The 126,966-nt window shown below is 40.2% G+C and overlaps 6 protein-coding genes across 6 annotated transcripts; all 6 read right to left on the reverse strand.

The window, feature by feature from the left end:
* Positions 1 to 1,494: 1,494 nt before the first annotated feature.
* Positions 1,495 to 17,129, reverse strand: LOC139324401 (vomeronasal type-2 receptor 26-like). Its single transcript, XM_070954112.1, has 7 exons — positions 17,048 to 17,129; positions 14,600 to 14,750; positions 11,736 to 12,024; positions 9,225 to 10,073; positions 7,206 to 7,433; positions 3,013 to 3,139; positions 1,495 to 2,393 (listed from the first exon to the last, which is right to left on the reverse strand). Exons 1-7 carry the CDS (start codon positions 17,127 to 17,129, stop codon positions 1,495 to 1,497), a joined length of 2,625 nt encoding a protein of 874 aa, XP_070810213.1.
* Positions 17,130 to 17,486: 357 nt separating this feature from the next.
* LOC139324402 (vomeronasal type-2 receptor 26-like) lies at positions 17,487 to 31,462 on the reverse strand. Its single transcript, XM_070954113.1, has 6 exons — positions 31,167 to 31,462; positions 29,917 to 30,205; positions 23,014 to 23,862; positions 21,101 to 21,328; positions 19,292 to 19,418; positions 17,487 to 18,382 (listed from the first exon to the last, which is right to left on the reverse strand). Exons 1-6 carry the CDS (start codon positions 31,460 to 31,462, stop codon positions 17,487 to 17,489), a joined length of 2,685 nt encoding a protein of 894 aa, XP_070810214.1.
* Positions 31,463 to 33,296: 1,834 nt separating this feature from the next.
* LOC139324403 (vomeronasal type-2 receptor 26-like) lies at positions 33,297 to 46,289 on the reverse strand. Its single transcript, XM_070954115.1, has 6 exons — positions 45,988 to 46,289; positions 44,746 to 45,034; positions 37,963 to 38,811; positions 36,915 to 37,142; positions 35,595 to 35,721; positions 33,297 to 34,959 (listed from the first exon to the last, which is right to left on the reverse strand). Exons 1-6 carry the CDS (start codon positions 46,287 to 46,289, stop codon positions 34,061 to 34,063), a joined length of 2,694 nt encoding a protein of 897 aa, XP_070810216.1. The 3' UTR covers positions 33,297 to 34,060.
* A 1,707-nt stretch (positions 46,290 to 47,996) lies between these two features.
* LOC139324404 (vomeronasal type-2 receptor 26-like) lies at positions 47,997 to 63,024 on the reverse strand. The gene is made up of 6 exons (XM_070954116.1): positions 62,729 to 63,024; positions 61,495 to 61,783; positions 57,896 to 58,744; positions 56,050 to 56,277; positions 49,771 to 49,897; positions 47,997 to 48,895 (listed from the first exon to the last, which is right to left on the reverse strand). Exons 1-6 carry the CDS (start codon positions 63,022 to 63,024, stop codon positions 47,997 to 47,999), a joined length of 2,688 nt encoding a protein of 895 aa, XP_070810217.1.
* A 5,346-nt stretch (positions 63,025 to 68,370) lies between these two features.
* On the reverse strand, positions 68,371 to 75,705 carry LOC139324606 (vomeronasal type-2 receptor 26-like). The gene is made up of 4 exons (XM_070954324.1): positions 75,647 to 75,705; positions 73,997 to 74,186; positions 70,079 to 70,205; positions 68,371 to 69,330 (listed from the first exon to the last, which is right to left on the reverse strand). The coding sequence occupies exons 2-4, from the start codon at positions 74,093 to 74,095 to the stop codon at positions 68,432 to 68,434; spliced, it is 1,125 nt and encodes a 374-aa protein (XP_070810425.1). The 5' UTR covers positions 74,096 to 74,186; positions 75,647 to 75,705; the 3' UTR covers positions 68,371 to 68,431.
* Positions 75,706 to 78,573: 2,868 nt separating this feature from the next.
* LOC139324605 (uncharacterized) lies at positions 78,574 to 108,829 on the reverse strand. The gene is made up of 7 exons (XM_070954323.1): positions 108,747 to 108,829; positions 98,447 to 98,674; positions 97,773 to 97,849; positions 96,023 to 96,149; positions 86,220 to 86,447; positions 83,805 to 83,931; positions 78,574 to 78,811 (listed from the first exon to the last, which is right to left on the reverse strand). Exons 1-7 carry the CDS (start codon positions 108,789 to 108,791, stop codon positions 78,753 to 78,755), a joined length of 891 nt encoding a protein of 296 aa, XP_070810424.1. The 5' UTR covers positions 108,792 to 108,829; the 3' UTR covers positions 78,574 to 78,752.
* Between the last annotated feature and the right edge of the window lie 18,137 nt (positions 108,830 to 126,966).

Consider the following 126,966-nt stretch of genomic DNA (forward strand, 5'->3'; position numbering starts at 1 on the left):
AGAGTTAGCTTACTATGGCTTCACATGAAGGAGTTGACTCTGAAAATTTTGAGCCCAGTGTTTCTCAACCTCAGCAATTCTGGGAGTTGAAGTGGCCTTCAACTCGCAGAATTCCCCAGTCAAAGGGCTGTAGCTAGCCAATCAATTTCTCCTTACCTAGAAACCTCCACAGACTCTAAGAAGGAGTGTTCTTTGCCCATTATATATTATATTTTCACATATTGAGAGTTTTAACTTTAAAACCTTTCTGGATCGGGACTCCCTACGCACGGTCACTCAAGCACTCGTCACTTCCCGCCTGGATTACTGCAATGCTCTCTACATGGGGCTCCCCTTGGGGTGCACCCGGAGGCTGCAGTTAGTCCAGAATGTGGCCGCGCAGGGGATTATGGGAGCGACGGGGCGCTCACATATGACACCTCTCCTGCGCGAGCTGCACTGGCTTCCTGTGGTCTTCCGGGTGCTCTTCAAGGTGTTGGTGACCACCTTTAAAGCGCTCCATGGCTTAGGGCCGGGTTATCTGCGAGACCGCCTTCTGCCGCCAATAGCCTCCCACCGACCGGTTCGCTCGCACAGAGAGGGCCTCCTCAGGGTGCCGTCGGTCAGACAGTGTCGGCTGGCAACCCCCAGGGGGAGAGCCTTCTCTGTGGCAGAACCTGCCCTCTGGAATGACCTACCCCCTGAGATACGCATGATATCAGACCTCCAGACTTTTCGTCGGGCCCTGAAAACACACCTATTCCATCTAGCTGGGCTGGCTTGATCCCATCCTCTCAGTTTTAATTGAATTTGGTTTTAATTGGGTTGTTTTTAATATCTTGGGCTGAAATTATTTAATTGTTTTTTAAATTGTTTTTAAATTTTATATGCAATGTTTTATCTTGGCTGTACACCACCCTGAGTCCCGCAGGAGAAGGGCGGTATAGAAATAAAATAAAATAAAATAATAATAATAATAATAATAATAATAATAATAATAATAATAATAATAATAATAAAACAATGGTTAACAATCTGCCTTTCACTGTACCAGTCATACAGCAGTCATAATTGAAATATTTTAATGACAGGATACATGATATGAAATAAATATGAAATGGAGGATAAAAGTGAACCTAAATATACACTTTATACAGTGAGATAAATACAATGTCTTGTCTTTGTTTAGCTGACAAGATGCATTGGTTTAAGATCTCAAAAAGAAATATTATAATCAAATATGCTTACTTCCAAATAACATATCAATGTTTTCAAGTAGGCCAGGCCACAAAACTGATGCTGCAGGGTTTATTGTTTTATTGCTATATGTTATATTTACAGACATTTGATAGCTACACCAAAACATTTACTTTCCTCATTTTAAGAGCAGTGAGGTCAAGCTGGGGCTACTCTTTTTCTTACACTCTCTTCCTTCTCATATGTGAGCAACAGTTTATCTCTCTTTCTTCTCAAAGCCAGTGCTAAATTATTCAAATCAATCGATAGTGGTAATTGTTAATTCTTCATTTTTAGATGGTCCTTTGTGTTGAGTTCTGGTCTCAGTACAATTATGTAGCATTTAGGGAAAAAGATAGATCCCAATATTCCTATACCGGAAGCCAAAATGGAGAAGATCTCCACAGCTACCATGTATTTTCCTTTGGTGCTCAAATAAGTTGGGACAAAAGTCACCCATACACTACAAAACACCAGCATGCTAAAAGCAATAAATTTGGCTTCATTAAAAGAGTCTGGCAGTTTTCGAGCAAAGAAAGCCACAACGTAGCTGATGAGAGCAAGAAATCCCATATATCCTAAAATATAATAGAACATATTGCCTGATCCTTCATTGCATTCAACTACAATCTCTTCTGCAAGAGAATGCATGTCCAAATTTGGGAAAGGAGGGCCAGTGCACAGCCACAATACGCAAATACTTGCTTGAATGCAGGAACAACAGAGAATCAGAGAGTATGAAAATCTTTTCCCCACCCATTTTCTCATTTTTGATCCTGGCTTAGTAGCCATAAAAGCTAGAACCACTGTGATGGTTTTGGCCAAAACTGAAGAAACTGCAACCGAGAAGATGATCCCAAAAGCAATTTGACGAAGAAGACAGGTCAGCAATTGGGGCTGACCAATGAACAGCAAGGAACAGAGGAAGCAGAGGAAGAGAGAGACAAGGAGAAGATAAGTGAGATTCCGGTTGTTAGCTTTGACAATGGGAGTATTCTGATGTTTTATGAAAATTCCAAGTACCACTACTGTGGTCACAGAAAATGATAGACCCAGAACTGTCGAAGTGATGCCCAAAGTTTCATTATAAGACAAGAAATTTAGATCCTTGGGAATGCACGTATTTTTTTCCTTGTTTGGATATTGTTCTTCTGGACAGTCTAAGCAGTCATCCATATCTGTGAAAATATGTATTTCAGAATTCATAGCTGTATTTCAAATTTGCATACTTTTGTTTACTGAGAAGTATTTATTAATCGAAAACATTCTATGTCATAAAACATTAGTGGACTACTATGGTTTGTGGAACTGAAATGTGCAATAATTCTCATCATTCATTGCCTTCAGTCCTCCAAGGTAGACATGCTGGCAGATATATCCCAGCAACATTAACACCTATTCACATCTCTGTTAAATATACCTTTGTTAAATCTTGGTTTTAGAGAACTGAACTAGAATGGAACTCTCATGAATAATGAGGATGACCTGATGACTCCTGGTGGTGCAGTGGTTAGAATGCAGTGCTGCAGACTACTTCTGTTGACTGCCGGCTACCTTCAATTTGGCAGTTCGAATCTCACCAGGCTCATCCTTCCATCCTTCTGAGGTTGGTAAAATGAGGATCCAGATTGATGGGGGGCAATAGGCTGATTCTGTAAAACACTTAGAGAAGGCTGCAAAGCACTGTGAAGTGGTATATAAGTCTAAATGCTATTGCTATGTGTGTGATATCTCTGTGTGCCTTTATGGATATGCACAGTTGCACATAAATAAATATAACAATACAATATTTCCTACCTCTTTTATTTGAAAATTTTCTTGATGGACAAGTATTACAATCATAGCAACAAAATGGCTTTCCTTCCTTCCTTTTCTTTCTGGAGCCTGGTGGGCAATGATCATTGCACAGAGCAAGAGGTATAGTCTATTCATTAATGAGAGAGAGAATTACATTTTATTTCCTTGAATCCAACCATTTTCAGAAATCAGTACATGTATTATATACTTCTGAAAAATATTAGTTTTGTGTGTGTGTGGGTTTGTGCAGATATGTACACATATAAGAATCAACTAATCCAAAATAGTATGTTTATCCTCAGTATCCTCAGTCCCGGAGGATAAGGCCGCCGCCTTATCCTCAGGGATAGGGCAACAATGACTGACAATTCCCATCTCCGGTGACCCCAATGGACTCAGGAACCTGCTGTGGTGAGAGGACGGCGAGGATTAACATCTCCTATCATTCCTGAGTGTCGTGGGAGGACGCACAGGAATGGAGGTTCCTGTCTCCAGGGATGGACCAGCTTGATATACCCCAATCACCATGGATGGTCCCCTGGGCCTCAATGTTCAGGGATGGTGTTACGAACATATGCAAGAACGGATTTGGTTGCTCTGAGGGATGCCCCCCTATCCTGGGAGTGGCCTGCCGGCCTGGCAAAGATCTACCTTAATGACAGGTCCTGGGATCCCGAGAGGTGGCATAAGGATTTTAAGGCTTTTAGTAAGGGTGCGTTACATCGGTTTTTAACTAGATTTGTAAGGGGATTGGGGAGGGGGGTGGGTTTTGATATCCGGCAGGTGGTTGGGGGGGCGCCAGGCAAATGGCAGTCCAGGTTATGGGGAGGGGGCAGTGGTTTTGATGCAGTATCGGGACATCCAGGCACCCCAAAGGTGAGGGTGGGATCTCTGATTCCGGTTGCAATTGGGAAGGGCTGCAGGTGGAGGAACGGAGGGCAGTATTGGATTTTGGGAGCCTGCCCCTGCTACCTTCGAGCGGTGGCATGCTCCAATCCTCCTGATTCTCTCCGACCTCCTGGGGGTTTGAGAGACAGGGTTACTGGGCTCAGGCTGGTTTATTTTAATGCCAGGTCTGTGGTCAACAAAGCTCTCCTCATTCGTGATTTGATTGAGGAGGAAAACACAGACCTGGCTTGCATTACGGAAACCTGGTTGGGCTCAGAGGGAGGGGGGTGTCCCTCTGACTGAACTTTGCCCACCAGGGTTCCGGGTGCTGCACCAGCCAAGGGCCCAGGGTAGGATGGGGGGGTGGCAGTGGTTATTAGGGAGGTCCTTCGTCCGCGGAAGGTCACTGCTCCTAAAATAGACGGGTGTGAGGCCCTCCTCATGAGGTGGGGCCCGTATGGCAGTTGGGCTTGTTGATTGCATACCTGTCTCCCAGCTGCGTATCAACAGTCCTGCCCGGGCTACTGGACACCCTATCGGGGCTCCACCCTATCAGTGGGGTTTCCCAGACTTATTGTTCTGGGGGACTTCAATCTGCAGTCCCTGGGCGGGGCATTGGGGGTGGCTCGGGAGTTCATGGCTTCCAAGGCAGCTATGGACCTGACTCAGATTATTCAGGGCCCAACACATGAGGGGGGCCACACGCCTGATCATGTTTTTGGCTCGGAGCAGTGGCAGGTGGAGTTCGGTGGGGGATTGTACTCCATTTATCCCCTGTCATAGACCGACCACTATCTCCTTCAGCTAGGCTTCCATTACGCCACCCCTCCTTGCTGGGATGCGGAACTGACCACCTGGTTCTGCCCCAGGTGCCTGATGGACCCGGAGAGGTTCCAGACGGAGCTTGGGATGATCCCTCTCTCTCTCTCCCACACCCCGGCCATGACCCTGGTGGATGCCTGGGATTAGGCTCTTTACCAGGTTGTTCCTTTGCGGCCTCTGACACGTCGCAGACCCCGGTTGGCACCTTGGTTTACCGAGGAGCTCTGGGGGATGAAGCGACGTAGGCGAGGCCTAGAGAGCCGTTGGAGAGCCAGTCGTTCCAAATCTGACCAGTCCCAACTAAGGTTGGCCACACGTGCCTACCTTGTGGAGTTGGCGGTGGCAAAGCGTCGCTACTTCACCAATGTCATCGCGTCCACAGAGAATTGCCCGTGGCGCGTCAGCTCCCACTGGCCCTGGATGAAGCGGATTACCTCGACCCGTACCAATTGGGTTTCAAGCCCGGGTACAGCACGGAGACGGCATTGGTTGCGCTGGTGGATCATCTCTGGAGGGCTCAGGACAGCGGTTACTCCTCTGTTCTGGTCCTATTGGATCTTTTGACAGCTTTCAATACTGTTGACCATGGTATCTTGCTGCGTCGCCTTGAGGGGCTGGGAGTGGGAGGCACCATTTTATGGTGGTTCTCCTCCTACCTCTTGGGTCGAACGCAAGTGGTGTTGGCAGGGGGGCAGAGATCGAGCTTGAGACCCCTATCTTTGGGGTGCCCCAGGAGTTGGTTCTCTTGCCCCTTATGTTCAACATTTATATGAAACCGCTGGTTTTGGGGTGCGGTACCATCAATACGCTGATTATACTCAGCTCTTTATATCCACCCCGAACCAACCCAGTGATGCCCTCAACATGATGGCCTGGTGCCTGGAAGTGGTACAGGTCTGGATGGGAAGGAACAGACTTCGACTCAACCCTGCTAAGACCGAGTGGCTGTGGGTACCGGCATCTCGGTTCATAGGAGAGGTTCCATCGTTGGCTATAGGGGGTGAAGTTTTACCCCCTGTAGACAGGGCATGCAACTTGAGTGTCCTCCTGGATTCACGGTTGAGTCTAGAAGATCATATAATGACTGTGACCTGGGGGGCATATGCCCAGATTCGTCTGGTGCACCACCTGTGTCCCTACTTGGACCGAGATGCCCTACGCACAGTTACTCATGCACTAGTCACCTCACATATTGACTACTATAATGCTCTCTACATGGGGCTGCCCTTGAGGACCACTCAGAGGCTTCAGCTGGTGCAAAATGCAGCCACACGGGTTGTGATGGGAGAATCCCGATACTCCCATGTTACACCTCTCCTGCGCAACTTGCATTGGTTGCCGGTTGCCCTCCGGGTGAGATTCAAGGTGCTGGTGATGACCTATAAAGCCCTACATGGCTTAGGCCCAGGATATTTGGTGGACCACCTGCAGCCAGCAATGACATCCCATTGCCTGGTTTGTGCCCATAGAGAGGGCCTAACACAGAGCCTTGGGGTACTCCACTGCATACTTCCCTCCATGTAGATGCAGTTCCATTGAGGACTACACATTGAGTGTGGTTGGTCAGCAAAGTTACGAATTCATCTTGTTGTGATGCTATCTAACCCACATTTTTCAACTTTATCTAGTAGTAGGTTATGGTTTACTTTATCAAATGCCTTACTGAAGTCCAAGTAAATTATATCGATAGTATTCCTCTGGTCCACTAATTTAATGAATAACAATAACAATAACAATAACAACAACAACAACAACAACAACAATGATTAATGTCTTGTGGTTATTCTGAGTTGTTTGTATTTGACTTCAGGGCTGCTCAATGGATAGAATCAATATATACATTATATTATTACTGAAAGTCAGGGACCACTTCAGTTATAGGGACCTATATGAAATCTAAATCCCTCCACAACAATTAGTGTTTATTGGTCGGATGCTCTTTCTGGTGCCACATGGTGTTTGCAGCAGATATTTTTTTCTTTGTGCCCTGAAAGAAATATATTTGCTGCTACCTGGGATTGCACTCTCAACCTTGTAGGAAATCTACAATAATCCCCCAAAAACGAATTATATAAAGGGGATGGAGAAAACAACTATCATCCTGTACCCTGGGGCTAATGTGACTTGAAAGTTTAGCATGGGTGAGGTGATAAATGCTAGACAGACAATACTCAATAATAAAAAGGCACCTCCTCAATCAAAGGTATTAAAGATAACCAGTAGAACCTTCTTGGAGGACCTGAGCATTTTCTCACTTGAAACTTCTCCATTTCCTTATGGAAAAAGAGAATGGAAGCCATCAATTTCTTTCACTCCTCCTTCCCCTTGCAAACTAGCTTTGCAAAAAACTTCACAAACAGGATCGAAAATGTCAGGTTTGTATTCTTCCTGACAATTATCATAACAATACTGGCAATCGTTAATTGCTGAAAAGAAGGCCATCTATTTTGATTTTCAAACTGGAAACTTCATTTTAGTCCTACCTGGTTAAAATGGGCTGGCCATGTGATTTTTCTTTCATTGATGGAGAACCTTCTGCCTGATGGGGCTTGAGGATCCATTTGTCCCACTTTCACTTTCACGAAGGATTTGTTAGGGAAAGTAACCCAGTTGATAATGTCAAATCCATCTAGCAATTCACCCTTCTTGTCAAAAGACACCTTGTCTCCGGCACTGTTGTTAAAGGAGACTTGACTTAGGAAATGATAAAGCTGGAATAAATGACGTTTTTGCAAGTGTTACCAAAGTGGTGGAAAAAGTGAAAAATGTTTGACTTGGAAAAAAGTTTTGATATTCTCTGCAGCTACTTAATTATTTTATCACTCCGTTATTGGGAGTCCCATTATTTCCTTCCCCAATCAAATATTTCACTTCAGCTCAGTTTGAAAAGCATACGAAGAACTAGCAGGCAATGTATTTCAAATAAACAGACTAAATTTTCTTTTAGCATAGAAATATATACCTATGTCACTGATGAGAATCCAAGTATTTCAGAGCCAAGGTTTACTATTTGCCAGGGGAATAGTACTATTGATACTATCCAGGGATGGGTTCTAAATTTTTTTACTACTGGTTCTGTGGGCGTGGCTTATTTTGTGGGCGTGGCTTGATGGTCATGTGACAATTCTTTAGGATTTAGCAGCGGTACTGGTGTATCAGGCGTTTAACTGCTTGCAGAGATGTACTGGTCTATCCATTTATTTTTGAAGGCACCAGTCTACTCATTTGTTTTTGGAGGCACCGGTCTACCACCACACTGCCTTTTAACACTGATCAGCTGTAGGGCGGCCCTTTGAAGCCCCATGGCAAGAGTTTAAACAGTTTTTTTTCCTTCTAGCCGATCAGCTGGGACCCAAGAGGCAGCAATAGATTGGTGGTGGGGCCAAATAAAAGGTAAGAATAGTGCGGGGGGGGGCAGACTGGGGCGAATCGGTTCGGTGACATCATATTGTCACTGCTACCGGCTCGGTGGAACCGGCCCGAACCGGGAGGAACCCACCACTGATACTATCTTTACTACCACTATTTGTATTGAATTAAATTTATATGTTGTCTAATTTCCAATGACTCTGGGCAGTTTCAAAATGGTTATTAAGTACTGTAATTATGTATTTTTTCTGCTATAACTTATTGTGCAATTTTTATTATTTGCTTAAATTAGAATGTTCTGCAAAGGTTTGGATAAAATCCTAAATTCTGGATTTGGAAGCATCCTGCATCTGTAAGAATACATCTCTCATTTCTTTCATAACTTACAAAAATGATAGTCTCAGAAAAACTTTAGACCTTTTATTGCCATTATGGAGTCTATTTACACGTATTTATCTCCATGGTTTGTAGGTAGACAACCATTCATTTAGTGATCTTTAAAAGTTACAATGGCACTGAAAGAATAACTTACAACTAGACCTTGCACTTATAGCTATTGCTGCATCCTTACAGTCATGTGATCAAATTTGATTGGTATGTAGTTACAATACCGTATTTCCCTGAAAATAAGACCCTGTGTTATATTTTTTAGAACCCTGAAATAAGTGTTTGGCCTTATTGCCATGCGCTCAAAAGCCTGATTGGGCTTATTATCAGGGGATGTCTTATTTTGGGGAAAAGAGGGTAGTTGCAGTGTCCTGGGCTCTTGTGGTCACCATTTGTGACCTTCCCATCCAGCTTTTGATAGCAAAGTCAATGGGAGAAGCTGGATTCACTTAATCACCATGTAATTCGCTCAACAACTACAATGACTCACTTAACAATCCTGACAAAAAATGGGCAGGTCTCACTTAACAACCGATTTGCTTAGGCATGGAAATGTTGGTCCCAATTGTAATCATAAGTCAAAGACTACTCATATACTCACTGTCTTTCCTTCTATGCATCTTCTCTGGGAATTCTTAGTAAGGCAGTATATACAGAATGAGAATCCTTCTTATATAAGTGAAGGCACTAATATTAACAATAACAATGATACATTTTAAAAATCTGCCTTTTAGATGCAACATTACCTGAAAATACTGTGATTTAGAAGTCCTTGGGTGATCTCTATCCAACACTGCTCCGTATTTCCTTCTGGATGAGTAAAAGGCATGCAAAGCATGAGTCACAGCATAGACAGCATTATAAACACTGTAGCTTTGACTGGTCATGCTTGTTTCAAAAAAAGAACGTGGAAGGCTTTCCAGTCTCTCATTGCCAGTACAGCTTCCTTTGTCTGTTGCAGAAGCAGGAAACGAGCATTTAAATGCTTGTTCCCAGAAGACTCTGATAAAATGATCTGTCAGAGAATGGGGGTCCTGGAATAGAAGGAAATTCTGAAATGTTGACATCTCCGAGGTACGACTTGCAAAGGACAAGGCGCCTTGGAAGATCTGCATGTTTAAATTGTTTAAAAAGGGCTCCACTGAAAAATCCCAATGGGCTGTCATCACCCATACTTTCTGCACAGATAGCATCATGTCTGATTCAGCAACGTTGAGCACTAGTTGCAAATCTAACATCATGTGAGCATCAGCACTTACAACACAGACACTAACATTTGTCTTACTCAGCAACAAGGCCATTTCCCTGAACATGTCAATGAAATTACCAACCATGTGTAAAATATTGCTTTGGACTGGCATTCGTTCAGAGAAGGCAGTGCAGATTCCATTATCATTAAAGCTTTTCTCCAAGGTCTGCACAAACTTTTCTCCTTTATCGTCATCCATGGCTATGATCCCAATCCATTTCCATTGAAAATGCAGGAACAGCTTGACTATTCCTGTATACTGATGCACTTCATTAGGTACCATGCGGTATAAGAAAGAGGAGTGACTTATATCATTCACTGGTGGACTATATAAACAATAGGAGACCTAAAGACCAACATAATTACATTCATAATCGGGAAATATAAAAATATCTGCAGGGTCAAACACAAAAACACAGTAGTTTTTATTTTATTTTCTAAAAAAAAAATATTTAGTTAGTTTACAGCATACCCAAGGACTGCTCCAATCACAAACTGACTCTATGTAGCATTTAGTTTTCTCCATCCTTAACATGAGATGAACCAAACCAATCCCCAAAATAAATAAATGAATAAATAAATTATAAAACACACTGTTCCACATAACAGATTCCATATCATCCTGACTTCTTTTATCTGCATTTATACATATTATTTCTTTTGTCATCCATTTTCCCATCTCTATTTATTATTATTTATTTATTAATTCAATTTGTATGCCGCCCCTCTCTGAAGACTCAGGGCAGCTCACAATGCATTTAAAATCATTATAAAAAACATTTAAAAATTAAAAAAATTAAAATAATTAAAACTCATTCACATTCATGGCCGGAACTCGCCGGATCGAAAGAGCGAGATCAACAGCCCCAGGCCTGCCGGAAAAGCCAGGTCTTCACTGCTTTTTGGAAGGCCAACAGGGTGGGGATGGTCCAGACCACAGGAGGTAACTGGTTCCAGAGAGCTGGGGAAGCCACAGAGAAGGCCCTCCCCTGCGGGCCCACCATCCGGCATTGTTTAGATGACAGGACCCGGAGGAGACCATCTCTGTGGGATCTTACCGGTCATTGGGAGTTATGTGGTAGAAGGTGTTCTCGAAGATACCCTGGCCCTGAGCCATGTAGGGCTTTAAAGATAATAACCAACACCTTGAATTGTGACCGGAGACCAATAGGGAGCCAGTGCAGTGGAGAATTGGTGTAATGTGGGTGCACCTAGGTGCACCCACGACAGCTCGCGCGGCTGCGTTCTGGACCAACTGTAGTCTCCAAACACTTTTCCCCATGTAGAGCGCGTTGCAATAATCTGACCATGAGGTGACAAGGGCATGAGTGACCGTGAGAAAAGCCTCCCGATCCAAGTAGGGTCGCAATTGGTGCACCAGGTGAACGTGTGCAAAGGTTCCCCCTAGCCACAGCTGTCAGATGTTGCTCTAATCTTAGCTGTGAGTCTAGGAGGACACCCAAATTGCGAACCCATTCTGAGGGGGACAATTTCTCCCCCCCCCAGAACCAAGGATGGACAATCAACATAGACTTTAGGAGGCAATACCCACAGCCACTCGGTCTTATCTGGGTTAAGTCTGAGCCTGTTGACTATCATCCAGACCCTCACAGCCTCCAGGCACTGGCACATCACATCCACCGCATCACTGAATTGACGCGGGGTAGAGATATACAGCTGAGTATCATCAGCATATTGCTGATACCTCACCCCGTATCGTCAGATGATCTCACCCAGAGGCTCTAGTTAACAATGCATGAAGTACAAATATTCCTCTACTTGTTCTAATTTTTCATGATTTATTTTTGATTCATTATTATTCCTTTTATTTCCCTGATTACAATCTAAGAGCAGTCAGTACCAACTAAATACTAACCAGAGGTGGGATTCAGCTGGTTCGCACAGGTTCACCTGAACTGATATCTAACTATTTCTGCAGTTCGGCGAATTGAGGAACACTGTAATAGATAATAAGTTCCTAAACAAATAGAGCTGTAATCCACCTTACCTGAGGAATCTTGTAGGTCCCTAAGATAGTAGCTATGTGGAGGGAAGTTTCTGAGTCAGTACCCCCAATGACAGCTGCTGGTATCTTCTTGCTGCATTTGTAGTTCAGAATAGTTGGCTTCTGATTAAAGAGCAAGTTCAGCGTGTTCTGATAAGTTATCTGGGCATCAAAGTGGCTATCATAGATATGAAATCCCACAGTCCAATTGGGTAAGATCATGCTGTTTCCATTGATTTCATTCACTGCAAAAGCCAAGGCTAGGGTGTGCTGATATTTTTTCAGCATTACACTAAAGTAAAAGATATGTTTTAAATAAGCCATGAAGTTCAGTATTGTGAACATTTGCATGCTACTCCAGAAAATGGTACCCTATATTTACTGGTGGGGAACTACTGGAGAATGAGAAACCTGACATTAGAATGAAGTTACCTTTAACTAGAGAACAGCTTGTTTGCTTGTAATGGATCTACCCTTCTCCAATATTTCAACTGTCCTAGTGTGTCCTTGGAAACAAATGCAATATTTTACATTGCAACAGATATTGCACTAAATATCGCTTCATTAATTTTATAGTGAAACTATTCAATGATGTATTGTTTTTCTTCTGGACCAGACCAAATCACATGTAACCCAACATGCTAGTCACAAGACAATCACTTGCTTCTGGCCTCTCACAAGGTCAGAGAAATATGAAGAAACTTTTCTCCAATGATTTTTGAGTCTCTGGATACAAATCTAGATACAAATAATGCTGTGCATATAATACCAAGGAATTAAGCAAAAGAAGATTGATCCAAGACTGAGGCAGGTTTTCCCACTTCACATAATCAAATGTAGCATGTCTTACTGACTGATTTGATCCTATCAGATGTTAAAGATCAGAATAAACTCAGAGCATACAGGTGAAACTCGAAAAATTAGAATATTGTGCAAAAGTTCATTTATTTCAGTAATGCAACTTAAAAGGTGAAACTAATATATGAGATAGACTCATTACATGCAAAGCGAGATAGTTCAAGCCTTGATTTGTCATAATTTTGATGATTATGGTTTACAGCTCATGAAAACCCCAAATTCACAATCTCAGAAAATTAGAATATTACATGAAATCAATAAAACAAGGATTGTACATAGAACAATATCGGACCTCTGAAAAGTATAAGCATGCATATGTACTCAGTACTTGGTTTGGGCCCTTTTGCATCAATTACTGCCTCAATGCGGTGTGGCATGGATGCTATCAGCCTGTGGCACTGCTGAGGTGTTATGGAAGACCAGGATGCTTCAATAGCGGCCTTCAGCTCTTCTGCGTTGTTCGGTCTCATGTCTCTCATCTTTCTCTTGGCAATGCCCCATAGATTCTCTATGGGGTTCAGGTTAGGCGAGTTTGCTGGCCAATCAAGCACAGTAATCCCATGGTCATTGAACCAGGTTTTGGTACTTTTGGCAGTGTGGGCAGGTGCCAAGTCCTGCTGGAAAATGAAGTCAGCATCCCCATAAAGCCCGACTGCGGAAGGAAGCATGAAGTTCTCCAAAATCTCCTGGTAGACGGCTGCGTTGACCCTGGACTTAATGAAGCACAGTGGACCAACACCAGCAGGTGACATGGCTCCCCAAATCAACACAGACTGTGGAAACTTCACACTGGACTTCAAGCATCTTGCAGTGTGTGCCTCTCCATTCTTCCTACAGACTCTGGGTCCTTGGTTTCCAAATGAGATGCAAAAGTTGCTCTCATCAGAAAAGAGGGCTTTGGACCACTGAGCAACAGACCAGTTCTTTTTGTCTTTAGCCCAGGTAAGACGCTTCTGATGTTGTTTGTTGTTCAGGAGCGGCTTGACAAGAGGAATACGACATTTGAAGCCCATTTCCAGGATCCGTCTGTGTGTGGTGGCTCTTGATGCACTAACTCCAACCTTAGTCCACTCCTTGTGAAAGTCCCCAACACTTTTGAATGGCCTTTTCCTGACACTCCTCTCCAGGCTGCGGTCATCCCTGCTGCTTGTGCACCTTTTTCTTCCACGCTTTTCCCTTCCACATAACTTTCTATTAATGTGCTTTGATACAGCACTTTGAGAACATCCAACTTCTTTTGCAATGACCTTTTGAGGCTTTCCCTCCTTATGGAGGGTGTCAATGATGGTTTTCTGCACAACTGTCAGGTCAGCAGTCTTTCCCATGATTGTGATTCCTACTGAACCAGACTGAGAGACCATTTAAAGGCTCAGGAACCCTTTGCAGGTGTTATGGCTTAATTAGCTGATTAGAGTGGGACACTTTGAGCCTAGAATATGGAACCTTTTCACAATATTCTAATTTTCTGAGATTGTGAATTTGGGGTTTTCATGAGCTGTAAGCCATAATCATCAAAAGTATGACAAATCAAGGCTTGAACTATCTCGCTTTGCATGTAATGAGTCTATCTCATATATTAGTTTCACCTTTTAAGTTGCATTACTGAAATAAATGAACTTTTGCACGATATTCTAATTTTTCGAGTTTCACCTGTACAAGGAAATCTGGCAAATATCATAGAATCATAGAGCTAGAAGAGAAGTTTAGATCATAATATCCAACTGCTTGCTCAGTGCTGCAGCTGTAAGTTTGAGCCAAATAGTTGGGTTAAACCTAAGAGCGCTAAGACAGAAATTGCAGAGATGAAAAATAACATGGTTGCCATGTGTGTTTTGGTTCTGACTACCATTTCAAAATCTCCTATTTTCTATTACCAGAAGACCAGAATGAATGGATGAAGGACTACTAATTATCTGATTTCTAGAATCTATGTCAAGTTGCTGAAAGCATATCAGTGGCACTGCCAGGAAATAGCCAAGTATTACAGAAATCAGTGAGGTTTTTCTTACATAGGTTCAAAATCACACTTGGATCTAGGGTGTGAGGTGAAATCTGCTCCTTCAGACAAGGAGAAAAACTGTGAAAGTATCCCACCAATTATCACATCACCTGGCTGAAAATATTGGTATTGCACTTTCAGAGACTCATAAATGGTACAAACTGCAGGAGATATCGCACAATCTGTTGGTTGCAGCAGCCGCAGCAAACACACAAAAAGTCTCAGGGACAAGAAGGACCCTCTCATGCAGCAGGCAAAATGATTGTCCCTTAATTTAAGATCTCCTACTCTTACTTTGATCATCATCATCCAGCTATTTAGTATGCCATGGTCTTTATGATTCTGAATCCTACCACTAAATGCATACACACTGATCTGCTGAATCCATTGCTGGCTGGCTGGATAGACAGATACATGTATACGTACGTACATAGATACATAGATACATACTGTAGATACATACATACATAAATACATACATACATACACTAACCCTCCCTTTGATCAGTTCAGGAGTTACAGTATATACCTGTATGCAATTAGAGTGGAAAAATATTTTTGTGCCTTGTGAGTAATGCTGACTTCATAATTATCACCTTAGATAATCATCAGGTATGCATTTTCTAAAACACTGCAAAATTCCCAGTGGTTAAATCTCCTCCTTCTCTTCCTCCTCTGTCTCCATTGTTGGTTTGGGCCTAATAATGATTGTTTTGTACAGCATAAAGTACTGGAACCGCTGAACAAAAGGAGAGCTACATATTTGATTTATTACGCATATACTCTAATAAATATATATTAAATGTATTAATTAATTATATTTATTGGGAATATTTATTTAGGATACACGTTATAAATTATCCTTAGATCTAATTATTAGATTTGATTTACTAGGGAATGGATTTATTAAGGAGATGATTTAATAAATTGTTACATCTATTTTTTTAATTAGATTTCTTAGATTGGATTTATTAGGTATATCTGTCCGTATGTGTGTGTGTTTAAGTCAATGCCAACTAGAAGAATAATTTTGCAGAAAATATTCTATGCTTCCCAATACTTTTTCTGATGGAAGGATCGAAAAAAATAAATGATATCTGTAAAAGACATGTTTCCAAATTCCTACAGAGATTTAAAACCATGAATATGCTTTTCTTCCTCTACATTTTGTGTTTTATATTTCCAAGTAACACCCCTAAACAAAAGAAGACTCTGAGGCTAAAAGTTCATCCAAGTTCCATTTTATTAGAGATGCCATATTGGCACATGTGGGAAAACCCGAATCTGAAAGCTTCCAGGTTTTCCCCACACATAGGAAAGTCCAAGTCCCTGCCCAGTACCCACATGTCCATCACATGGCCCAATCAATGCACCATCCAAACTGGAGATACCTCCCAGTCACACCCCTCCAGGTGCAGGGCAAGATGTCCTTGACTCTAGGGGTGGGTTCTAAATTTTTTTACTACCGGTTCTGTGGGCGTGGCTTATTTTGTGGGCATGGCTTGATGGTCATGTGACAGTTCTTTAGGATTTAGCACAGGTACTGGTCTACCAGGCTTTGAAGAGCTGTACCGGTCTATCCATTTATTTCGGCAGGCACTGATCTACTCATGTATTTTTGCAGGCACTGGTCTACTCATTTGTTTTCTTTTAACACTGATCAGCTGTAGGGCGGCCCTTTGAAGCCCTGCAGTAAGAGTTTAAACAGTTTTTTTCCCTCTAGCTATCAGCTGGGACTCAGGAGGCAGCAATAGATTGGGGGTGGGGACAAATAAAAGGTAAAAGGTGGAGCGGGGAGGCCGAAGAACCAGTTCAGTGACATCATATCGTCATCGCTACCGGCTCGGCAGAACGGGGCTGAACCGGGAGGAACCCACGACTGCTTTATTCTCAGAGAAAGGAATGTTATTATGACTATATATCTCCCCTGCTCCATACAATCCCCACTTCCAGTTTCCCACAGTACTAAATGTGGCAGGTCTGAGGATCCAATGCAAAAGATGGCTTCCAGGCCTGACATATGCTTTAAGTATTCTCCATATATTTTCCTCTTCCTTACATGAAAACTTTGTAAATACATAAAAATATATTTGCTGCAAATGTGAGTAAATGATAGGACTGATTTTGTAGCAACTGTTCATATTATTAAATAACTAAACTAAGAATAATTGCTAGAAACATCAATCCAAGAAAATAGTACAATATTTGATTTAGAGAAAGTGCACAATAAACTAAATCAGCCTGAATTGTGGAAGATTCTGCTTGAATATGACATTGTAACTTGGCTGCTGAATGAAACTTGGCTGCAGATATGCTAAAACGTATCTCAGAATTTATTGGACATTTTGAGAACAGTTCAAAACTTAATAAGTAGTAACACACCTTTGGTTGCTTAATGTATTTATCAATAAATGTTAATAGCTTGCTGATGTAACTCACATGATCTACAAAGTCTTACATGGCATGGGAGCAGGATATTTGTAGGTCCAACTTCCTCCAATTGTCTCTGCCTGCTCCATCAGCTCCAGCAGGAGTAGCATGCTTTAGGTACTGTTTATTAAGGAGTGCTATCTAATAGTACCCTAGTAGTATGCCTTTTATGTAACTGAACCTTTATGTAATTGCATCAACCTTTTCAAGTGAGCCAGGTCACAAATCTGATGGTGCAGGAATTCCAGGAATACTACTTTATTGTGATATGCTATAGAAACAGACAGTTGAAATCTAGTCCAAACAATCGACTTTCCCCATTTTAAGAGCACTGAGGTCAAGTTGAAGCTATTCTACATCTTTTCCTCACACATTCCACTTCCTCATGATTGATCAACATTTTATCTCTTCAACCTTCTTTTCAAGACCATGCTAAATTCTTCAAAATCAATGAATATTAGTAATGTTTAGTTTTTTGTTTTTAGATGGTCCTTTGTGTTGAGTTCTGGTCTCATTACAATGATGTAGCATTTAGGAAAAAAGATAGATCCCAATATTCCTATACCGGAAGCCAAGATGGAGATCTCCACAGCTACCATGTATTTTCCTTTGGTGCTCAAATAAGTTGGGACAAAAGTCATCCATACACTACAAAATACCAGCATGCTAAAAGCAATAAATTTGGCTTCATTAAAAGAGTCTGGCAGTTTTCGAGCAAGGAAAGCCACAATGTAGCTGATGAGAGCAAGAAATCCCATATATCCTAAAATATAATAGAACATGTTCCCTGATCCTTCATTGCATTCAACTACAATCTCTTCTGGAAGAGAATGCATGTCCAAATTTGGGAAAGGAGGGCCAGTGCACAGCCACAATATGCAAATACTTGCTTGAATGCAGGAACAACAGAGAATCAGAGAGTATGAAAATCTTTGTCCCACCCATTTTCTCATTTTTGATCCTGGCTTAGTAGCCATAAAAGCTAAAACCACTGTGATGGTTTTGGCCAAAACTGAAGAAACTGCAACTGAGAAGATGATCCCAAAAGCAATTTGGCGAAGAAGACAGGTCAGCAATTGGGGCTGACCAATGAACAGCAAGGAACAGAGGAAGCAGAGGAAGAGGGAGACAAGGAGAAGATAAGTGAGATTCCGGTTGTTAGCTTTGACAATGGGAGTATTCCGATATTTTATGAAAATTCCAAGTACCACCACTGTGGTCATAGAAAATGAGAGAGCCAGAACTGTCAAAGTGATGCCCAAAGTTTCATTATAAGACAAGAAATTTAGATCCTTGGGAATGCACGTATTTTTTTCCTTGTTTGGATATTGTTCTTCTGGACAGTCTAAGCAGTCATCCATATCTGTGAAAATATGTATTTCAGAATTCATAGCAGTATTTCAGATTTGCATACTTTTGTTTACTGAGAAGTATTTATTAATCGAAAACATTCTATGTCATAAAACATCAGTGGACTACTATGGTTCTTGGAACTGCAATGTGCAATAATTCTCATCATTCATTACCTTCTGTCCTTCAAGGTAGACATGCTTGCAGATATACTCTAGCTACAGAGCCTGGTGGCGCAGCAGACTAATAGCCTGTTATTAACATTCAGCTGCCTGCAATTACTGCAAGTTCAAATCTCCCCAGGCTCAAGGTTGACTCAGCCTTCCATCCTTTCTAAGGTAGCTAAATTGAGGACCCAGTTTGTGGGGGCAATAAGCTGACTTTGTATAAATATACAAAAGTATGAAGGCTATTGCTTAACGCATTGTAAGCCGCCCTGAGTCTCTGGAGAAGGGCGGCATATAAATTAAAAAAAAAAAACATTAACACCTTTTCACATCTCTGTTAAATATATCTTTGTTCAATCTTGCTTTTGGAGGGCTCAACTAGAATAGAAGTCTCATGAATAATCAGGATGACCCGAAGAGCCACGGTGGTGCAGTGGTTAGAATGCAGTGCTGCAGGCTACTTCTGCTGACTGCTGGCTACCTTCAATTTGGCAGTTCGAATCTCACCAGGGTCAAGGTTGATTCAGACTTCCATCCTTCCAAGGTTGGTAAAATGAGGATCCAGATTGTTGGGGGGCAATAAGCTGATTCTGTAAAACACTTAGAGAGGGCTGCAAAGCACTGTGAAGTGGTATATAAGTCTAAATGCTATTGCTATGTCTGTGATATCTCTGTGTGATATCTCTGTATATGCTTTTATGGATATGCACAGTTGCACATACATACTGTAAACATAACAATACAATATTTCCTACCTGTTTCATTTGAAAATTTTCTTGATGGACAAGTATTACAATCATAGCAACAAAATGGCTTCCCTTCCTTCCTTTTCTTTCTGGAACCTGGTGGGCAATGATCATTGCACAGAGCAAGAGGTATAGTCTATTCATTAATGAGAGAGAGAAATATATTTTATTTCCTCGAATCCAACCATTTTCAGAAATCAGTATATATTTCTGAAAAATATTCTTTAGTTTTTGTGTGTGTGTGTGTGTGTGTGTGTGTGTGTGTGTGTGTGTGTGTTCATGCAGATATGAACACAGATAAGAAAGAACCGATCCAAAATAGCTTGTATTATTGATGAAACTTACCCTTACTCAGAATAGGCTTTCTTCATATAGTAGGTTGAAATAACCTACTATATAGGATTAGTCTCTTGTGGTTATTCTGAGTTGTTTGTATTTGATTTCAGGGCTAGCATCATGTATAGCATCATATAGTATCAGAAGTCAATATATACATTATATTATTACTGAAAGCAGGGACCACTTCAGTTATGGGTATCTATGTGGAATCTAAATTCCTCCACAAGAATAGTGTTTTCTAGTTGGATGCTCTTCCTGATGCCACATGGTGTTCGTAGCAGATATTTTTTTCTTTGTGCCCTGAAAGAGAGATAACTGCTGCTACTTAGGATTGAACTCTCAACCTTTCAAGTAGGAGGTGATAGTTTTCACCACAAGGCCATCACGCTGCTCTTGTAGGAAATCTAAAATAATCCCCCAAAACCAGTGGTGAAATCCAAAAATGTTCCCTATTGGTTCTGTGTGCGTGGCTTGGTGGGCGTGGCTTGGTGTGTGTGTGTGTGTGTGTCATGTGAGTTGGTGGGCATGGATAACTCTTTTTTTACTTTTTTAAAGCATTTTTTTAAAAAAATAATTTAATTTAATATAATTTGTATGCTGCCCTATCTCTGTTGGACTCAGGGCGGCTCACAACAAATAAAAACAAACCCAATAAAACATAAAATACATAAATATGCATACATAAAATACATAAATGTATAAATATATAATTTAAACATATATTAAAACCCATTAAAATAATCAAAAAACCCCTCAGTCCAGGTTGGGTGATGTGAACAGCCATGTTTTTAATTCGTGGCGGAAGGTGGGAAGGTCAGGAGCCAACCGACCTTTTACTAACTATTCATCTGAACCGGTGGTAAAAAAAAATGCTTTAAAAAAATAAAAAAAAGTGTGACAATCAACTGTGCCATGCAATCATCAGAACCTTTTTAAAAAAACTTTTTAAAGCCTTTTTTTACTATCGTTTCAGGGAAATGGTAGCATTTTTTACTACCGGTCCAGGCGAACCGGCCCGAACGGGTAGCATTTCACCTCTCCCCAAAACTAATTATATAAAGGGCGTGGAGAAAATAACTATCATCCTGTAGCCTGGGGCTAAAGTGACTTTGAAGTTTAGCATGGGTGAGGTGATAAGGATGGTCTAAATGCTAGACAGACAATACTCAATAATAAAAATGCACCTCCTCAATCAGAGATATTAAAAGATAACCAGTAGAAACTTCTCGGGGTACCGGAGCATTTTCTTATTTGAAAGTTCGCCATTTCCTTGTGGAAAAAGAGAATGGAAGCCATCAATTTCTTTCAGTCCTCCTTCCCCTTACAAACTAGCTTTGTGAAAAATTTCATAAACAGGATCTAAAATGTCAAGTTTGTCCTCTTCCACACACTTATCTTAACAATACAGGCAATCATTAATTGCTGAATAGAAGGCCATCTGTTTTGATTTTCAAACTGGAAACTTCATTTTGGTCCTACCTGGTTAAAATGGGCTGGCCATGTGATTTTTCTTTCATTGATGGAGAACCTTCTGCCTGATGGGGCTTGAGGATCCATTTGTCCCACTTTTACTTTCATGAAGGATTTGTTAGGGAAAGTAACCCAGTTGATGATGTCAAATCCATCTAGCAATTCACCCTTCTTGTCAAAAGACACCTTGTATCCGGCACTGTTGTTAAAGGAGACTTGACTTAGGAAATGGTAAAGCTGGAATAAATGAAATTTTGGCAAGTATTATTACCAAAGTGGTGGAAACAGTGAAAATTGTTTGGCTTGGAATAGAGTTTTGCTATACTCAGAAGCTCTTCAACTGTTTTATCATTCCATTATTGGTAGTCCCATTATTTCCTTCCCCAATCAAATATTTCAGTTCCGCTCAGTTTTAAAAGCATAATAAGCACTAGCAGGCAATGTATTTCAAATAAACAGACTAAATTTTCTTTTGGCATAGAAATATCTTGATATACCTGTTTCTCTCCCACCGCCCCAATATACCTGTTTCCCACTGATTATAAGCCAAATCGGGCATTTGAATGTATGGCAATAAGGCCAAGCACTTATTTCAGGGTTCAAAAAATATAAGACAAAGTCTTATTTTCGGGGAAACATGGTATGTCACTGATGGGAATCCAAGTATTTCAAAGCTCAGGCTTATTACTTGCCTGGGGTAAGGTAGTATTACTACTAGTATTATCTCAACTTCCACTACTACTGTGTTTCCCTGAAAATAAGGTGTATCATGAAAATAAGCCATACTCACAAAATAAACCCTAATTAAGACCCCACCCATTCTGGGGGCTGAGTGGGGGCATGAGGCACACAGGTAAAAATTAAGATATGGTGGGGATCAGGTTCGAGGTGCCGTACTACTTATTTTGGACAGTTGCAGCCAGGCCTCGCACACCCTAACACCTTCCTTGCCTTGCCAGCTGCAGAAGACGTGGGCCGGTAAGGCTGGCAAGCTTTTGCTGAAGGGCTCTGCAGCCAATAATACAGCTCTGGAGCCCTGTTATCAGCTGCAGTGGCCTTCAGGAAACCATTGCTCACCTCAGAAGAAGTTCCTGAAGGCCTCTGATAGTGAAAAGGAGGCCAGGGGCGACGCATGCAAGTGAGGAGAGTCAGTGAAAGACATCCCCCCAAAATAAGACCTGGTGCCTTTTTTTGGTGGCAAAAACTATATAAGTCTGGGTCTTATTTTCTGGAAAACATGGCACTTCTACTGAATTAAATTGATATGTTGTCTACCTTCCAGTGACTCTGGGAAGTTTCCAAGTGTTTATTAAGCAGTAATGTATTTTTTTTTTCTGCTACAACTTATTGTGCAATTTTTATTATTTACTTTAACTAGAATGTTCTGGAAAAGGATGGATTTGATGCCCTAGGTATAAATAGGTTTTTACTTGGCTGTTCACCACCCTGAGTCCTCAGGGAGAAGGGCGGTATACAAATTCAAAATAAAATAAAATAAAAAAAAATTCTGGATTTTGTGGCATCCTGCATCTGCAAGAACACACCTCCCATTCCTTTCAAAACTTACAACAATGATAATCTCGGAAAACCTTTAGTCCTTTTATTGCCATTATGAAGTCTATTTACACATATTTATTTCTATTGTTTGCAGGTAGACTTACAACCATTCATTTAGTGATTATTAAAACTGAAAGAATAAGTTACAACTAGACCTTACACTTATAGCTGTTGCTGCATCCTTACAGTCATGTGATCAAATCTGAGCACTTGGCAACTGGTATGTAATTACAATAGTTGCAGTGTCCTGGGTTCTTGTGATCCATTTGTGACCTTCCCATCCAGCTTTTTATATAAATGAAGGCACTAATATTAACAATAACATTGATGCATCAAAAAAATCTGCCTTCTAGATGTGGCACTACCTGAAAATACTGTGATTTAGAAGTCCTTGGATGATCTCTATCCAACACTGCTCCATATTTCCTTCTGGATGAATAAAAGGCATGCAAAGCATGTGCCACAGCATAGACAGCATTATAAACACTGTAGCTTTGACTGGTCATGCTTGTTTCAAAAAAAGAATGTGGAAGGCTTTCCAGTCTCTCATTGCCAGTACAGCTTCCTTGATCTGTTGCAGAAGCTGGAAATGAGCATTTAAATGCGTGTTCCCAGAAGACTTTGATAAAATGATCCGACAGAGAATGGGGGTCCTGGAATAGAAGGAAATTCTGAAATGTTGACATCTCCGAGGTGTGACTTGCAAAGGACAAGGCGCCGTGGAAGATCTGCATATTTAAATTGTTTAAAAAGGGCTCCACTGAAAAATCCCAATGGGCTGTCATCACCCATACTTTCTGCACAGGCAGCCTCAGGTCTGATTCAGCAAGATTGAGCACTAGTTGCAAATCTAACATCAAGTGAGCATCAGCACTTACCACACAGACATTGACGTTTGTTTTACTCAGCAACAGGGCCATTTCCCTAAACATGTCAGTGAAATTATCAACCATGTTTAAAATATTGCTTTGGAGCGGCATTCGTTCAGAGAAGGCAGTGCAGATTCCATTATCATTAAAGCTTTTCTCCAAGGTCTGCACAAACTTTTCTCCTTTATCGTCATCCATGGCTATGATCCCAATCCATTTCCATTGAAAATGCAGGAACATTTTGACTATTCCTGTATACTGATGCGCTTCATTAGGTACCATGCGGTATAAGAAAGACGGGTGGCTTATATCATTCACTGGTGGACTATATAAACAATAGGAGACCTAAAGGTCAACATAATTACATTCATAATAGGGAAATATAAAAAGATCCACAGTGTTGAGCACAAAAACACAGTAGTTTTTACTTTCTTTTCTAAAAAAAAAAAATTAGTTAGTTTACAACACCCACAGCAGTGGTGAAATGTAAAATTTGTTACTACCGGTTCTGTGGGTGTGGCTTGGTGGGGGGGTAATGTGACTGGGTGGGCGTGGCCAACTTTTTTTTTTTACTTTAAAAGGCATTTTTTCTACAACATTTTCGGCCGAAGAGATTGCAGAAAAAAATGCTTTTAAAAGCCTCTGACGATCAGGCAACTCAGCTTGGGTCGCCAGAGGCTTTTAAAAGCATTTTTTTCTATAGCCTCTTTGGCCGAAGAGGTTACAGAAAAAAATGCTTTTAAAAGCCTCTGGCGATCAGGCAACTCAGCTGAGATCGTCAGAGGCTTTTAAAAGCATTTTTTTTACAACCTCTTCAGCTGAAGAGGCTGTAGAAAAAAATGCTTTTAAAAGCCTTGATGATCCCAACTTAGCCGCACGATCATCAGAAGTTTTTTTTTAACTTTTCAAAACATTTTTTCCACAAAAATGCTTTTAAAAGTAAAAGAAAAAGCCTCTGATGATCGCTCAGCTCAGCTGTGCATTGGGGTGGGGTGGCGCATGGATTTTTGCTACTGGTTCTCCAAGCCACCCGACACCATCACTACCGGATCGAGCGATCTGGTCCGAACCGGGAGCATTTCACCCGACCCACAGGCTGCTCCAATCACAAACTGATTTTATGTAGCATTTAGTTTTCTCATCCTTAACATGAGCTAAACCGAACCAAACTCCAAAAATAAATAAATAAATAAATAAATAAATAAATAAATAAATAAATAAATAAATAATAAAACACACTATTTGTTTCACATAACAGATTCCATATCATCCTGACTTCTTTTATCTGCATTTATGCATATTATTTCTTTTGTCATCCATTTTCCTATCTCCAGTTAAACAATGCATGAAGTACAAATGTTCCTCAACTTGCTCTAATATTTCATTATTTATTTTTGATTCATTATTATTCCTTTTATTTCCCTGGTTACAATCTAAGAGCAGTTAGTACCAACTAAATGGTATCACCTAATCAGAGGTGGGATTCAGCTGGTTCGCACCAGTTCAGCTGAACCAGTAGCTAACTTTTTCTACAAGTCGGAGAACTGCCTGAATCCCACCACTGATTGCCATCCCCAGCCACTCACCCCTCCCCTCCCAGCTATTCCTTGCTTGGCCTCCCAGCCGCCTGTCCTGAGAAGGTTAGGCTGATGGCGGAGGAAGGAGAACCACTCTGGGCCCACCATGCTTGGCCAAAGGGGCACCTCGGGGGGAAATGATGAGGCTCGGCCACCTTTTCGGTTCGGCTCTCGGCGTCCGCAGAGCTTCCAGACTGAAGGCCTGAGAGAAAGTGCCTGGTCCAAGAACACAGTCCTCCGTGACAAAGCCCTTCCCTGGGAGCAAAGTCTTGGATGACCATCCCAAAGGCCTTGAGGGGCTACAGAGTTTCCATGAGCCTCTGCCAGCCTGAGCATCCTGCCCTTCAGATCCCAATAGGGCCAGTGCTTGGTGGTGGCACTCCAGGTGGGCAGGAGGTTGTCCCAGGGCTGCACGTGTGCACCTCGCCACACCTTAGTGGAACAGCTGCCTTGGCCCCAGCACGGTGCTCTCTCCTGAGATTGCCCATTTACCCACTTGCCCACCACCTGGAAATGGTGTGTCTCCCTGTCACGGGCTGCATGGGGAGCTGGAGGCAAAAAGGAGGGTGAGTGGGTGGCAGTCCCCTGGAGGGCCTGTGGAAGCCAAGAACTGGGCCCGAAAGGTAGTCAAACCTCGCCATGTTACCCCAAGGAGGGCCTTCAACCAAGTCTGTCTTCCTTTCCTGCCTTACCTTCTCAGGTATGCTATTTTCCACATTTAACTTTGGAGCCCCCCAGGCGAGGGCAGTCCGCCGCATCCAGGCTCAGTGGCATACCCTGAGCTGCTGCCTTCACCACCTCATCAGACAGACAGACAGCCTATCCTGCTGGGCACTCCTGGCCAGTCCCCCAAGGAATGTGCATGAAGAGATGATTGCCCCCAGCTCCTTGTTGCCCAGATAGGTTAGCGGGCAAGGCTGGTTGGGTGGGTAGGGTCCTTCATCCCCTCCCTCTTTTGGACAATTTCCCCTCACCCTCTGGAACTGGGCCTGGCAGTGGCATGGAACACGGTATCCCTAGTAGAGAGAGGAGAGTGTGAGGTTGGTGCTTCTGGGACAAGGGAAGCTGGGAAGCATCTGGGGCCAGCTCACCTGGACTCTCTTCCTCTTGCAGCTGCATTTCCTCCATCTGTCATGGATGTCAAGTACAGATTCAACATGTGTCATAAGTGCTTCTGCCAGTACACCAAGGCTTCATTAAGGTGAGGGGAAGAAAGCTGTGTAGGCCCCAGCCATGCACTTTTGGTTGCCCACTGCTGCCGCCAGCTGATATCCTTTCATTGCCCAGAGTTCCCTGGCAATGCCCTTGACATCTCCTGACTCTAATGGTCATGTGCAGACTAGGGAAGTAAATCTGAAAGCATGTGTAATGTTCTAATGTACAGAACTTATAGTTTAATGTGTGGCAGAAAGTGGACTCTGGGTATGTTTTTCCAAATTCAATAAGTGAGGCTGACTGTGTATAGTTTTAGACAAGCTCTGTGTGTGTTTGTGTGTGTATGTGTGTGTTCTAAGTAAACTTAGAAGAGTGCTCAAATCTTCTGCTCAAAATAAAACTCCCTATACAGGCTTGAAATTTGAGGTCTGGATAGCCTCAAACTATGCCGTCTACATTCCGACCTATGCTTAGTTCATAAGATTATTTACCAAAACGTCCTACCTGCAAATGAGTACTTTAATTTCAACCATAATAACACAAGGGCTATCAATATATTCAAACTCAATGTAATTTGCTCTAATCTTGATTGTAGGAAATATGACTTCTGCAATAGAGTAGTTAATGTCTGAAACACTCTACCTGATCCTGTTGTTAGTCTCACTAATCCCCATACCTTTTACCTAAAACTGTCTACCATGGACCTTTCATGTTTCTCAAGCATTTCCCAAGGGGGTGTGTATAAGCACCCCAGCGTGCCTACCATCCCTGTCCTACTGTCCCCATTTATATGTAATCATTCTATGTGTTTATGGCTATGTTTTGCCTATTTATATTCTTTTAGTTGTGCCAATTTTTTTCATGTGTCCATGTCTATGCCTATACTGTTACTTGTTTCCTTGTACTTGTTGACAAACAAACAAATAAATAAATACACATACAGTATATATAGTACATAATGTATCTTTTTGTCTATACACTCTCTATATTATGTAATATGTATGTACACATATGTTTTAGTTTAGTTTTTAGTTTTTATTGAATTTGTATACCGCCCTACTCCCGAAGGACTCAGGGAGGTGAACAACCATAGAATAAAACATATAAATACAAAATTTAAAATAAAGTAAAACGAATTAAATAATTTGGCTGAAAATTTAAAACCCCAATAATTTAAAACCAAATTTAAAATTTCCATTTAAAAAGGGGAAAAACTTAGGTCAGGCCAGCTTGATGAAGTAAGAACATCTTGAGCGCGCGATGGAAGGTACACAGATCCGGAATCCTCTGTATCTCCGGGGGGAGCTTGTTCCAGATAGTAGGTGCCCCCACAAAGAAGGCTCTCCCCCTGGGGGCCGCCAGTCGACATTGTTTGGTCGATGGCACCCGGAGGAGCCCCTCTCTATGGGAGCGTACTGGTCGGTGGGAGGCTATTGGTGGTAGCAGGCGGTCCCGTAAGTAACCAGGTCCTAAGCCATGAAGCGCTCTAAAGGTGATAACCAAGACCTTGAAGAGCACTCAGAAGACCACCGGGAGCCAGTGCAGCTCGCACAGGAGAGGTGTCACATGGGAGCACCACGTCGCTCCCATTACCACCTGTGTGGCCGCACTCTGTGCCAGTTGGAGCCTCCGAGTGCTCCTCAAGGGGAGCCCCATGTAGAGAGCGTTACAATAGTTCAGATGGGAGGTGATGAGGGCATGAGTGACCGTGCGTAGGGAGTCCCGATCTAGAAAGGGACGCAACTGGCAGATCAGGCGAACCTGATGAAAAATCCTCACGGGCACGGCCGTCAAGTGCTCTTCTAAAGACACCCATGAATCCAGGAGGACACCCAAGTTGCAAGCCCTTTCTGTGGGGGCCAATGATTTGCCCCCAATAGTCAGCGATGGCACCAGCTGACTATATCGGGACCTGGGAAACCACAGCCACTCGGTCTTGGATGGGTTGAGCCTGAGCCTGTTTCTCCCCATCCAGATCCGTACGGCCTCCAGGCACCGCGACATCACTTCAAGGGCACCGTTGGGGTGGTCTGGGTTGGAGATGTACAGTTGGGTGTCGTCAGCGTACTGGTGGTACTCCACCCTGAAACCACGGATTATCTCACCCAGCGGCTTTACATAAATGTTGAACAAAAGGGGCGAGAGGACTGATCCTTGTGGCACCCCACATATAAGGGGCCTCGGGGTCGACCTCTGCCCCCCTGTCAACACAGACTGCGACTGGTTGGAGAGAAAGGAGGAGAACCACTGTAGTACGGTGCCTCCCACCCCCAACTCTTCCAACCAGTGCAGCATGATACCATGGTCGATGGTATCAAAAGTAATATATACATAAGATTAAATAGTGCATTTTGGATGTTCTCTAGTAGTAAATAAGTAGAGAGGGATATTGTATCTTGTTGAGGCCTTTAAGGTGAATGGCCAGGAGGCAGGGCCGGGCATGGTGAGTGATGTCGAGTTGGCCATGCCCACCTAGTCATATGCCCACCCAGCCATGCCTACCCAGGTGGTCATTAGGACAGAGAACTAGTTGTTAAGTTATTTGAATTCCTAACATAACAATTAATATGAAACTTTCCTCTTATCATGTTTATCTCTTATGTAAGTTTAAAAGAATTTTTAAAAGCATCACTGATCATTCATGTACCCTAGCTAGATTACTTTTGATCCCCTTCTGTAATATAATGATAAGGAATGAAGAGCACAAAAGGAATTGAGAGAGGGGGGGGGAGAAAGGAGTGGTGGAATAGTTAAGGCCAGGATAAATAGACAAAAGGGAAAGAAGATAGTTACCATATTAAAGATAAACACCAGTTGGCATTGTGAAATGTAAAACATGAATCCTGTTGAAAAGGACAAAGTTTTGTCCTTCCAAAAAGCAACCCCTGTTATTCATATTATCCATTCATAATTTGTATAATTAAATTGAGTTTTAAATGGTTCGCTAACACTTTTATAAACAAATTTACACAGAGCAAATGAGAAAGAAATAATGCAATATCTGTCATCCTTCCTAAAATATCATATTACCAGCAAAGAAGAATGAAATTGTATCACATTAATACAAGAAGAAAAAAAACAGAAGAAGGTTACACATATTTTGTGGTGCTGACAATGAGATCTTAAAACTCTTTGTATTCTCACACTAAATTTAGAAGAAGTCATATTATTTCTGCTCAGATCAACCTTCTTTTGGTACATCACTATAGAGAAAATGTAAACAAGATGCAGATAATAAGTTCCTCCACAAATGAAAATACTTTCTTAATAAATGTGGATAATAAATGTCTTAATAACTTTTTGCAGTACATCAACTGGAAGTTAAAGTCCATCCATCTTAAAATTGTCAAGATTGAGAAACACTGTAATAGACAGCAATAGCAATAGCACTTAGATTTATATACTGCTTCACACTGCTTTACAGCTCTCTCTAAGCAGTTTACAGAGTCAGCCTATTGCCCCCAACAATCTGGGTCCTCGTTTTACCCACCTTGGAAAGATGGAAGGCTGAGTCAGCCTTGAGCCTGGTGAGATTCGAACTGCCAAACTGATGGCAGCCGGTAATCAGCAGAAGTAGCCTGCAGTACTGCACTTTAACCACTGCACCACCGCAGCTCTTATTATAGACAATAAGTTCCTAGACAAATAGATGTGTAATCCACCTTACCTGAGGAATCTTGTAGATCCCTAAGATAGTAGCTATGTGGAGGGAGGTTTCTGAGTCAGTACCCCCAATGACAGCTGCCGGTATCTTCTTGCTGCACTTGTAGTTCAGAATAGTTGGCTTCTGATTAAAGAGCAAGTTCAGCGTGTTCTGATAAACTATCTGGGCATCAAAGTGGCTATCATAGATATGAAATCCCACAGTCCAATTGGGTAAGATCATGCTGTTTCCATTGATTTCATTCACTGCAAAAGCCAAGGCCAGGGTGTGCTGATATTTTTTCAGCATTACACTAAAGTAAAAGATACGTTTTAAATAAGCCATGAAGTTCAGTGTTGTGAACATTTGCATGCTACTCCAGAAAATCGTACCCTATATTTACTGGTGGAGAACACTGGAGTATGAGAAACCTGACATTAGAATGAAGTTACCTTTAACTAGAGAATAGCTTGTTTGCTTGTAATGGATCTACCCTTCTCCAATATTTCAACTGTCCTAATTTGTCTTAGAAACAAATGCAATGTTTTACATTGCAACAGATATTGCACTACATATCGCTTCATTAACTTTTATAGTGAAACTATTCAATAATGGATTGTTTTTCTTCTGGACCAGACCAAATCACATGTAACCCAACATGCTAGTCACAAGACAATCACTTGCTTCTGGCCTCTCAAAAGGTCAGAGAATTATGGAGAGATTTTCCTCCAATGATTTTTGAGTAGGAAGTCTCTGGATACAAATAATGCTATGCATATAACACCAAAGATTTAAGCAAAAGAAGATTGATCCAAAACTGAGGTAGGTTTTCCCACTTCACATAATCAAATCTAGCATGTTTTACTGACTGATTTGATCCTATCAGATGTTAAAGATCAGAATAAACTCAGAGCATACAAGGAGATCAGGCAAATATCATAGAATCATAGAGCTAGAAGAGAAGTTTAGATCACAATATCCAACTGCTTGCTCAGTGCTGGAGTTTTAAGTTTAAGCGAAATAGTTGGGTTAAACCTAAGAGATGTGAGATAGAAGTTGCAGAGATGAAAAATAACATGTTTGCCACATGTGTGTGTTTGGGTCTGATCACCATTTCAAAATCTCCTATTTTCTATTACCAGAAGACCAGAATGAATGGATGAAGGACTACTAATTATCTGATTTCTAGAATCTATGTCAAGTTGCTGAAAGCATATCAGTAGCACTGCCAGGAAATAGCCAAGTATTACAGAAATCAGTGAGGTTTTACTTACATAGGTTCAAAATCACACTTGGGTGTAGGATGTGAGGTGAAATCTGCTCCTTCAGACAAGGAGAAAAACTGTGAAATCATCCCACCAATTATTACATCACCTGGCTGAAAGTATTGGTATCGCACTTTCAGAGACTCACAAATAGTACAAACTGCAGGAGATATCCCACAATCTGTTGGTTGCAGCAGCCGCAGCAAACACACAAAAAGTCTCAGAGACAAGAAGGACCCTCTCATGCAGCAGGCAAAATGATTGTCCCTTAATTTCCGATCTCCTACTCCTACTTTTGTAGTCATCCTCCAGCTATTTAGTGTGGTCTTTATGATTCTGGATCCTACCACTAAATGCATACACACTGGTCTGCTGAATCCATGGATGGATAGATAGATACATGTATACGTACGTACATAGATACATAGATACATACTGTAGATACATACATAAATACATACATACATACATACACTAACCCTCCCTTTGATCAGTTCAGGAGTTACAGTATATACCTGTATGCAATTAGAGTGGAAAAATATTTTTGTGCCTTGTGAGTAATGCTGAGTTCCTAATTATCACCTTAGATAATCATCAGGTATGCATTTTCTAAAACACTGCAACATTCGCAGTGGTTAAATCTCCTCCTTCTCTTCCTCCTCTGTCTCCATTGTTGGTTTGGGCCTAATAATGATTGTTTTGTACAGCATAAAGTACTGGAACCGCTGAACAAAAGGAGAGCTACATATTTGATTTATTACGCATATACTCTAATAAATATATATTAAATGTATTAATTAATTGTATTTATTGGGAATATTTATTTAGGATACACGTTATAAATTATCTTTAGATCTAATTATTAGATTTGATTTACTAGGGAATGGATTTATTAAGGAGATGATCTAATAAATTGTTACATCTATTTTTTTAATTAAATTTCTTAGATTGGATTCTTTAGGTATATCTGTCCGTATGTGTGTGTGTTTAAGTCAATGCCAACTAGAAGAATAATTTTGCAGAAAATATTCTATGCTTCTCAATACTTTTTCTGATGGAAGAATGGAAAAAAATAAATGATATCTGTAAAAGACATGTTTCCAAATTCCTACAGAGATTTAAAACCATGAATATGCTTTTCTTCCTCTACATTTTGTGTTTTATACTGTCAGGTTTCCAAGTAACACCCCCAAATAAAAGAAGACTCTGAGGCTAAAAGTTCATCCAAGTTCCATTTTATTAGAGATGCCATATTGGCACATGTGGGAAAACCCGAATCTGAAAGCTTCCAGGTTTTCCCCACACATAGGAAAGTCCAAGTCCCTGCCCAGTACCCACATGTCCATCACATGGCCCAATCAATGCACCATCCAAACTGGAGATAACTCCCAGTCACACCCCTCCAGGTGCAGGGCAAGATGTCCTTGACTCCAGGGGTGGGTTCTAAATTTTCTTACTACCGGTTCTGTGGGCGTGGCTTATTTTGTGGGCATGGCTTGATGGTCATGTGACAGTTCTTTAGAATTTAGCACAGGTACTGGTCTACCAGGCTGTGCAGAGCTTTACCGGTCTACCCATTTATTTCTGCAGGCTCTGGTCTACCCATGTATTTTTGCAGGCACCGGTCCACTCATTTGTTTTCTTTTAACACTGATCAGCTGTAGGGCGGCCTTTTGAAGCCCCGCGGCAAGAGTTTAAACAGTTTTTTTCCCTCTAGCCATCAGCTGGGACTCAGGAGGCAGCAATAGATTGGGGGTGAAGCCAAATAAAAGGAAAAAGGTGGGGTGGCAGGGTGGGGGGCTGAAGAACCGGTTCGGTGATGTCATATCGTCATCGCTACCCGCTCGGCAGAACCGGGCCGAACTGGGAGGAACCCACCACTGCTTGACTCTCAGAGAAAGGAATGTTATTATGACTATATATCTCCCCTGCTCCATACAATCCCCACTTCCAGTTTCCCACAGTACTAAATGTGACAGGTCTGAGGATCGAATGCAAAAGATGGCTTCCAGGCCTGACATATGATTTAAGTATTCTCTACATATTTTCCTCTTCCTTACATGAAAACTTTGTAAATACATAAAAATATATTTGCTGCAAATGTGAGTAAATGATAGGACTGCTTTTGTAGCAACTGTTCATTTTATTAAATAACTTGACTAAGAATAGTTGCTAGAAACATCGATCCAAAAAAATAGTACAATATTTGATTTAGAGAAAGTGCACAATAAACTAAATCAGCCTGAATTGTGGAAGATTCTGCTTGAATATGACATTGTAACTTGGCTGCTGAATGAAACTTGGCTGCAGATATGCTAAAACGTATCTCAGAATTTATTGGACATTTTGAGAACAGTTCAAAACTTAGTAAGTAGTAACACACCTTTGGTTGCTTAATATATTTACCAATAAATGTTAATAGCTTGCTGATGTAACTCACACGATCTACAAAGTCTTACATGGCATGGGAGCAGGATATTTGTAGGAAGTAGGTAACTTCCTCCAATTGTCTCTGCCTGCTCCATCAGCTCCAGCAGGAGTAGCATACTCTAGGTACTGTTTATTAAGGAGTGCTATCTAATAGTACTCTAGTAGTATGCCTTTTATGTAACTGAACCTTTATGTAACTGCATCAACCTTTTCAAGTGAGCCAGGTCACGAATCTGATGGTGCAGGAATTCCAGGAATACTACTTGATTGTGATATGTTATAGAAACAGACAGTTGAAATCTAGTCCAAACAATCGACTTTCCCCATTTTAAGAGCACTGAGGTAAAGTTGGAGCTATTCTACATCTTTTTCTCACACATTTCACTTCCTCATGACTGATCAACATTTTATCTCTTCAACTTTCCTTTCAAGAATGTGCTAAATTCTTCAAAATCAATGAATATTAGTAATTTTTAGTTTTTTGTTTTTAGATGGTCCTTTGTGTTGAGTTCTGGTCTCATTACAATGATGTAGCATTTAGGGAAAAAGATAGATCCCAATATTCCTATACCGGAAGCCAAGATGGAGAAGATCTCCACAGCCACCATGTATTTTCCTTTGGTGCTCAGATACGTTGGGACAAACGTCATCCACACGCTACAAAACACCAGCATGCTAAAAGCAATAAATTTGGCTTCATTAAAAGAGTCTGGCAGTTTTCGAGCAAAGAAAGCCACAATGTAGCTGATGAGAGCAAGAAATCCCATATATCCTAAAATATAATAGAATATGTTGCCTGATCCTTCATTGCATTCAACTACAATCTCTTCTGGAAGAGAATGCATGTCCAAATTTGGGAAAGGAGGGCCAGTGCAAAGCCACACTGTGCAAATACTTGCTTGAATGCAGGAACAACAGAGAATCAGAGAGAATGAAAATCTTTGTCCCACCCATTTTCTCATTTTTGATCCTGGCTTAGTAGCCATAAAAGCTAAAACCACTGTGATGGTTTTGGCCAAAACTGAAGAGACCGCAACTGAGAAGATGATCCCAAAAGCAATTTGGCGAAGAAGACAGGTCAGCAATTGGGGCTGACCAATGAACAGCAAGGAACAGAGGAAGCAGAGGAAGAGGGAGACAAGGAGAAGATAAGTGAGATTCCGGTTGTTAGCTTTGACAATGGGAGTATTCCGATGTTTTATGAAAATTCCAAGTACCACCACTGTGGTCACAGAAAATGATAGATCCAGAACTGTCAAAGTGATGCCCAAAGTTTCATTATAAGACAAGAAATTTAGATCCTTGGGAATGCACGTATTTTTTTCCTTGTTTGGATATTGTTCTTCTGGACAGTCTAAGCAGTCATCCATATCTGTGAAAATATGTATTTCAGAATTCATAGCAGTATTTCAAATTTGCATACTTTTGTTTACTGACAAGTATTTATTAATCAAAAACATTCTATCTCATAAAACATCAGTGGACTACTTTGGTTTTTGGAACTGCAATGTGCAATAATTCTCATCATTCATTGGCTTCAGTCCTCCAAGGTAGATGTGCTGGCAGATATACTCCAGCAACATTAACACCTAAATATACTTTTGTTGTATCTTGCTTTTGGAGAGCTGAACTAAAATGGAACTCTCATGAACAATGAGGATGACCTGAAGAGTCGTGCTGGTGCAGTGGTTAGAATGCAGGGCTGCAGACTACTTCTGCTGATTTTTGGCTACCTTTAATTTGGCAGTTCAAATCTCACCAGGTTCAAGGTTGACTCAGCCTTCCATCCTTCTGAGGTTGGTAAAATGAGGATTCAGATTGTTGGGGGGCAATAGGCTGATTCTGTAAAACACTTAGAGAGGGCTGCAAAGCAATGTGAAGTGGTATATAAGTCTAAATGCTATTGCTATGTCTGTGATATCTCTGTGTGATATCTCTGTATATGCTTTTATGGATATGCACAGTTGCACATACATACTGTAAACATAACAATACAATATTTCCTACCTGTTTCATTTGAAAATTTTCTTGATGGACAAGTATTACAATCATAGCAACAAAATGGCTTCCCTTCCTTCCTTTTCTTTCTGGAACCTGGTAGGCAATGATCATTGCACAAAGCAAGAGGTATAGTCTATTAATTAATGAGAGAGAGAAATATATTTTATTTCCTTGAATCGAACCATTTTCAGAAATCAATACATGCATCATATATTTCTGAAAAATATTCTTTAGTTTTTGTGTGTGTGTGTGTGTGTTTGTGCAGATATGAACACGGATAAGAAAGAACTGATCCAAAATAGCATGTATTATTGATGAACCTTACCCTGACTTAGAATAGGCTTTTTTCATCACTAATATGTTGAAATAACCTCCTGTATATGATTAGGCTCTTGTGGTTATTCTGAGTTGTTTGTATTTGACTTCAGGGCTAGCATCATGTATAGCATCATATAGCATCAGAAGTCAATATATACATTATATTATTACTGAAAGTCAGGGACCACGTCAATTATGGGGATCTATGTGGAATCTAAATTCCTCCACAAGAATTAGTGTTTTCTAGTTGGATGCTCTTCCTGATGCCACATAGTGTTCGTAGCAGATATTTGTTTCTTTGCACTCTGAAAGAGTGGTATCTGCTGCTACTTAGGATTGAACTCTCAACCTTTCAAGTAGGAGATGATAGTTTTCACCACAAGGCCACCACGCTGCTCTTGTAGGAAATCTAAAATAATCCCCAAAAAGCAGTGGTGAAATCCAAAAACTTTCCCTATTGGTTCTGGGGGCGTGGCTTGGTGGGTGTGGCTTGGTGGGGGCAGGGTTGTCATGTGACTTGGTGGGCATGGATAACTTTTTTTTTTTTTTTACTTTTTTACTATTCATCTGAACCGGTAGTAAAAAAAATGCTTTAAAAAAGTAAAGAAAAAAAGGTTCCAACGATCAGATGTGACAATCAGCTGTGCCGTGCAATCATTGGAACCTTTTTAAAAAACCTTTTTAAAGCTTTTTTTTTACTACCATTTTTGGGAACCGGTAGCATTTCACTGCTGTCCAAAACTAATTATATAAAGGGGATGAAGAAAACAACTACCATCCTGTAGCCTGGGGCTAATGTGACTTGAAAGTTTAGCATGGGTGAGGTGATAAGGATGGCCTAAATCCAAGACTCAATAATAAAAAGGCACCTCCTCAATTAGAGGTATTAAAGATAACCAGTAGAAGCCCTCTTCCAGACACATATCATAACAAAACAGGCAATCGTTAATTGCTGAAAAGAAGGCCATCTATTTTGATTTCCAAACTGCAAATTTATTTTGGTCCTACCTGGTTAAAATGGGCTGGCCATGTGATTTTTCTTTCATTGATGGAGAACCTTCTGCCTGATGGGGCTTGAGGATCCATTTGTCCCACTTTTACTTTCATGAAGGATTTGTTAGGGAAAGTAACCCAGTTGATGATGTCAAATCCATCTAGCAATTCACCCTTCTTGTCAAAAGACACCTTGTCTCCGGCACTGTTGTTAAAGGAGACTTGACTTAGGAAATGATAAAGCTGGAATAAATGAAGTTTTGGCAAGTATTATTACCAAAGTGGTAGAAACAGTGAAAATTGTTTGGCTTGGAATAGAGTTTTGCTATACTCAGAAGTTATTCAACCATTTTATCATTCCATTATTGGGAGTCCCATTATTTCCTTCCCCAATCAAATATTTCAGTTCCGCTCAGTTTTAAAAGCATACTAAGAACTAACAGGCAATGTATATAAACAGACTAAATTTTCTTTTGGCATAGAAATATCTTGATATACCTACCCTGTTTCCCCCAAAATGAGACATACCCCTGATAATAAGTCCAATCAGTCTTTTGAATGCCAAACAATAAAGCCAAGCACTTATTTCAGGTTCAAAAAAATATAAGACATGGTCTTATTTTTGGGAAAACATGGTAAGTCACTTTTGGGAATCCAAGTATTTCAAAGCTCAGGTTTATTACTTGCCAGGGGAATAGTACTACTAATACTATCTCAACTACCACTACTACTGTGTTTCCTTGAAAATAAGGCATATCATGAAAATAAACTACTACTCACAAAATAAGCCCTAATTAAGACCCCACCCACTCTAGGGACCATTGGATGGCGTGAGGCACACAGGTAAAAATTAAGATATGGTGGGGATCAGGTTTGAGGTGCCCTACTACTTATTTTGGACAGTTGCAGCCAGGCCTCGCACACCCTAACACCTTCCTTGCCTTGCCAGCTGCAAAAGGTGCATCTTATACAGAATGAGAATCCTTCTTATATAAGTGAAGGCACTAATATTAACAATAACAATGATGCATTTTAAAAATCTGCCTTTTAGATGCAACATTACCTGAAAATACTGTGATTTAGAAGTCCTGGGGTGATTTGTATCCAACACTACTCTGTATTTCCTTCTGGATGAGTAAAAGGCATGCAAAGCATGCGCCACAGCATAGACAGCATTATAAACACTGTAGCTTTGACTGGTCATGCTTGTTTCAAAAAAAGAATGCGGAAGGTTTTCTAGTCTCTCATTGCCAGTACAGCTTCCTTGATCTGTTGCAGAAGCTGGAAATGAGCATGTAAATGCATGTTCCCAGAAGACTTTGATAAAATGATCTGTCAGAGAATGGGGGTCCTGAAATAGAAGGAAATTCTGAAACGTTGACATCTCCGAGGTGTGACTTGCAAAGGACAAGGCGCCGTGGAAGATCTGCATATTTAAATTGCTTAAAAAGGGCTCCACTGAAAAATCCCAATGGGCTGTCATCACCCATACCTTCTGCACAGACAGCCTCATGTCTGATTCGGCAAGATTGAGCACTAGCTGCAAATCTAACATCATATGAGCATCAGCACTTACAACACAGACATTGACGTTTGCTTTACTCAGCAACAGGGCTGTTTCCCTAAATGTGACATTGAAATTAATAACCATTTCTAAAACATTGTTTTGGAGCGGCATTCGTTCAGAGAAGGCAGTGCAGATTCCATTATCATTAAAGCTTTTCTCCAAGGTCTGCACAAACTTTTCTCCTTTATCGTCATCCATGGCTATGATCCCAATCCATTTCCATTGAAAATGCAGGAACAGCTTGACTATTCCTGTATACTGATGCGCTTCATTAGGTACCATGCGGTATAAGAAAGACGGGTGGCTTATATCATTCACTGGTGGACTATATAAACAATAGGAGACCTAAAGGCCAACATAATTACATTCATAATAGGGAAATATAAAAATATCCACAGGATCGAGCACAAAAACACAGTAGTGTTTCCTCTCCTTGCTCTAATTTTTCATGATTTATTTTTGATTCATTATTATTCCTTTTATTTCCCTGGTCACAATCTAAGAGCAGTCAGTACCAACTAAATGCTACCACCTAACCAGAGGTGGGATTCAGCTGGTTCGCACCAGTTCAGCCAAAATGGTATCTAACTTTTTCTGCAGTTGGGCGAACTGGCTGAATCCCACCACTGATTGTCATTCCTAGCCACTCACCCCTCCCCTCCCAGCTGCTCCTTTCTTGGCCTCCCGGCTGCCTGGCTGCACCTCTGTCAGCCTGAGTACCCTGCCCTTCAGATCCCAACAGGGCCAGTGCCTGGTGGCAGCACTCTAGGTGGGTGAGTGGATGTCCCAGGGCTGCACATGTGCACCTCGCCACACTGCAGTGGAACAGCTGCCTTGGCCCCAGCACAGTGCTCTCCCTGAGGACTGCCCATTTACCCACTTGCCCATCCCCCGGAAACAGCATGTCTCCCTGTCGTGGGCTGCATGGGGGGCTGGAGGCAGGAAGAAGGGTGAGTGGGTGGCAGCCCCCCAGAGAGCCTGTGGAAGCCAAAAGCTGGCCCCAAAAGGTAGCCAAGCCTCACCATGTCACCCCAAGGCAGCCCTTCAACCAAGCACGGTGGGCCCAAAGAGGGTCTCCCTTTCCTGCCTTACCTTCTCAGGTATGCTGCTTTCCACATTTAACTTTGGAGCCACCTGGGCGAGGGCAGCCCGCTGCATCCAGGCTCAGTGGCATACCCCGAGCAGCAATCCCAGCTGCTGTCACTGCCATCTCACAAGCCAGCCTTGCCAGTGACTGCTGGGCACTCCTGGCCAGTCCCCCAGGGATTGTGTGTGAAGAGATGATTTCCCCAGCCCCATGGCGCCCGGATAGGCTAGCAGGCAAGGCCGGTTGGCAAGGGCTCTGCATCCAATAAATGGGTGGATGGGCATCAAATTCACTTCAAGATGTATTATGGTGAAGGAAGACAATTATTATAAACTAAGAAATCAAATAGAAATAGACTTGGAAAAATAGAAAAATTTACAATTATCTTTAATGGGAAGAATAGCACTAATCAAAATGAATGTATTGCCAAGACTGTTGTTTCTCTTTCAAACAATACTGATAAAGTTGGAGAAGAAATATTTTGAGAGTTTGAATAAAACGATGTGGAAATATATATGGCAAGGGGAAAAAAGCAAGAATTAACCTTAAAATGCTCCAAGATTCTAGGAAGATATAAAGACATCTTAACAGAGAAGGGAGAATTGAAACAGAAGCAAGAGTTAGAAAAACAAGAGATCAAGACTGATTGGTATACATGGCTGCAGATACAATCAAGATATGATAAAGATTTGAAACAATATGGTTTTAATTTGGGGGAATTAGAATTGGACCAGATACTGACTGAAAAAAATGAAAAAATGTTTAAAAGATTGTATAATTATTTGTTGCAAATTAGATTAGAAGATGAAGAAGTCAAAGAGACAATGATAACATGGGCAAAAAACTTTGGCTATGCAATAGAATTAGAGAAATGACAACAATTATGAGAAAGGAATTATAAATTGACAATGGCAACTGCATATAAAGAAAATTTATATGAAATGTTTTATAGATGGCATATGCCACCAGAAAGATTAGCAAAAATGTTTAAGGATAAATCAGCTAAGTGTTGGAAATGTTCACATTTGCTGGGATCATATTATCATATGTGGTAGTCATGTACAGAAGCTAAAAATTATTGGTCTAGAGTACAGAAATGGTTGGAAGAAATGCTACATAAACCTATAAAATTAAAACCAGAGTTTTTCCTACTGGATATTCTGCCAGAGAGATATAATAAAGAAGATGTGTATTTAATAATACATATAACAACAGCAGCAAGAATTGTATTTGCACAAAACTGGAAGACAGAAAAAAATCCCGTCAAAAGGTGAAGTAATAAAAAAGATTTTAGAATGTGCAGAAATGAATAGATTAACCTTAAGAATAAAAGATAGAGAGTAATCTATGTATTTCAGGATGTGGAGAAGTTTTTATGAACGGTTTGAAAAGAAATATGGATAAAAAAGGACAGATAAATGAGGGAGATAATAGAAAGGTAAATGACAGAGAGAATAAAAAAGAAATAGAAATCTAGATGATACCAGAGAACATTGAAAAGGGGGGGGGAGAGAAAGAAGAGTATAAGAATAATGTACAATTATATTGATAATATTGATAGATAGAATAAATTTGAAAAGAAATTGAAAGAAAGTATATATGATTAGAATATATTAATTGCTCTGATACCAAACAAGAAGAATATGATATAACAAAGAAGATAGAAAGGAGGGGTGAATAGAGGGTAGGAAGAGGAGAGGGAGTGAGAGGTAAGGAAGAAAGGGAAAAGGAGAGGAAGGAAGGACAGGGGACAGGAGTAGGAGAGAAGGCCAGAAGGGGGAAAGAAGAGAGGAGTGGGGAAAGGAAGGAGGGAGGAGAGGAGGCAGGAGAAAGTAGGAGAGGAGAGGAGGTTGGGAAGGGAAAGAAAGGAGAAGAAGAAGAAGGCTTGTGAAAAGAGGGAAGAAAAGGTAGAAGAGCAACTACAAATGTAATTAAAATGTCTTATTTTAATGCTTTCTTTAAGGAAAATATATACATATATGATTGTGTATAAGAAAATGTACATTTTATATTATGTGTATAAAAAAAATAAAACTGAAAAAACTTTAAAAAAAAAACACCCAGCAACAAATGGGTGGGTGGGGTCCTTCATCCCTTCTCTCTTTTGGGCACCCCCACCCTCTGGAACCAGGCCTGGCAGTGGCATGGAACATGGGATTGCCCAGCAGCGGGGAGGGAGAGGGAGAAGACGGTGGCCACTGGCAGAGAGGGGAGAATGTGAGGTTGGTGCTTCTGGGACAAGGGAAGCTGGGAAGCATCTGGGGCCGGCTCACCCAGCCTCTCTTCCTCTTGAAGCTGCATTTCCTCCATCTGCTATGGATGGCAAGTATGGCTACAACATGTGTCATAAGTGCTTCTGCCAGTACACCAAGGACATCGGCTTCATTAAGGTGAGGGGGAGGATAGCTGTGTAGGCCCCAGCCATGCGCTTTTGGTTGTGTTGTGGCTCCGTCCTCCGAGCCTATCTTATCGGAGGAAGAAGGCTCCAAACATGAAGGAGAAGAGACGTCCAGGCCTCCCTCTCCAGGACCCTCCTCTCTGGCAATGCCTCAGGTGTCTCCTGAAGGAGAAGAGATTGGCCAGGAGCCAGGTGTTTCCGAGCCGTCGGATAGTGACGAAGAAACATTGTGGTTGGACCCATGCCAGCATCGGAGAGACAAGCGTGAGCAGCAGAAAAGGAGGCATGCCAGAGATTAAGCTGAGTCACTGGACCACACCCCACAGGCTATAAAAGGGAGTGTGGTGGCCATTCGGATTCTATGACGGACATAGCTAATCTCTGGCGAGGCACTTGCACCTTCGGACACAACACCTATTTGCCGTGGATTTAATTACAAACTGGACTATTCAAACTGTGTGTACTTTTTGTCTGTGTTATCGGAGTAAAAGCTCTTGGCAGGCAGCCACGGAGTTGCTGCCAAGTTCCTTATCAGTGACGTTGCGTGTTTGAAGAGTTTATTTAACCCTCGGCTGGCTGGTTGGGTGTGTGCATGGTACGGGGACAGAACAGGTTGCCCTCTGCCACCGCCAGCTGACATCCGTTCATTGCCCAGAGTTCCCTGGCAATGCCCTTGACATCTCCTGGCTCTAATGGTCATGTGCAGGCTAGGGAAGTAAATCTGAAAGCATGTGTAATGTTCTAATGTACAGAAGTTATAGTTAAATGTGTGGCAGAAAGTGGACTCTGGGTGTGTTTTTCCAAATTCAATAACTGAGGTTGACTGTGTATCATTTTAGAAGAGCTCTCTGTGTGTGTGTTTGTGTGTGTGTGTGTGTGTGTGTTCTAAGTACACTTAGAAGAGTACTCAAATCTTCTGCTCAAAATAAAACTCCCTATACCACCAGGCTTGAAATTTTAGGTCTGGATAGCCTTGAACTCTGCTGTCTACATTCCGACCTATGCTTAGTTCATAAGATTATTTACCAAAACGTCCTACCTGCAAATGAGTACTTTAATTTCAACCGTAATAACACAAGGGCTATCAATAGATTCAAACTCAATTTAATTCACTCTAATCTTGATTGTAGGAAATATGACTTCTGCAATAGAGTAGTTAATGTCTGGAACGCTCCACCTGATCCTGTTGTTAGTCTCGCTAATCCCCATACCTTTTACCTAAAACTGTCTACCATGGACCTTTCATGTTTCTTAAGAGGTCCAGAAGGGGGCACGCATAAGCACACCAGCATGCCTATTTTCCCTGTTCTACTGTCCCCATTTATATGTAACAATTCTATGTGTTTATGGCTATGTTTTGCCTATTTATATCCTTTTAGTTGTGCCAATTTTTTTCATGTGTCTATGTCTATGTCTATACTGTTACTTGTTTCCTTGTACTTGTTGACAAACAAACAAACAAACAAATAAATAAATACATATACAGTATGTATAGTACATAATGTATCTTTTTGTGTGTCTCTACACCCTCTATACTATGTAATATGTATGTACACATATGGCATGTATACATAAGATTAAATAGTACACTTTGGATGTTCTCTAGTAGTAAATAAGTAGAGAGGGATATTGTATCTTGTTGAGGCCTTTAAGGTGAATGGCCAGGAGGCAGGGCCAAGCATGGTGAGTGATGTCGAGTTGGCCATGCTCACCCAGCCATGCCTACCCAAGTGGTCATTAGGACAGAGAACCAATTGTTAAGTTATTTGAATCCCACCACTGACCTAACATAACAATTAATATGAAACTTTCCTATTACCATGTTTATCTTTTATGAAGGTTAAAAGGGTTTTTAAAAGCATCACTGATCATTCATGTACCCTAGCTAGATTACTTTTGATCCCCTTCTGTAATATAATGATAAGGAATGAAGAGCGCAAAAGGAATTTTGAGGGGTGGGGGTGGAATAGTTAAGGCCAGGATAAATAGACAAAAGGGAAAGAACATAGTTACCATATTAAAGATAAACACCAGTTGGCATTGTAAAATGTAAAACATGAATCCTGTTGAGAAGGACAAAGTTTTGCCCTTCCAACAAGGAACCCCTTTTATTCATATTCATCCATTCATAACTAGTATAATTAAATCGAGTTTTAAATGGTTCACTAACACTTTTATAAACAAATTTACCACAGAGCAAATGAGAAAGAAATAATGCAATATCTGTTACCCTTCCTGAAATATCACATTACCAGCAAAGAAGAATGAAATTGTATCACATTTATACAAGAAGAAAAAAAACAGAAGAAGGTTCAACCTTCTTTTGGTACATCACTATAGAAAAAATGTAAATAAGATGCAGATAATAAATTCCTTCACAAATGAAAATACTTTCATAAAAAATGCGGATAATAAATGTCTTAATAACTTTTTGCAGTACATCAACTGGAAGTTAAAGTCCATCCATCTTAAAATTGTCAAGATTGAGAAACACTGTAATAGACAGCAATAGGAACAGCACTTAGATTCTGCTGCTTCACACTGCTTTACAGCTCTCTCTAAGCAGTTTACAGAGTCAGCCTATTGCCCCCAACAATCTGGATCCTCGTTTTACCCACCTTGGAAGGATGGAAGGCTGAGTTAGCCCTGAGCCTGGTGAGATTTGAACTGCCAAACTGCTGGCAGCCGGTAATCACACAAGTAGCCTGCAGTACTGCACTCTAACCACTGTGCCACCACAGCTCTTATTATAGAAAATAAGTTCCTAAACAAATAGATGTGTAATCCACTTTACCTGAGGAATCTTGTAAATCCCTAAGATAGTAGCTATGTGGAGGGACATTTCTGAGTCAGTACCCCCAATGACAGCTGCTGGTATCTTCTTGCTGCACTTGTAGTTCAGAATAGTTGGCTTCTGATTAAAGAGCAAGTTCAGAGTGTTCTGATAAGCTATCTGAGCATCAAAGTGGCTATCATAGATATGAAATCCCAGCGTCCTATTGGGTAAGATCATGCTGTTTCCATTGATTTCATTCACTGCAAAAGCCAAGGCCAGGGTGTGCTGATATTTTTTCAGCATTACACTAAAGTAAAAGATACGTTTTAAATAAGCCATGAAGTTCAGTGTTGTGACCATTTGCATACTACGCCAGAAAATGGTACCCTATATTTACTGGTGGAGAACACTGGAGAATGAGAAACCTGACATTAGAATGAAGTTACCTTTAATTAGAGAATAGCTTGTTTGCTTGTAATGGATCTACCCTTCTCCAATATTTCAACTGTCCTAATGTGTCCTTAGAAACAAATGCAATGTTTTACATTGCAACAGATATTGCACTAAATATCACTTCATTAATTTATACAGTGAAACTATTCAATGATGGATTGTTTTTCTTCTGGACCAGACCAAATCACATGTAATCCAACATGCTAGTCACAAGACAATCACTTGCTTCTGGCCTCTCAAAAGGTCAGAGAAATATGGAGAGATTTTCCTCTAATGACTTTTGAGTAGGAAGTCTCTGGATACAAATAATGCTATGCATATAACACCAAGGATTTAAGCAAAAGAAGATTGATCTAAAACTGAGGCAGGTTTTCCCACTTCACACAATCAAATCTAGCATGTTTTACTGACTGACTTGATCCTATCAGATGTTAAAGATCAGAATAAACTCAGAGCAAACAAGGAGATCAGGCAAATATCGTAGAATCATAGAGCTAGAAGAGAAGTTTAGATCACAATATCCAACTGCTTGCTCAGTGCTGGAGCTTTAAGTTTAAGCGAAATAGTTGGGTTAAACCTAAGAGATGTGAGATAGAAGTTGCAGAGATGAAAAATAACATGTTTGCCACATGTGTGTTGACCACCATTTCAAAATTTCCTATTTTCTATTACCAGAAGACCAGAATGAATGGATGAAGGACTACTAATTATCTGATTTCTAGAATCTATGTCAAGTTGCTAAAAGCATATCAGTGGCACTGCCAGGAAATAGGCAAGTATTACAGAAATCAGTGAGGTTTTTCTTACATAGGTTCAAAATCACACTTGGATCTAGGGTGTGAGGTGAAATCTGCTCCTTCAGACAAGGAGAAAAACTGTGAAAGTATCCCACCAATTATCACATCACCTGGCTGAAAGTATTGGTATTTCACTTTCAGAGACTCACAAATGGCACAAACTGCAGGAGATATTGCACAATCTGTTGGTTGCAGCAGCAGCAGCAGCAAATACACAAGAAGTCTCAGGGACAAGAAGGACCCTCTCATGCAGCAGGCAAAATGATTGTCCCTTAATTTCCGATCTCCTACTCCTACTTTGATCATCATCATCCAGCTATTTAGTATGCCATGGTCTTTATGATTCTGAATCCTACCACTAAATGCATACACACTGGTCTGCTGAATCCATGGCTGGCTGGCTGGATAGATACATGTATACATACGTACATAGATACAAAGATACATACACTAACCCTCCTTTTGATCAGTTTAAGAGTTACAGTATATACCTGTATGCAATTAGAGTGGAAAAATATTTTTGTGCCTTGAGAGTAATGCTGATTTCATAATTATCACCTTAGATAATCATCAGGTATGCATTTTCTAAAACACTGCAAAATTCCCAGAGGTTACTCCTCCTCCTTCTCCTCCTCCTCTGTCTCCATTGTTGGTTTGGGCCTAATAATGATTGTTTTGTACAGCATAAAGTACTGGAACCGCTGAACAAAAGGAGAGCTACATATTTGATTTATTAGGAATATAATCTAATAAATATATATTAAATGTATTAATTAATTATATTTATTGGGAATATTTTTTTTAGGAATACACATAATAAATTATCCTTAGATCTAATTATTAAATATATCTGATACAAGACATGTTTCCAAATTCCTACGGAAATTTAAAACCATGAATATTCTTTTCTTCCTCTATATTTTGTGTTTTGTACTGTCAGGGTTCTAAGTAACACCCCCAACAAAAGAAGACTCTGAGGCTAGAAGTTCCTCAAAGTTCCATTTTATTAGAGATGCCATATTGGCACATGTGGGAAAACCCGAATCTGAAAGCTTCCAGGTTTTCCCCACCCATGGGAAAGTCCAAGTCCCTGCCTAGCACCCACATGTCCATCACATGGCCCAATCAATGCACTGTCCCAACTGGAGATGCCTCCCAGTCACACCCCTGCAGGTACAGGGCAAGATGTCCTTGACTCTCAGAGAAAGGAATGTTATTATGAGTATGTATCTCCCCTGCTCCATACAATCCCCCCTCCCAGTTTCCCACAGTACTAAATGTGACAGGCCTGAGGATCCAATGCAAAAGATGGCTTCCAGGCCTGACATATGCTTTAAGTATTCTCCATATATTTTCCTCTTCCTTACATGAAAACTTTGTAAATACGTAAAAATATATTTGCTGCAAATGTGAGTAAATGATAGGACTGCTTTTGTAGCAACAGTTCATTTTATTAAATAACTAAACTAAGAACAATTGCTAGAAACATTGATCCAACAAAATAGTACAATATTTGATTTAGAGAAAGTGCACGATAAACTAAATCAGCCTGAATTGTGGAAGGTTCTGCTAGAATATGATATTGAAACTTGGCTGCTGAATGAAACTTGGCTGCAGATATGCTAAAACGTTTCTCAGAATTTATTGGACATTTTGAGAACAGTTCAAAACTTAGTAAGTAGTAACACACCTTTGGTTGCTTAATGTATTTATCAATAAATGTTAATAGCTTGCTGATGTAGCTCACACCATCTACAAAGTCTTACATGGCATGGGAGCAGGATATTTGTGGGTCCAACTTTCTCCAATTGTCTCTGCTTGCTCCATCAACTCCAGCAGGAGTAGCATACTCTAGATACTGTTTATTAAGGAGTGCTATCTAATAGTACTCTAGTAGTATGCCTTTTATGTCACTGAACCTTTATGTAACTGCGTCAACCTTTTCAAGTGAGCCAGGTCACGAATCTGATGGTGCAGTAATTCCAGGAATACTACTTTATCAATGAATATTAATAATATTTAGTTTTTTGTTTTTAGATGGTCCTTTGTGTTGAGTTCTGGTCTCCCTACAATTATGTAGCATTTAGGGAAAAAGATAGATCCCAATATTCCTATACCGGAAGCCAAGATGGAGAAGATCTCCACAGCTATCATGTATTTTCCTTTGGTGCTCAGATACGTTGGGACAAAAGTCATCCACACGCTACAAAACACCAGCATGCTAAAAGCAATAAATTTGGCTTCGTTAAAAGAGTCTGGCAGTTTTCGAGCCAAGAAAGCCACAATGTAACTGATGACAGCAAGAAATCCCATATATCCTAAAATATAATAGAACATGTTGCTTGACCCTTCATTGCATTCAACTACAATCTCTTCTGGAAGAGAATGCATGTCCAAATTTAGGAAAGGAGGGCCAGTGCACAGCCACACTATGCAAATAATTGCTTGAATGCAGGAACAACAGAGAATCAGAGAGAATGAAAATCTTTGCCCCACCCATTTTCTCATTTTTGATCCTGGCTTAGTAGCCATAAAAGCTAAAACCACTGTGATGGTTTTGGCCAAAACTGAAGAGACCGCAACTGAGAAGATGATCCCAAAAGCAATTTGGCGAAGAAGACAGGTCAGCAATTGGGGCTGACCAATGAACAGCAAGGAACAGAGGAAGCAGAGGAAGAGGGAGACAAGGAGAAGATAAGTGAGATTCCGGTTGTTAGCTTTGACAATGGGAGTATTCCGATGTTTTATGAAAATTCCAAGTACCACCACTGTGGTCACAGAAAATGATAGAGCCAAAACTGTTAAAGTGATGCCCAAAGTTTCATTATAAGACAAGAAATTTAGATCCTTGGGAATGCACATATTTTTTTCCTTGTTTGGATATTGTTCTTCTGGACAGTCTAAGCAATCATCCACATCTGTGAAAATATGTATTTCAGAATTCATAGCAGTATTTCAAATTTGCATACTTTTGTTTACTGACAAGTATTTATTAATCAAAAACATTCTATCTCATAAAACATCAGTGGACTACTTTGGTTTTTGGAACTGCAATGTGCAATAATTCTCATCATTCATTGGCTTCAGTCCTCCAAGGTAGATGTGCTGGCAGATATACTCCAGCAACATTAACACCTATTCACATCTCTGCTAAATATACTTTTGTTGTATCTTGCTTTTGGAGAGCTGAACTAAAATGGAACTCTCATGAATAATGAGGATGACCTGAAGAGCCGTGTTGGTGCAGTGGTTAGAATACACTGCTGTGGACTACTTCTGCTGACTGCCGGCTACCTTCAATTTGGCAGTTCGAATCTCACCAGGCTCAAGGTGGATTCAGCCTTCCTTCCTTCCAAGGTTGGTAAAATGATTTGATTTGATTTGATTGAACTTCTATACCACCCTTCTCCCAAAGGACTCAGGGCGGTGTACAGCCATATTAAACACATATAAACTCACAAAATTTAAAAACAATTTAAAACGAATATATAAAATTTGGCCCACAAAGTTAAAAGCTAACAAACACCCAATTTAAAATTCATATTAAGCCAGCCTGGCCTGTTGGAACAAAAGAGTCTTAAGGGCGCGGCGAAAGGTACGCAGGTACGCAGGTGAGGATCCAGATTGTTGGGAGGCAATAGGCTGATTCTGTAAAACACTTAGAAAGGGCTGCAAAGCACTGCGAAGTGGTATATAGCTCTAAATGCTACTGCTATGTTTGTGAGATCTCTGTGTGCCTTTATGGATACACACAGTTGTACATACTGTACATAAATATAACAGTATTTCCTACCTCTTTCATTTGAAAATTTTCTCGATGGACAAGTATTACAATCATAGCAACAAAATGGCTTCTCTTCCTTCCTTTTCTTTCTGGAGCCTGGTGGGCAATGATGATTGCACAGAGCAAGAGGAATACTCTATTCATTAATGAGAGGGGGGGGAAGAGAGAGAGAAATATATTTTAGTTTAGTTTAGCTTAGTTTATTATATTTGTATACTGCCCTTCTCCCGAGGGACTCAGGGCGGTGAACAGCCATGGTCAAAACAATGTACAACAAAAATTAAAAGCTTATTAAAATAATTCAATCATTCGGCCAAATTTAAAACATCCAACTAAGATCATTTTAAAACCCCTATCAAAACCCAATTTAAAAAACCTTTATCCTGTCAGACCAACTTGCTGGAATAATAGGGTCTTCAGAGCGAGACAGAAGGCACGGAGGTCGGGGATCCTTCGTATGTCCGGGGGCAGTTCATTCCATAGGGCCGGGCCCCCACAGAGAAGGCTCTCCCCCTGGGGGGCGCCAGCCTACACTGTTTGGCTGATGGCACCCTGAGGAGGCCCTCTCTGTGGGAGCGTATTGGTTGGTGGGAGGCAATCGGTGGCAGAATGCGGTCCTGTAGGTAACCAGGTCCTAAGCCATGGAGCGCTTTAAAGGTGGTAACCAACACCTTGAAGCGCACCCGGAAGACTACCAGAAGCCAGTGCAGCTCGCACAAGATGGGTGTTACATGGAGCAACGAGTCGCCCCATTATTACTCGCGCAGCTGCATTCTGGAGCTGGAGCCTCTGGATGCTCCTCAAGGGGAGCCCCATGTAGAGAGCATTACAATAGTCCAGCCAGGAAGTGACGAGGGCATGAGTGACTGTGCGCAGGGCATCCCAATCCAGAAAGGGACACTCTCAAGACTCACCTCCATCATCCCGTCCGAGGCTATCCAATTGGAGTCTAGGCCAGCCCGAATCTGAGTGATTTTATCATGCAGGAATTGTCCAAAATCCTCAGCTCTACCCTGCAAGGGATCCTCCCTCGCTCCCACCCGTAGGAGAGAGAGGGTCACCCTAAACAGGGCGACTGGGTGGTTCTCTGCAGATGCAAAAAGAGTGGAAAAATAGTTGGATTTCGCCACTCTTATCACCACTAGGTAGGTCTTGATATAAGACCTCACCAGTGTCCGGTCAGATTCAGTGCGGTTGGACCTCCAATCGCTCTCTAGGCATCTTTTCTGGCATTTCATCTCCCTCAGCTCCTTGGAGAACCAAGGAGCTGGTTGAGATTGGCACCGAGTCAGAGGCCGCAAAGGTGCGACACGGTCCATGGCTCCAGCGGCTGCCCTATCCCAGGCGGCCACCAGTTCCTCAGCTGAGTCGCGAGTCAGAGTCTCTGGGGATGGCCCAAGCTCTGTCAGGAACCTCTCAGGGTCCATCAGGCACCTGGGACGGAACCACCTGGTCGGTTCCGTCTCCCTGCGATGAGGGGAAGCGGTTCGAAAGTCTAGCTGAAGGAGCGAATGATCTGTCCATGACAAGGGCTTAATAATTAGGTTCCCTATTGTAAGATCATTCAGCCACTGACCAGAGACAAAAATTAAGTCCAGCGTGTGTCCCCCAATGTGGGTGGGGTCATGAACTAACTGGGTCAGGTCCATGGCCGTCATGGAAGCCATGAACTCCCGAGCTGCTTCTGACATTTCACCGACAGATGGCAGGTTGAAATCCCCATGACCAGAAGTCTGGGGGTATCCACCGCCACCCCGCTATTACATTGAGCAGCTCAGGCAGGGCTGCTGTCACGTGGCAGGGAGCCAGGTATGCAGTCAACAAACCCATCTGCACCCCATGACCCCACTTCACAAGGTGGGATTCACAGCCGGTTATCTGAGGAACAGTGGCCTCCCTCGGACTAAGACTTTCTTTAATAATCACCGCTACCCCCCCTCCCCTCCCCTGGGCCCTCGGCTGATGAAATGCATGGAAGCCTGGTGGGCAGGCTTCCTTGAATCCAACCATTTTCAGAAATCAGTACATGCATCATATACTTCTGAAAAATATTAGTTTTATGTATGTGTGTGTTTGTGCAGATATGTACACATATAAGAATCTGATCCATAATAGCATGTATTATTGATGAACCTTACCTTTACTCAGAATAGGCTTTTTTCATCACTATTACATTGAAATAACCTACTGTATATAGAGATAGGAATAGAATAACAGAGTTGGAAGGGACCTTGGAGGTCTTCTAGTCCAACCCCATGCTTAGGCAGGAAACCCTTCAGACAAATGGTTATCCAACCTCTTTTTAAAAACTTCCAGTGTTGGAACATTCCCAACTTCTGGAGGCAAGTTGTTCCACTGATTAATTGTTCTAACTGTCAGGAAATTTGTCCTTAGTTCTAAGTTGCTTCTCTCCTTGATTAGTTTCCACCCATTGCTTCTTGTCCTACCCTCAGCTGCTTTGGAGCATACCTTGACTCCGTCTTCTTTGAGGCAGCCCCTGAGATATTGGAACACTGCTGTCATGTCTCCCTTAGTCCTTCTTTTCATTAAACTAGACATACCTAGTTCCTGCAACCATTCTTCATATGTTTTTCTTGCCTAAATGTAGAACCTTACTTTTTTCACCATTAAATTTCATTTTGTTAGATAGCGCCCAATGTTCAAGTCTGTCAAGATCCTTCTGTATCTGAAGTCTATCTTCTGGAGTGTTGGGTATTCTTGCCAGTTTGGTGTCATCTGCAAATTTGATGGGTTCCCCATCTATTGCCACATCGACATCATTGGTGAAGTTGTTGAAGAGAACTGGGCCTAACACAGAGCCTTAGGGTACTCCACTGCATACATCCCTCCATGTAGATGCAGTTCCATTGAGGACTACACATTGAATGTGATTGGTCAGCCAGCTACGAATTCATCTGGTTGTGATGCTGTCTAACCCACATGTTTAAACTTTATCTAGTAGTAGGTTATGGTTTACTTTATCAAATGCCTTACTGAAGTCCAAGTAAATTATATCGATAATAATCCTCTGATCCAATAATAATAATAATAATAATAATAATAATAATAATAATAATAATAATAACAACAACAACAACAACAACAACAACAACAACGAACCACTACATTAGCCGAAACAAACCAACTGATGTATGCAGCAGCCGTCATAACCACCAAAGAACTGGGGTTGAAAATACAAAAGAACCAAAGAGGCAAGAAGGGGAAGCCTAAGTGGAAAATTCAGTTAGAATTGAAGATCAAATAGTACGTGGAGATTTGAGCAACTTGAAGAACCTAAGGCAAGGTCAGCTAAAGAACAAGCAGATCAAAAGCAGCCTGGAAGCAAGATACAATCTGAGGAATAAGGAGATTGCGGTAGTAATTGAAGAGCTGAAGCAGAGGGTTGTTGCCATCGCTGAAAAGATTACAAGATATGAAAACCGAGTAACTCAGTTCAAGGAAAACTCACAGTTCAGAGCAAATCAGCACCAGTTTTATAAGAGTTTAGAAAATGGAAACGGAGTAACAACAAATGAAAAGCCTGATAAAGAGAAAGCTCTGAAATTCTGGAAGAATTTGTGGGAAAACAACAAGAAGCACGACAGAAATGCAAAATGGATCAAACAGGTTGAGGACTCTATTAAAGTGCATAAAATGGAAGACGTGAAAATAACAAAAGCAATGGTGCAAAGACAGTCAAGAAAAGTGAAGAACTGGAGTGCACCTGGACCGGATGAGCTGCATGGCTTCTGGTTAAAGGCACTTACAAGTCTGCACAAAAGATTGGCAACCCAGATGAACCAGATCCTAAAAACACCTGAAAATGATGAATGGATGACAACTGGAAGGACATTTTTGATCCAAAAAGATAAAGAAAAAGGAAAGGACCCTGGAAACTATAGGCCAATCACCTGTTTGCCAACAACATACAAGCTTCTTACTGGTATCATTGCAAACCAAATCTATGGATAACTGGAAAGAAATAACTTGCTTCCTGTAGAACAGAAAGGATTCTGCAAAAACTCAAGAGGAACAAAGGATCAATTGCTGATTGACAAACTAATCCTAAAGAACTCAAAGAAAAGACGAACCAACCTGTTCATGGCTTGGATAGACTATAAAAAAGTGTTTGATTCAGTTCCCCATAGCTGGATCAAGAAAAGCCTGGAAATCTTAGGCATCAGCAGCAACATACAAAAATTCATGGAATCTTCAATGAACCTCTGGAAAATGAAACTTATGGCTAATGAAGAAGAACTGGGTGAAGTTGAAATTAAACGAGGCATTTTCCAGGGCGATTCCCTTTCACCCCTACTTTTTATACTCTCAATGCTACCACTGACAATCATTTTGAAGAAGATGAACTGTGGATACGAACTTGCAAAGAAAGGACTGAAAATCTCGCACTTGATGTACATGGATGATTTGAAGCTGTTTGGTAAAACAAAAGCTGAACTGAATTTATTAATTGAAAACACAAAAGAATTCAACCAAGACATTGGTATGCAGTTTGGAATTGACAAATGTGCAACAATAGCAACCAAAGCAGGCAAGATCATAGAAGAGGATGGAATAGAACTAGAGAATGAAGAAATGATAAAGGCAGTAAAATCAGAAGAAGGCTACAAGTACTTGGGGATTTTAGAAGCCTCGGACTTAATGCATAATAAAGTCAAGGAATTAACTTCAGCCAAGTACATTCGGCGAATTCGTAAGATATTAATGTCCAAATTGAATGGAGGAAACATCATAAAAGCCATAAATACCTGGGCTATACCTTTGATTAGATACTCTGCAGGAATAATTGACTGGACCCAGATGGAGTTAGACAATTTGGACAGAAAAACAAGGAAGTTTATGACAATGAATCATGCCTTGCACCCTAAAAGTGATGTTGACCGATTATATTTACCAAGAGCAGAGGGTGGTCGAGGACTCGTACAAGTAAAGCAGACTGTGGAAGAAGAAAAATGCAGCTTGAATGATTACATCCAGAAAAGTGAAGAACCAATGTTTAAGGAAGTAAATAAAGGAGGCCTTTTGAAGACAACTAAAACAAAAGCAGAATATAAGAAAGAAGTAATTGAGCAGCGAGCTGAAAATTGGAAACACAACGCTCTGCATGGCCAATACTTGAAAAGTATTGAAGGCAAAGCTGACCAGAAACTAACTTGGAACTGGTTAAGATCAGGAGTACTGAAAAAAGAAACTGAAAGCTTTATTTTGGCAGCTCAAGAACAAGCCCTAGCCACAAACTGCATGAAGGCAAAAATTCAACATGTTACCACCAACAGCAAATGCCACCTCTGCAATGAGAAAGATGAGACAGTCGACCACCTGATCAGTGGGTGCAGCAAAATTTCACAAACTGACTACCTACAATGCCATGACCGTGTTGCTAAGATCATTCACTGGAAATTGTGCCAGAAGTTTGGATTTGAGTACAGCAAAAACCACTGGGAACATCAGGTTGAGAAAGTTTTAGAGAATGAGAAACTCAAGATCTTGTGGGACTTTAGGATTCAGACTGACAGACACTTGGTCCACAACACACCTGACATAACAATAGTTGAAAAGAAAAAAGTATGGTTCATTGACATTGCAATACCTGGTGATGCACGGATTGAAGATAAGCAGCAAGAAAAAATCACAAAGTACCGGGACTTGCAAATTGAAGTTGAGTGACTGTGGAAAAAGAAATTGTGTGTTGTCCCGATTGTAATTGGAGCCCTTGGAGCAATACCCAAAGGGCTACCCCGCTATTGAGAAATTCTAAATTTGCCGGACTTGAAGATTTTGACTCTACAAAAAACAACCTTACTCGGAACAGCTTTCATCCTCCAACGATACCTTAACAGTTCCTAGGTCCTTGGTTAGGACTCGAGCTGCTGAGCTATCAACCAGCCTCAAAGGCTGTGAATCTCACTAAAGATTAACTAATAATAATAATAATAATAATAATAATAATAATAATAATAATAATAATAATAAATGTCTTGTGGTTATTCTGAGTTGTTTCTATTTGACTTCAGGGCTGCTCATAGATAGAGTCAATATATACATTATATTATTACTGAAAGTCAGGGACCACTTCAGTTAAACCACCTAAATGACATCTAAATTCCTCCACAAGAATTAGTGTTTACTGGTCGGATGCTCTTTCTGATGCCACATGGTGTTCTCAATTGTCTTCCTGGCAATTATCATAACAATACTGTCAATCGTTAATTGCAGAAAAGGAGGCCATCTATTTTAATTTTCAAACTGGAAACTTCATTTTGGTCCTACCTGGTTAAAATGGGCTGGCCATGTGATTTTTCTTTCATTGATGGAGAACCTTCTGCCTGATGGGGCTTGAGGATCCATTTGTCCCACTTTTACTTTCATGAAGGATTTGTTAGGGAAAGTAACCCAGTTGATGATGTCAAATCCATCTAGCAATTCACCCTTCTTGTCAAAAAACACCTTGTCTCCGGCACTGTTGTTAAAGGAGACTTGACTTAGGAAATGATAAAGCTGGAATAAATGACGTTTTCGCAAGTGTTACCAAAGTGGTGGAAAAAGTGAAAAACGTTTGACTTGGAAAAAAGTTTTGATATTCTCTGAAGCTATTTAATTATTTTATCACTCCGTTACTGGGAGTCCCATTATTTCCTTCCCCAATCAAATATTTCACTTCAGCTCAGTTTGAAAAGCATACGAAGAACTAGCAGGCAATGTATTTCAAATAAACAGACTAAATTTTCTTTTAGCATAGAAATATATTGATATCCCTATGTCACTGATGGAATCCAAGTATTTCAGAGCCAAGGTTTACTATTTGCCAGGGGAATAGTACTATTGATACTATCTCTACTACCACTATTTCTATTGAATTAAATTTATATGTTGTCTAATTTCCAGTGACTCTGGGCAGTTTCCAAATGGTTAAGTACTGTAATTATGTATTTTTCTCTGCTATAATTTATTGTGCAATTTTTATTATTTATTTAAATTAGAATGTTCTGCAAAATTTTGGATAAAATCCTAAATTCTGGATTTGGTAGTATCCTGCATCTCTCATTTCTTTCAAAACATACAAAAATGATAGTCTCAGAAAAATGTTAGTCCTTTTATTGCCATTATGGAGTCTATTTACACGTATTTATCTCCATTGTTTGCAGGTAGACTTACAACTATTCATTTAGTGTGTCAGGTTTCAAGGTCATCTCAAATAAATTGCATTTCAAACAAAGTCTTTGAAGAAAAACTCCCATTTATTAAGCACGACATTCTAACTCCAACTCAATCGAAGCCAACACTGACTTCCAGACCCCAAACCCTCCCTTTCCGTTCCCCACTCCCCTGCACTCATTGGCCATCTTCCAAGTCACTCTACCCCTAACCTACTGCTCCAGCTCAAAGGAATTTCCCCCCTCCCATCCCATCTCCTAGGGGATATTATCTCCAGGGAAAATAATTAGGTGAAAAGTCAAACGTCCCTTTCCCGACGCCTCCGCTTCTCCTTCTTATGTCAGCACTAGAGTAAATGCAGCTTGAAGTGCTGATATAGTGATCTTCAAAAGTTTCAATGGCACTGAAAGAATAACTTACAACTAGATCTTGAACTTATAGCTATTGCTGCATCCTTACAGTCATGTGATCAAATTTGATTGGTATGTAGTTACAATACCGTGTTTCCCTGAAAATAAGACCCTCTCTTATATATTTTAGAACCCTGAAATAAGCGCTTGGTCTTATTGCCATGCGCTCAAAAGCCCTATTGTGCTTATTATGAGGGGGTGTCTTATTTTGGGGGAAACAGGGTAGTTGCAGTATCCAGGGCTCTTGTGGTCACCATTTGTGACCTTCCCATCCAGCTTTTGATAGCAAAGTCAATGGGAGAAGCTGGATTCACTTAATCACCATGTAATTCGCTCAACAACTACAATGACTCACTTAACAATCCTGACAAAAAATGGGCAGGTCTCACTTAACAACTGATTTGCTTAGGCATGGAAATGTTGGTCCCAATTGTAATCATAAGTCAAAGACTACTCATATACTCACTGTCTTTCCTTCTGTGCATCTTCTCTGGGAATTCTTAGTAAGGCAGTATATACAGAATGAGAATCCTTTCTAGATATGGCACTACCTGAAAATACTGTGATTTAGAAGTCCTTGGGCGATCTCTATCCAACACTGCTCCGTATTTCCTTCTGGATGAGTAAAAGGCATGCAAAGCATGAGTCACAGCATAGACAGCATTATAAACACTGTAGCTTTGACTGGTCATGCTCGTTTCAAAAAAAGAATGCGGAAGGCTTTCCAGTCTCTCATTGCCAGTACAGCTTCCTTTGTCTGTTGCAGAATCTGGAAATGAGCATTTAAATGCTTGTTCCCAGAAGACTCTGATAAAATGATCGGTCAGAGAATGGGGGTCCTGAAATAGAAGGAAATTCTGAAACGTTGACATCTCCGAGGTATGACGTGCAAAGGACAAGGCACCATGGAAGATCTGCATGTTTAAATTGTTTAAAAAGGGCTCCACTGAAAAATCCCAATGGGCTGTCATTACCCATACTTTCTGCACAGGCAGCCTCATGTCTGATTCAGCAAGATTGAGCACTAGTTGCAAATCTAACATCATGTGAGCATCAGCACTTACAACACAGACACTAACATTTGTCTTAATCAGCAACAGGGCCATTTCCCTGAACATGTCAATGAAATTACCAACCATGTGTAAAATATTGCTTTGGAGTGGCATTCGTTCAGAGAAGGCAGTGCAGATTCCATTATCATTAAAGCTTTTCTCCAAGGTCTGCACAAACTTTTCTCCTTTATTGTCATCCATGGCCATGATCCCAATCCATTTCCATTGAAAATGCAGGAACAGCTTGACTATTCCTGTATATTGATGCGCTTCATTAGGTACCATGCGGTATAAGAAAGATGGGTGGTTTATATCATTCACTGGTGGACTATATAAACAATAGGAGACCTAAAGGCCAACATAATTACATTCATAATCGGGAAATATAAAAATATCTGCAGGGTCAAACACAAAAACACAGTAGTTTTTATTTTATTTTCTAAAAAAAAAATATTTAGTTAGTTTACAGCATACCCAAAGGCTGCTCCAATGACAAACTGACTCTATGTAGCATTTAGTTTTCTCCATCCTTAACATGAGATGAACTAAACCAAACCCCAAAATAAATAAATGAATAAATAAATAATAAAACATTTGTTCTGTATAACAGATTCCATATCATCCTGACTTCTTTTATCTGCATTTATAAATATTATTTCTTTTGTCACCCATTTTCCCATCTCTATTTATTATTATTTATTTATTAATTCAATTTGTATGCCACCCCTCTTCGAAGACTTAGGGCAGCTCACAATGCATTTAAAATCATTATAAAAAACATTTAAAAATTAAAAACATTAAAACTCATTCACACTATTCATGGCCGGATCTCACCAGATCGCAAGAGCGAGATCAAGAGCCCCAGGCCTGCCAGAAAAGCCAGGTCTTAATCGCTTTTTGGAAGGTCAACAGGGTGGGGATGGTCCGGACCTCAGTAGGTACCTGGTTCCAGAGAGCTGGGGCAGCCACAGAGAAGGCCCTCCCCCGCGGGCCCGCCAGCCGGCATTGTTTAGATGATGGGACCTGGAGGAGACCAACTCTGTGGATCATACCGGTCATTGGGAGTTATGCGGTAGAAGGCGGTCTTGAAGATACCCTGGCCCTGAGCCATGTAGGGCTTTAAAGGTAATAACCAACACCTTGAATTGTGACCAGAGACCAATAGGGAGACAGTGCAGCTTGTGGAGAATTGGTGTAATGTGGGTGTACCTAGGTGCACCCACGACAGCTCGCGCGGCTGTGTTCTGGACCAACTGTAGTCTCCAAACACTTTTCAAGGGTAGCCCCATGTAGAGCACGTTGCAATAATCTAACCTTGGGGTGACAAGGGCATGAGTGACCATGAGGAGAGCCTCCTGATCCAAGTAGGGTCGCAATTGGTTCACCAGGCGAACCTGTGCAAAGGTCCCCCTAGCCACAACTGTCAGATGTTGCTCTAATCTTAGCTGTGAGTCTAGGAGGACACCCAAATTGTGAACCCGTTCTGAGGGGGACAATTTCTCCCACCCCCAAAACCAAGGATGGACAATCAACATAGTCTTTAGGAGGCAATACCACAGCCACTCAGTTTTGTCTGGGTTAAGTCTGAGCCTGTTGACTCCCATCCAGACCCTCACAGCCTCCAGGCACTGGTACATCGCATCCACCGCATCACTGAATTGACGCGGGGTAGAGATATACAGCTGGGTATCATCAGCATATTGCTGATACCTCACCCCGTATCGTCAGATGATCTTACCCAGCGGCTCTAGTTAACAATGCATGAAGTACAAATGTTCCTCTACTTGTTCTAATTTTTCATGATTTATTTTTGATTCATTATTATTCCTTTTATTTCCCTGGTTACAATCTAAGAGCAGTCAGTACCAACTAAATGCTAACCAGAGGTGGGATTCAGCTGGTTCGCACAGGTTCACCTGAACTGGTATCTAATTATTTCTGCAGTTCAGCGAATTGGCTGAATTCCACCACTGATTGCCATGCCGAGCCACGCACCCTTCCCCTCCCAGTACTCCTTGTTTGGCCTCCCGGCTGCCTGGCCTGAGAAGGTAAGTCTGACCATGGAGGAAGGAGACCCACTCCGGGCCCGCCGGGCTCAGCCAAAGGGGCACCTGGGGTGAAATGATTAGGTTCAGCCGCCTCTAGATAGAAGGCCTGAGAGAAAGTGCCTGATCCGGGAACACAGCCCTCCACAATAGAGGCCTTCTGGGAGCAAAGTCTTGGATGATCTCATCTGTCCCAAAAGCCTCGAGGGGCTACAGAGTTTCTGCATGCCTCTGCCAGCCCGAGCACCCTGCCCTACAGATCACAACAGGGCCTGTTGTGGCCCCGCCCTCTGAGCCTGTCCCATCGGAGGAAGAAAGCTCCGAGCATGAGGAAGAGGAGTCAGCCAGGCCTCCCTCTCCAGGCCCCTCCCCTCTGGCATTGTCTCAAGTGCCGGCCAAGGGAGAGGAGACAGCTGATTCGAATCAGAGTGATGAAGAAACATCATTCCTGGACACACGCCTCCGAAGGCGTGATAAACATTTGCAGCATCTTAGGAGGCGTGCTAGGGATTAGAACTGAGTCACTGGACCACACCCCAGAGACTATATAATAGAGGGTGGTGGTCAAGGATCCTTGTGACGAACAAAGCAAACCCTGGATAGTCACTAAAGCCTCGTCCGGAACTGCTGAGAGAAAGATTTAAAGTGTTGGACATTTGGACTCTTGAGTATTTATCTTTCTGTTTTACTTTGAAAATAAAGTCACTTGGCAGACGGTGTGTCTATCGCTGCCAAGTGGGAGATAAGACTTGGGTGCGTTCCAAAGTGTTTCCTTAACCCTCGACTGGCTGTGTTTGTGTGTGTGTGGGTACGGGGACAGATCAAGGGCCAGTGCATCGCAGGGGCACTCCAGGTGGCCGGATGAATGTCCCAGGCCTACCACACGAGTCAGCCAGCCTAGCCAGAGACTGCTGGGTAATAATAAATGTCTTAATAACTTTTTAAAGTACATCAACTGGAAGATAAAGTCCATCCATCTTAAAATTGTCAAGATTGAGAAACACTGTAATAGATAATAAGTTCCTAAACAAATAGAGCTGTAATCCACCTTACCTGAGGAATCTTGTAGATCCCTAAGATAGTAGCTATGTGGAGGGAAGTTTCTGAGTCAGTACCCCCAATGACAGCTGCTGGTATCTTCTTGCTGCATTTGTAGTTGAGAAAAGTTGGGTTCTGATTAAAGAGCAAGTTCAGCGTGTTCTGATAAGTTATCTGGGCATCAAAGTGGCTATCATAGATATGAAATCCCACAGTCCAATTGGGTAAGATCATGCTGTTTCCATTGATTTCATTCACTGCAAAAGCCAAGGCTAGGGTGTGCTGATATTTTTTCAGCATTACACTAAAATAAAAGACACGTTTTGAGTAAACCATGAAGTTCAGTGTTGTGACCATTTGCATCCCAGAAAATGGTACCCTATATTTACTGGTGGAGAACACTGGAGAATGAGAAACCTGACATTAGAATGAAGTTACCTTTAACTAGAGAATAGCTTGTTTGCTTGTAATGGATCTACCCTTCTCCAATATTTCAACTGTCCTAATTTGTCTTAGAAACAAATGCAATGTTTTACATTGCAACAGATATTACACTAAATATCGCTTCATTAACTTATACAGTGAAACTATTCAATAATGGATTGTTTTTCTTCTGGACCAGACCAAATCACATGTAACCCAACATGCTAGTCACAAGACAATTACTTGCTTCTGGCCTCTCCAAAGGTCAGAGAAATATGAAGAGATTTTCCTCCAATGATTTTTGAGTAGGAAGTCTCTGGATACAAATAATGCTATGCATATAACACCAAGGATTTAAGCAAAAGAAGATTGATCCAAAACCGAGGCAGGTTTTCCCACTTCACACAGGCAAATCTAGCATGTTTACTGACTGACTTGATCCTACAGTTGTTAAAGATCAGAATAAACTCAGAGCATACAAGGAGATCAGGCAAATATCGTAGAATCATAGAGCTAGAAGAGAAGTTTAGATCACAATATCCAACTGCTTTCTCAGTGCTGGAGCTTTAAGTTTAAGCGAAATAGTTGGGTTAAACCTAAGAGCGGTAAGATAGAAGTTGCAGAGATGAAAAATAACATGTTTGCCACATGTGTGTTGATTACCATTTCAAAATCTCCTATTTTCTATTACCAGAAGACCAGAATGTATGGATGAAGGACTACTAATTATCTGATTTCTGGAATCTATGTCAAGTTGCTGAAAGCATATCAGTGGCACTGCCAGGAAATAGTCAAGTATTACAGAAATCAGTGAGGTTTTTCTTACATAGGTTCAAAATCACACTTGGATCTAGGGTGTGAGGTGAAATCTGCTCCTTCAGACAAGGAGAAAAACTGTGAAAGTATCCCACCAATTATCACATCACCTGGCTGAAAGTATTGGTATTTCACTTTCAGAGACTCACAAATGGCACAAACTGCAGGAGATATTGCACAATCTGTTGGTTGCAGCAGCAGCAGCAAATACACAAGAAGTCTCAGGGACAAGAAGGACCCTCTCATGCAGCAGGCAAAATGATTGTCCCTTAATTTCCGATCTCCTACTCCTACTTTGATCTTCATCATCCAGCTATTTAGTATGCCATGGTCTTTATGATTCTGAATCCTACCACTAAATGCATACACACTGATTTGCTGAATCCATGGATGGATGGATAGATACATGTATACATACATACATACATACATACATACATACATACATACATACATACATACACTAACCCTCTCTTTGATCCGTTCAGGAGTTACAGTATATACCTGTATGAAATTAGAGTGGAAAAATATTTTTTCTGCCTTGAGAGTAACGATGATTTCATAATTATCACCTTAGATAATAATCAGGTATGCATTTTCCAAAACACTGCAAAATTCCCAGAGGTTAATCCTCCTCCTTTTCTTTCTCCTTGGCCTTCATTCTTAGTTTGGGCCTAATAATGATTGTTTTGTAGATGATAAGTATTGGAGATGCTGAACAAAAGGAGAGCTACATATTTGATTTATTAGGAATGTAATCTAATAAATAGATATATATATTAAATGTATTAATTGATTATATTTATTGGAAATATTTTTTTAGGAATACACATGTCATAAATTATCCTTAGATGTAATTATTAGATTTGATTTACTGGGGATAAATTTATTAGGGATAAAAATCTAATAAATTGTTGTTACATCTATTATTTGATTAGATTTCTTAGATTGGATTTATTAGGAATATCTGTGTGTACATGTGTGTCTTCAAGTCAGTGTCAGCTAGAAGAATAATTTTGCAGAAAATATGCTATGCTTCTCAATACTTTTGTGATGGAAGGAGGGAAAACAATAAAGTTTTCCATCTGAATATCTGATAAAAGACATATTTAATCATTTTAAACTGCTTTTAAATTTTGTATGTTCTGTTTTTTATTTCGGCTGTTCACCGCCCTGAGTCCTATTGGAGAAGGGCGGTATATAAATGGAAACAAATAAATAAAATAAATAAATATTTCCAAATTCCTACAGAGATTTAAAACCATGAAAATGCTTTTCTTCCTTTACATATTGTGTTTTATATTGTCAGGGTTCCAAGTAACACCCCCAACAAAAGAAGACTCTGAGGCTAGAAGTTCCTCAATGTTCCATTTTATTAGAGATGTCATATTGGCACATATGGGAAAACCCGAATCTGAAAGCTTCCAGGTTTTCCCCACCCATAGGAAAGCCCAAGTCCCTGCCCAGTACCCACATGTCCATCACATGGCCCAATCAATGCACCGTCCCCACTAGAGATACCTCCCAGTCACACCACTCCAGGTGCAGGGCAAAATGTCCTTGACTCTCAGAGAAAGGAATGTTATTATGACTATGTATCTCCCCTGCTCCATACAATCCCCCCTCCCAGTTTCCCACAGTACTAAATGTGACAGGCCTGAGGATCCAAGGCAAAAGATGACTTCCAGGCCTGACATATGCTTTAAGTGTTCTCCATATATTTTCCTCTTCCTTACATGAAAACTTTGTAAATACGTAAAAATATATTTGCTGCAAATGTGAGTAAATGATAGGACTGATTTTGTAGCAACTGTTCATATTATTAAATAACTAAACTAAGAATAATTTCTAGATATGGCGGGAGCAGGGGGCCACATCATGTGTTGGGGACGCGCACTCGCTGTCTGAGAGCAATTGCGCGCCCCGGCCCCCAAGGCTCCCCTCGGATACTAGGTGGCTGAGATACTCAGGACCTGGGCCTGCGATTGATGCTGTGCAACGCTAGGTCTGTGGTAAATAAGGCCCCCCTCATTCACAATCTTATCCAGGAGGGGGGAGTGGACCTGGCAGGTATTACAGAGACCTGGTTGGGACCGGAGGGAGGTGTCCCTCTGGTCGAGATGTGCCCACCAGGTTTCAGAGCATACCATCAACCGAGAGCCCAGGGGAGGGGCGGGGGGGGTGGCGGTTATTATTAAAGAAGGTCTTGGTTCGAGGGAGACCACTGTGCCTCAGATTGTCGGATGTGAGTCCCTCTTCGTGAGATGGGGTCATGGGGTTCAGATGGGCTTGCTGCTTGCGTACCTGGCTCCCTGCCGCGTGGCAGCAGCCCTGCCTGAGCTACTCGACGTGATAGCCGCGGTGGCAGTTGATACACCCAGGCTTATGGTCATGGGTGATTTCAACTTGCCATCCGTTGGTGAAACGTCTGGGATGGCTCGGGAGTTCATGGCTTCCATGACGGCCATGGACCTGACCCAGTTAGTTCATGGCCCCACTCACGGGGGGGACACACTCTAGACTTGATTTTTGTCTCTGGCCAGTGGTTGAGTGATCTTGTTATAGGGGATATAGGTATGGAACCCTTGTCATGGTCAGATCACTCACTCCTTCGTCTGGACCTTCGTACCGCTACACCCCGCCGCAGGGAGGCGGACCCAATTAGATGGGTCTGCCCCAGGCGCCTGATGGATCCTGATAGGTTCCAGACGGAGCTTGGGCCAATTCCTGATGATCTGGCACACGACTCGGCCGAGGACCTAGTAGCTGCCTGGGACCGGGCGGCTGGTGGGGCCTTGGATCGAGTCGTGCCTTTGCGGCCTCTGACCCGGTGTCGATCCCTCGCGGCTCCTTGGTTCACGGAGGAACTGAGGGAGATGAAACGCCGGAAAAGACGCCTAGAGAGCGGTTGGAGGGCCAGTCTCGCTGAATCTGACCGAACACTGGTAAGGTCGCATATTAAGACCTACCTAGTGGCGATAAAGACGGCAAAGTTCAATTACTTTTCCGCCTCTATTGCGTCATCAGGGAATCGTCCGGCCGCCCTGTTCAGGGTAACCCGCTCCCTGCTCCACCTGGGAGTGCGGGAGGATCCCTTGGAAGGCAGGGCGGAGTATTTCGGACAATACCTGCATGACAAAATCGCTCAGATCTGGGGGGACTTGGACTCTGACTGGGTAGATCAGGGCAGGGTGACGAGGAATAGTCTTGAGAATGTTATCTGGGAGGAGTTTGATGCTGTGACTCCCGATGATGTGGACAGGATTTTGGGGAGACTTAGTGCGGCCACATGTTTACTGGACCCGTGTCCCTCCTGGTTGGTACTGGCCTCCCGGGAGGTTACACGAGGCTGGCTCCAGGGTGTTATCAACGCTTCCCCGCGGCCTTGAAGGAGGCGGTGGTGAGGCCTCTCCTCAAGAAGCCGTCCCTGGATCCAGCAATATTGGCCAACTACCGTCCTGTCTCCAACCTTCGCTTCCTGGCGAAGGTTGTTGAGAGTGTGGTCGCGCGACAGTTCCCGCAATTCCTGGAGGAAACATCCTATCTGGATCCATTCCAGTCTGGTTTCAGGCCTGGGCACAGCACGGAAACGGCATTGGTCGCGTTGGTCGATGATCTCTGGAGGGCTCGGGACAGGGGTTGCTCCTCTGTTCTGGTCCTGTTAGACCTCTCAGCGGCTTTTGATACCATCGACCATGGTATCATGCTGCACCGGTTGGAAGAGTTGGGGATGGGGGGCACCGTGTTACGGTGGTTCTCCTCCTTTCTCTCCGACCGGTCGCAGTTCGTGTTGGCAGGGGGGCAGAGGTCGACCTCGAGGCCTCTTATATGTGGAGTGCCTCAGGGGTCGGTCCTCTCGCCCCTCCTGTTCAACATTTATGTGAAGCCGCTGGGCGAGATCATCCATGGCTTTGGGGTGAGATACCATCAGTACGCTGATGATACTCAGCTGTACATTTCCACCCCAGGCCACCCCAACGATGCCCTTGAAGTGATGTCCCAGTGCCTGGAGGCTGTACGGATCTGGATGGGGAGGAACAGGCTCAAGCTCAACCCTTCCAAGACTGAGTGGCTGTGGTTCCCGGCATCCCGATATGGTCAGTTGACTCCATCACTGACTATTGGGGGCGAGTCTTTGGCCCCCACAGAGAGGGCTCGCAATCTGGGAGTCCTCCTGGATACGCAGCTGTCCTCGGAGGAACATCTGATGGCTGTAACCAGGGGGACCTTTTATCAGGTTCGCCTGATCCGCCAGTTGCGGCCCTTTCTTGATCGGGATTCCTTGTGCACAGTCACTCATGCCCTCGTAACCTCTCGCCTTGATTACTGCAATGCTCTCTACATGGGGCTCCCCTTGAGGAGCACCCGGAGGCTCCAACTGGTCCAGAACGCAGCAGCGCGGGTAGTGACAGGAGCAGCGTGGCGCTCCCATGTAACACCGCTCCTGCGTGAACTGCACTGGCTCCCGGTGGTCTTCCGGGTGCGCTTCAAGGTGTTGGTTATCACCTTTAAAGCGCTCCATGGCATAGGGCCTAGCTATCTTCGAGACCGCCTACTGCCACCGACGACCTCCCACCGACCCGTGCGCTCCCACAGAGAGGGCCTCCTCGGGGTGCCATCAGCCAAACAATGCAGGCTGGTGACCCCCAGGGGGAGGGCCTTCTCTGTGGGGGCACCCACCCTCTGGAATCAGCTGCCCCCTGAGATAAGGAGAATCCATGACCTCAGTGCCTTCCGCCGTGCCCTTAAAACTTTTTTTTTTCAACAAGCCGGGCTGGCTTAATTTCTTTTTAAGGGTTTTTTAATTGTTCTGTTTTGCTTATCGTTTTAATTAATGCGGCCAAATCTATATATATTTTTAAATGTGTTTTAATATTTGTATTTGATGTTTTTATCTGGCTGTTCACCGCCCTGAGTCCTCAGGGAGAAGGGCGGTATACAAATTCAAAAATAAATAAATAAATAAATAAATAAATAAATAAATAAATAGAAACATCAATCCAACAAAATAGTACAATATTTGATTTAGAGAAAGTGCATGATAAACTAAATCAGCCTGAATTGTGGAAGGTTCTGCGTGAATATGACATTGAAACTTGGCTGCTGAATGAAACTTGGCTGCAGATATGCTAAAACGTATCTCAGAATTTATTGGACATTTTGAGAACAGTTCAAAACTTAGTAAGTAGTAACACACCTTTGGTTGCTTAATGTATTTATCAATAAATGTTAATAGCTTGCTGATGTAACTCATGCGATCTACAAAGTCTTACATGGCATTGGGAGCAGGATATTTGTAGGTCCAACTTCCTCCAATTGTCTCTGCCTGCTCCATCAGCTCCAGCAGGAGTAGCATGCTCTAGGTACTGTTTATTAAGGAGTGCTATCTAATAGTACCCTAGTAGTATGCCTTTTATGTCACTGAATCTTTATGTAACTGCGTCAACCTTTTCAAGTGAGCCAGGTCACGAATCTGATGGTGCAGGAATTCCAGGAATACTACTTGATTGTGATATGTTATAGAAACAGACAGTTGAAATCTAGTCCAAACAATCGACTTTCCCCATTTTAAGAGCATTGAGGTCAAGTTGGAGCTATTCTACATCTTTTCCTCACACATTCCACTTCCTCATGACTGATCAACATTTTATCTCTTCAACTTTCCTTTCAAGACCATGCTAACTTCTTCAAAATCAATGAATATTAGTAATGTTTAGTTTTTTGTTTTTAGATGGTCCTTTGTGTTGAGTTCTGGTCTCATTACAATGATGTAGCATTTAGGGAAAAAGATAGATCCCAATATTCCTATACCGGAAGCCAAGATGGAGAAGATCTCCACAGCTACCATGTATTTTCCTTTGGTGCTCAGATACGTTGGGACAAAAGTCATCCATACACTACAAAACACCAGCATGCTAAAAGCAATAAATTTGGCTTCATTAAAAGAGTCTGGCAGTTTTCGAGCCAAGAAAGCCACAATGTAGCTGATGAGAGCAAGAAATCCCATATATCCTAAAATATAATAGAACATGTTGCCTGATCCTTCATTGCATTCAACTACAATCTCTTCTGGAAGAGAATGCATGTCCAAATTTGGGAAAGGAGGGCCAGTGCACAGCCACACTGTGCAAATACTTGCTTGAATGCAGGAACAACAGAGAATCAGAGAGTATGAAAATCTTTGTCCCACCCATTTTCTCATTTTTGATCCTGGCTTAGTAGCCATAAAAGCTAAAACCACTGTGATGGTTTTGGCCAAAACTGAAGAAACTGCAACTGAGAAGATGATCCCAAAAGCAATTTGGCGAAGAAGACAGGTCAGCAATTGGGGCTGACCAATGAACAGCAAGGAACAGAGGAAGCAGAGGAAGAGGGAGACAAGGAGAAGATAAGTTAGATTCCTGTTGTTAGCTTTGACAATGGGAGTATTCCGATGTTTTATGAAAATTCCAAGTACCACCACTGTGGTTATAGAAAATGATAGAGCCAAAACTGTCAAAGTGATGCCCAAAGTTTCATTATAAGACAAGAAATTTAGATCCTTGGGAATGCATGTATTTTTTTCCTTGTTTGGATATTGTTCTTCTGGACAGTCTAAGCAGTGATCCATATCTGTGAAAATATGTATTTCAGAATTCATAGCCGTATTTCAAATTTGCATACTTTTGTTTACTGAGAAGTATTTGTTAATCGAAAACATTCTATTCATAAAACATCAGGGGACAACTATAGTTTTTGGAACTGCAATGTGCAATAATTCTCATCATTCCTTGCCTTCAGTCCTCCAAGGTAGACATGCTGGCAGATATACTCCAGCAACATTAACACCTATTCACATCTCTGTTAAATATACCTTTGTTAAATCTTGCTTTTGGAGAGCTGAACTAAAATGGAACTCTCATGAATAATGAGGATGACCTGATGAGTCCTGGTGGTGCAGTGGTTAGAATGCAGTGCTGTGGACTACTTCTGCTGACTGCCGGCTACCTTCAATTTGGCAGTTCGAATCTCACCAGGCTCAAGGTGGACTCAGCCTTCCATCCTTCTGAGGTTGGTAAAATGATTTGATTTGATTTGATTTGATTGAACTTCTATACCGCCCTTCTCCCAAAGGACTCAGGGCGGTGTACAGCCATATTAAAACACATATAAACTCACAAAATTTAAAAACAATTTAAAATGAATATATAAAATTTGGCCCACAAAGTTAAAAGCTAACAAACACGCAATTTAAAATTCAAATGCAAAGCACTGAGAAGTGGTATATAACTCTAAATGCTACTGCTATGTGTGTGAGATCTCTGTGTGCCTTTATGGATACACACAGGTGTACATACATAAATATAACAATATTTCCTACCTCTTTCATTTGAAAATTTTCTTGATGGACAAATATTACAATCATAGCAACAAAATGGCTTCCCTTCCTTCCTTTTCTTTCTGGAGCCTGGTGGGCAATGATGATTGCACAGAGCAAGAGGAATAGTCTATTCATTAATGAGAGGGAGAGGGAGAAGGAGAGGGAGAGAGAGAGGGAGAGGGAGAGGGAGAGGGAGGGAGGGAGGGAGAGAGAGAGAGAGAGAGAGAGGAGAGAGAGAGAGAGAAATATATTTTATTTCCTTGAATCCAACCATTTTCAGAAATCAGTACATGCATCATATGCTTCTGAAAAATATTAGTTTTGTGTGTGTGTGTGTTTGTGCAGATATGTACAAATATAAGAATCTTATCCAAAATAGCATATATTATTCATGAACCTTACCTTTACTCAGAATAGGCTTTTTTCATCACTAATACGTTGAAATAACCTACTGTATATAGAAATAGAAATAGAATAATAGAGTTGGAAGGGACCTTGGAGGTCTTCTAGTCCAACCCCATGTTTAGGCAGGAAAACCTTCAGACAAATGGTTATCCAACCTCTTTTTAAAAACTTCCAGCGTTGGAGCATTCCCAACCTCTGGAGGCAAGTTGTTCCACTGATTAATTGTTCCATCAGGAAATTTCTCCTTAGTTCTAAGTTGCTTCTCTCCTTGATTAGTTTTCACCCATTGCTTCTTGTCCTACCCTCAGCTTCTTTGGAGCATAGCTTAACTCCGTCTTCTTTGAGGCAGCCCCTGAGATATTGGAACACTGCTGTCATGTCTCCCCTAGTCCTTCTTTTCATTAAACTAGACATACCCAGTTCCTGCAACCATTCTTCATATGTTTTTCTTGCCTAAATGTAGAACCTTACTTTTTTCATCATTGAATTTCATTTCCTTAGATAGCGCCCAATGTTCAAGTCTGTCAAGATCCTTCTGTATCTGAAGTCTATCTTCTGGAGTGTTGGCTATTCTTGCCAGTTTGGTGTCATCTGCAAATTTGATGGGTTCCCCATCTATCGCCTCATCGACATCATTGGTGAAGTTGTTGAAGAGTACTGGGCCTAACACAGAGCCTTATGGTACTCCACTGCATACGTCCCTCTATGTAGATGCAGTTCCATTGAGGACTACACATTGAGTGTGGTTGGTCAGCCAGCTACGAATTCATCTGGTTGTGATGCTGTCTAACCCACATTTTTCAACTTTATCTAGTAGTAGGTTATGGTTTACTTTATCAAATGCCTTACTGAAGTCCAAGTAAATTATATCGATAATAATCCTCTGATCCACTAATTTTAATAATAATAATAATAATAATAATAATAATAATAATAATAATAATAATAATAATAATAATAATAATTTTGGCAGCTCAAGAACAAGTCCTAGCCACAAACTGCATTAAGGCAAAAATTCAACATGTTACCACCAACAGCAAATGCCGCCTCTGCAATGAGAAAGATGAGACAGTCGACCACCTGATCAGTGGGTGCAGCAAAATTTCACAAACTGACTACCTACAACGCCATGACCGTGTTGCTAAGATCATTCACTGGAAACTGTGCCAGAAGTTTGGATTTGAATACAGCAAAAACCACTGGGAACATTTATTTATTTATTTATTTATTTGTTTAAATTTCTATACCGCCCTTCTCCAAATAGGACTCAGGGCGGTGCACAGCCTAAGTAAAAACAAAGCATACAAAATTTAAAAAACAGTATTAAAATAATTACATATTCTGGCCGTAAATTAAAACAACCCAATTTAAAACCAATTTAAAATTTAGCTCAAGCCAGCCCAGCTAGTTGAAATAAATAAGTTTTCAGGGCCCGACGAAAAATCCGGAGGTCTGTTATTATACGTAACTCCGGGGGAAGGTTATTCCAGAGGGTGGGCGCCGTCACAGAGAAGGCTCTCCCCCTGGGGGTCACCAGCCGACATTGTCTGGCGGACGGCACCCTGAGGAGGCCCACTCTGTGCGAGCGTACTGGCCGGTGGGAGGCTATTGGTGGCAGTAGGCGGTCTCGTAAGTACCCCGGCCCTAAGCCATGGAGCGCTTTAAAGGTGGTCACCAACACCTTGAAGCGCACCCGGAAGACCACCGGGAGCCAGTGCAGCTCGCGCAGGAGAGGTGTCACATGGGAGCGCCTCGTCGCCCCCATAATCCCCCGCGCGGCCACATTCTGGACCAGCTGGAGCCTCCGGGTGCACCCCAGGGGGAGCCCCATGTAGAGAGCGTTACAGTAGTCCAGGCGGGAAGTGACTAGTGCCTGAGTGACTGTGCGTAGAGAGTCCCGATCTAGAAAGGGGCGCAACTGGCGTATCAGGCGAACCTGATAAAAAGCCCCCCTGGCCACGGCCGTCAAATGGTCTTCTAGAGACAGCCGTGCATCCAGGAGGACGCCCAAGTTGCGAGCCCTCTCCGTGGGGGCGAGTGATTCGCCCCCAATAGCCAGCGATGGCGTCAGCTGGCTATATCGGGACGCTGGAAGCCACAGCCACTCGGTCTTGGAGGGGTTGAGTCGGAGCCTGTTTCTCCCCATCCAGGCCCGCACGGCCTCCAGGCACTGGGACATCACTTCAAGGGCATCGTTGGGGTGGCCTGGGGTGGAGATGTACAGCTGGGTGTCATCAGCGTACTGATGGAACTCCACCCCGAAGCCACGGATGATCTCACCCAGCGGCTTTACATAAATGTTGAACAGAAGGGGCGAGAGGACCGACCCTTGTGGCACCCCACAAGCAAGGTGCCTCGGGGTCGACCGCTGCCCCCCCGTCAACACAGATTGCGACCGGTCAGAGAGGTAGGAGGAGAACCACCGCAGAACGGTGCCCCCCACCCCCAACCCCGCCAACCGGTGCAACATGATACCATGGTCGATGGTATCAAAAGCCGCTGAGAGGTCTAACAGGACCAGGATAGAGGAGCAACCCCTATCCCGAGCCCTCCAGAGATCATCCACCAACGCGACCAATGCCGTTTCCGTGCTGTGCCCAGGTCGGAAGCCGGACTGGAGTGGGTCTAGATAGACAGTTTCATCCAGGTACCGGGGAAGCTGTTGTGCTTCCCCGGTACCTTCCTCAACATCAGGTTGAGAAAGTTTTAGAGAATGAGAAACTCAAGATCTTGTGGGACTTTAGGATTCAGACTGACAGGCACTTGGTCCACAACACACCTGACATAACAATAGTTGAAAAGAAAAAAGTATGGTTCATTGACATTGCAATACCTGGTGATGCACAAATTGAAGATAAGCAGCAAGAAAAAATCACAAAGTACTGGGACTTGCAAATTGAAGTTGAGTGACTGTGGAAAAAGAAATTGTGTGTTGTCCCGATTGTAATTGGAGCCCTTGGAGCAATACCCAAAGGGCTACCCCGCTATTGAGAAATTCTAAATTTGCCGGACTTGAATATTTTGACTCTACAAAAAACAACCTTACTCGGAACAGCTTACATCCTCCGACGATACCTTAACAGTTCCTAGGTCCTTGGTTAGGACTCCAGCTGCTGAGCTATCAACCAGCCTCAAAGGCTGTGAATCTCACTAAAGATTAACTAATAATAATAATAATAATAATAATAATAATAATAATAATAATAATAATAATAAATGTCTTGTGGTTATTCTGAGTTGTTTCTATTTGACTTCAGGGCTGCTCATAGATAGAGTCAATATATACATTATATTATTACTGAAAGTCAGGGACCACTTCAGTTAAACCACCTAAATGACATCTAAATTCCTCCACAAGAATGAGTGTTTACTGGTCGGATGCTCTTTCTGATACCACATGGTGTTCTCAATTGTCTTCGTGGCAATTATCATAACAATACTGGCAATCGTTAATTGCAGAAAAGGAGGCCATCTATTTTAATTTTCAAACTGGAAACTTCATTTTGGTCCTACCTGGTTAAAATGGGCTGGCCATGTGATTTTTCTTTCATTGATGGAGAACCTTCTGCCTGATGGGGCTTGAGGATCCATTTGTCCCACTTTTACTTTCATGAAGGATTTGTTAGGGAAAGTAACCCAGTTGATGATGTCAAATCCATCTAGCAATTCACCCTTCTTGTCAAAAGACACCTTGTCTCCGGCACTGTTGTTAAAGGAGACTTGACTTAGGAAATGGTAAAGCTGGAATAAATGACGTTTTCGCAAGTGTTACCAAAGTGGTGGAAAAAGTGAAAAATGTTTGACTTGGAAAAAAGTTTTGATATTCTCTGAAGCTATTTAATTATTTTATCACTCCGTTACTGGGAGTCCCATTATTTCCTTCCCCAATCAAATATTTCACTTCAGCTCAGTTTGAAAAGCATACGAAGAACTAGCAGGCAATGTATTTCAAATAAACAGACTAAATTTTCTTTTAGCGTAGAAATATATTGATATACCTATGTCACTGATGGGAATCCAATTATTTCAGAGCCAAGGTTTACTATTTGCCAGGGGAATAGTACTATTGATACTATCTTTACTATCACTATTTCTATTGAATTAAATTTATATGTTGTCTAATTTCCAGTGACTCTGGGCAGTTTCCAAATGGTTATTAAGTACTGTAATTATGTATTTTTTTTCTCCTATAACTTATTGTGCAATTTTTATTATTTACTTAAATTAGAATGTTCTGCAAAAGTTTGGATAAAATCCTAAATTCTGGATTTGGTAGCATCCTGCATCTGCAAGAATACATCTCTCATTTCCTTCATAACTTACAAAAATGATACTCTCAAGAAAACGTTACTCCTTTTATTGCCATTGTGGAGTCTATTTACACGTATTTATCTCTGTGGTTTGCAGGTTGTCCTAGACTTATAACCATTCATTTAGTGATCTTTAAAAGTTACAATGGCACTAAAAGAATACCTTATAACTAGACCTTGAACTTATAGCTATTGCTGCATCCTTACAGTCATGTGATCAAATTTGATTGGTCAAATTTTTTTTTTTAATTTGATTTATATGCTGCCCTTCTCCGGAGACTCAGGGTGGCTTACAATGTGTTAAGCAATGGCTTAAATGTAGTTACAATGCCATGTTTCCCTGAAAATAAGACCCTGTGTTATATTTTTTAGAACCCTGAAATAAGCGCTTGGCCTTATTGCCATGCGCTCAAAAGCCCGATTGGGCTTATTATCAGGGGAGGTCTTATTTTGGGGAAAACAGGGTAGTTGCAGTGTCCTGGGCTCTTGTGATCACCATTTGTGACCTTCCCATCCAGCTTTTGATAGCAAAGTCAATGGGAGAAGCTGGATTCACTTAATCATCATGTAATTAGCTCAACAACTACAATGACTCACTTAATAATCATGACAAAAAATGGGCAGGTCTCACTTAACAACCGATTTGCTTAGGCATGGAAATGTTGGTCCCAATTGTAATCATAAGTCAAGGACCACTCATATACCCACTGTCTTTCCTTCTGTGCATCTTCTCTGGGAATTCTTAGTTAGGCAGTATATACAGAATGAGAATCCTTCTTATATAAGTGAAGGCAGTAATATTAACAATAACAATGATGCATTTTAAAAATCTGCCTTTTAGACGCAACATTACCTGAAAATACTGTGATTTAGAAGTCCTTGGGCGATCTCTATCCAACACTGCTCCGTATTTCCTTCTGGATGAGTAAAAGGCATGCAAAGCATGAGTCACAGCATAGACAGCATTATAAACACTGTAGCTTTGACTGGTCATGCTTGTTTCAAAAAAAGAACGTGGAAGGCTTTCTAGTCTCTCATTGCCAGTACAGCTTCCTTTGTCTGTTGCAGAATCTGGAAACGAGCATTTAAATGCTTGTTCCCAGAAGACTCTGATAAAATGATCGGTCAGAGAATGGGGGTCCTGAAATAGAAGGAAATTCTGAAACGTTGACATCTCCGAGGTGTGACTTGCAAAGGACAAGGCACCGTGGAAGATCTGCATATTTAAATTGATTAAACAGGGCGCCACTGAAAAATCCCAATGGGCTGTCATCACCCATACTTTCTGCACAGGCAGCCTCATGACTGATTCGGCAAGATTGAGCACTACCTGCAAATCTAACATCATGTGAGTATCAGCACTTACAACACAAACATTGACGTTTGCTTTACTAAGCAACAGGGCCATTTCCCTGAACATGTCAATGAAATTATCAACCATGTGTAAAAAATTGCTTTGGAGCGGCATTCGTTCAGAGAAGGCAGTGCAGATTCCATTATCATTAAAGCTTTTCTCCAAGATCTGCACAAATGTTTCTCCTTTATCATCATCCATGGCCATGATCCCAATCCACTTCCATTGAAAATGCAGGAACAGCTTGACTATTCCTGTATACTGATGCGCTTCATTAGGTACCATGCGGTATAAGAAAGAGGAGTGACTTATATCATTCACTGGTGGACTATATAAACAATAGGAGACCTAAAGACCAACATAATTACATTCATAATCGGGAAATATAAAAATATCTGCAGGGTCAAACACAAAAACACAGTAGTTTTTATTTTATTTTCTAAAAAAAAAATATTTAGTTAGTTTACAGCATACCCAAGGACTGCTCCAATCACAAACTGACTCTATGTAGCATTTAGTTTTCTCCATCCTTAACATGAGATGAACTAAACCAAACCCCAAAATAAATAAATGAATAAATAAATAATAAAACATTTGTTCCGTATAACAGATTCCATATCATCCTGACTTCTTTTATCTGCATTTATACATATTATTTCTTTTGTCATCCATTTTCCCATCTCTATTTATTATTATTTATTTATTAATTCAATTTGTATGCCACCCCTCTTCGAAGACTCAGGGTGGCTCACAATGCATTTAAAATCATTATAAAAAACATTTAAAAATTAAAAACATTAAAACTCATTCACACTATTCATGGCCGGATCTCACCAGATTGCAAGAGCGAGATCAAGAGCCCCAGGCCTGCCAGAAAAGCCAGGTCTTAATCGCTTTTTGGAAGGTCAACAGGGTGGGGATGGTCCGGACCTCAGTAGGTACCTGGTTCCAGAGAGCTGGGACAGCCACAGAGAAGGCCCTCCCCCGTGGGCCCGCCAGCCGGCATTGTTTAGATGATGGGACCTGGAGGAGACCAACTCTGTGGATCATACCGGTCGTTGGGAGTTATGCGGTGGAAGGCGGTCTCGAAGATACCCTGGCCCTGAGCCATGTAAGGCTTTAAAGGTAATAACCAACACCTTGAATTGTGACCGGAGACCAATAGGGAGACAGTGCAGCTTGTGGAGAATTGGTGTAATGTGGGTGTACCTAGGTGCACCCATGACAGCTCGCACGGCTGCGTTCTGGACCAACTGTAGTCTCCAAACACTTTTCAAGGGTAGCCCCATGTAGAGCACGTTGCAATAATCTAACCTTGGGGTGACAAGGGCATGAGTGACCATGAGGAGAGCCTCCTGATCCAAGTAGGGTCGCAATTGGTTCACCAGGCGAACCTGTGCAAAGGTCCCCCTAGCCACAACTGTCAGATGTTGCTCTAATCTTAGCTGTGAGTCTAGGAGGACACCCAAATTGTGAACCCGTTCTGAGGGGGACAATTTCTCCCACCCTCAAAACCAAGGATGTACAATCAACATAGTCTTTAGGAGGCAATACCACAGCCACTCAGTTTTGTCTGGGTTAAGTCTGAGCCTGTTGACTCCCATCCAGACCCTCACAGCCTCCAGGCACTGGCACATCGCATCCACCGCATCACTAAATTGACGCGGGGTAGAGATATACAGCTGGGTATCATCAGCGTATTGCTGATACCTCACCCCGTATCATCAGATGATCTTACCCAGCGGCTCTAGTTAACAATGCATGAAGTACAAATGTTCCTCTACTTGTTCTAATTTTTCATGATTTATTTTTGATTCATTATTATTCCTTTTATTTCCCTGGTTACAATCTAAGAGAAGTCAGTACCAACTAAATGCTAACCAGAGGTGGGATTCAGTTGGTTCGCACAGGTTCACCTGAACTGGTATCTAATTATTTCTGCAGTTCAGCGAATTGGCTGAATTCCACCACTGATTGCCATGCCGAGCCACGCGCCCCTCCCCTCCCAGTACTCCTTGTTTGGCCTCCTGGCTGCCTGGCCTGAGAAGGTAAGTCTGACCATGGAGGAAGGAGACCCACTCCGGGCCTGCCGGGCTCAGCCAAAGGGGCACCTGGGGTGAAATGATTAGGTTCAGCCACCTTTTGGATCCAGGTCTTGGCTTCTGCAGGGCCTCTAGATAGAAGGCCTGAGAGAAAGTGCCTGATCCGGGAACACAGCCCTCCACAATAGAGCCCTTCTGGGAGCAAAGTCTTGGATGATCTCATCTGTCCCAAAAGCCTCGAGGGGCTACAGAGTTTCTGCACGCCTCTGCCAGCCCGAGCACCCTGCCCTACAGATCACAACAGGGCCAGTGCATCGCAGGGGCACTCCAGGTGGCCGGATGAATGTCCCAGGCCTACCACACGAGTCAGCCAGCCTAGCCAGAGACTGCTGGGTAATAATAAATGTCTTAATAACTTTTTAAAGTACATCAACTGGAAGATAAAGTCCATCCATCTTAAAATTGTCAAGATTGAGAAACACTGTAATAGATAATAAGTTCCTAAACAAATAGAGCTGTAATCCACCTTACCTGAGGAATCTTGTAGATCCCTAAGATAGTAGCTATGTGGAGGGAAGTTTCTGAGTCAGTACCCCCAATGACAGCTGCTGGTATCTTCTTGCTGCATTTGTAGTTGAGAAAAGTTGGGTTCTGATTAAAGAGCAAGTTCAGCGTGTTCTGATAAGTTATCTGGGCATCAAAGTGGCTATCATAGATATGAAATCCCACAGTCCAATTGGGTAAGATCATGCTGTTTCCATTGATTTCATTCACTGCAAAAGCCAAGGCTAGGGTGTGCTGATATTTTTTCAGCATTACACTAAAATAAAAGACACGTTTTGAGTAAACCATGAAGTTCAGTGTTGTGACCATTTGCATCCCAGAAAATGGTACCCTATATTTACTGGTGGAGAACACTGGAGAATGAGAAACCTGACATTAGAATGAAGTTACCTTTAACTAGAGAATAGCTTGTTTGCTTGTAATGGATCTACCCTTCTCCAATATTTCAACTGTCCTAATTTGTCTTAGAAACAAATGCAATGTTTTACATTGCAACAGATATTACACTAAATATCGCTTCATTAACTTATACAGTGAAACTATTCAATAATGGATTGTTTTTCTTCTGGACCAGACCAAATCACATGTAACCCAACATGCTAGTCACAAGACAATTACTTGCTTCTGGCCTCTCCAAAGGTCAGAGAAATATGAAGAGATTTTCCTCCAATGATTTTTGAGTAGGAAGTCTCTGGATACAAATAATGCTATGCATATAACACCAAGGATTTAAGCAAAAGAAGATTGATCCAAAACCGAGGCAGGTTTTCCCACTTCACACAGTCAAATCTAGCATGTTTACTGACTGACTTGATCCTACAGTTGTTAAAGATCAGAATAAACTCAGAGCATACAAGGAGATCAGGCAAATATCGTAGAATCATAGAGCCAGAAGAGAAGTTTAGATTACAATATCCAACTGCTTGCTCAGTGCTGGAGCTTTAAGTTTAAGCGAAATAGTTGGGTTAAACCTAAGAGCAGTAAGATAGAAGTTGCAGAGATGAAAAATAACATGTTTGCCACATGTGTGTTGACCACCATTTCAAAATCTCCTATTTTCTATTACCAGAAGACCAGAATGAATGGATGAAGGACTACTAATTATCTGATTTCTAGAATCTATGTCAAGTTGCTAAAAGCATATCAGTGGCACTGCCAGGAAATAGGCAAGTATTACAGAAATCAGTGAGGTTTTTCTTACATAGGTTCAAAATCACACTTGGATCTAGGGTGTGAGGTGAAATCTGCTCCTTCAGACAAGGAGAAAAACTGTGAAAGTATCCCACCAATTATCACATCACCTGGCTGAAAGTATTGGTATTTCACTTTCAGAGACTCACAAATGGCACAAACTGCAGGAGATATTGCACAATCTGTTGGTTGCAGCAGCAGCAGCAGCAAATACACAAGAAGTCTCAGGGACAAGAAGGACCCTCTCATGCAGCAGGCAAAATGATTGTCCCTTAATTTAAGATCTCCTACTCCTACTTTGATCATCATCATCCAGCTATTTAGTATGCCATGGTCTTTATGATTCTGAATCCTACCACTAAATGCATACACACTGGTCTGCTGAATCCATGGCTGGCTGGCTGGATAGATACATGTATACATACGTACATAGATACAAAGATACATACACTAACCCTCCTTTTGATCAGTTTAAGAGTTACAGTATATACCTGTATGCAATTAGAGTGGAAAAATATTTTTGTGCCTTGAGAGTAATGCTGATTTCATAATTATCACCTTAGATAATCATCAGGTATGCATTTTCTAAAACACTGCAAAATTCCCAGAGGTTACTCCTCCTCCTTCTCTTCCTCCTCTGTCTCCATTGTTGGTTTGGGCCTAATAATGATTGTTTTGTACAGCATAAAGTACTGGAACCGCTGAACAAAAGGAGAGCTACATATTTGATTTATTAGGAATATAATCTAATAAATATATATTAAATGTATTAATTAATTATATTTATTGGGAATATTTTTTTTAGGAATACACATAATAAATTATCCTTAGATCTAATTATTAAATATATCTGATACAAGACATGTTTCCAAATTCCTACGGAAATTTAAAACCATGAATATTCTTTTCTTCCTCTATATTTTGTGTTTTGTACTGTCAGGGTTCTAAGTAACACCCCCAACAAAAGAAGACTCTGAGGCTAGAAGTTCCTCAAAGTTCCATTTTATTAGAGATGCCATATTGGCACATGTGGGAAAACCCGAATCTGAAAGCTTCCAGGTTTTCCCCACCCATAGGAAAGTCCAAGTCCCTGCCTAGCACCCACATGTCCATCACATGGCCCAATCAATGCACTGTCCCAACTGGAGATGCCTCCCAGTCACACCCCTGCAGGTACAGGGCAAGATGTCCTTGACTCTCAGAGAAAGGAATGTTATTATGACTATGTATCTCCCCTGCTCCATACATTCCCCCCCCTCCCAGTTTCCCACAGTACTAAATGTGACAGGCCTGAGGATCCAAGGCAAAAGATGACTTCCAGGCCTGACAGATGCTTTAAGTATTCTCCATATATTTTCCTCTTCCTTACATGAAAACTTTGTAAATACGTAAAAATATATTTGCTGCAAATGTGAGTAAATGATAGGACTGATTTTGTAGCAACTGTTCATATTATTAAATAACTAAACTAAGAATAATTGCTAGAAACATCAATCCAACAAAATAGTACAATATTAGATTTAGAGAAAGTGCATGATAAACTAAATCAGCCTGAATTGTGGAAGGTTCTGCGTGAATATGACATTGAAACTTGGCTGCTGAATGAAACTTGGCTGCAGATATGCTAAAACGTATCTCAGAATTTATTGGACATTTTGAGAACAGTTCAAAACTTAGTAAGTAGTAACACACCTTTGGTTGCTTAATGTATTTATCAATAAATGTTAATAGCTTGCTGATGTAACTCATGCGATCTACAAAGTCTTACATGGCATTGGGAGCAGGATATTTGTAGGTCCAACTTCCTCCAATTGTCTCTGCTTGCTCCATCAGCTCCGGCAGGAGTAGCATGCTCTAGGTACTGTTTATTAGGGAGTGCTATCTAATAGTACCCTAGTAGTATGCCTTTTATGTCACTGAATCTTTATGTAACTGCGTCAACCTTTTCAAGTGAGCCAGGTCACGAATCTGATGGTGCAGGAATTCCAGGAATACTACTTTATTGTGATATGTTATAGAAACAGACAGTTGAAATCTAGTCCAAACAATCGACTTTCCCCATTTTAAGAGCACTGAGGTAAAGTTGGAGCTATTCTACATCTTTTCCTCATACATTCCACTTCCTCATGACTGATCAACATTTTATCTCTTCAACTTTCCTTTCAAGACCATGCTAAATTCTTCAAAATCAATGAATATTAGTAATGTTTAGTTTTTTGTTTTTAGATGGTCCTTTGTGTTGAGTTCTGGTCTCATTACAATGATGTAGCATTTAGGGAAAAAGATAGATCCCAATATTCCTATACCGGAAGCCAAGATGGAGAAGATCTCCACAGCTACCATGTATTTTCCTTTGGTGCTCAGATACGTTGGGACAAAAGTCATCCATACACTACAAAACACCAGCATGCTAAAAGCAATAAATTTGGCTTCATTAAAAGAGTCTGGCAGTTTTCGAGCCAAGAAAGCCACAATGTAGCTGATGAGAGCAAGAAATCCCATATATCCTAAAATATAATAGAACATGTTGCCTGATCCTTCATTGCATTCAACTACAATCTCTTCTGGAAGAGAACGCATGTCCAAATTTGGGAAAGGAGGGCCAGTGCACAGCCACACTGTGCATATACTTGCTTGAATGCAGGAACAACAGAGAATCAGAGAGTATGAAAATCTTTGTCCCACCCATTTTCTCATTTTTGATCCTGGCTTAGTAGCCATAAAAGCTAAAACCACTGTGATGGTTTTGGCCAAAACTGAAGAAACTGCAACTGAGAAGATGATCCCAAAAGCAATTTGGCGAAGAAGACAGGTCAGCAATTGGGGCTGACCAATGAACAGCAAGGAACAGAGGAAGCAGAGGAAGAGGGAGACAAGGAGAAGATAAGTTAGATTCCTGTTGTTAGCTTTGACAATGGGAGTATTCCGATGTTTTATGAAAATTCCAAGTACCACCACTGTGGTTATAGAAAATGATAGAGCCAAAACTGTCAAAGTGATGCCCAAAGTTTCATTATAAGACAAGAAATTTAGATCCTTGGGAATGCATGTATTTTTTTCCTTGTTTGGATATTGTTCTTCTTGACAGTCTAAGCAGTGATCCATATCTGTGAAAATATGTATTTCAGAATTCATAGTCGTATTTCAAATTTGCATACTTTTGTTTACTGAGAAGTATTTGTTAATCGAAAACATTCTATTCATAAAACATCAGGGGACAACTATAGTTTTTGGAACTGCAATGTGCAATAATTCTCATCATTCCTTGCCTTCAGTCCTCCAAGGTAGACATGCTGGCAGATATACTCCAGCAACATTAACACCTATTCACATCTCTGTTAAATATACCTTTGTTAAATCTTGCTTTTGGAGAGCTGAACTAAAATGGAACTCTCATGAATAATGAGGATGATCTGATGAGTCCTGGTGGTGCAGTGGTTAGAATGCAGTGCTGCGGACTACTTCTGCTGACTGCCGGCTACCTTCAATTTGGCAGTTCGAATCTCACCAGGCTCAAGGTGGACTCAGCCTTCCATCCTTCTGAGGTTGGTAAAATGATTTGATTTGATTTGATTTGATTTGATTGAACTTCTATACCGCCCTTCTCCCAAAGGACTCAGGGCGGTGTACAGCCATATTAAAACACATATAAACTCACAAAATTTAAAAACAATTTAAAATGAATATATAAAATTTGGCCCACAAAGTTAAAAGCTAACAAACACGCAATTTAAAATTCAAATGCAAAGCACTGAGAAGTGGTATATAACTCTAAATGCTACTGCTATGTGTGTGAGATCTCTGTGTGCCTTTATGGATACACACAGGTGTGCATACATAAATATAACAATATTTCCTACCTCTTTCATTTGAAAATTTTCTTGATGGACAAGTATTACAATCATAGCAACAAAATGGCTTCCCTTCCTTCCTTTTCTTTCTGGAGCCTGGTGGGCAATGATGATTGCACAGAGCAAGAGGAATAGTCTATTCATTAATGAGAGGGAGAGGGAGAAGGAGAGGGAGAGAGAGAGGGAGAGGGAGAGGGAGAGGGAGGGAGGGAGGGAGAGAGAGAGAGAGAGAGGAGAGAGAGAGAGAGAAATATATTTTATTTCCTTGAATCCAACCATTTTCAGAAATCAGTACATGCATCATATACTTCTGAAAAATATTAGTTTTGTGTGTGTGTGTGTTTGTGCAGATATGTACAAATATAAGAATCTTATCCAAAATAGCATATATTATTGATGAACCTTACCTTTACTCAGAATAGGCTTTTTTCATCACTAATACGTTGAAATAACCTACTGTATATAGAAATAGAAATAGAATAATAGAGTTGGAAGGGACCTTGGAGGTCTTCTAGTCCAACCCCATGTTTAGGCAGGAAAACCTTCAGACAAATGGTTATCCAACCTCTTTTTAAAAACTTCCAGCGTTGGAGCATTCCCAACCTCTGGAGGCAAGTTGTTCCACTGATTAATTGTTCCATCAGGAAATTTCTCCTTAGTTCTAAGTTGCTTCTCTCCTTGATTAGTTTTCACCCATTGCTTCTTGTCCTACCCTCAGCTGCTTTGGAGCATAGCTTAACTCCGTCTTCTTTGAGGCAGCCCCTGAGATATTGGAACACTGCTGTCATGTCTCCCCTAGTCCTTCTTTTCATTAAACTAGACATACCCAGTTCCTGCAACCATTCTTCATATGTTTTTCTTGCCTAAATGTAGAACCTTACTTTTTTCATCATTGAATTTCATTTCCTTAGATAGCGCCCAATGTTCAAGTCTGTCAAGATCCTTCTGTATCTGAAGTCTATCTTCTGGAGTGTTGGCTATTCTTGCCAGTTTGGTGTCATCTGCAAATTTGATGGGTTCCCCATCTATCGCCTCATCGACATCATTGGTGAAGTTGTTGAAGAGTACTGGGCCTAACACAGAGCCTTATGGTACTCCACTGCATACGTCCCTCTATGTAGATGCAGTTCCATTGAGGACTACACATTGAGTGTGGTTGGTCAGCCAGCTACGAATTCATCTGGTTGTGATGCTGTCTAACCCACATTTTTCAACTTTATCTAGTAGTAGGTTATGGTTTACTTTATCAAATGCCTTACTGAAGTCCAAGTAAATTATATCGATAATAATCCTCTGATCCAATAATAATAATAATAATAATAATAATAATAATAATAATAATAATAATAATAATAATAAAAATTTTGGCAGCTCAAGAACAAGCCCTAGCCACAAACTGCATTAAGGCAAAAATTCAACATGTTATCACCAACAGCAAATGCCGCCTCTGCAATGAGAAAGATGAGACAGTCGACCACCTGATCAGTGGGTGCAGCAAAATTTCACAAACTGACTACCTACAACGCCATGACCGTGTTGCTAAGATCATTCACTGGAAACTGTGCCAGAAGTTTGGATTTGAATACAGCAAAAACCACTGGGAACATCAGGTTGAGAAAGTTTTAGAGAATGAGAAACTCAAGATCTTGTGGGACTTTAGGATTCAGACTGACAGGCACTTGGTCCACAACACACCTGACATAACAATAGTTGAAAAGAAAAAAGTATGGTTCATTGACATTGCAATACCTGGTGATGCACGGATTGAAGATAAGCAGCAAGAAAAAATCACAAAGTACCGGGACTTGCAAATTGAAGTTGAGTGACTGTGGAAAAAGAAATTGTGTGTTGTCCCGATTGTAATTGGAGCCCTTGGAGCAATACCCAAAGGGCTACCCCGCTATTGAGAAATTCTAAATTTGCCGGACTTGAATATTTTGACTCTACAAAAAACAACCTTACTCGGAACAGCTTTCATCCTCCGATGATACCTTAACAGTTCCTAGGTCCTTGGTTAGGACTCCAGCTGCTGAGCTATCAACCAGCCTCAAAGGCTGTGAATCTCACTAAAGATTAAATAATAATAATAATAATAATAATAATAATAATAATAATAATAATAAATAAATGTCTTGTGGTTATTCTGAGTTGTTTGTATTTGACTTCAGGGCTGCTCATAGATAGAGTCAATATATACATTATATTATTACTGAAAGTCAGGGACCACTTCAGTTAAACCACCTAAATGACATCTAAATTCCTCCACAAGAATTAGTGTTTACTGGTCGGATGCTCTTTCTGATGCCACATGGTGTTCTCAATTGTCTTCCTGGCAATTATCATAACAATACTGGCAATCGTTAATTGCAGAAAAGGAGGCCATGTATTTTAATTTTCAAACTGGAAACTTCATTTTGGTCCTACCTGGTTAAAATGGGCTGGCCATGTGATTTTTCTTTCATTGATGGAGAACCTTCTGCCTGATGGGGCTTGAGGATCCATTTGTCCCACTTTTACTTTCATGAAGGATTTGTTAGGGAAAGTAATCCAGTTGATGATGTCAAATCCATCTAGCAATTCACCCTTCTTGTCAAAAGACACCTTGTCTCCGGCACTGTTGTTAAAGGAGACTTGACTTAGGAAATGATAAAGCTGGAATAAATGACGTTTTCGCAAGTGTTACCAAAGTGGTGGAAAAAGTGAAAAATGTTTGACTTGGAAAAAAGTTTTGATATTCTCTGAAGCTATTTAATTATTTTATCACTCCGTTACTGGGAGTCCCATTATTTCCTTCCCCAATCAAATATTTCACTTCAGCTCAGTTTGAAAAGCATACGAAGAACTAGCAGGCAATGTATTTCAAATAAACAGACTAAATTTTCTTTTAGCGTAGAAATATATTGATATACCTATGTCACTGATGGGAATCCAATTATTTCAGAGCCAAGGTTTACTATTTGCCAGGGGAATAGTACTATTGATACTATCTCTACTACCACTATTTCTATTGAATTAAATGTATATGTTGTCTAATTTCCAGTGACTCTGGGCAGTTTCCAAATGGTTATTAAGTACTGTAATTATGTATTTTTTTTCTCCTATAACTTATTGTGCAACTTTTATTATTTACTTAAATTAGAATGTTCTGTAAAAGTTTGGATAAAATCCTAAATTCTGGATTTGGTATCATCCTGCATCTGCAAGAATACATCTCTCATTTCCTTCATAACTTACAAAAATGATACTCTCAAGAAAACGTTACTCCTTTTATTGCCATTGTGGAGTCTATTTACACGTATTTATCTCTGTGGTTTGCAGGTTGTCCTAGACTTATAACCATTCATTTAGTGATCTTTAAAAGTTACAATGGCACTAAAAGAATACCTTATAACTAGACCTTGAACTTATAGCTATTGCTGCATCCTTACAGTCATGTGATCAAATTTGATTGGTCAAATTTTTTTTTTTTAATTTAATTTATATGCCGCCCTTCTCCGGAGACTCAGGGTGGCTTACAATGTGTTAAGCAATGGCTTAAATGTAGTTACAATACCATGTTTCCCTGAAAATAAGACCCTGTGTTATATTTTTTAGAACCTTGAAATAAGCGCTTGGCCTTATTGCCATGCACTCAAAAGCCCGATTGGGCTTATTATCAGGGGAGGTCTTATTTTGGGGAAAACAGGGTAGTTGCAGTGTCCTGGGCTCTTGTGATCACCATTTGTGACCTTCCCATCCAGCTTTTGATAGCAAAGTCAATGGGAGAAGCTGGATTCACTTAATCATCATGTAATTAGCTCAACAACTACAATGACTCACTTAATAATCATGACAAAAAATGGGCAGGTCTCACTTAACAACCGATTTGCTTAGGCATGGAAATGTTGGTCCCAATTGTAATCATAAGTCAAGGACCACTCATATACCCACTGTCCTTCCTTCTGTGCATCTTCTCTGGGAATTCTTAGTTAGGCAGTATATACAGAATGAGAATCCTTCTTATATAAGTGAAGGCAGTAATATTAACAATAACAATGATGCATTTTAAAAATCTGCCTTTTAGACGCAACATTACCTGAAAATACTGTGATTTAGAAGTCCTTGGGCGATCTCTATCCAACACTGCTCCGTATTTCCTTCTGGATGAGTAAAAGGCATGCAAAGCATGAGTCACAGCATAGACAGCATTATAAACACTGTAGCTTTGACTGGTCATGCTTGTTTCAAAAAAAGAACGCGGAAGGCTTTCTAGTCTCTCATTGCCAGTACAGCTTCCTTTGTCTGTTGCAGAATCTGGAAACGAGCATTTAAATGCTTGTTCCCAGAAGACTCTGATAAAATGATCCGACAGAGAATGGGGGTCCTGAAATAGAAGGAAATTCTGAAACGTTGACATCTCCGAGGTGTGACTTGCAAAGGACAAGGCACCGTGGAAGATCTGCATATTTAAATTGATTAAACAGGGCGCCACTGAAAAATCCCAATGGGCTGTCATCACCCATACTTTCTGCACAGGCAGCCTCATGACTGATTCGGCAAGATTGAGCACTACCTGCAAATCTAACATCATGTGAGTATCAGCACTTACAACACAAACATTGACGTTTGCTTTACTAAGCAACAGGGCCATTTCCCTGAACATGTCAATGAAATTATCAACCATGTGTAAAAAATTGCTTTGGAGCGGCATTCGTTCAGAGAAGGCAGTGCAGATTCCATTATCATTAAAGCTTTTCTCCAAGATCTGCACAAATGTTTCTCCTTTATCATCATCCATGGCCATGATCCCAATCCACTTCCATTGAAAATGCAGGAACAGCTTGACTATTCCTGTATACTGATGCGCTTCATTAGGTACCATGCGGTATAAGAAAGAGGAGTGACTTATATCATTCACTGGTGGACTATATAAACAATAGGAGACCTAAAGACCAACATAATTACATTCATAATCGGGAAATATAAAAATATCTGCAGGGTCAAACACAAAAACACAGTAGTTTTTATTTTATTTTCTAAAAAAAAAATATTTAGTTAGTTTACAGCATACCCAAGGACTGCTCCAATCACAAACTGACTCTATGTAGCATTTAGTTTTCTCCATCCTTAACATGAGATGAACTAAACCAAACCCCAAAATAAATAAATGAATAAATAAATAATAAAACATTTGTTCCGTATAACAGATTCCATATCATCCTGACTTCTTTTATCTGCATTTATACATATTATTTCTTTTGTCATCCATTTTCCCATCTCTATTTATTATTATTTATTTATTAATTCAATTTGTATGCCACCCCTCTTCGAAGACTCAGGGTGGCTCACAATGCATTTAAAATCATTATAAAAAACATTTAAAAATTAAAAACATTAAAACTCATTCACACTATTCATGGCCGGATCTCACCAGATTGCAAGAGCGAGATCAAGAGCCCCAGGCCTGCCAGAAAAGCCAGGTCTTAATCGCTTTTTGGAAGGTCAACAGGGTGGGGATGGTCCGGACCTCAGTAGGTACCTGGTTCCAGAGAGCTGGGACAGCCACAGAGAACGCCCTCCCCCGTGGGCCCGCCAGCCGGCATTGTTTAGATGATGGGACCTGGAGGAGACCAACTCTGTGGATCATACCGGTCGTTGGGAGTTATGCGGTAGAAGGCGGTCTCGAAGATACCCTGGCCCTGAGCCATGTAAGGCTTTAAAGGTAATAACCAACACCTTGAATTGTGACCGGAGACCAATAGGGAGACAGTGCAGCTTGTGGAGAATTGGTGTAATGTGGGTGTACCTAGGTGCACCCATGACAGCTCGCACGGCTGCGTTCTGGACCAACTGTAGTCTCCAAACACTTTTCAAGGGTAGCCCCATGTAGAGCACGTTGCAATAATCTAACCTTGGGGTGACAAGGGCATGAGTGACCATGAGGAGAGCCTCCTGATCCAAGTAGGGTCGCAATTGGTTCACCAGGCGAACCTGTGCAAAGGTCCCCCTAGCCACAACTGTCAGATGTTGCTCTAATCTTAGCTGTGAGTCTAGGAGGACACCCAAATTGTGAACCCGTTCTGAGGGGGACAATTTCTCCCACCCTCAAAACCAAGGATGTACAATCAACATAGTCTTTAGGAGGCAATACCACAGCCACTCAGTTTTGTCTGGGTTAAGTCTGAGCCTGTTGACTCCCATCCAGACCCTCACAGCCTCCAGGCACTGGCACATCGCATCCACCGCATCACTGAATTGACGCGGGGTAGAGATATACAGCTGGGTATCATCAGCGTATTGCTGATACCTCACCCCGTATCATCAGATGATCTTACCCAGCGGCTCTAGTTAACAATGCATGAAGTACAAATGTTCCTCTACTTGTTCTAATTTTTCATGATTTATTTTTGATTCATTATTATTCCTTTTATTTCCCTGGTTACAATCTAAGAGAAGTCAGTACCAACTAAATGCTAACCAGAGGTGGGATTCAGCTGGTTCGCACAGGTTCACCTGAACTGGTATCTAATTATTTCTGCAGTTCAGCGAATTGGCTGAATTCCACCACTGATCGCCATGCCGAGCCACGCGCCCCTCCCCTCCCAGTACTCCTTGTTTGGCCTCCTGGCTGCCTGGCCTGAGAAGGTAAGTCTGACCATGGAGGAAGGAGACCCACTCCGGGCCTGCCGGGCTCAGCCAAAGGGGCACCTGGGGTGAAATGATTAGGTTCAGCCACCTTTTGGATCCAGGTCTTGGCTTCTGCAGGGCCTCTAGATAGAAGGCCTGAGAGAAAGTGCCTGATCCGGGAACACAGCCCTCCACAATAGAGCCCTTCTGGGAGCAAAGTCTTGGATGATCTCATCTGTCCCAAAAGCCTCGAGGGGCTACAGAGTTTCTGCGCGCCTCTGCCAGCCCGAGCACCCTGCCCTACAGATCACAACAGGGCCAGTGCATCGCAGGGGCACTCCAGGTGGCCGGATGAATGTCCCAGGCCTACCACACGAGTCAGCCAGCCTAGCCAGAGACTGCTGGGTAATAATAAATGTCTTAATAACTTTTTAAAGTACATCAACTGGAAGATAAAGTCCATCCATCTTAAAATTGTCAAGATTGAGAAACACTGTAATAGATAATAAGTTCCTAAACAAATAGAGCTGTAATCCACCTTACCTGAGGAATCTTGTAGATCCCTAAGATAGTAGCTATGTGGAGGGAAGTTTCTGAGTCAGTACCCCCAATGACAGCTGCTGGTATCTTCTTGCTGCATTTGTAGTTCAGAATAGTTGGCTTCTGATTAAAGAGCAAGTTCAGCGTGTTCTGATAAGTTATCTGGGCATCAAAGTGGCTATCATAGATATGAAATCCCACAGTCCAATTGGGTAAGATCATGCTGTTTCCATTGATTTCATTCACTGCAAAAGCCAAGGCTAGGGTGTGCTGATATTTTTTCAGCATTACACTAAAATAAAAGACACGTTTTGAGTAAACCATGAAATTCAGTGTTGTGACCATTTGCATCCCAGAAAATGGTACCCTATATTTACTGGTGGAGAACACTGGAGAATGAGAAACCTGACATTAGAATGAAGTTACCTTTAACTAGAGAATAGCTTGTTTGCTTGTAATGGATCTACCCTTCTCCAATATTTCAACTGTCCTAATTTGTCTTAGAAACAAATGCAATGTTTTACATTGCAACAGATATTACACTAAATATCGCTTCATTAACTTATACAGTGAAACTATTCAATAATGGATTGTTTTTCTTCTGGACCAGACAAAATCACATGTAACCCAACATGCTAGTCACAAGACAATTACTTGCTTCTGGCCTCTCCAAAGGTCAGAGAAATATGAAGAGATTTTCCTCCAATGATTTTTGAGTAGGAAGTCTCTGGATACAAATAATGCTATGCATATAACACCAAGGATTTAAGCAAAAGAAGATTGATCCAAAACCGAGGCAGGTTGTCCCACTTCACACAGTCAAATCTAGCATGTTTACTGACTGACTTGATCCTACAGTTGTTAAAGATCAGAATAAACTCAGAGCATACAAGGAGATCAGGCAAATATCGTAGAATCATAGAGCTAGAAGAGAAGTTTAGATTACAATATCCAACTGCTTGCTCAGTGCTGGAGCTTTAAGTTTAAGCGAAATAGTTGGGTTAAACCTAAGAGCGGTAAGATAGAAGTTGCAGAGATGAAAAATAACATGTTTGCCACATGTGTGTTGACCACCATTTCAAAATCTCCTATTTTCTATTACCAGAAGACCAGAATGAATGGATGAAGGACTACTAATTATCTGATTTCTAGAATCTATGTCAAGTTGCTAAAAGCATATCAGTGGCACTGCCAGGAAATAGGCAAGTATTACAGAAATCAGTGAGGTTTTTCTTACATAGGTTCAAAATCACACTTGGATCTAGGGTGTGAGGTGAAATCTGCTCCTTCAGACAAGGAGAAAAACTGTGAAAGTATCCCACCAATTATCACATCACCTGGCTGAAAGTATTGGTATTTCACTTTCAGAGACTCACAAATGGCACAAACTGCAGGAGATATTGCACAATCTGTTGGTTGCAGCAGCAGCAGCAGCAAATACACAAGAAGTCTCAGGGACAAGAAGGACCCTCTCATGCAGCAGGCAAAATGATTGTCCCTTAATTTAAGATCTCCTACTCCTACTTTGATCATCATCATCCAGCTATTTAGTATGCCATGGTCTTTATGATTCTGAATCCTACCACTAAATGCATACACACTGGTCTGCTGAATCCATGGCTGGCTGGCTGGATAGATACATGTATACATACGTACATAGATACAAAGATACATACACTAACCCTCCTTTTGATCAGTTTAAGAGTTACAGTATATACCTGTATGCAATTAGAGTGGAAAAATATTTTTGTGCCTTGAGAGTAATGCTGATTTCATAATTATCACCTTAGATAATCATCAGGTATGCATTTTCTAAAACACTGCAAAATTCCCAGAGGTTACTCCTCCTCCTTCTCTTCCTCCTCTGTCTCCATTGTTGGTTTGGGCCTAATAATGATTGTTTTGTACAGCATAAAGTACTGGAACCGCTGAACAAAAGGAGAGCTACATATTTGATTTATTAGGAATATAATCTAATAAATATATATTAAATGTATTAATTAATTATATTTATTGGGAATATTTTTTTTAGGAATACACATAATAAATTATCCTTAGATCTAATTATTAAATATATCTGATACAAGACATGTTTCCAAATTCCTACGGAAATTTAAAACCATGAATATTCTTTTCTTCCTCTATATTTTGTGTTTTGTACTGTCAGGGTTCTAAGTAACACCCCCAACAAAAGAAGACTCTGAGGCTAGAAGTTCCTCAAAGTTCCATTTTATTAGAGATGCCATATTGGCACATGTGGGAAAACCCGAATCTGAAAGCTTCCAGGTTTTCCCCACCCATAGGAAAGTCCAAGTCCCTGCCTAGCACCCACATGTCCATCACATGGCCCAATCAATGCACTGTCCCAACTGGAGATGCCTCCCAGTCACACCCCTGCAGGTACAGGGCAAGATGTCCTTGACTCTCAGAGAAAGGAATGTTATTATGACTATGTATCTCCCCTGCTCCATACATTCCCCCCCTCCCAGTTTCCCACAGTACTAAATGTGACAGGCCTGAGGATCCAAGGCAAAAGATGACTTCCAGGCCTGACATATGCTTTAAGTATTCTCCATATATTTTCCTCTTCCTTACATGAAAACTTTGTAAATACGTAAAAATATATTTGCTGCAAATGTGAGTAAATGATAGGACTGATTTTGTAGCAACTGTTCATATTATTAAATAACTAAACTAAGAATAATTGCTAGAAACATCAATCCAACAAAATAGTACAATATTTGATTTAGAGAAAGTGCACGATAAACTAAATCAGCCTGAATTGTGGAAGGTTCTGCGTGAATATGACATTGAAACTTGGCTGCTGAATGAAACTTGGCTGCAGATATGCTAAAACGTATCTCAGAATTTATTGGACATTTTGAGAACAGTTCAAAACTTAGTAAGTAGTAACACACCTTTGGTTGCTTAATGTATTTATCAATAAATGTTAATAGCTTGCTGATGTAACTCATGCGATCTACAAAGTCTTACATGGCATTGGGAGCAGGATATTTGTAGGTCCAACTTCCTCCAATTGTCTCTGCTTGCTCCATCAGCTCCGGCAGGAGTAGCATGCTCTAGGTACTGTTTATTAAGGAGTGCTATCTAATAGTACCCTAGTAGTATGCCTTTTATGTCACTGAACCTTTATGTAACTGCGTCAACCTTTTCGAGTGAGCCAGGTCACGAATCTGATGGTGCAGGAATTCCAGGAATACTACTTTATTGTGATATGTTATAGAAACAGACAGTTGAAATCTAGTCCAAACAATCGACTTTCCCCATTTTAAGAGCATTGAGGTCAAGTTGGAGCTAATCTACATCTTTTCCTCATACATTCCACTTCCTCATGACTGATCAACATTTTATCTCTTCAACTTTCCTTTCAAGACCATGCTAACTTCTTCAAAATCAATGAATATTAGTAATGTTTAGTTTTTTGTTTTTAGATGGTCCTTTGTGTTGAGTTCTGGTCTCATTACAATGATGTAGCATTTAGGGAAAAAGATAGATCCCAATATTCCTATACCGGAAGCCAAGATGGAGAAGATCTCCACAGCTACCATGTATTTTCCTTTGGTGCTCAGATACGTTGGGACAAAAGTCATCCATACACTACAAAACACCAGCATGCTAAAAGCAATAAATTTGGCTTCATTAAAAGAGTCTGGCAGTTTTCGAGCCAAGAAAGCCACAATGTAGCTGATGAGAGCAAGAAATCCCATATATCCTAAAATATAGTAGAACATGTTGCCTGATCCTTCATTGCATTCAACTACAATCTCTTCTGGAAGAGAACGCATGTCCAAATTTGGGAAAGGAGGGCCAGTGCACAGCCACACTGTGCAAATACTTGCTTGAATGCAGGAACAACAGAGAATCAGAGAGTATGAAAATCTTTGTCCCACCCATTTTCTCATTTTTGATCCTGGCTTAGTAGCCATAAAAGCTAAAACCACTGTGATGGTTTTGGCCAAAACTGAAGAAACTGCAACTGAGAAGATGATCCCAAAAGCAATTTGGCGAAGAAGACAGGTCAGCAATTGGGGCTGACCAATGAACAGCAAGGAACAGAGGAAGCAGAGGAAGAGGGAGACAAGGAGAAGATAAGTTAGATTCCTGTTGTTAGCTTTGACAATGGGAGTATTCCGATGTTTTATGAAAATTCCAAGTACCACCACTGTGGTTATAGAAAATGATAGAGCCAAAACTGTCAAAGTGATGCCCAAAGTTTCATTATAAGACAAGAAATTTAGATCCTTGGGAATGCATGTATTTTTTTCCTTGTTTGGATATTGTTCTTCTGGACAGTCTAAGCAGTGATCCATATCTGTGAAAATATGTATTTCAGAATTCATAGCAATATTTCAAATTTGCATACTTTTGTTTACTGAGAAGTATTTGTTAATCGAAAACATTCTATTCATAAAACATCAGGGGACAACTATAGTTTTTGGAACTGCAATGTGCAATAATTCTCATCATTCCTTGCCTTCAGTCCTCCAAGGTAGACATGCTGGCAGATATACTCCAGCAACATTAACACCTATTCACATCTCTGTTAAATATACCTTTGTTAAATCTTGCTTTTGGAGAGCTGAACTAAAATGGAACTCTCATGAATAATGAGGATGACCTGATGAGTCCTGGTGGTGCAGTGGTTAGAATGCAGTGCTGCGGACTACTTCTGCTGACTGCCGGCTACCTTCAATTTGGCAGTTCGAATCTCACCAGGCTCAAGGTGGACTCAGCCTTCCATCCTTCTGAGGTTGGTAAAATGATTTGATTTGATTTGATTTGATTGAACTTCTATACCGCCCTTCTCCCAAAGGACTCAGGGCGGTGTACAGCCATATTAAAACACATATAAACTCACAAAATTTAAAAACAATTTAAAATGAATATATAAAATTTGGCCCACAAAGTTAAAAGCTAACAAACACGCAATTTAAAATTCAAATGCAAAGCACTGAGAAGTGGTATATAACTCTAAATGCTACTGCTATGTGTGTGAGATCTCTGTGTGCCTTTATGGATACACACAGGTGTGCATACATAAATATAACAATATTTCCTACCTCTTTCATTTGAAAATTTTCTTGATGGACAAGTATTACAATCATAGCAACAAAATGGCTTCCCTTCCTTCCTTTTCTTTCTGGAGCCTGGTGGGCAATGATGATTGCACAGAGCAAGAGGAATAGTCTATTCATTAATGAGAGGGAGAGGGAGAAGGAGAGGGAGAGAGAGAGGGAGAGGGAGAGGGAGAGGGAGGGAGGGAGGGAGGGAGAGAGAGAGAGAGAGAGGAGAGAGAGAGAGAGAAATATATTTTATTTCCTTGAATCCAACCATTTTCAGAAATCAGTACATGCATCATATGCTTCTGAAAAATATTAGTTTTGTGTGTGTGTATGTTTGTGCAGATATGTACAAATATAAGAATCTTATCCAAAATAGCATATATTATTGATGAACCTTACCTTTACTCAGAATAGGCTTTTTTCATCACTAATACGTTGAAATAACCTACTGTATATAGAAATAGAAATAGAATAATAGAGTTGGAAGGGACCTTGGAGGTCTTCTAGTCCAACCCCATGTTTAGGCAGGAAAACCTTCAGACAAATGGTTATCCAACCTCTTTTTAAAAACTTCCAGCGTTGGAGCATTCCCAACCTCTGGAGGCAAGTTGTTCCACTGATTAATTGTTCCATCAGGAAATTTCTCCTTAGTTCTAAGTTGCTTCTCTCCTTGATTAGTTTTCACCCATTGCTTCTTGTCCTACCCTCAGCTTCTTTGGAGCATAGCTTAACTCCGTCTTCTTTGAGGCAGCCCCTGAGATATTGGAACACTGCTGTCATGTCTCCCCTAGTCCTTCTTTTCATTAAACTAGACATACCCAGTTCCTGCAACCATTCTTCATATGTTTTTCTTGCCTAAATGTAGAACCTTACTTTTTTCATCATTGAATTTCATTTCCTTAGATAGCGCCCAATGTTCAAGTCTGTCAAGATCCTTCTGTATCTGAAGTCTATCTTCTGGAGTGTTGGCTATTCTTGCCAGTTTGGTGTCATCTGCAAATTTGATGGGTTCCCCATCTATCGCCTCATCGACATCATTGGTGAAGTTGTTGAAGAGTACTGGGCCTAACACAGAGCCTTATGGTACTCCACTGCATACGTCCCTCTATGGAGATGCAGTTCCATTGAGGACTACACATTGAGTGTGGTTGGTCAGCCAGCTACGAATTCATCTGGTTGTGATGCTGTCTAACCCACATTTTTCAACTTTATCTAGTAGTAGGTTATGGTTTACTTTATCAAATGCCTTACTGAAGTCCAAGTAAATTATATCGATAATAATCCTCTGATCCAATAATAATAATAATAATAATAATAATAATAATAATAATAATAATAATAATAATAATAATAATAAAAATTTTGGCAGCTCAAGAACAAGCCCTAGCCACAAACTGCATTAAGGCAAAAATTCAACATGTTACCACCAACAGCAAATGCCGCCTCTGCAATGAGAAAGATGAGACAGTCGACCACCTGATCAGTGGGTGCAGCAAAATTTCACAAACTGACTAACTACAACGCCATGACCGTGTTGCTAAGATCATTCACTGGAAACTGTGCCAGAAGTTTGGATTTGAATACAGCAAAAACCACTGGGAACATCAGGTTGAGAAAGTTTTAGAGAATGAGAAACTCAAGATCTTGTGGGACTTTAGGATTCAGACTGACAGGCACTTGGTCCACAACACACCTGACATAACAATAGTTGAAAAGAAAAAAGTATGGTTCATTGACATTGCAATACCTGGTGATGCACGGATTGAAGATAAGCAGCAAGAAAAAATCACAAAGTACCGGGACTTGCAAATTGAAGTTGAGTGACTGTGGAAAAAGAAATTGTGTGTTGTCCCGATTGTAATTGGAGCCCTTGGAGCAATACCCAAAGGGCTACCCCGCTATTGAGAAATTCTAAATTTGCCGGACTTGAATATTTTGACTCTACAAAAAACAACCTTACTCGGAACAGCTTACATCCTCCGACGATACCTTAACAGTTCCTAGGTCCTTGGTTAGGACTCCAGCTGCTGAGCTATCAACCAGCCTCAAAGGCTGTGAATCTCACTAAAGATTAACTAATAATAATAATAATAATAATAATAATAATAATAATAATAATAATAAATGTCTTGTGGTTATTCTGAGTTGTTTGTATTTGACTTCAGGGCTGCTCATAGATAGAGTCAATATATACATTATATTATTACTGAAAGTCAGGGACCACTTCAGTTAAACCACCTAAATGACATCTAAATTCCTCCACAAGAATTAGTGTTTACTGGTCGGATGCTTTTTCTGATGCCACATGGTGTTCTCAATTGTCTTCCTGGCAATTATCATAACAATACTGGCAATCGTTAATTGCAGAAAAGGAGGCCATGTATTTTAATTTTCAAACTGGAAACTTCATTTTGGTCCTACCTGGTTAAAATGGGCTGGCCATGTGATTTTTCTTTCATTGATGGAGAACCTTCTGCCTGATGGGGCTTGAGGATCCATTTGTCCCACTTTTACTTTCATGAAGGATTTGTTAGGGAAAGTAATCCAGTTGATGATGTCAAATCCATCTAGCAATTCACCCTTCTTGTCAAAAGACACCTTGTCTCCGGCACTGTTGTTAAAGGAGACTTGACTTAGGAAATGATAAAGCTGGAATAAATAACGTTTTCGCAAGTGTTACCAAAGTGGTGGAAAAAGTGAAAAATGTTTGACTTGGAAAAAAGTTTTGATATTCTCTGAAGCTATTTAATTATTTTATCACTCCGTTACTGGGAGTCCCATTATTTCCTTCCCCAATCAAATATTTCACTTCAGCTCAGTTTGAAAAGCATACGAAGAACTAGCAGGCAATGTATTTCAAATAAACAGACTAAATTTTCTTTTAGCGTAGAAATATATTGATATACCTATGTCACTGATGGGAATCCAATTATTTCAGAGCCAAGGTTTACTATTTGCCAGGGGAATAGTACTATTGATACTATCTTTACTATCACTATTTCTATTGAATTAAATGTATATGTTGTCTAATTTCCAGTGACTCTGGGCAGTTTCCAAATGGTTATTAAGTACTGTAATTATGTATTTTTTTTCTCCTATAACTTATTGTGCAATTTTTATTATTTACTTAAATTAGAATGTTCTGCAAAAGTTTGGATAAAATCCTAAATTCTGGATTTGGTATCATCCTGCATCTGCAAGAATACATCTCTCATTTCCTTCATAACTTACAAAAATGATACTCTCAAGAAAACGTTACTCCTTTTATTGCCATTGTGGAGTCTATTTACACGTATTTATCTCTGTGGTTTGCAGGTTGTCCTAGACTTATAACCATTCATTTAGTGATCTTTAAAAGTTACAATGGCACTAAAAGAATACCTTATAACTAGACCTTGAACTTATAGCTATTGCTGCATCCTTACAGTCATGTGATCAAATTTGATTGGTCAAAATTTTTTTTTTTAATTTAATTTATATGCCGCCCTTCTCCGGAGACTCAGGGTGGCTTACAATGTGTTAAGCAATGGCTTAAATGTAGTTACAATACCATGTTTCCCTGAAAATAAGACCCTGTGTTATATTTTTTAGAACCCTGAAATAAGCGCTTGGCCTTATTGCCATGCACTCAAAAGCCCGATTGGGCTTATTATCAGGGGAGGTCTTATTTTGGGGAAAACAGGGTAGTTGCAGTGTCCTGGGCTCTTGTGATCACCATTTGTGACCTTCCCATCCAGCTTTTGATAGCAAAGTCAATGGGAGAAGCTGGATTCACTTAATCATCATGTAATTAGCTCAACAACTACAATGACTCACTTAATAATCATGACAAAAAATGGGCAGGTCTCACTTAACAACCGATTTGCTTAGGCATGGAAATGTTGGTCCCAATTGTAATCATAAGTCAAGGACCACTCATATACCCACTGTCCTTCCTTCTGTGCATCTTCTCTGGGAATTCTTAGTTAGGCAGTATATACAGAATGAGAATCCTTCTTATATAAGTGAAGGCAGTAATATTAACAATAACAATGATGCATTTTAAAAATCTGCCTTTTAGATGCAACATTACCTGAAAATACTGTGATTTAGAAGTCCTTGGGCGATCTCTATCCAACACTGCTCCGTATTTCCTTCTGGATGAATAAAGGGCATGCAAAGCATGAGTCACAGCATAGACAGCATTATAAACACTGTAGCTTTGACTGGTCATGCTTGTTTCAAAAAAAGAACGTGGAAGTCTTTCTAGTCTCTCATTGCCAGTACAGCTTCCTTTGTCTGTTGCAGAATCTGGAAACGAGCATTTAAATGCTTGTTCCCAGAAGACTCTGATAAAATGATCTGTCAGAGAATGGGGGTCCTGAAATAGAAGGAAATTCTGAAACGTTGACATCTCCGAGGTGTGACTTGCAAAGGACAAGGCACCGTGGAAGATCTGCATATTTAAATTGTTTAAAAAGGGCTCCACTGAAAAATCCCAATGGGCTGTCATCACCCATACTTTCTGCACAGGCAGCATCATGTCTGATTCGGCAAGATTGAGCACTACCTGCAAATCTAACATCATGTGAGCATCAGCACTTACAACACAAACATTGACGTTTGCTTTACTAAGCAACAGGGCCATTTCCCTAAACATGTCAATGAAATTATCAACCATGTGTAAAAAATTGCTTTGGAGTGGCATTCGTTCAGAGAAGGCAGTGCAGATTCCATTATCATTAAAGCTTTTCTCCAAGATCTGCACAAATGTTTCTCCTTTATCATCATCCATGGCCATGATCCCAATCCACTTCCATTGAAAATGCAGCAATAGCTTGACTATTCCTGTATACTGATGCGCTTCATTAGGTACCATGCGGTATAAGAAAGTCGGGTGGCTTATATCATTCACTGGTGGACTATATAAACAATAGGAGACCTAAAGGCCAACATAATTACATTCATAATCGGGAAATATAAAAATATCTGCAGGGTCAAACACAAAAACACAGTAGTTTTTATTTTATTTTCTAAAAAAAAAAAATATTTAGTTTACAGCATACCCAAAGGCTGCTCCAATGACAAACTGACTCTATGTACCATTTAGTTTTCTCCATCCTTAACATGAGATGAACCAAACCAAACCAAACCCCAAAATAAATAAATGAATAAATAAATAATAAAACACAGTATTTTTTCCGTATAACAGATTCCATATCATCCTGACTTCTTTTATCTGCATTTATACATATTATTTCTTTTGTCATCCATTTTCCCATCTCTATTTATTATTATTTATTTATTAATTCAATTTGTATGCCACCCCTCTTCGAAGACTCAGGGCGGCTCACAATGCATTTAAAATCATTATAAAAAACATTTAAAAATTAAAAACATTAAAACTCATTCACACTATTCATGGCCGGATCTCACCAGATTGCGAGAGCGAGATCAAGAGCCACAGGCCTGCCAGAAAAGCCAGGTCTTAATCGCTTTTTGGAAGGTCAACAGGGTGGGGATGGTCCGGACCTCAGTAGGTACCTGGTTCCAGAGAGCTGGGGCAGCCACAGAGAAGGCCCTCCCCCGTGGGCCCGCCAGCCGGCATTGTTTAGATGATGGGACCTGGAGGAGACCAACTCTGTGGATCATACCGGTCGTTGGGAGTTATGCGGTAGAAGGCGGTCTCGAAGATACCCTGGCCCTGAGCCATGTAGGGCTTTAAAGGTAATAACCAACACCTTGAATTGTGACCAGAGACCAATAGGGAGACAGTGCAGCTTGTGGAGAATTGGTGTAATGTGGGTGTACCTAGGTGCACCCATGACAGCTCGCACGGCTGCGTTCTGGACCAACTGTAGTCTCCAAACACTTTTCAAGGGTAGCCCCATGTAGAGCACGTTGCAATAATCTAACCTTGGGGTGACAAGGGCATGAGTGACCATGAGGAGAGCCTCCTGATCCAAGTAGGGTCGCAATTGGTTCACCAGGCGAACCTGTGCAAAGGTCCCCCTAGCCACAACTGTCAGATGTTGCTCTAATCTTAGCTGTGAGTCTAGGAGGATACCCAAATTGTGAACCCGTTCTGAGGGGGACAATTTCTCCCACCCTCAAAACCAAGGATGTACAATCAACATAGTCTTTAGGAGGCAATACCACAGCCACTCAGTTTTGTCTGGGTTAAGTCTGAGCCTGTTGACTCCCATCCAGACCCTCACAGCCTCCAGGCACTGGCACATCGCATCCACCGCATCACTGAATTGATGCGGGGTAGAGATATACAGCTGGGTATCATCAGCGTATTGCTGATACCTCACCCCGTATCGTCAGATGATCTTACCCAGCGGCTCTAGTTAACAATGCATGAAGTACAAATGTTCCTCTACTTGTTCTAATTTTTCATGATTTATTTTTGATTCATTATTATTCCTTTTATTTCCCTGGTTACAATCTAAGAGAAGTCAGTACCAACTAAATGCTAACCAGAGGTGGGATTCAGCTGGTTCGCACAGGTTCACCTGAACTGGTATCTAATTATTTCTGCAGTTCAGCGAATTGGCTGAATTCCACCACTGATTGCCATGCCGAGCCACGCGCCCCTCCCCTCCCAGTACTCCTTGTTTGGCCTCCTGGCTGCCTGGCCTGAGAAGGTAAGTCTGACCATGGAGGAAGGAGACCCACTCCGGGCCTGCCGGGCTCAGCCAAAGGGGCACCTGGGGTGAAATGATTAGGTTCAGCCACCTTTTGGATCCAGGTCTTGGCTTCTGCAGGGCCTCTAGATAGAAGGCCTGAGAGAAAGTGCCTGATCCGGGAACACAGCCCTCCACAATAGAGGCCTTCTGGGAGCAAAGTCTTGGATGATCTCATCTGTCCCAAAAGCCTCGAGGGGCTACAGAGTTTCTGCGCGCCTCTGCCAGCCCGAGCACCCTGCCCTACAGATCACAACAGGGCCAGTGCATCGCAGGGGCACTCCAGGTGGCCGGATGAATGTCCCAGGCCTACCACATGAGTCAGCCAGCCTAGCCAGAGACTGCTGGGTAATAATAAATGTCTTAATAACTTTTTAAAGTACATCAACTGGAAGATAAAGTCCATCCATCTTAAAATTGTCAAGATTGAGAAACACTGTAATAGATAATAAGTTCCTAAACAAATAGAGCTGTAATCCACCTTACCTGAGGAATCTTGTAGATCCCTAAGATAGTAGCTATGTGGAGGGAAGTTTCTGAGTCAGTACCCCCAATGACAGCTGCTGGTATCTTCTTGCTGCATTTGTAGTTGAGAAAAGTTGGGTTCTGATTAAAGAGCAAGTTCAGCGTGTTCTGATAAGTTATCTGGGCATCAAAGTGGCTATCATAGATATGAAATCCCACAGTCCAATTGGGTAAGATCATGCTGTTTCCATTGATTTCATTCACTGCAAAAGCCAAGGCTAGGGTGTGCTGATATTTTTTCAGCATTACACTAAAATAAAAGACACGTTTTGAGTAAACCATGAAGTTCAGTGTTGTGACCATTTGCATCCCAGAAAATGGTACCCTATATTTACTGGTGGAGAACACTGGAGAATGAGAAACCTGACATTAGAATGAAGTTACCTTTAACTAGAGAATAGCTTGTTTGCTTGTAATGGATCTACCCTTCTCCAATATTTCAACTGTCCTAATTTGTCTTAGAAACAAATGCAATGTTTTACATTGCAACAGATATTACACTAAATATCGCTTCATTAACTTATACAGTGAAACTATTCAATAATGGATTGTTTTTCTTCTGGACCAGACCAAATCACATGTAACCCAACATGCTAGTCACAAGACAATTATTTGCTTCTGGCCTTTCCAAAGGTCAGAGAAATATGAAGAGATTTTCCTCCAATGATTTTTGAGTAGGAAGTCTCTGGATACAAATAATGCTATGCATATAACACCAAGGATTTAAGCAAAAGAAGATTGATCCAAAACCGAGGCAGTTTTTCCCACTTCACACAGTCAAATCTAGCATGTTTACTGACTGACTTGATCGTACAGTTGTTAAAGATCAGAATAAACTCAGAGCATACAAGGAGATCAGGCAAATATCGTAGAATCATAGAGCTAGAAGAGAAGTTTAGATCACAATATCCAACTGCTTGCTCAGTGCTGGAGCTTTAAGTTTAAGCGAAATAGTTGGGTTAAACCTAAGAGATGTGAGATAGAAGTTGCAGAGATGAAAAATAACATGTTTGCCACATGTGTGTTGATTACCATTTCAAAATCTCCTATTTTCTATTACCAGAAGACCAGAATGTATGGATGAAGGACTACTAATTATCTGATTTCTGGAATCTATGTCAAGTTGCTGAAAGCATATCAGTGGCACTGCCAGGAAATAGCCAAGTATTACAGAAATCAGTGAAGTTTTTCTTACATAGGTTCAAAATCACACTTGGATCTAGGGTGTGAGGTGAAATCAGCTCCTTCAGACAAGGAGAAAAACTGTGAAAGTATCCCACCAATTATCACATCACCTGGCTGAAAGTATTGGTATTTCACTTTCAGAGACTCACAAATGGCACAAACTGCAGGAGATATCGCACAATCTGTTGGTTGCAGCAGCAGCAGCAGCAAATACACAAGAAGTCTCAGGGACAAGAAGGACCCTCTCATGCAGCAGGCAAAATGATTGTCCCTTAATTTAAGATCTCCTACTCTTACTTTGATCATCATCATCCAGCTATTTAGTATGCCATGGTCTTTATGATTCTGAATCCTACCACTAAATGCATACACACTGATTTGCTGAATCCATGGATGGATGGATAGATACATGTATACATACATACATACATACATACATACATACATACATACACTAACCCTCTCTTTGATCCGTTCAGGAGTTACAGTATATACCTGTATGAAATTAGAGTGGAAAAATATTTTTTCTGCCTTGAGAGTAACGATGATTTCATAATTATCACCTTAGATAATAATCAGGTATGCATTTTCCAAAACACTGCAAAATTCCCAGAGGTTACTCCTCCTCCTTTTCTTTCTCCTTGGCCTTCATTCTTAGTTTGGGCCTAATAATGATTGTTTTGTAGATGATAAGTATTGGAGATGCTGAACAAAAGGAGAGCTACATATTTGATTTATTAGGAATGTAATCTAATAAATAGATATATATTAAATGTATTAATTGATTATATTTATTGGGAATATTTTTTTAGGAATACACATGTCATAAATTATCCTTAGATGTAATTATTAGATTTGATTTACTGGGGATAAATTTATTAGGGATAAAAATCTAATAAATTGTTGTTACATCTATTATTTGATTAGATTTCTTAGATTGGATTTATTAGGAATATCTGTGTGTACATGTGTGTCTTCAAGTCAGTGTCAGCTAGAAGAATAATTTTGCAGAAAATATGCTATGCTTCTCAATACTTTTGTGATGGAAGGAGGGAAAACAATAAAGTTTTCCATCTGAATATCTGATAAAAGACATATTTAATCATTTTAAACTGCTTTTAAATTTTGTATGTTCTGTTTTTTATTTCGGCTGTTCACCGCCCTGAGTCCTATTGGAGAAGGGCGGTATATAAATGGAAACAAATAAATAAAATAAATAAATATTTCCAAATTCCTACAGAGATTTAAAACCATGAATATGCTTTTCTTCCTCTACATATTGTGTTTTATATTGTCAGGGTTCCAAGTAACACCCCCAACAAAAGAAGACTCTGAGGCTAGAAGTTCCTCAAAGTTCCATTTTATTAGAGATGCCATATTGGCACATGTGGGAAAACCCGAATCTGAAAGCTTCCAGGTTTTCCCCACCCATAGGAAAGCCCAAGTCCCTGTCCAGTTCCCACATGTCCATCACATGGCCCAATCAATGCACCGTCCCCACTAGAGATACCTCCCAGTCACACCACTCCAGGTGCAGGGCAAGATGTCCTTGATTCTCAGAGAAAGGAATGTTATTATGACTATGTATCTCCCCTGCTCCATACAATCCCCCCTCCCAGTTTCCCACAGTACTAAATGTGACAGGCCTGAGGATCCAATGCAAAAGATGGCTTCCAGGCCTGACATATGCTTTAAGTATTCTCCATATATTTTCCTCTTCCTTACATGAAAACTTTGTAAATACGTAAAATATATATTTGCTGCAAATGTGAGTAACTGATAGGACTGATTTTGTAGCAACTGTTCATATTATTAAATAACTAAACTAAGAATAATTGCTAGAAACATCAATCCAACAAAATAGTACAATGTTTGATTTAGAGAAAGTGCATGATAAACTAAATCAGCCTGAATTGTGGAAGGTTCTGCGTGAATATGACATTGAAACTTGGCTGCTGAATGAAACTTGGCTGCAGATATGCTAAAACGTATCTCAGAATTTATTGGACATTTTGAGAACAGTTCAAAACTTAGTAAGTAGTAACACACCTTTGGTTGCTTAATGTATTTATCAATAAATGTTAATAGCTTGCTGATGTAACTCATGCGATCTACAAAGTCTTACATGGCATTGGGAGCAGGATATTTGTAGGTCCAACTTCCTCCAATTGTCTCTGCTTGCTCCATCAGCTCCGGCAGGAGTAGCATACTCTAGATACTGTTTATTAAGGAGTGCTATCTAATAGTACCCTAGTAGTATGCCTTTTATGTCACTGAATCTTTATGTAACTGCGTCAACCTTTTCAAGTGAGCCAGGTCATGAATCTGATGGTGCAGGAATTCCAGGAATACTACTTGATTGTGATATGTTATAGAAACAGACAGTTGAAATCTAGTCCAAACAATCGACTTTCCCCATTTTAAGAGCATTGAGGTCAAGTTGGAGCTATTCTACATCTTTTCCTCACACATTCCACTTCCTCATGACTGATCAACATTTTATCTCTTCAACTTTCCTTTCAAGACCATGCTAAATTCTTCAAAATCAATGAATATTAGTAATGTTTAGTTTTTTGTTTTTAGATGGTCCTTTGTGTTGAGTTCTGGTCTCATTACAATGATGTAGCATTTAGGGAAAAAGATAGATCCCAATATTCCTATACCGGAAGCCAAGATGGAGAAGATCTCCACAGCTACCATGTATTTTCCTTTGGTGCTCAGATACGTTGGGACAAAAGTCATCCATACACTACAAAACACCAGCATGCTAAAAGCAATAAATTTGGCTTCATTAAAAGAGTCTGGCAGTTTTCGAGCAAAGAAAGCCACAATATAGCTGATGAGAGCAAGAAATCCCATATATCCTAAAATATAATAGAACATGTTGCCTGATCCTTCATTGCATTCAACTACAATCTCTTCTGGAAGAGAACGCATGTCCAAATTTGGGAAAGGAGGGCCAGTGCACAGCCACACTGTGCAAATACTTGCTTGAATGCAGGAACAACAGAGAATCAGAGAGTATGAAAATCTTTGTCCCACCCATTTTCTCATTTTTGATCCTGGCTTAGTAGCCATAAAAGCTAAAACCACTGTGATGGTTTTGGCCAAAACTGAAGAAACTGCAACTGAGAAAATGATCCCAAAAGCAATTTGGCGAAGAAGACAGGTCAGCAATTGGGGCTGACCAATGAACAGCAAGGAACAGAGGAAGCAGAGGAAGAGGGAGACAAGGAGAAGATAAGTTAGATTCCTGTTGTTAGCTTTGACAATGGGAGTATTCCGATGTTTTATGAAAATTCCAAGTACCACCACTGTGGTTATAGAAAATGATAGAGCCAAAACTGTCAAAGTGATGCCCAAAGTTTCATTATAAGACAAGAAATTTAGATCCTTGGGAATGCATGTATTTTTTTCCTTGTTTGGATATTGTTCTTCTGGACAGTCTAAGCAGTGATCCATATCTGTGAAAATATGTATTTCAGAATTCATAGTCGTATTTCAAATTTGCATACTTTTGTTTACTGAGAAGTATTTATTAATCGAAAACATTCTATTCATAAAACATCAGGGGACAACTATAGTTTTTGGAACTGCAATGTGCAATAATTCTTATCATTCATTGCCTTCAGTCCTCCAAGGTAGACATGCTGGCAGATATACTCCAGCAACATTAACACCTATTCACATCTCTGTAAATATACCTTTGTTAAATCTTGCTTTTGGAGAGCTGAACTAAAATGGAACTCTCATGAATAATGAGGATGACCTGATGAGTCCTGGTGGTGCAGTGGTTAGAATGCAGTGCTGCGGACTACTTCTGCTGACTGCCGGCTACCTTCAATTTGGCAGTTCGAATCTCACCAGGCTCAAGGTGGACTCAGCCTTCCATCCTTCTGAGGTTGGTAAAATGATTTGATTTGATTTGATTTGATTTGATTGAACTTCTCTACCGCCCTTCTCCCAAAGGACTCAGGGCGGTGTACAGCCATATTAAAACACATATAAACTCACAAAATTTAAAAACAATTTAAAATGAATATATAAAATTTGGCCCACAAAGTTAAAAGCTAACAAACACCCAATTTAAAATTCATATTAAGCCAGCCCGGCCTGTTGGAACAAAAGAGTCTTAAGGGCGCAGGGAAAGGTATGCAGGTATGCAGGTGAGGATCCAGATTGTTGGGAGGCAATAGGCTGATTCTGTAAAACACTTAGAGAGGGCTGCAAAGCACTGAGAAGTGGTATATAACTCTAAATGCTACTGCTATGTGTGTGAGATCTCTGTGTGCCTTTATGGATACACACAGTTGTACATACATAAATATAACAATATTTCCTACCTCTTTCATTTGAAAATTTTCTTGATGGACAAGTATTACAATCATAGCAACAAAATGGCTTCCCTTCCTTCCTTTTCTTTCTGGAGCCTGGTGGGCAATGAGGATTGCACAGAGCAAGAGGAATAGTCTATTCATTAATGAGAGGGAGAGGGAGAAGGAGAGGGAGAGGGAGAGGGAGGGTGGGAGGGAGGGAGGGAGAGAGAGAGAGAGAGAGAGAGGAGAGAGAGAGAGAGAGAGAGAAATATATTTTATTTCCTTGAATCCAACCATTTTCAGAAATCAGTACATGCATCATATGCTTCTGAAAAATATTAGTTTTGTGTGTGTGTGTGTTTGTGCAGATATGTACCAATATAAGAATCTTATCCAAAATAGCATATATTATTGATGACCCTTACCTTTACTCAGAATAGGCTTTTTTCATCACTAATACGTTGAAATAACCTACTGTATATAGAAATAGAAATAGAATAATAGAGTTGGAAGGGACCTTGGAGGTCTTCTAGTCCAACCCCATGCTTAGGCAGGAAAACCTTCAGACAAATGGTTATCCAACCTCTTTTTAAAAACTTCCAGCATTGGAGCATTCCCAACTTCTGGAGGCAAGTTGTTCCACTGATTAATTGTTCCATCAGGAAATTTGTCCTTAGTTCTAAGTTGCTTCTCTCCTTGATTAGTTTCCACCCATTGCTTCTTGTCCTACCCTCAGCTGCTTTGGAGCATAGCTTGACTCCATCTTCTTTGAGGCAGCCCCTGAGATATTGGAACACTGCTGTCATGTCTCCCCTAGTCCTTCTTTTCATTAAACTAGACATACCCAGTTCCTGCAACCATTTTTCATATGTTTTTCTTGCCTAAATGTAGAACCTTACTTTTTTCACCATTGAATTTCATTTTCTTAGATAGCGCCCAATGTTCAAGTCTGTCAAGATCCTTCTGTATCTGAAGTCTATCTTCTGGAGTGTTGGCTATTCTTGCCAGTTTGGTGTCATCTGCAAATTTGATGGGTTCCCCATCTATCGCGTCATCAACATCATTGGTGAAGATGTTGAAGAGTACTGGTCCTAACACAGAGCCTTAGGGTACTCCACTGCATATGTCCCTCTATGTAGATGCAATTCCATTGAGGACTACACATTGAGTGTGGTTGGTCAGCCAGCTACGAATTCATCTGGTTGTGATGCTGTCTAACCCACATTTTTCAACTTTATCTAGTAGTAGGTTATGGTTTACTTTATCAAATGCCTTACTGAAGTCAAAGTAAATTATATCGATAATAATCCTCTGATCCACTAATTTTAACAATAACAATAATAATAATAATAATAATAATAATAAAAATTTTGGCAGCTCAAGAACAAGCCCTAGCCACAAACTGCATTAAGGCAAAAATTCAACATGTTACCACCAACAGCAAATGCCGCCTCTGCAATGAGAAAGATGAGACAGTCGACGACCTGATCAGTGGGTGCAGCAAAATTTCACAAACTGACTACCTACAACGCCATGACCGTGTTTCTAAGATCATTCACTGGAAACTGTGCCAGAAGTTTGGATTTGAATACAGCAAAAACCACTGGGAACATCAGGTTGAGAAAGTTTTAGAGAATGAGAAACTCAAGATCTTGTGGGACTTTAGGATTCAGACTGACAGGCACTTGGTCCACAACACACCTGACATAACAATAGTTGAAAAGAAAAAAGTATGGTTCATTGACATTGCAATACCTGGTGATGCACGGATTGAAGATAAGCAGCAAGAAAAAATCACAAGTACCGGGACTTGCAAATTGAAGTTGAGTGACTGTGGAAAAAGAAATTGTGTGTTGTCCCGATTGTAATTGGAGCCCTTGGAGCAATACCCAAAGGGCTACCCCGCTATTGAGAAATTCTAAATTTGCCGGACTTGAATATTTTGACTCTACAAAAAACCACCTTACTCGGAACAGCTTTCATCCTCCGACGATACCTTAACAGTTCCTAGGTCCTTGGTTAGGACTCGAGCTGCTGAGGTATCAACCAGCCTCCAAGGCTGTGAATCTCCCTAAAGATTAAATAATAATAATAATAATAATAATAATAATAATAATAATAATAATAATAATAATAATAAATGTCTTGTGGTTATTCTGAGTTGTTTGTATTTGACTTCAGGGCTGCTCATAGATAGAGTCAATATATACATTATATTATTACTGAAAGTCAGGGACCATTTCAGTTAAACCACCTAAATGACATCTAAATTCCTCCACAAGAATTAGTGTTTACTGGTCGGATGCTCTTTCTGATGCCACATGGTGTTCTCAATTGTCTTCGTGGCAATTATCATAACAATACTGGCAATCGTTAATTGCAGAAAAGGAGGCCATCTATTTTAATTTTCAAACTGGAAACTTCATTTTGGTCCTACCTGGTTAAAATGGGCTGGCCATGTGATTTTTCTTTCATTGATGGAGAACCTTCTGCCTGATGGGGCTTGAGGATCCATTTGTCCCACTTTTACTTTCATGAAGGATTTGTTAGGGAAAGTAACCCAGTTGATGAGGTCAAATCCATTTAGCAGTTCACCCTTCTTGTCAAAAGACACCTTGTCTCCGGCACTGTTGTTAAAGGAGACTTGACTTAGGAAATGATAAAGCTGGAATAAATGACGTTTTCGCAAGTGTTACCAAAGTGGTGGAAAAAGTGAAAAATGTTTGACTTGGAAAAAAGTTTTGATATTCTCTGAAGCTATTTAATTATTTTATCACTCCGTTACTGGGAGTCCCATTATTTCCTTCCCCAATCAAATATTTCACTTCAGCTCAGTTTGAAAAGCATACGAAGAACTAGCAGGCAATGTATTTCAAATAAACAGACTAAATTTTCTGTTAGCGTAGAAATATATTGATATACCTATGTCACTGATGGGAATCCAATTATTTCAGAGCCAAGGTTTACTATTTGCCAGGGGAATAGTACTATTGATACTATCTTTACTATCACTATTTCTATTGAATTAAATGTATATGTTGTCTAATTTCCAGTAACTCTGGGCAGTTTCCAAATGGTTATTAAGTACTGTAATTATGTATTTTTTTTCTCCTATAACTTATTGTGCAATTTTTATTATTTACTTAAATTAGAATGTTCTGCAAAAGTTTGGATAAAATCCTAAATTCTGGATTTGGTAGCATCCTGCATCTGCAAGAATACAGCTCTCATTTCTTTCAAAACTTACAAAAATGATACTCTCAAGAAAACGTTACTCCTTTTATTGCCATTGTGGAGTCTATTTACGCGTATTTATCTCTGTGGTTTGCAGGTTGTCCTAGACTTATAACCATTCATTTAGTGATCTTTAAAAGTCTCAATGGCACTGAAAGAATACCTTATAACTAGACCTTGAATTTATAGCTATTGCTGCATCCTTACAGTCATGTGATCAAATTTGATTGGTCAATTTTTTTTTTAATTTGATTTATATGCCGCCCTTCTCCAGAGACTCAGGGCGGCTTACAATGCGTTAAGCAATGGCTTAAATGTAGTTACAATACCATATTTCCCTGAAAATAAGACCCTGTGTTATATTTTTTAGAACCCTGAAATAAGCGCTTGGCCTTATTGCCATGCGCTCGAAAGCCCGATTGGGCTTATTATCAGGGGAGGTCTTATTTTGGGGAAAACAGGGTAGTTGCAGTGTCCTGGGCTCTTGTGATCACCATTTGTGACCTTCCCATCCAGCTTTTGATAGCAAAGTCAATGGGAGAAGCTGGATTCACTTAATCATCATGTAATTAGCTCAACAACTACAATGACTCACTTAATAATCATGACAAAAAATGGGCAGGTCTCACTTAACAACTAATTTGCTTAGGCATGGAAATGTTGGTCCCAATTGTAATCATAAGTCAAGGACCACTCATATACCCACTGTCCTTCCTTCTGTGCATCTTCTCTGGGAATTCTTAGTTAGGCAGTATATACAGAATGAGAATCCTTCTTATATAAGTGAAGGCAGTAATATCAACAATAACAATGATGCATTTTAAAAATCTGCCTTTTAGACGCAACCTTACCTGAAAATACTGTGATTTAGAAGTCCTTGGGCGATCTCTATCCAACACTGCTCCGTATTTCCTTCTGGATGAGTAAAAGGCATGCAAAGCATGAGTCACAGCATAGACAGCATTATAAACACTGTAGCTTTGACTGGTCATGCTTGTTTCAAAAAAAGAACGTGGAAGGCTTTCCAGTCTCTCATTGCCAGTACAGCTTCCTTTGTCTGTTGCAGAATCTGGAAACGAGCATTTAAATGCTTGTTCCCAGAAGACTCTGATAAAATGATCGGTCAGAGAATGGGGGTCCTGAAATAGAAGGAAATTCTGAAACGTTGACATCTCCGAGGTGTGACTTGCAAAGGACAAGTCACCGTGGAAGATCTGCATATTTAAATTGTTTAAACAGGGAGCCACTGAAAAATCCCAATGGGCTGTCATCACCCATACTTTCTGCACAGGCAGCATCATGTCTGATTTGGCAACATTGAGCACTACCTGCAAATCTAACATCATGTGAGCATCAGCACTTACAACACAAACATTGACGTTTGCTTTACTAAGCAACAGGGCCATTTCCCTAAACATGTCAATGAAATTATCAACCATGTGTAAAAAATTGCTTTGGAGCGGCATTCGTTCAGAGAAGGCAGTGCAGATTCCATTATCATTAAAGCTTTTCTCCAAGATCTGCACAAATGTTTCTCCTTTATCATCATCCATGGCCATGATCCCAATCCACTTCCATTGAAAATGCAGAAACAGCTTGACTATTCCTGTATACTGATGCGCTTCATTAGGTACCATGCGGTATAAGAAAGACGGGTGACTTATATCATTCACTGGTGGACTATATAAACAATAGGAGACCTAAAGGCCAACATAATTACATTAATAATAGGGAAATATAAAAATATCTACAAGATGAAGCACTTTTCTATAATGCTAGGTTTTTTCCCTCACATTGTAGCCTTAAACCCTCTTCTCCTCACCATTTTAACTTCAGAAAAATGTAGTGTAATGAGAAGGTTTGTGGTCTTCCCATGCTGATGCTCAGTCAATATATTTCATGACAGATTAAAATCTTGCTTCCTCTTTATTTACAACCTATTGTCCTCACACCTTCTATGTACTGTATAATAGAAACTCCAGAACATGCACTTCTTTCCTCATACACTCATACACTTTTGTATTCTTTCCAAATTCATTTCTCACCTGTCCATTCTTGACCCTATCTCTCATGCTATTAAACACATACTTCTGAAATATTCAATTGTCACTGCATTCAACTACTGTGTTTCCCCAAAAATACGACCTTGACTTATATTTTTTGAAGCCTGAAATAAGCACTTGGCCTTATTGCCATGCACTCAAAAGCCCAATTGTGCTTATTATCATGTCTTATTTTGGGGGAAACAGGGTAACTTTTCTGTTTCTCCTAAATTACCTAATTCCCACTTCCATAGCAAGGTGAGGAGAAGAACACAGTAGTTTTTATTTTCTTCTTTAAAAAAATTGTTAGTTTACAACACTCACGGGCTGCTCTAATCACAAACTTACTCTATGTAGCATATAGTTTTCTCCCTCCTTAACGTGAGTTAAACCAAACCAAAATAAATAAATGAATAAATGAATAATAAGATACACTATTAGTTCTGCATAAGTGATTCCATATTATCATGACTTCTTTTATCTGCATTTATACATATTATTTCTTTTATCATCCATTTTCCCATCTCTAGTTAACAACGCATGTTAGTTAGCCAGTGCCAACTAAACCTAACATAACAATTAATATGAAACATTCCTTTTATCAAGCTGTAAATGTTGATTTATCGAGCCCGATCACATAGTTTCATAGCAAAGCACGGGTATTCAGCTAGTATTAAAGGTAAACACCAGTTGGCATTGTGAGAATGTAAAACATGAGTTCCGTTGAGAAGGACAAAGTTTTGTCCTTCCAACAAGGAATCCCTTTTATTCATATTATTCATTCATAACTTGTATGATTATATCAAGTTTTATAAACAAATTTACCACACAGCAAATAATGCAATAACTCTCACTCTTCCTGAAATATCACATTATTATCAAAGAAGAATGAAATTGCATCACATTAATACAAGAAAAAAAAATGGTTACACATATTTTGTGGTGCTGGCAACGAGATTTTAAAATTCTTTGTATTCTCACACTAAACTTAGAAGATGTTATATTATTTCTGTGTGCTTTTGATACATCACTATAGAGAAAATGTAAACAATAAGATGTAGATAATAACTTTCTTAACAAATGAAAATACTTTCTTAATAAATGTGGATAATAAAGATCTTAATAACTTTTTAAAGTACATCAGCTGGAAGTTAAAGTCCATCCATCTTAAAATTATCAACTGGCCAGTACTGTCCATCCATCTTAAAATATAACCACTGGCCAGTACATTCGCACAAAGAGGGCCTCCTCGGGGTGCCGTCCACCAGACAGTGTCAGCTGGTGGCCCCCAGGGGGAGAGCCTTCTCTGTGGTGGCGCCTGCACTCTGGAACAACCTCCCCCCAGAGATACGTACAATACCAGACCTCCGGACTTTTCATTGGGCCCTAAAAACTTATTTATTTCACATAGCCGGGCTGGCTTGATCCCACAGTTTTGGTTAAATTTAATTGATTTTAATTGGGTTGTTTTAAATTGCGGCCAAAAATATTTAATTATTTTAAAACTGTTTTTAAATTTTGTATGTTCTGTTTTATTCTGGCTGTTCACTGCCCTGAGTCCTGCTGGAGAAGGGCGGTACACAAATTAAAACAAAACAAACAAATAAATCAAGATTGAGAAACACTGTAATAGATAATAAATTCCTAAACAAATAGAGGTGTAATTTGAGCTTCCGGCGGTGATGTCAGAGCGGAGTGGGTGAGAGTGCTAGGTGCTGTGCTCGAAAACCCAATTAATTCCTGGAAAGGAGCCCTTTAAGGGCATTTCCAAACCCGGAGGGCTTGGGAAACTAAAGGGGAAGGCTTGGAGATTCAGGCGAGACGCTAACGCCCAGAAGAACTAAGCCGGACCCCTTAAATCCAGCGAGGTAATAATCTGCCTTTAGGGTAGATCAATAGCAATGGCTGCTGCACAGTGAGGAAGTGAAGAGTGTTTATAGCGTTGGTGGTCGTGAAGCACTTGGATTCGAAAAAATAGGATTATAAATAAAGAAAATCACGTGTGAGAGAGTCGCAGAGAGCAAAGATTGTGGCGATTAAGTAGGAGAGCGCTTAACTCGAGCTGATCGGATGGAGGTAACATAATAATGAGCAGCGGAAGGAGTAATCAGTAAAGAAGAAACATTGTATCATTTGGACCTGAACCCACCGAGGAGAAAGAAAAAAAAGGGATTACAATTGGACAGTAAGCAAAACTAAAGTATAAACTGTGGAACTAAAGTGCTAAAGCTTTTTTCTTCTCGATTTCTCTCCAGTCTTCCTTCCTAGTTTGTGTCAACTGGTGGATTGAGAAATTGGGTGGACTGAGGAGGGAGAATCTTGGAAAGAATCTTAGAGATGGAGCTGCGGATAGTTGGGGATTTATAAACAATAAACAATAAAAAAAAAGACAAAGAGTGGATAGAGTGGATAAAAGAAAAGTGAGAATAAAAAAAAGGACTTAAGATAAAGAAAAGCTGAAAGGATGTTAAGGTGAAGTAGAAGACTCAAAGTGACTAAGCGGAAAGGGATGGCAGAAACGATCTGATGCAATAAGTGGAAAGAAGAATATATATATATATATAAAGACTGTTTGGAACTTATTATATTTAAAGTATTGATATGAATAGTAATTGAAGAGGGTGAAATTCTGTGTGGTGGACAATAGTTTAATATTTGAGAAAAGGGAAAATATAGAAAATTTTATCAGGATTATTTGGACTTTAAATTATATATAAAATAAGAATGGAAGAGGAAGAAACATCTTTGTTTTTTGTCCTTTGATATTACTTGATTTCTTTAATTAATTAATAATCTGATTCTGTGGGGGAGGAGGAGGTTGAAAAAATTGTTTAAAGAATATCTGAAGGGTAAATTTCCTTTTTGAGTGGTGGTGAATAAGTGGAAGGATTTGATACAGAAGAATTACTAGTTAAAATTAGAGAAACTTAATTTAGATGATAGAATATTGATATAAATAAAAAATAAAGCTATAACTTAAATAATAAAATATTTACATATACAGAGATATATAGATATACTGTGAAATAGAATTAATTAAAATAAACCAGAAGAGTGTCTCAAGTTGAACAGAAAATTAGAACAATAGAAAATACACGTGCATGATTTTGTGGAAGAACTTCACAAGAAGTGGAAAAATGTCAACCACAACAACAGTGACAAAAACTGGAAAAAAACCAGCCTCTAACTTAACCGCCATAGCTTCCCCAGGAACTCAACGGTCAATTGAGAACATGTTAGGAAAGGAAAAAGACAAAGTAGAGCCGACAATGAACAACATGCAAATGATGTTCCAAACGATTCAAGAAATATTAGTGAAGTCGCAAGAAAGAATGGCAGAAAACCAAGAAGAGGCTAGAAAACACCATCAAGAGATTAAGGGCGAAATAGGAGAAGTAAAGGAAGACTTTAAAAATATGAAGGAGAAGATGGAAAACATACAACAAACAATTGCAGAAAATGAACAGAAAATTAAAATTGAAACCAAAGTAGATCAACTGGATTATAAATTAGAAAGGGCAGAGCAGAAGACATTGCAACTGAATAAAGAATTATCCAATTTGATAATTCTCCTGGAAATGGAGAAAGCCTCCTCCTTCTTGTGCTTCCAAAATGTTGAGGAGGAGAAAGAGGAAGATTTAAGGGAAAAAATGGTAGAAATAATTGCAGAATTAATACAAAGAGATAAAATTGGAAATACGAAACACCATAGACGAAATCTATCGAGTACATAATGATTATATAAGAAGACATTGGCTGGTGCGTGAAGTACATGTAAGATTCATGAAAAAAATAATGAGAGACGAAATCTATAAGAAATCAAGGGAAGAGATGGTTACATATAAAGGGAAGGAAATTATAATATTAAAACAAATCCCATAAAGAATTAGAGAACAAAGACAACACTATCATTTTTTAACATATCTCATCAAATATAAAATAATGTTCAGATGGATTATCCCCAAAGGAGTTCTTATTACATGGCAGGACAAAAAGTATAAAGTTGATACGATAGAAAAGGCTCAAGAATTTTATAAAAACTTCTTGGAAGAAGAGCAAGAAAGCAAGGAAGAGAGCAAGGAGGAATTAGAAAGTAAGAGTCAAGAAGAGGATCGGCAAGAAGAGACAGAAAGAGAAAAAAGAACTCAAGAAAACTCAAGAAAAAGAAGGAGAAGAAAAAGAAGGAGCAAGAGGAAGAACAAAAAGGGAGACCAGAAACACTAAGAAACAGGCACACTAGGAGATGGAAGAGGCAATATCTATATTTTCTGTAAATATTAATGAGTTAAACGCGCAGAAAAAGAGAAAACAAATATTTACAAAATTTAAAAATTTAAACACTGATGTGATTTGCTTGCAGAAGGTCCATATAAAAACAGGATTTCAAAAATTATTAGAAAATAAGAAATTAGGAAGACTATATGTATCACTATCTAAACAGAAGAAATGAGGAATTGCAGTCTATGTGAAGGAAAAAAATAAATTCAGAACTAGTTTATGCAGATGAGGAGGGAATAATTTTAATGATAAAATTAAATATGGAACCTAAACAAATCTTATTGGTAGTAATATATGCCCCAAACAAAAACCAACAGGATTATTACAAAATGGTGCATAACAGAATACTGGAACAAAAGATAGAAAATGTGTGTATGATAGGAGATTATGATGCTATAGTGGACAGTAAAAGGGATTATTATATTAATAAGAAAAATAAAAGAAAGAAGGAATTTCCCTAAGGAATTTTTCAGCATGGTAACAGAACTAAGTCTAAAGGATGCGTGGAGGGAAATCAATAAAGAAGTAAAACAGTATACATTTTATTCACATCCTCACCAATCCTGGTCCAGGATAGATATGGCCTGGATGTCAACACAACTACAGCTAGAAGTAGAAAATATAGACATAGGAACAAACAACTGGGCTGACCACAATCCGATAATTATCCATTGGAAAGGACAGAGAAAGCATAAGAGATGGACCTTGGATCAAACTATATGTAAGGAGAAAGAATATAAAAACTTCTTAGAAAAAGAATTAGAGATCTTCCTAAGATTAAATAAGAAAGAAGACACATCAACCCAAACTTATGGGACACATTAAAAGCATATATTAGAGGGTTGATGATTGCATATATGGCAAAGAAAAGAAAAGAAAAGAAAAAAAGAAAAGAAAAGAAAAGAAAAGAAAAGAAAAGAAAAGAAAAGAGAAAAAGCTTCAACAAAACAAATTGCAGGAAGAACTCAGAAAACTAGAAGGAATTCTACAGGAAGACCCCCAAAATAAAAAAGTAAAAGAGGAATGGAGAATGGTTAAACACAAACTAAATTTGATAACGCAAGAAGAAATTGCTATAAAAATAAAGATGGCAAAACAGAATTATTTTGAACATGCAAACAAAATAAGCAGATGGTTAGCCTATAAATTAAAAAAGAGAGGGATAAAAGAATGTTACAATGTTTGAAAGACGAGGAAGGGAAAACCCAATATAAAAATGAAGACAAGAAAAGAATAATCCATACTTTCTTCTCCAAACTATGTACACGGGAAGAAACAATTGAATCAGAAATTAAAACATATCTAGAAAAAACAAATATAGGTAAGCTTACGGAGGAACAGAAAGACATAACAAATCGACCAATTTCCGAAAGTGAACTGGGATTAGCAATAAAAAGGCAAAAAAGTAATAAATCACCCAGACCGGATGGAATACCAGTTGAATTATATAGGATAATACAAAAACAGATAGGCGGATTAATGATGGAAATATTTAATGAAGCATTACAAAAATCAAATATTCCTCAAACATGGACAGAAGCACTAATTACACTTATACATAAAGAAGATTCAGACCAGCAACTGGTACAAAATTATAGGCCTATTTCATTGTTAAACGTGGATTATAAAATATATATGTCAATTATGGCTGCAAGGCTAAAGATAATTCTGAACAAGTTTATACACCCAGACCAAAATGGTTTTTTGCCAGGCCGACAAATTAAAAATAATATACGAATTATAATTGATATTTTAGAGTTCTATGGAATTCACCCAAAGAAACAGGTTTCACTGGTTTTCCTTGATGCCCAAGAGGCCTTTGACAATTTGAATTGGAGATTTATGATAGAACAGATTAAAAATATGGAATTTGGATTAAATTTTGAAAAAAATGATAGAAAAAATGTATTGAAAACAAACTGCGAAGATAATTATCAATCAGGACACAACAGATAAATTTGAGATCACCAAAGGCGTGAGACAAGGTTGCCCACTTTCCCCACTTCTCTTTATTTTATCATTGGAGCCACTCTTAATAAAAATTAGAGAAGATAAAGGGATGAAGGATCTGAGGATAAAAAACGAAGATTTGGTCTTTGTAATTGAGGAACCCCTAAAATCAGGCACCAAACTGATTAAAAAATAGAGGAATTTGGTGCAGTGACAGGCCTAAAAATTAACAAAAAAAAAAATCTAAATTGTTAACAAAAAATCTCACTAAAAAACAAGAAATAGAATTAGAAAACATTATAGGTATGCAGATAACAAAGAAAATAAAATACTTAGGAATTTGGTTAACAGCAAGGGATTCCTCAATCAAAAAAGATAATTATGATAAATTAATGCTGCAAACTGGGAAGGACTTAGGAAATTGGAAAAATCTTCAAATTTCATGGATGGGAAGAGTGGCGACAATAAAAATGAATATCTTGCCCAAAATGCTGTTCCTCTTCCAGGTTATACTGATAAAAATAGAAAAACATTTATTTGATTTATTAAACAGATTAATGGCAAAGTTTATTTGGCAAGGGAAGAAGCCTAGAATTAGATTAAAAACTCTACAAGACACTAGGGATAGAGGAGGAATAGCCATCCTGGATTGGGAGACATATTACCAAGCAGCATGCCTGACCTGGATAAAGGATTGGATGGAGTTGGAAAATAAAAGAATTCTAATAATTGAGGGTCACGATTTACAGGTCAGATGGCGCTTTTATTTGGGATGAAAAACATAAATCACATGGATATTTTAAAAGACATATAATTAGGAACTCTCTATTGCTAATCTGGAATAAAATTAAAAAATAACATTACACAAAAATGCCAAATTGGATTTTGCCTAATGAAATACTAACTTACCCAATCCTATTAGATTGGACAAAAAAAATTATATATGGGAAAAACCAAAAATTAATTAGCAAAATATATAAATTTTTGTTGCGGTATAAAATGGAAGAGGAAACAGTGAAAGATACGATGATTAAATGGGCAAGAAATGTTAACCATACGATAGAGTTAGAGAAGTGGGAAAAGATATGGAAGACAAATATGAAATTAACAGTATCAATGGCATACAAGGAAAACCAGATGAAAATGTTTCATAGATGGCACCTTCCACCAGCTAGAATAGCAAAGATGTTCCCTGGTAGCTCACCGAAATGTTGGAAGGGTAAGAAAAGCTATGGAACATACTATCAATTCTGGTTGACTTGCCCAGTGGCAAAAATTTTTTGGGCCAAAGTGAAAAAACATATACAGGAGATGATACAAGAACCACTAAGGGGAGATCCAGAGCAATTTTTATTACGGATTTCAATAGAAAATTATACAAAGAAATATGATATTTAATACTGCACATATTGACAGCAGCTCGCATAACATATGCGCAATTTTGGAAGAAAGAAGGCACACCAACAGAAGAGGACTTAATTAAAAAAGTCCTCGAATGTGCAGAGATGGACAAGCTTACAAAGGAGCTCAAGGAAAGAGATGACACAGACTATTATAGAGTATGGGATAGATGGTACGATTGGTGGGAAAAAAAAGGAAAACTGAAAAAAAAATCTTTGTAATAATATTGTCTGAAAGTGGTGAAGATCAAATTAAAGAGCAGTCGATATAAAGGAATTTAGAGTATGTTTAAATAGATTAAGATAAAGATAGAATATAGGTAAATAGTAAGAAAGATCACCTCAAATGAGCTGTTAACAACAGAAAATGATTTGTATATATGTGTTGTATGTTTTGTGTTGGTTTTAATGTGTTTTAAAAAAATTATTTAAAAGAAAGAGGTGTAATCCACCTTACCTGAGGAATCTTGTAGATCCCTAAGATAGTAGCTATGTGAAGGGAGGTTTCTGAGTCAGTACCCCCAATGACAGCTTCTGGTATCTTCTTGCTGCACTTGTAGTTCAGAATAGTTGGCTTCTGATTAAAGAGCAAGTTCAGTGTGTTCTGATAAGTTATCTGGGCATCAAAGTGGCTATCATAGATATGAAATCCTAGCGTCTGATTGGGTAAAATCATGCTGTTTCCATTGATTTCATTCACTGCAAACGCCAAGGCTAGGGTGTGCTGATATTTTTTCAGCATTACACTAAAGTAAAAGACATATCCTGAGTAAGCCATGATGTTCAATGTTGTGAACATTTGCATCCTACTCCTGTAAGTGGTACCCTACTTCTGTAAGTGGTACCCTATATTTACTAGTGGAGAACATTGGAGAATGAGAAACCTGATACTTACCTTTAACTAGAAGACTAGTTTGTTTGCTCATAATGGATCTGCCCTTCTCCAATATTTCAACTGTCCTAAACTCTAAGGCAACAGTCCATTTTTACAGAATGTATGCTTAGAAACAAATACAAGTGTTTTACATTGCAACAGATATTGCACTAAATATACTGTAGCTTCATTAACTTATGCAATGAAACTTTTCAACGGTGGATTGTTTTTCTTCTGGATCAGACCAAATTACATGTAACCCAGCATACTCGTCACAAAACAATCACTTGCTTCCGGCCTCTCACAAGGTCAGAGAAATATGGAGAGATTTCCCCCCAATGATTTTTGAGTAGGAGGACTATGGATATAAATAATGCTATGTGAATAATAGAAAGGTTTCAAGCAAAAGAAGATTGATCCAAAACTGAGGCAGGTTTTCCCATTTCATACAGTCAAGTGTAGCATGTCTTACTGACTGATTTGATCCTATCAGATGTTAAAGATCAGAATAAACTCAGAGCATACAAGGAGATCTGGAAATATCATAGAATCATAGAGCTAGAAGAGAAGTTTAGATCACAATATCCAACTGTTTGCTCAGTGCTGGAGCTTTAAGTTTAAGCGAAATAGTTGGGTTAAACCTAAGAGCGGTAAGATAGAAGTTGCAGAGTTACATATTACAGAATATTACAGAAATCAATGAGATTTTCCTTACACAGGTTCAACATCACACTTGGGTGTAGGGTGTGAGGTGAAGTCTGCTCCTTCAGAAAAGGAGAAAAGTTGTGAAATGATCCCACCAATTATCACATCACCTGGCTGAAAGTATTGGTATTTCACTTTCAGAGACTCACAAATCGTACACACTGCAGGAGATATCCCACAATCTGTTGGTGGCAGCAGCAACAAACACACAAGAAGTCTGAGGGACAAGAAGGACCCTCTCATGCAGCAGGCAAAATGATTGTCCCTTAATTTAAGATCTCCTACTCCTACTCTGATCGTCATCATCCATCTATTTAGTATGCCATGGTCTTTATGATTCTGGATCCTACCACTAAATGCATACACACTGATCTGCTGAATCCATGGATGGATGGATGGATGGATAGATAGTTACATGTATACATACATACATACGTACGTACACTAACCCTCCCTTTGATCAGTTCAGGAGTTACAGTATATACCTCTATGCAAATAGAGTGGAAAAATATTTTTTCTGCCTTGAGAGTAACGATGATTTCATAATTATCACCTTAGATAATAATCAGGTATGCATTTTCCAAAACACTGCAAAATTCCCAGAGGTTAATCCTCCTCCTTCTCTTTCTCCTTGGTCTTCATTCTTGGTTTGGGCCTAATAATGATTGTTTTGTAGATGATAAGTACTGGAGATACTGAACGAAGGGAGAGCTACATATTAGAGTTCATATATATATATATATATATATATATATATATATATATATATATATATATATATGTTTTCTCAGGTTTTCGCGGGTGTTTGTATGTAGGTCTTTGGTTATTCGGGTCTTCTCCCACGTAAAATTGGAAGTGTCTTGGTGACGTTTCGACGAAGTCTCATTCGTCATCTTCAGGCTGGTGTTCTCGGCTTCGTGTTCTTTGCTCCTGGAAGCACGAAGCCGAGAACACTAGCCTGAAGATGACGAATGAGACTTCGTCGAAACATCGCCAAGACACTTCCAATTTTACATGGGAGAAGACCCGAATAACCAAAGACCCATATATATATATATTCTTTTAATTCATAGGTTCAAATGTATAATACTTTTGTAGTCAGGGTTTTCTCCTATGTAGATCAAGGTGTTTACATGGCCATAGTGGGGTGATATCTCAAATCACCACTTTCAGGCTTTGTCAGACATTTTGTGTTGTTTGTTCTGAGACTTATGGGAGACTGGGATAGCACTATTTCTGTCTTTTTGGACTTGTGCGCATCACACCACCACCCTGCCCAGATCAACTCTGTAGCCAAGACACTCATTTCCAGAACAAAACGCTTAGCTGACGAACAACACCTAAAAACCGAACTACACACTCTCACTAACGTACTAACATCCAATGGATTCCAAAGAAATAAGATCACCATCCTAATCCAAAAAGAAACCCCCACTAAAATCCAAGACAGAGAACAAGAAAACGGCAAAGCCCTCCTCCCATACATAAAAGGCACCACAGACAGAATAAGCAAAATCCTCCACAAACATAACATCAAGACAGCATTCTGCACAAACCGAAAAATATCCACCATCCTAAGGAACCCCAAAGACAAAATTGAGTTAGAAAATCAAGAAGTATATGAAATCCCATGCACCGCCTGCCCCACCACATACATCGGACAAACCAACAGACGAATAAGTGCATGCATAGAAGAACACAAGAACTGTCAGAAAAGAGGAACCAACTTCTTCCCTGGTCCAACACCTTAAAGCCACAGGACATGATATTGACTTTAAAAAGACCAGAACTATCGCCAAAACTGAACACTTTAACAACAGAATAATCAGAGAAGCCATCGAGATAGAAAAACGCCCACACAGCATGAACAAACGAGACGATACCTCCCGCCTACCAGCCATTTGGAAACCCGCCCTTATTGACAAATGAGTCCCTAACATGACGAATGGCACCAGACCCACACTCACGAGAGCCACACAGGATGTCACCACCACACATCCACGCAGAAAGCAGACTCAAACCCACACTGATAATGAGCCACGACCAAGGACCAGAAGCCAGACCGCAGCTGCATCATTAGCCACTTTAAACCCCTCCAATCCATACATGAAGCAGACTGACACCCACCATGAAGAGCTCGCACGGCCACAAACGTTAAGTATCTAGGGGTATACATAGCAGCTTCAAACACAAAGTTATACAAAAACAATTATGAGGTACTTTGGCAGAAGGTACAGAAGGATATGGAAAATTGGAAAAAATTACAGTTGTCTTTATTGGGAAGAATTGCAGCAATTAAAATGAATGTTTTACCAAGATTTTTATTTCTGTTCCAAATGATACCTGTGCTTAAGAAAGATGAAAATCTGAGAGAATGGCAGAAAGGTGTTAATACTTTTATTTGGGCTGGGAAAAAACCCAGAATAAAAATGAAAATTATACAAGATACACGTGAAAGAGGGGGTCTTAAAATGCCTAATTTAAGATTATATTATGAAGCAGCGGTTTTATCACAAATCAGTGATTGGTTTAATTTAACTGAGGGGAGAATTTTGAATTTAGAAGGTTATGATTTGTTATATGGATGGCATGCCTATTTGTTATATGATAAAAAAGTGGATAAAGTATTTAAGGTTCATATATTAAGAAATGCTTTGTTAAGGGTTTGGAAAAAATATCAATATAAGTTAAATTATAAGATACCTTTATGGGCAAATCCTAGACACGCAATAGAAAATATAAGTATAGAACAAAAACAGGAGGTGATTACCTATAAAGAGCTTCTTATTATGGAAAGGGGGGTAATGTATTTGAAATCTTTAGATACACTGAGAGAAGAAGGTATAATTTATACATGGTTTCAGTATGGTCAACTTCAAGCTAGATGGAAGGAAGATCAAAAAACTGGCTTTGTGCAAAATGAGGAGAATTTGGTAAAACAAATTAGAGATCAAAAACAAATGCATATTAAAAGGTTGTATAGTGCTTTACTGGAAATAGATTCTGAGACTGAATTGGTTAAAGACTGTATGATTAAATGGGCACAAAATTTTCAAGAGCCAGTAATGATGGAAACTTGAGAAAAGATTTGGATTAGAAATGTGAAATTTACACAAGCACAAAATTTAAGAGAAAATTTTTATAAAATGTTTTATAGATGGCATTTAGATCCTAAAAAATTATCATGTATGTATTCTAATGTGCAAGCTAAATGTTGGAGATGTGACTGTGATGATGCAACTTATTATCATATATGGTGGACTTGTAGAAAAATCAAAGCATTTTGGATAAAGATTTGGTGGGTGATGCAGAATATTCTTAAAAAGAGACTGAAATTTACTCCACAGTTGTTCTTACTGGGTATAACTATGGACTGTACAGTTGCAGAGACTAAATTGATTTTGAACTTGATAACAGCAGCAAGATTGTTGGTAGCACAATACTGGAAGAAGGACTTTTTGCCTACTATTGATGATTGGATATTGAAAGTAACTAATTTAGCTGAAATGGCTAAAATTTCAGCATATCTGAAGGATCACACACAAGAAAGGTACATACAGGACTGGAGAAGATGGATTGATTATATACAAAATAAGTATCAGACCAAAAAATATCAAATAGCTTATGAATGATTTCTTTTATTTGTATAAGCGTTATATAAGTGATATTAGAAGTATTATGTTTAAGAAATAGGATTTTATATATGGGGGGTTAAGAAATTTTCTTATAGGGGTGTTAGTTTAATGATTGGTTATGCAATTTAG

This window comes from Pituophis catenifer, unplaced genomic scaffold (assembly GCF_029215685.1).
Source record: "Pituophis catenifer annectens isolate HBS135680 unplaced genomic scaffold, rPitCat1.0.hap2 SCAF_15, whole genome shotgun sequence".
Taxonomy (NCBI): Eukaryota; Metazoa; Chordata; class Lepidosauria; order Squamata; family Colubridae; genus Pituophis; species Pituophis catenifer.

Bases quoted from the DNA above. Each gene is read 5' to 3' on its own strand.
- LOC139324605 (XM_070954323.1), bottom strand. From the start codon at position 108,791: ATGATTGTAATACTTGTCCATCAAGAAAATTTTCAAATGAAAGAG. The intron at 97,850-98,446 runs GTAGGACCAAAA...CTTTTTCCACAG, and splicing joins GGCCAGCCCATTTTAACCAG to TCACTCAACTTCAATTTGCA. The intron at 78,812-83,804 runs GTAGGAAATATT...CTACAAATGCAG, and splicing joins AAAATTTTCAAATGAAAGAG to CAAGAAGATACCAGCAGCTG.
- LOC139324403 (XM_070954115.1), bottom strand. From the start codon at position 46,289: ATGATGATGATCAAAGTAGGAGTAGGAGATCGGAAATTAAGGGACAAT. The intron at 45,035-45,987 runs GTAAGAAAAACC...CTTTTACTTTAG, and splicing joins AAGTGTGATTTTGAACCTAT to TGTAATGCTGAAAAAATATC. The intron at 38,812-44,745 runs GTAAAGTGGATT...GTTGGCCTTTAG, and splicing joins GGATTTACAAGATTCCTCAG to GTCTCCTATTGTTTATATAG.
- LOC139324404 (XM_070954116.1), bottom strand. From the start codon at position 63,024: ATGAAGATCAAAGTAGGAGTAGGAGATCGGAAATTAAGGGACAATCAT. The intron at 56,278-57,895 runs GTAGTGCCATAT...CATTTATTCCAG, and splicing joins CTAAATCACAGTATTTTCAG to CTTTATCATTTCCTAAGTCA. The intron at 49,898-56,049 runs GTAGGACCAAAA...ATTAATGAATAG, and splicing joins GGCCAGCCCATTTTAACCAG to AGTATTCCTCTTGCTCTGTG.
- LOC139324401 (XM_070954112.1), bottom strand. From the start codon at position 17,129: ATGCTACTCCTGCTGGAGCTGATGGAGCAGGCAGAGACAATTGGAGGA. The intron at 12,025-14,599 runs GTAAGAAAAACC...CTTTTACTTTAG, and splicing joins AAGTGTGATTTTGAACCTAT to TGTAATGCTGAAAAAATATC. The intron at 7,434-9,224 runs GTAATGTTGCAT...CATTTATTCCAG, and splicing joins CTAAATCACAGTATTTTCAG to CTTTATCATTTCCTAAGTCA.
- LOC139324606 (XM_070954324.1), bottom strand. From the start codon at position 74,095: ATGAAAGTAAAAGTGGGACAAATGGATCCTCAAGCCCCATCAGGCAGA. The intron at 70,206-73,996 runs GTAGGACCAAAA...ATTAATGAATAG, and splicing joins GGCCAGCCCATTTTAACCAG to ACTATTCCTCTTGCTCTGTG. The intron at 69,331-70,078 runs GTAGGAAATATT...ATATTTTCACAG, and splicing joins AAAATTTTCAAATGAAAGAG to ATATGGATCACTGCTTAGAC.
- LOC139324402 (XM_070954113.1), bottom strand. From the start codon at position 31,462: ATGACTACAAAAGTAGGAGTAGGAGATCGGAAATTAAGGGACAATCAT. The intron at 21,329-23,013 runs GTAGTGCCACAT...CATTTATTCCAG, and splicing joins CTAAATCACAGTATTTTCAG to CTTTACCATTTCCTAAGTCA. The intron at 18,383-19,291 runs GTAGGAAATATT...ATATTTTCACAG, and splicing joins AAAATTTTCAAATGAAACAG to ATATGGATGACTGCTTAGAC.